This window comes from Odocoileus virginianus, chromosome 6, assembly GCF_023699985.2.
Source record: "Odocoileus virginianus isolate 20LAN1187 ecotype Illinois chromosome 6, Ovbor_1.2, whole genome shotgun sequence".
In the NCBI taxonomy this organism is placed as follows: domain Eukaryota; kingdom Metazoa; phylum Chordata; class Mammalia; order Artiodactyla; family Cervidae; genus Odocoileus; species Odocoileus virginianus.
Genome location: NC_069679.1, coordinates 52,855,046 through 52,956,506, shown reverse-complemented (window position 1 = coordinate 52,956,506; position 101,461 = coordinate 52,855,046). Strand labels below are relative to the sequence as shown.

General features: G+C 42.4%; 2 protein-coding genes, 2 long non-coding RNA genes and 1 pseudogene across 6 annotated transcripts; 2 read left to right on the top strand and 3 right to left on the bottom strand.

The window, feature by feature from the left end:
* Positions 1 to 2,146: 2,146 nt before the first annotated feature.
* Positions 2,147 to 15,444, top strand: BLOC1S6 (biogenesis of lysosomal organelles complex 1 subunit 6). Of its 2 annotated transcripts, none has more exons than XM_020912847.2 (5): positions 2,147 to 2,343; positions 6,630 to 6,771; positions 12,097 to 12,184; positions 14,163 to 14,249; positions 14,891 to 15,444. In XM_020912847.2, exons 1-5 carry the CDS (start codon positions 2,262 to 2,264, stop codon positions 15,008 to 15,010), a joined length of 519 nt encoding a protein of 172 aa, XP_020768506.1. In that variant the 5' UTR covers positions 2,147 to 2,261; the 3' UTR covers positions 15,011 to 15,444. The 2 variants fall into 2 exon arrangements, with proteins under 2 accessions (XP_020768506.1, XP_020768507.1); XM_020912848.2 differs by lacking the exon at positions 2,147 to 2,343 and adding an exon at positions 2,435 to 2,530.
* A 6,490-nt stretch (positions 15,445 to 21,934) lies between these two features.
* On the bottom strand, positions 21,935 to 34,955 carry LOC139035646 (uncharacterized). Its single transcript, XR_011488307.1, has 3 exons — positions 34,627 to 34,955; positions 23,387 to 23,460; positions 21,935 to 22,643 (listed from the first exon to the last, which is right to left on the bottom strand). It is a non-coding gene; the product is annotated as an uncharacterized lncRNA (long non-coding RNA).
* LOC110150076 (large ribosomal subunit protein uL23 pseudogene) lies at positions 29,908 to 30,442 on the bottom strand (annotated as a pseudogene).
* Positions 34,956 to 35,064: 109 nt separating the features above from the next.
* SQOR (sulfide quinone oxidoreductase) lies at positions 35,065 to 79,916 on the top strand. Of its 2 annotated transcripts, none has more exons than XM_070469352.1 (10): positions 35,065 to 35,080; positions 54,623 to 54,873; positions 55,950 to 56,120; positions 63,222 to 63,275; positions 67,227 to 67,421; positions 69,483 to 69,692; positions 75,729 to 75,912; positions 77,599 to 77,666; positions 78,176 to 78,354; positions 79,601 to 79,916. In XM_070469352.1, exons 2-10 carry the CDS (start codon positions 54,640 to 54,642, stop codon positions 79,656 to 79,658), a joined length of 1,353 nt encoding a protein of 450 aa, XP_070325453.1. In that variant the 5' UTR covers positions 35,065 to 35,080; positions 54,623 to 54,639; the 3' UTR covers positions 79,659 to 79,916. The 2 variants fall into 2 exon arrangements, with proteins under 2 accessions (XP_070325453.1, XP_020768497.2); XM_020912838.2 differs by lacking the exon at positions 35,065 to 35,080 and adding an exon at positions 35,268 to 35,375.
* Positions 36,696 to 38,469, bottom strand: LOC110150077 (uncharacterized). The gene is made up of 2 exons (XR_002317641.2): positions 38,065 to 38,469; positions 36,696 to 36,902 (listed from the first exon to the last, which is right to left on the bottom strand). It is a non-coding gene; the product is annotated as an uncharacterized lncRNA (long non-coding RNA).
* Positions 79,917 to 101,461: the final 21,545 nt, after the last annotated feature.

The following is a 101,461-nucleotide window of genomic DNA, read 5'->3' as shown; positions in this document are numbered from 1 at the left end:
TGCACAGTATTTGATTAATGGAGGCTGGAACACAGAGTGTCCTCAACAAGAACTACATGCATTGAGTTGAAACCTGTGGGGATAGAGAAGAAAAAGGAGAAAGAGAAAAGCAACGTGGGTCTGGCAGAAAGTCCTCCTTGTCATTTTTGTCACACTAAGTAAAGTTAAAATGCTTTAAAAGAACATTAATTCTTTTAAATGTTCTTTATAAAAAACATTTTAATGTTTAATTATTTTCATCTATTAAACATAAATATCCAGTATTTAAAAACCCAAGTAATATGCTTAATACTGTGCTAAGAGATAGAGAATTTACAGATAACTCTTTGAACAAGGGTCTATTCCAAAAGGTTTTAGTATCTGGTTAGGAGATAATACTGACAATCAGCTAAGGTTACCAGGATTTATGAAGTGCCATTCATGTAATTCAGACTTTGGAGATTATAGATACTTGGAATCTGGGGCTGGAGAATCAATACTTCATTCAGTAAATATTCATTTAGAACCTATTTGGTGCTCTGTGAATAAGTTTCTGTTTGGAGTTTGCAATGTGATACAGGAAGTCAACAGAAGCAACTAATACAAGAATGGATTAAGTGCTAAATTGCAGGAGGATGCTTCGTAGTTAGGAAAAGGTTATTAGTGTAATTCCTGAAAGCAAGCTGAAAGCCGAGGAGGAATTGTGAATGATTTTATAGTAGTTTATTGTTTTGGCCAAGCCTTGAAAGATGAGTAAGACTTTGAAAATAATAAAATATTCCAATCATGAAAGGGCATAGTTTTGGTGAGTATGCTCAGATGAAACAAAGGACGTTTGAAAGACAATGCATTACTTTATTATTCCTATTACTTTCCAAATGTTATTATTAACAAATAACCACAAACTTAAGGCAATACAAATTTATGTATTATCTTAGAGTTCTGTAGGTGAGCAGTCCAATACAGATCTCACTGGGGTAAAACTGAGACATGGCTGAGTTCCATTCTAGAGGCTCTAGTGGTGAATCCGCTTCCTTGTATTTTCCAGCTTCTAGAGGTCACCGCAATTTTGGTCAGTAACCCTCATCCTTTACTTTCGAAGCCAACGTTGCATCTCTCTAGTCATTCTTCATAGTCACATCTCCTTTCTAACTTTCTTCTTCCGCCTCCCTTTTCCAGGATTGAAGGCCCCTGTGATACCTCAGATCCACTCAATAACCTCGGGTAATCCATTTTACAGTCTCTGGGACTAGCAACCTTAATTACTCTTTTGTAGTGAAACAACATATTCAGAGGTTCTGGGGATGAAATCTGTGGACATCTTTGGTGAGGGCATGTTCTGCTTACCACAGGTAGTAAGGAGCAACTAATCCCGAGAGGAGAGAAGGCCAAAAGAGGAAGTAGTGTGAATGCACTGATAAGGTAAACGGGGAGCAAGTTTCTGAGGCTTGACATAAATTCTCATTTTTTTTTGAGAACAGATTTGCCTGTTGAATAGAAAATCGTTTGGTCAGGCGATTTGGGGGTGCAACACTAGCAGGCCACTATGACAGTTTAAGTGAGAGGGTCTAAAGTAAGGAGGTAATCATTTTATTGGTCTGAGGCAGCTTTTGCCTGTTTTTCATAAAAATTCATGACATCATCCCATAGGATCTCAGTAAGTGCGGTTTATGGTAATTTGGCTGAATTTGTTCAGTAGATATTAATAGATGCTGCAAGCCAGGTCTTACATCGTTCACCTACAATCAACAAGAGGAGAGATGAATCTTGACAAACTCGTAGTTAGCAAGGCTGAAGAGAGCTAAACGTGAATTTTTAATGCGTTCAAATTGCAGTCCTTAAGATATTTCCTTAATAAGGAGACAAAACTGAGAAGCTGCGACTGGCCTACTGATCAAAGTCCGACTGCTGGCCCAGGCTCAACATACAGCTCACTGGTCTTGGAGACCAACCAAGCCCCTTCCAGACACCGCCTCTTTCATCCCGCCCCCCGACCACCAGAGTCGGGGACTCGAGTCCGTAGGCTGCAGACTCATGTGACTCCCAGTCCCCACCCCATTAGCACTTCAGCTCGAACTCCTAGAAGCGCCGGGGGTGGGGGCGGATAAAAGGGTGTGGGGAAGGCCCGCGGTCACGTGCCCCGAGCCTGCCATCTTCCGCTTTCGTCACTTCCGGGTGCGACCGTCGCTTCTGTCCGGGTGGGCTCTGGACGCATTCGGTGCTTCCTCACTGCGTCTGGCAGTCTGTGCAACTGCCCCTTCCCTGTTCCCAGCGGGAGGGACATGAGTGTCCCTGGGCCGCCTTCCCCGGACGGGGTCCTGGCAGGGCCACCCGAAGGCCTGGAGGCCGGGGACCTGACGCCGGGTATGTGCTATTGGGCGGGGCGGGCGGTCTGACCCAAGTGGGTGGGTCTCCGTGCTGCCCAGCGGGAGTAAGTTGCTTTCAGCAGCTGCTGACCCGAGACTCTGGCCGCGGCGCGGAATGAGGGAACCTTGCCCTGCCGGCCTTCCACCCAGAGGAGGGGACGGGAAACGAGATCTTGCGGGTGGAGGTGGGGTGGGAAAAAATGGCGTTTGGGGTGCTGTTGGTGAGGTTTGAAAGTGAAGCCATTCTGAATTTGCTTATTGACTCCAGCACACTGTTGGCTATTTGTTACAAGTTAGTAGTTGAAGATGGATTTGCCCGGATGATTGGTTTGTTATTCAGAGAGCTGAGGTATCCGGTATTACTGACCACTCATGAAATGCTTGTCTTGCTTGTTGACCTTATTGCATCCCCGTTTCTCCAGCAGTTTTTCTCAACCCGAATTCAAGGAAAGATTTAAACCTGAATGGCCTAAGGCATCTATTGAATGTAATGAATCGACTTGTTCTGCATCCATAATGGTACTATGTATGTGTATGTACCATCCTTGGGAGAACTGAGAAACAGTTTCTGTGGTCTGTGGTTCAGATGAGGAACCCTAGATAAGAAAGGCTGCAGGACTTTGGACGTGCCTTTACTTGTACTTCCTGTACCAGAAATATAGAACTTACCCCGAAATAGTGCTCAGGTCTTTCTTGGTCATGCTTTTCCTCAGTGATCTCCCTCTTCACACCTTTAGAAGTTGCTTCTGTAAATATGACTTCCTTGTATGTAAATGCAGATTGGGTCTCTCTGCTGCTTGCTCCTACGTCTGCTTTCTGGATACTTTAACATGGTCATTTTGCACTAATCTTACCCTACAGTATGTACTTAAATAAAAGTAGATGTCTGATCCTATTAATGGTGCCAAGTCATGATCTCTTGAAACTCTGACATTATTCTTAACTCTTTCCTCCCACCCCTGTCTATTCCAGGGGCTTCTACCCTACAAGTTCCTTCTCCCCTTTGTATTTTGACCCTTTAACAATCACAGTTGTAAGGCTAGTCCACCTCCAGTCTCTTATTCTTCTATCCCATCTATCACACTGTCACATCACTGCCCCAAGATATAGGTCCCATCATGTCATTTACTTGCTTGGAAACCATAAATGGCTTCTTACTAAATTAAGGGCCAAACACATTAGCTTGGCACTCAGGGGTCGTCATTGCCGGCCGCATAGCCTTAGAGCTCACTATGTCTCATGCTCCAGACACCCCAAACGAACCTCTCTTTCCAGAGCAATCCTATGCTTCTTCCTTGACTCATGTTGCATCCCTTTTTCTCCAGTCTTAGAATTCTTCCCCATTTGGAGATAGCCCTTTGTAGGTTGTTGGTGGAAGTGTAAATTAGTGCCCTCTCTTAGGAAGGTAGTTTTCCAATGTCTTGTTAAACAACAGACATTTATTCCTTGAAGTTCTGGAGGCTGTGAAGTCCAAGGTGTAGGTGTGAGCAAAATATGTTCCTGGTGAGGACCCTCTTCATATCTTGCAGATGGCTGCCTTCCACTGTGCCCTCACAGGGTGGAAGGAGAGAGTCCTGGTCTCTCTCCCTCTTATTTTAAGGCCAATAATCCCATTATGGGGGCTCTACACTCATACCCCATCTAAACTTAATTATTTCCCAAAGACTCCCACCTCCAAGTGCCTTTACATTGGAGGTTAGGACGTCAGTGTATACATTTTGGGGGAGGACACAAACATTCAGTCCATAACAGCAGGGAACTGGTTAAACAAAACATGGTAGAGTTGTATTATGTTAAAAACAATGGAGTAAATTCATATATGTTGATACAGATGATACCTGAGATGCATATTTATGAGAAAAGTTACGGTATAAGCAGTATTTCATTTGTGATAAAAACAGGGTTTAAGCATGAGTTTGCAGAGACAATTTCTTGACGGCTATTTAAGAAAATTCCAGTGTGACTCTGTCTGGAGTAAGAGAGCGAGAAGGCATGTTTTTACTTTTCAGGTTATGCCCTCTTCTATTGTATTTTAAGTTTTTTACAATGAGTAACATTTAAAAAGAAAGAAATGAAAATTCTATCCCATTCTTCAAGTTTCAGCTCAAATGCCCACACTTCCTTTAGAATTGTTGCCCAATATCCCTGATGAAAGTAATCTTTCTCTCATCCAAGGGCACCTCTCACATTCTCTGATTCTGCTGTACTGAGCCCTTTCAGGGAAGGGGACTTGCCTAATTTATTGTAACCTCAAAAACTAGTGCATACAGTATATGTGCAGCAAAAGTTTCTTGTCTCCGACAATAAAGTACCTTGAACTTAGGGAATAAATGTGTGTAAAAAGGCAAGTAACTTAGACTCTTCCAAATACTAACCAGAAGTCTGGGTTGGGGGGCAGGGTAGTGTGTGAATTAAAATGTTTATATAGCATAAGGAAGGTGTATTGGTTGTTTTTCCTTACGGTTGAAGTATTTTTATTTGTTTCTGCTTATCTGTGATACTTTCGTTTTCTATACACACACACACACACACACACGTGTGTGTGTGTGTATATATATTTTTTTTAGTTCTCCCACTTTATTGCTACCACCCCCATCTCCCTCCACCCTCATGCACACATGCTCAGTCATGTAACCCCATGGACTGCAGCCCGCCAGGCTCCTCTGTCCATGGACTTTTCCAGGCAAGAATAGTGGAGTGGGTTGCCATTTCCTTCTCCTGTTTTCTATATTTTTTTAAGGAGAGTTACTGCTGTTTGCACAATTTTGTAAAGAAGCCTTTAGCAGTGGCGTGAATTATCAGATATATTTTATTAGGTTCCCATCTGATGGTACAACAATGGCAATATCTGTACATACTTTACTTTTCCCATTACATTTTAATTTCGTTTGTGGAGTGCTTCAGTTTCTAGCTAGCTCTTGTTTTAATATTGCCTTGCAACCTAGGGGAACCAGTTCGTTCATGTGTTTCTCAGGATCCAAATAAAAACCACGCTATTTTATTTTGATCTCTAAAAGCTAATTTTGAATGTATGACAGCATGTTGTTTTTCTCAGTCTTGCCAAAATTTAAATCTGTGGTAAAAACTATACTTGGAAAAGAGCTATAGACAGTGTATTATGGTAAACATATTCTGTATAATGACCTAATTTGATATTACAGATTATTGCCAGATCATGATTAAAGAGAGGTATTTCAGAGTTTAATACTAGTTTTAAAATGCTGTGGACTACAGTTTTAATAATGTGACCATACACTTTTTTTTTTCATTCTAGACCAGTGATTCTAAAGTCTTAGAATTCACTGAACCCTATTTAGAAAATGTTTTGTATTTTTCTTGGTACGAGTAGTGATTGATGGGTATTCATTTAGACATTTTTGAATGCCTAGCACAGTGCTTACACTGTTATTATTAAAAGGAAGAATATGAATAAAATATTTCCTGGCATCATGTCTATATTTACACAGCGCTGATTACTATACACTATTTTCTATGATAAATTAAGGTACTGAATCTCAAGAAAGGAGAAATTCTTAGAAAATCTCTCTCCTGCTGTCTGACAGCTGACAAAACAACTGTCCTTTTACATGTAAGTAATATATCAGGCTCTTCCCTTGTAGTTCAGTCGGTAAAGAATCTGCCTGCAGTGCAGGAGACCCTGGTTCGATCCCTGGGTTGGGAAGATCCCCTGGAGAAGGAAATGGCAACCCACTGCAGTATCCTTGCCTGGAAAATCTCATGGACAGAGGAGCCTGGTGGGCTGCAGCCCATGGGGAAGCAGAGTCAGGCACGACTGAGCGACTAACACTTAACAGTTAATATATCAGGCTGTCTGCAAAATAAATGTTCATCTGTTTGAATCCATCAAATTGAAAAAAAATATTTTTAGGCATTGCCTTTAAAATATGTATAATTTGGAAAAGAATTTCTTGCTTCCATTCAGTGATTATTCCTTCCTTTTAGGCCTCAGACTCCTTTAATAATTCATTGAAAACTCTAAATCCTCTACCCTGAAAAATACATAAACATGGAAATTGCATGTGTTAATGTTCTTTTAATCTAAACATAACCTTGTGCTAGTAACTTAAAAATACTTTTTGAGTGCTCATAGCTTAATTTTTAGAGGCTTCTCAGAAGGTAAAAATAAAAAAAAAGAAGGTAGTTATAGTATCCTATGTGTGTACCCTGAGCTCCACCGCCAGTCTCCTTCCCCCATCCCTGCTACTCTCTTATCCCTGTGTCAATTTAAAAGCTTCCTAAATTTGATTTTTTGCTTGGGGACAGGTTTAAGTGACACTTCTCCAGATGAAGGGTTAATAGAGGACTTGACCATAGAAGACAAAGCTGTGGAACAGCTGGCAGAAGGCTTGCTTTCTCACTACTTGCCAGATCTGCAGAGATCAAAACAAGCTCTCCAGGAACTCACGTGAGCTGATAAAATCCACTGACGCCCTCACCTCTCCTCTGGCATAGTCATAATTTACTGTATAAGTAAAGTATATACTGTATTAGGGATAATGTTTTATAACAATACAATAGAGTATTTCTTTATCTTTTGTGATAGCAAATGGACATGGAGTAATTAAATTACACATATGCTATACTGTAATTTAAATGTGAAAAGTGAGATGAACGCTGCTAGAGTATTTGGTCTCTTCTAAGAAGTATGCCTAAATCTTATCTAGGTGCTGGTTAGTTTTGGTTTCTCACCACTATTTTAGGAAAGTACTGTCTCTTGGGAATGTTGCAAATGGGTTTATACCTATTTCTGAGTAGAGTTGCAAAATTGTCGCCATGAGGGTCACATTTGTTTTCTATTGTTGGTTCACATGAGCTGCCAGAAATTTCTAATTACCCTTTTTTGAGATGACCCATTTCGGTCCTAGTTAATGGAATGGAGCTCTACTAGCTAACGAAAAGATTGGGGAATAAGCTGAGGGAGAAACAGGATAAGGGAGAATGGAGCCCATAGTGTGTGATCAGAGTGTGAACCCAGAATGAGATCAGTATGCAGAAATTACACTCTGACTTTATCAGTTCCCACCCAGAAACAAATAACCTGAGTTTCTAATTCCTCTTGGGTTAGGACCTCTCTGGATTGCCCACACTGGCCTATTATTTCTTTTTTTGTGGTGGTCAACTTTAAACTCGCTATGAACAGCTGCTGCTGCAAGGCTTACTCTTTGAAAACTGATCTCACAGGGCAAAAAGAGAGGAGTAATCAACAACTGTGTCCATTTTGTAAATATTAGTAACTAATGTTACAATCCTTGGGCTTGAAGATGATAAATGAGTACAAAGATGATACTGTGTTCTGTTACATGTGGTACCCTACTGCAGTTAAGGGAGTTTGTAACATTCTTAGTTTTCTGCTAGTTCCAAGTGAGATATTTTTTTATTCCTAGTGTGTGTTATGTCTTGTATTTTAACACCAGTCAGTGTTTGTGGCAGAAAAGTCATAAAGATTTTGTGAGTGAGTTTGGATGATGTATGATAGACTGAAGGAGGGTAAGCAACTCTGCAAGCAAAGCACATCTAGATAACACTTTATGTATAAAAAGCTGGGAATCAAGTAAATGGAAAGTGTAATTGGTGAGGAGATTGGCTGAAATTTAGTGTTTGAATAGCCCCATTTATCTTCTTAGGTAACTGGACAATGATGATGAGGATGATAGTAATTTCAGCTACTATTTATAACAATTGAATATGATAAATAAAGTTAGTAAACTTCTTAAGTGTTAAGGAAAGATAAGCAATCAACATGGCAGCAAATTTGGAAAATTCGGCAGTGGCCACAGGACTGGGAAAAGGTCTGTTTTCATTCCAATCCCAAAGAAAGGCAATGCCAAAGAATGCTCAAACTACTGCACAATTGCACTCATCTCACATGCTAGCAAAGTAATGCTCAAAATTCTCCAAGCCAGGCTTCAATGGTACGTGAACCATGAACTTCCAGATGCTCAAGCTGGATAGAAAAGGCAGAGAAACCAGAGATCAAATTGCCAACATCCGCTGGATCATCGAAAAAGCAAGAGCGATCCAGAAAAACACCTACTTCTAGCTTTATTGACTACGCCAAAGCCTTGGACTGTATAGATCACAACAAACTGTGGAAAATTCTGAGAGATGGAAATACCAGACCACCTGACCGGCCTCCTGAGAAATATGTATGCAGGTCAAGAAGCAACGGGTTAGAACTGGACATGAAACAACAGACTGATTCTGAATTGGAAAAGGAGTACATCAAGGCTGTATATTGTCACCCTGCTTATTTAACTTATATACAGAGTACATCATGAGAAATGCTGGGCTGGATGAATCAAGCTGAATCAAGATTGCTGGGAGAAATATCAATAACCTCAGATATGCAGATGACATCACACTTATGGCAGAAAGCGAAGAACTAAAGAACCTCTTGAAGAAAGTGAAAGAGGAGAGTGAAAAAGCTTGCTTAAAACTCAGCATTCAGAAAACTAAGATCATGGCATCTGGTCCCATCACTTCATGGAAAATAGATGGGGAAACAATGGAAGCAGTGAGAGACTTTATTTTTTTGGGCTTCAAAATCACTGCAGATGATAACTGCAGCCATGAAATTAAAAGATGCTTGCTCCTTGGAAGAAAAACTATGACCAACCTACACAGCATATTAAAAGCATAGACATTACTTTGCCGACAAAGGTCCATCTAGTCAAAGCTATAGGTTTTCCAGTAGTCATGTATAGATGTGAGAGTTGGATTATAAAGAAAGCTGAGCACCGAAGAATTGGTGCTTTTGAACTGTGGTGTTGGAGAAGACTCTTGAGAGTCTCTTGGACTTCAAGGATATCAAACCAGTCAATCCTAAAGGAAATTAGTCCTAAATATTTATTGGAACATTCATTGGAAACTGATGTTGAAGCTGAAACTCCAATACTTTGGCCACTTGATATGAGGAACTAACTCGTTGGAAAAGACCCTGATGCTGGGAAAGATTGAAGGTGGGAGGAGAAGGGGACGACAGAGGATGAGATGGTTGGATGGCATCACCGACTTGATGGACATGAGTTTGAGTAAGCTCCAGGAGTTGGTGATGGACAGGGAATCTTGTGGTGCTGCAGTCCTTGGAGTCTCAAAGAGTTGTACACAACTGAGCTACTGAACTGAACTGAATTGAGCTGAAGCAAACTTCAGAGAAAGAAAAAAGAAATATATGGGTCAAGTTAAGAGCTTTCTAGACTGTCCCATTGATCAGTGTTTCTGTTCTTTCAGTAATACCATGCTATCTTGATTTTTGTAGTTTCTGTAATGAAATTTGAAATTTAGTAATGTAAGTAATATAAGTCTTCCAATTTTATTTTTCTTCTGTATGTCTTGGCTAGTCTGGGTCTTTGGCTTTCCATGTGAATTTTAGAATTAGTTTGTTGGCATCTACAAAATAACTTGCTGGGATTTAGATTGAGATTGCATTGACCCTATGGATCAATTTGGGAAGAATTGATATCTTAGCATGTTGAGTTTTTTATTCCATGTACTTAGAATATCTCTTCCATATTTAGATCTCATTTATTTCTTTCATTAGAATTTAAGTTTTTGCATATAGAGCCTGTATGTGTTTTGTTAGATTTATACCAAAGTATATTTTATCTGACAGGGATTATTGTCAGTGGTATTGATTTTTTATTCTAATTATGCATTGCTGGTGTGTATGAAAGCAGCTGACTTTTGTATATTAACTTCGTATTCTGAAACCTTGCTGTATTCATGTTTTCCTTCCTGGTTTTCTTTTGTTGTTGTTGATTCTTTGGGATTTTCCACATAGGCAATCATGTTTTCTGTGAATAAAGACAGTTTTATTTCTTCCTTTCTAATTGTATACTTTTTATTTCCTTTTCTTGTCTTACTGCACTAGGACTTCCAATACAATGTTGCCTAGGATTACTGAGAGTGGACATCCTTTTGCTCCTGATCTTTAGATGGAAAGTATCTAGTTTCTTAGTAGATGCTGTGGCTATTTTTTTTTTTTTTAAGATATTCTTTATCAAGTTGAGGCAGTTCCTCTCTTCCTAGTTTGATGAGAATGTTTTTAATCATGAATGTGTATTGGACTTTGTCAAATGCTTTTTCTGCATCTGATAAGACCATATGATTTTTCTTCTTTAACCAGTTGATGTGGTGGGTTTCACTGACTGATTTTCAGATGCTGATCCAGCTTTGTGTATTTGGAATAAATCCCACTTTGTTGTGGTATTTAATTCTTTTTTATACATTGCTGGATTTGATTTGTTGATATTTTGTTGAGGATTTTTGCATCTATGTTTGTGAAAGATGATGGTCTATAGTTTTCCTTTCTTGCAATGTCTTTATCTGATTTTGACTTTAGGATAATGCTGGCCTCATAGAATGAATTGGAAAGTGCCTTCTTTGCTTCCATTTCTAAAGGAGAGGGTGGAAGACTGGTATAATTTCCTCCTTAAATATTTGGTAGAAACCATCACGTGAAGTCATCTTTCCTGGTTCTTTCATTTCTGGAAAGTTGGTAATTTTAAGTATAGGGCTACTTAGATTATCTGTTTCTCCTTGTGTGAGTTTTGGTAGTTTGCATCTTTGAAGGAATTAGTCATTTCCATTCTGAGTTATCAAATTTGTGGGCATAAAGCTATCTGTAGTATTCCTTTATTATCCTTTTTAACATCTATGGAATAAGTAGTGATGACTCCCTTTACATAAATTATGTTAGTGATTTGTGTCTTCTTTCTCTTTTTCTTTGTTAGTCTAGCTAGAAGGTTGTCAATTTTATCAGTCTTTTTGGAAGAACTACTTTTGGTTTCTTTTTGTTTTTATGTTTTCCAGTTGTAACACCGTGTTTTCGCTGTCCTACTTGTCTTGATCCCTGACTTGCTGAGTTCTCCTCTCATCCGTTCAGTGTTTCACCCTCCGTTGTCTCCATTCAGAGCTGAAGGGACACTTATGACCTGTGGGGTTTGTGTGCTGAATGAGATGTTATAACTGCCCTTCAGTCTCTCCATTGCTATTTCTTTTTGTCATCATTGTTCTCTATTTGACATAGTTTTGCAAGCACATCATGTCGTACTTTTGTTTGTCTATATTATTCTTCACAGTATTTAATTAAATGACCCCCCCACCTTCCCCAGAGTCACTTATTCCTGTGATACTAGCATTGGTTGATCTGGACAAGAATATCAGAGAAGTTGGTTTCTCTTCCTCAATAGAAAGTTTTGAATCAGATTTTAATGAGAAATCTTAGAAATTACCTGGTATGACCTTCTTACTTTGTAAATGAATTTAGGTCCAGAAAAATGAAATTTCCAAGATCACACAACTGGTTATTATCCCTTGATACTGCATTTTTCCCAGCTCTAATCTAAAAATTCATGACTTCTTTTCCTTTATGGTAATGTTACAATTTTAATATATATAAAACATCAGATTTCTTGGGCAAGATAGTATAAAAAAACTTTTTCAGGGATAGTACAGAAAGTTGCTAGAAATAAGTAATAAAATAATTAAAAATGGTTTGATGTTACTGGAATCTGAAATTGAGGCCAGAATAAAAGACATATTTAGTTATCAGAATGTGGCTTTGGAATATTATTTTGAAAAAGATTATGCTAAACTAAATAAGCATTGGAAAGTCAATAAATTTCCAGCTTAATCTACTTTTAACATTAACCAAGATGAATGTGATTCCTTTTACTGACCATCACTTAGAGTATATAGAGTTTATTTTGGCTGTATGCTTTTGTTTCAGACAGAACCAAGTTGTATTATTAGACACATTGGAACAAGAAATTTCAAAATTTAAAGAATGCCATTCTATGTTGGACATTAATGCTTTGGTAAGTATGATTTGGGGGTTTCCCAGGTGGCTCAATGGCAAAGAATCACCTGCCGATGCAGGAGCCACAGGAGATGTGGGTTCAATCCCTGTGTTGGGAGGATCCATTGGAGGAGGAATTGGCAACCCACTCCAGAATTCTTGCCTGGATAATCCTGTGGCTAGAGGACCTTGATGGGTTACAGTCCATGGGATCGCAAAGAGTCAGCACTTAGTCTCAAGTATGATTTAGTTGACAACAGCTTAGAGACAACTATTTAGAAATAGTTTTATCCTCCCAATTTTGTACTTATGTATGTTTGAGATTTTTTTTCTCTAATTTTTAAAATTTAGAATGTGTTGTTTAACAGGAAACCTTGATTTACTTTATTAGATCTTCTATTGTTTTGAATTGTTAACTTTCAAATGTTAAACTTGTGATAGGAAATTGAACTTGTATATGAAAGTCTGGAATAGATCTGCTCATAAGTAAAAACTAATAAAAGTAAACGTAAGGAATTTTGGGGGTGCTGTTTTTCCCCTTAAGGAAGACCATCTCTCTTTATCAAGTACATGGCTTTTAAAATTAGCATTTGTTTCATTGTATGGCATTTTGTAACGCCATAACAAATTAATACTGAAAGAGACTGTTTGACGGTCCTTGACAGACTCTTTATATCTTTCAATATAAGTGACAACAGTTGAATTTCACCAGAAGGTTTTTAGCTTTTTTTTTTTTTTTTTTTGGTTTTTAGCTTTTTGATGAGAGGAACTGTTACACTTTATTTTAAGAAATGGAGAATTGACAGAAATAAGGAACTTGTGACTACTTTTCTCTTTACCCTGAACATTAGAAATAGTGTAGTTTGCATGATTTTGTGGGATTTCATACATATGTCAAAAAATGGACTTTTCATTGGAAAATGTGATGAATTAATGTTTTCCTTTTGTAACAACCAGAAACTAAGTCCACCTTCTCTAGTGTTAGGCAGTGATGTGTGGTCGTAAATACAAAGTCTTCTAGTCAGTAGTCCCTGATTTGTGAAGGAAGTGGGCAAAACCCACCAACTTTTGTCTTTCCCACTGAGTTCATATAGCAGCAGAGCACATATTTGTTGAATGAATTAAGGATAAATGAAAGAGCCAAGCAGATGTAATGCTCTTGCTTCCATCTGAAGGGGTAGAAACTAAGTCTTCCTCTTTTTTCTTCTCTCAGCCCAAGAGTGGTTTTGATTGTCATGTAAGAATTGATCAATAGAAGGCCAGAGAGAGAAAGAGGGTCTGTAAGCTCGCGAGCTCATCAGACTCTGACTTGACTTGTAGCTACAGTAAGGCTGCTAAGCGCACTACTGACACCTTTCATTTTTGTTACCTGATCTTGTCTCTCTGTTAACCTTGCTTCCTGAGAAAGAAGTGTTTTTTTCTTTCTCTCCTATCTCTGGCTGAAATGGAAAGTCTGTACTTACCATTCATTGGGAAGAAAAGCGTCTTTACAGAGATTGTTCTCCTTGGTCTGACTTCAGAAGCCCAAAGAACGTGACCAAACTTGTCCACAGCCTTCGCAGGGCTCCCTGGCCACAGCTTGGTTTTTCCAGATGGGCAGACTCAACTGTCCTGTGTACCCTGCTCGGCCTTTCCCTTGTAGAGGCAGTACAGAATGTTTTACTTTTCTTGAATGAAACTGGTACCATTGTTGGATAGTTTTACTAAAACTTCAGGATTATACTGCATGTTTTTAAGGCAAAATGTTATTTGTACAGAATATAAATGTCATGTTTAGTAACTTTTTTAATCAATCTGAGCTGAATCCAGTATTCTCAAAATCCCTACTAGTGGTTTAAATTAAATTTCAACTTTTGGAATTAAAATGTGGAGTTAATTAAAGCTTCAAAAGTTTTGACTAATTTAGGAAGAATGAACTATCACTTAGATATTGGTTTATTTATCCATTTTCATATTTCAGTCTAAGCTGACTTTTCATTTTACTTTTCCATCTTAAGTTCACTGAAGCTAAACACTATCATGCCAAGTTGGTGAATATAAGAAAAGAGATGCTGATGCTTCATGAAAAGACATCAAAGTTGAAAGTGAGTTGAAAATTCTTTTACGATCTTTACAGAAGTAGAGGATTGTCTCTTTTTCTTCAGAATTCATTTTCTGACTTTTTATATATTCATATACAATCACATACTTAATTCATGGTACATTAGTTTCTTTTAATACACATTCTTATGAACTCCACTGGGCTTTTCTACTAATAGCTGGGCTAGTGGGCTCACAGTCTCTGAATATGTCACTGTAACTGACATTTAATAGGAGTTTTGAGTAACAAACTTTTTGTATTAAGGAGACTTTAAATTACCCAGAACATTAAAAATTGTGAATAACTATATTGTATACCTAGAACGTATATTGTACAGCAACTATTCGTCAATAAAAATATTGCCCAGGACAAATTTAAAAGTTAAATATGAAATTTATTACTATATAAAAGCACCATTACTTAAATTATTTTTTTAATTTGTAAAGGTTATTTTCCATTATAGTTATTACTAAATATTGGCTACATTCCCCCTGTTGTACAGCACATCTTTGAGCCTGTCTTACACCCAGTAGTTTGTATCTCCCAGTTGCCTCTCCCCATGACCACTAGCACTACTGCTTTTAAACTAGGCCATAACCTATAAGCTTTTTGTTCTCTTGGCTTTTAATTTTTTTTTTTACTTAGAAAAGAGCACTTAAACTGCAGCAGAAGAGACAAAAAGAAGAGTTGGAAAGGGAGCAGCAACGAGAGAAGGAATTTGAAAGAGAAAAGCAGTTAACTGCCAAACCAGCTAAAAGGACGTGAACAGTCAGATGTTTGTATCCTTCCTTTTCCTGTTCATGTTCTGGATTTAAGATGATCCGGTGTAGACTTAATGTTAAGGTAGTGCCTTATACCACTATGTTCTGTTTTGAAATCCTTTTCCAGGAGTGCTGTCTATGTCTCTTCATTTCAGCCATACAAGAAGCTTTTTTTCTAAGTAGAAGACATTGTCACCTGGTTTGGATATTTGTATAATTTTTCAACTTTGTTTTGCTTAATTTTTAAATTCATTATTTTGGCCTTAGGTCATTTATAAACTGAAAAATAGTTTGATTGTTTTAATAGTCTAGATTCTTTAAGTGGTTAAAATTTATTATGCATTGTTTAGCTTCTTAAAAACTGTGGATTTGAAAGTTTCAGTTTCTTATTTTATGAAATGATTTGCCTTTCTGACAATACAATACTAGGTTTTGGCAGTTGCCTTTTCATTGTTTGGTTAAGAAATGCCAACTGTTTAATCACATATGCCACTGGAAAAGAGGTGGTATAAGCCTTTGTGAAGAATGTGATAGAGAAGTATGTACACGGGAAATATTAGCATCTTAGACATAGGATGGGTGAACAAGATGCCATAGAGGTTCCACTGACCATAGACTTTTAGCTGCTTCCTAGCTTTGTTGTTGCTGTTTAGTTCTTATGCAGTTCTTAGGTTCAAAGTAGATTATATCTATTCCTAAAGTTGGGTGAGGGTGGTGTAGCTTGCACACAAATGCACTTAAATATTCATAATTTTTAGTCATCACACTCTGTGAGATACAGTTGTGAAGTTGATAAGATAATGAACTTGACTTCCCAAGTGGAAAGTGTTGCTATTTCCAGCTAGCCTCTGATTTGCTGTGTGGCCTTATGTGTGGTTACTTTTCTGTGCTTTTAAAAAAAATTCTTGAAGTAGAGTTATACATGGCAACTATCCATTTTACAGATAATGACAAAAATGGTAGAAAACTAGTAAACAGCTTCTTCACAAAGGTGGCAGCATGATTCCCTTAGTGTTTTCTAGATCCCCCCCCCGCCCAGTATTAAATGTAGAAATTTATCATGTGAGGGAAATATTATGAAGTTTCATTATTTTAAATTGAGAGTGTATTATTCACTGTTTTAATATTATTTAATATCCAGCTGATGTCCAGTCTCTGTTACACAGAGGCTGTACAGAGTAGGTTACAGATTATGATTAGAATGTTTGTCTCTCATAAACTACATTACATTTGGTGAGCTGGAAGCACTACCTCTGATCACATCCCAGGCTGGGGAAGGCATTTAGATTTATGTTGAGTGCTAAGAACAAGTCTGTTTAAAGATTTTTAAAATTTGTTTGAGCTTTTTCCTTTAGTGAGTGAATTATGATCTCACAGTTCACTTGACTTTGACCTTATGTGTAAGAGTAGAAATATATTTTATTTTTAAAGGCTGTGTGTTACCCTCAAAACACTAGTTAATACTACTGGGGTGGCAGGATCACAAGGGGTGGCAGGATCACAAGGGGTGGCAGGATCACGAGGGGTGGCAGGATCATGAGTACTGGCAGGACAACGTCACCTAAACTGCTGAATGTACTCATTCACAACCTGACAAAATCTGTGCATTGTTTCTTAAGAGTGGTTTGTGGTCCAACTGCAAAGATTATTTGAAATGCTGGTTCTTGGACACCACTCTCAAACTACTGAAGCAAATCTGTTTTTCTTTTCTTTTTTCCTGTTTTTTTAAAAAAGTTTTGTCAAGTGACTCAGATGTACTTTATAAGTTGAGAACCACTGGTCTGGTGATCCAAGTCAGAGTCTTCCACTCTAGGCTGCATATTATCACCTGGAAACTAAAAAATGTTTCTGAAAGATTTTTACTCATTAGTTCTTAGATAGGGCCCATGCACATTTTAAGGACCCTCCTAGATATAAGTCTGATTCAAGGACTGATTCAAATCACTGGTTGAGACTTTGTAGTGATTTAGATTTATAAGGAATAAAATAATGTGAAAGCTACCCAGTAACTCTTGGGATTAATCTTATGCATAAATTCTTAAACTACTGCTTTTGATACAAAGTCAGATTTAAGACTGAAATAAATAGTCAGGAAATAGGTTTAGAATTCTGGTAAATTGAATTTTTGTGATCTATTTTAAAACAGATCATGTTTATTGAATGAATGGCAAGGTACATGTATTTTTAGAAATGTATTTACATTTTGAAGATTTCTTAAAATATTGAGAATACGTATTGGCATCCACCATTTTTGAGGCTTCCCAGGTGATGCAGCAGTAAAGAATCTGCTTGCCAGTGCAGGAGACTTTTGTAAGAGACTCGGGTTTGATCCCTGGTTTGGGAAGATTCCCTGGAAAAGGAAATGGCAACCCACTCTGGTATTTTTGCTTGGAAAATTCCATGGACAGAGGAGCCTGGTGAGTCCCAGTCCATGGGGTTTTAAAGAGTCTGACACTACTGAGCGACTGAGCACACACCACTATTTTTAGGTCATTTGTAAAACAGAAGTACTGTTACCTTGGTAATTAAAATCTAAAACTTTAGCTGTATTTCAGTAGCATACACACATATCTTGCTGACTAAAACTGAGCAGAACCCTTAAATTAGTCTTGCTGTTTTTTGTACAAAATAATGAATTGGTACTTGAGTTGAAAAAAATTGACTTTGGTATTTTGTTTGAAAAACTGCCTTTGTTTTGATTATGTTTGTGTATGTTTCAGTATGTATATCACATACGTACTAAAGTGATGGGAATTAATTTTGTATTTACCTTGCAGGAAATATCATGTAAATATGCAGACGTTGAATGTAGTATGGATTGTGTCCGCAGTGAGCTTTTTGGTGGGTACAGTTTATACATGCCAATTATATACCCTCATATGCTTGTCTGATTTTGAGCTTGTAAAAATGAGAACTCGTTTTTACACACTTAATAAAGAAAAAAAAGGTCTGTGAATTATCCAGTATCATCTGTCAAGCACTGGTGTGCACACAGCACTTCACACTTTCCTTTATGCACTTTATTCGGACGTTCTGTTCCTTTGCTTTCCTCTCCTGTCATCTGCCTCTTAGTGTTCTCTGTAGCTGTGTCACGGAATGACTGGTCTGCTCATGAGTTCCTTTTCGAAAAGGTGATGGCAAGTGTTATGAAAAGATTCTAGCTGAATAACCCAACTTTATAAAATTCTTCACTATTGAGAATAATAGTTATACTTTCAGTGGTTTGGTAAAAAGTGCTTCATGAGGCCCATACATAGCCTATGGAAACTCCAACTATAATAGAATATTTTAGGTCAAGTTTTTATTTTTTTAAGCTGGTAGTCCTTGGGTCTCTGGAGGAGGGACTTCTGTGAATGGCTTTTGAAAGAGACATGAACGCTTATAAATTTCTCAAAGAGATTTGTATATAAGAGTTTCTCAGGATTGAGTCTACAGATTTCATTAGATTCTTTTATAAATAAATTATACACACACACACACACACACACACACACACACATATATAGTTTCCTCTAAAGCAGTGATTTTTAATCATTAACATCCAGACCTCACTGTGCACGTATTTTTAAAAGTTAGTCTCTAGGCTTTCCTTTTGAAGGAAGATGGTTCCTGTTTTATATATTTGTTCAGAAATCATGCTTGTACAGGTGACTCAGACATTCAAGATTTGTTCTAGTTTAGCTCTGCTAGCATGTATGAGGCCAGGTCCCATCTAGTCTTCAGGTCAACATTTGAGTGAAACTATTCAGTAGGTTTGTTTTCAGAGCCACTAAGAGAGTTTAAGGGAGTAGTCAAGGGAGACGGTTCTAATGACCAGTTTAAAAAGCACTTACAGCAAAAGTTCCAAAGAAATACAGTGTGAAGGCAGGGCAGTCAGAGAAGAGAAGTAAAGTTTGGAGTGGTTGAGTATGGCAGTCGAGTAAGAGGAAAAGAAAGGCTGAGACTGAAATAGAAGGGAACAGTGATGTATACTTTGTGTTCCCTGAAATAAGGGAGGCTTATAGGCATGTGAAGAAGAATAATATTCACTTGTTTTAGGTTAACATCGCCCCCTCCTGTCCCTTCATCTTAAACTGAAGAAAAGGTTGTAGCTAGCTGTTCATTCTGGTGTAGATCATGCATATTCCCAAAGTGCTTCAGGAGGTCTGCAAGGCTCAAATCTGGGTAAGTGTGCATAGGTGCTGCTCACCCATTCCAGGTTTGACTTTTATTAGGACTTTGAAAAGGAGAGTCAAAAGGCATATTGAACTAGGTACAAGGGAGTAAAAATAAAATCTTAAAATCTGCTGATTTATATTTTAGTTTCATCTAGAAAATACCTTCACAGCAATATCTAGACTGGTATTTGTCCAAATAACTATATAACATGGTCTAGCCAAGTTACCAGGGCTTTCCTGGTGCCTCAGATGGTAAAGCATCTGCCTGCAATGTGAGAGACCCGGGTTCGATCCCTGGGTTGGGAAGATCCCCTGGAGAAGGAAATGGCAACCCACTCTAGTACCCTTTCCTGGAAAATCCCATGGATAGAGGAGCCTGGTAGGCTACAATCTATGGGGTTGCAAAGAGTCAGACATGACTGAGCCAAGTTACCACGTAAAATTAGCCATTACAGTTGAGACTGAATTGAATCTAATAGAGATAAACAGATATTTAAAATGGCTATAATAAAAACCTGTATTATGTAAATGCCAAATAGGGAATATTAAAAAGATTAAGTTCCTGAAATTGTAACATGGCTTAGGAGCTGGTAATCCTTGGATAATCCAAGCCATTCTATTCCTGATTACATACTCAATTAAATTTAAAAAGGTTGGCAGTCCCAAGATCTTGGAATAAAATGAGCTCAGAGATAATGTGTGTACTGGACTGTAGAAGAATAGATGCCACATCTATTGTAGCTTTATTCCTTCTGTATTAACTAGGGCTCTGTTCAGTTTTCTTAAAAATGGCTTCAAGGAAGAGGTGAATAGTTTTCTTAGAAAAGACTCAACAGATGAACACACCTTAGACTTAAAACCTGATGAAACACAGAAGGGACGATGCTGCCATCTTGTGGTACTCTGCTCCCCTAGTCTACGAATTCTGTATTGTCTCAACTAGTTTGATGAAGTTTGTCCTAAGCATTTTCAGCTATAGTTTTTTTGTAAGTCAAGATTTTCTGTATGATCTGAACTTTTGTTTAAGCAGTGAGATGTTTGAAATTGATCTATGAAATATTTGATAAGGTTTAAAATTACATTTTTCTAACTTTTTGAATCTTTTAGCTTGATGTTAGGCTTGAAGTTTCTTTCTTTTTTTTTTCCTTCTCCAATCATATAATCTGTCATAATCCACCATTCTTGGAATCCTGTTCTAAGAAAAGCATTCTAGGCCAAAAATAGATCTGGTTGTGGGCAAAGGTCCCAGGAGTTCTGTGCTTTGATTCACCTGACTCTTCCCCTTGGTCCTTTGTTGATAGGATCTGGGGTGAGCACCTGGCCCAAGGGCAGCCAACCCATGGTCTCAGTAGTGGAAAAATTAGTCTGGCAGTAAAAACTCTGCTTAGATGGGGACATAGATAATCTCTTTGGCTTAGTCAGTTACTGTCTTGGGAATATGTAGATAAGAGTACTCACTTCCAGTACTTGAAGGAGAAATGAGAAGACATATGGAAACAGAACAGCTGAGTGTTATGGGGTTAGGGGGAGGAGTAGGGATCCATGAATTTCTGCTTCTGAAATGGGACAAGGTCCTAGGCCCCTCGAAATGTCTTGGATCCTGAGAGCTATTTTCCTGTAAAGGCTTTGTGCGAGCTGGGTTCTCGGTTTTTCTTATCTTCCTATGGGCTTTGATTACTGGGCTAAGATTGCTATTTTCCACAGATATTTTACAGTACCACCCTTCTATTCCCTACTTCCCTTATTTTTGAGACAACCTTAACAGTTCTCTATTTATTACAACTTTAAGCATCTAACATTGTCATTGTCTCCTGGGTTGCTATAGCATATTATATTTTTCAAAATGTTTTAATATACATTGTCTAGTTTAATAAGGAACTCTGGCTTCCCAGGTGGCGCAGTGGTAAAGAATCCACCTGCCAATGCAGGAGATGCAAGAGACTTGGGTTCAATCCCTGGATCAGGAAGACTCCCTGGAGAAGGAAATGGCAACCCACTCCAGTATTCTTGCCTGGAAAGTTCCATGGATAGAGGAACCTGACGGGCTACAGTCCACGGGGTTGCAAAGAGTTGGACATGACTGAGCACACACACGCATGATCTAATTTAATAATAAGGATGCTATTTAGGAGATTATGTGTTTTCATGCCTGCTAATCCAGGCATTCAAGGCAGAAGGCAACACTGACCAGCACCCAGGTGAGTCCTGCCACTAGCCCACACTTGTTCTCATTGCTTGCTAGCATTTTTTTCTTGTTTTGTCCAATTTCTTAGAGAATTCTCATCTCTGACTAGATCCATAATCCCACATTTGCTTCCAGCTCATTTCCAAGCCTGAAGTTCAGAGCTCCAGATCTGTTGAGCATCTGTCACATGCCAGGTGCTTTATACACGTCATCTTGTAATAGCAACCTTCAGCACCATATGCTTACCAGCATTTTATCAATGAGACACACCGAATCTGAGTGAGTGCTCAGATCACACAACCACAGTTGGTGGAGTTAGATTTGATTCTGGGAAAAAGCCAAAGCTACCACATTGCTGGGGAGTTTTCCTGGGCCAGAGACCCTAGGAACAGAGAGAGAAATAGGCTTAGGAGTTTTACTTTAAACCTTCTGATAAAACTGTTCCCACAATAGGGAATCATGTGGACCCACCATTTCATCTGCTAATTTTTTTAATCCAGTCTGATAATATTGAAAGAAATGGAGGAGGCACGGGTTTCCTTGTGAGGAGAGAGCCTAGTGGGAAGAATGCACAGAACTCTTCTGGTTTTCCTGGAAGGCTGCTTTAATTCTACACTGACTGTAAAGCTCCACATTTACTCAATAGAAGCAAGCAACAGTGAGACTGGACCTGGCTGAGATGTGGCTCAGGAACCTTCCTTTCAGATGCTGGTGCTGCTGGAGTCAACAGAAGAAAGGCAGAGCTGCTGGGAGGAGTGAGCGACTCCAGAAGGGCTGGGGCGTTCCCATTGCAGCTGTTTTTGAACATTTCACTACCACCACCACCTTGGGAAAGCGATCATGGATGTTGCCTTGCTGGGCCTGCATTGCTGGGTCTTCAACCTATTGCCCAGTTTCATTTCTTTGTGCATCTTTATGTCTTTGGGGAAAGAACACAGGATGAGAAGCCAGGTTCTCTCACTGGAGGCTTCCAAGCAGTTCATTTCCTGTCAGGGGTAAACATGCAGATAGGAGGTGATCCCTGGCTCTTCCAGCGTTCACATCATGAGACACCTTGTATCCCATGGCAGTCAGTGAACGCAGTCTTTCGGGCTGTTGTTTCCACTTGATGATGGTATCAGTACATCTGCTTGGTGCAGTGGCAGCATCAGGGAAAAGCATTCATCTCGAATGAGATGTTTGTAGCCTTTAACTACTCAGCCTGGGCTCAGAAGAATCCTAAGGTATGTTACCTTGCACAATGAGGGAGCTGGGACGAGATCACTTCTGAATGAAGGCAGAGGATCCTTTTCTGTCTGGATTGCAAGAATAATGGTGAGGGGAGAGGAGGAGACACACATGTGAGTCACCCTGCCTTTGCAGTCTGTCCTGGAGCCTTACTCTGTTGATCACTCTCCTCTCCTGAGAGAGATGTCATTCTGGTTGACAGCTTGTGCCCCCTTAGAAGTCAGACCTCTTACTAAGATGCAGACTGGCATTTAAAGTGGGTTTTGTCACACGCACCATAACCTTCATTCTGGGCCCCTGTCGTGACCATGAGACTACATCTCACACACCTCTAGCTAGAGGGACCATAGCTGACCACGGGCTCTAGCCACAGTGTTCTAAGGCCCACCTACATTTGTACTGAGGCATGTTTCCTACAGGCTGCTTCCAGCCAATGTCCACTCCTGGGAGACATGGGGCATCTCTGATGTCAGCTTTGGCTCAGGGACTCCACATTGGCTTGGATGAAGCTCAGTAGTTTAGGATGCTTCCCCAACTTTCCTTCACTCCGGAAGACAGTCCAGGAATGAATAAAGTGGTTGAGGAAAGTGGACATGCCGGAAGGGCTCTACTTATGTAAGCCAAAAGACTGACTAGAGAACGCATCCCACAAGAGGATATACCAGTCCCCAAACCACTGAAATGCACTGATGAGAGGGACAGCAGCATCACTAAGAAGTTGTGCAAGCTGGGGATGGTGGAAGGAGAAATGCTTACAAACTGGGCTTGTTAGCATCTGTAGGAGTGATGTAGGCCAGGAGGTGGCACTTACCTGCCAGAAGCCAGGAGGCCATAATTACCTCACTCTTCAAAAGGTAAGGTCGGAGGGCAGTCAGTGGGCTTTATCTGCAGAGGGTTGTGGAGAAGGTTAATGGGGTGCAGTGTAGATTTGCACCTAGAGGCAGCATGGTTGACAAGGATGCTGCTTAGCGTCTCTTAACGGGACGAGCAAACTTTAAAGGTCCAGGTAATATTTTTTAGGCTTTGCAGGTCACCTGCTCTGTCACAGCTGCTCAACTCAGCTGTTGTAGCACAAAAGCAGCCTTAATATGTAAACAATTGTAAAGCTGTCTTTCAATAAAACTTTATTTACAAGAACAAGTGGTTGTCTGGATTTAGCCAGTGGAGCTGTATTTGCTAATCTTTTTACCTATTAAGAAAAAACCCAAAACTAAAATTGGATTAAGGGGCTGAGAGCAGTCACTTTAGTAAAAAATCATGATCTCATGCTCAGTTCCCAGACTTGAGTCAGTTTTCGGATCTGAAACCCATTGACTGTGGAAGTAGCAGGAGGAGGGGCCCTGCAACACAATTACAAGTATATATTGTGGCAGTTCTTCCAGACTTTCCTCAAAAGAATCTACTCATGGCCAGTTAGTTACATGACTATACACTCGTACTATTGGACAAAGGTTTGGAGTTGATGCCAGTACCTACAGACCCAAAAGGTGCATCCTGGCCATCCTGTTGGATTGGGGGGCCTTTGAGGACTCAGTGAGAAATAAGGTCCTATATAAAGTCCAGCTTAAGAGTGGGCCCACATCTACAGATTCATGCAGTGGTTACCCTATCTTCTCCCACCAGTGACCCCTCCAACACCATGAGGGTCAGCTAACAGGCCTACTTGCACTGGGCCCACTGGACTTGTTGCAGCACCGTTTCCTGCTCCAACCCCACTCAGTACTGGCAGCCTCTATGTCACTCAGTATCTGTAATATCCTTGGGGAACGCAAAGAGGCAGTGTACTTCCTTCTTTGAGACATGTCTGTCAGATGCAGTGATTTGTCTTCTGCTTTAAAAGGGGCTGTCCCAGAATACCCTTGACCACTAGACTTCTAAAAACATCACTGAAATGGTCTGTTCCTGTCTGTCCATAGGTTTATTTCCCATCTGAAGCACTAATATCTTACTAAGACCTGGAGCATTCTAGCTTCCCCCCCTTGTCCTGGCCCGACAGGGAGGTCATTGGTGTAATGGATCAGTGTGATATTCTCTTGGATGTCAGCACTCCAGAGTTCTCAGTCTATAGTATGAAAGGTGGGAGAGTTAGCATAACCCTGAGGCAAACTGTCAGTGAATATTGTCTTTATCCTGCCACAGATCCTCAACCAGCCCTTCTGTCTGGAGGCTTACCAAATGTCTGGTCCACAGGAACGGAATGCCATAGAGCAGAGCATTCCAGCAAGGGCTGTACCTCAGATGCAGCTGGAATGGAACCAGGGGCCCTCTGGTTGTGTCATGTACCGCACCACCCAGAGGAAACTGGTCCTGTGGATTTTGGGAGAGGGCCTTCTCAACTGAAGTGCCAGCTCTGAGAAAGCACTCTGAGAGGATGGAGTGCCGTTCTTTAGTGTATTAAATCGGAGACCTCCGTGTGGTGCTGTGTCCTCAATAGGAAGAAATCAAGGGTCTGGAAACCAAGAGGTGGAAGCAGGGATGGGCTTGGTTACTGTCATTCCAAAGGACCCACTGTGGTTTTGTGCTGCTTTCCCCTGCAACTCGGCTCTAAATAATTGTAGTTTCTGGTCCCCAAAGAGAACAGACTCTTGCCAGGGGCACCATAAACGTCCCAGTGATCTATATGGTAAAGCTACTGACAGGACACTTGGAAATTTCTGTGTCCAGGGAGCAACAGGCAAGAGAGGAGTTGCCGTGCCGGCAGGCCTGACAGACCCTGGTCATCAGGAGGAGGAAGGCTGCTTTCACACAAGGGGAGCGAGGAGGAATGTGTGTGAGACTTGGGTTCAGGTGGGCACCTCCTCAACTTGCCCTGATTTAACTGTGAATAGACATGTGCAGCCACCCAGCCTGAGGAGGGTTTGATTATCAAGTGTTCAGACCCCTCAGGAGTAAAGGTTTGGGTCACACAACCAGGTAAGACACCCTCCTCACTGTCTCTGCAACTCCTGAGGTTTTCACTGAATACTGTTTTCCAGGTGCTTATCAAGTGTGAGCTGGAAGTTTACTAATTTCTGACAGTCCTCTGAGGCAGCTTGTTTTGGCTTCTTTTGGCACTTGGACTCTTACCTGGGAACCATTCGGTGGAACCCAACACACTTTTGTTGGGAAAAAGACACTGCTAAGTCCTGGGGACAAACAGATGTCGCAGAGGCAGTTCCTGCCCTCAGGGGCTTCATGTTTTTCGTGGAGAGACACAATGTGTCACTACGCATGACTCTGCTAAAGAGGGTGATAATTAACCGTGACACCAAGTACCAAGGGACCAGAACCTGGAGCCATGGGGCTCACTGCTGCCGTGAAGGCAGGTTTGGGAACGGATGTCCTGAAGGAATTGTCACTGACAGGGAGCCAGTGGAAGGTGAGTAGGAGGGGCTCTTTTGATTTTGAGGCAGAAGGAACTCCCATAAGCATTTATTTGCCCTGGATGATAGATTGAGACCTCCTCCACTCTGCTTCATCAATTGGGAATATCAGTTGCACTCTCAGATTCAATTTTATGTCTACGGGGCACTTTGCAGTTACTATAGTAACTATAGTTACTAGTTACAGTAACTATACTGTAAATGGCTTTTCTACATCTCTGATCATTTGCATCTTTGAGAAATGACGTCTACTATTCTGATACTAAAGGACTTCCCTATAGCTCAGATGGTAAAGAATTTGCCTGCAATGCAGGAGACCCAGGTTCAACTTCTGGGTCAGGAAGATCCTGTGGAGAAGGAAATGGCAACCCACTCCAGTATTCTTGCCTGGGAAATCCCATGGTCAGAGGAACCTGGTGGGCTACAGTCCGTGGGGTTGCAAAGAATTGAACACAATTGAGTGATGACTAACATTATTACTACTACTATTCTTATACTAGGCCCAATACTCATACTTTTTCGTTTGTCTTAGGCAGGCCTGTTGAACTACTTTCTCTTCAGCTCCTCATTTAATGCCTATCCGAACACTGGATAACAGTAATACCTATAAAGCTTTAGTTATTTTGGTGACTACCATTTCTTGCTGTTTAGTTGCTAAGTCATGTCTGATTCTTTGCGACCCCATGGACTGCAGTACACTAGGCTTCCCTGTCCTTCACTCTCTCCCGGAGTTTGCGCAGACTCATGTCCGTTGAGTCGATGATAACTATCCAACCATCTCACCCTCTGTTGCTTCCTCCTCCTCTTACCCTCAGTCTTTCCCAGCATCAGGTTTTTTTTTGCAGTGAGTCAGCTCTTTGCATCAGGTAGCCAAAGTATTGAAGCTTCAGCATCAGTCCTTCCAGTGAATATTCAGAGTTGATTTCCTTACTGAATACTTATTCTATGCCAGGTATGGTACCAGTCACTTTCTATATATTAACTCAATTTTCATAAGGATACTATGAGGTAGATACTCGTAAAAATATCCATTTTACTGATACAGTTAACCAAGGCACACCAACTCATTCTCTCTGAGAGTGGTGGTGTATGAACCCAAAGATAACCTCTGGTCTTCATAGTTCCACATACTCTGAGGGTTTTGTGGCCCCAAAGACATAATGTTTATTCCGCCAGCATATCCCTGAGGTAGGTGGACAGATTTATTCCTATTATAGAGATGAGGAAATTCAGGGAAAAGGAATTTTCTGTAACTGAGTTTGAGACTAAGTTTCTGAGAAAGGCTTGATTCCAGGTCCAGTCTCTCTCTTCTGTCCTCAGAGACCCCTTTGGATGGAGAGTCTGAGCCTGCCCAAGCCGCTCCTTCATTCTCCAGCACTCTAATGTGCAGGCATTTGGCAGAAGTCTTTGTTGCTCTAGGGCAGAGTGTTTTTACCATCACACCACCTTGGCTATGTAAGTAGAAAACCATATATAATAAGATCTAATATTTACAGGGCCTAGAGTTGACATCTTCCTTTTTTCCTTTTGGCCACCTAGTTTTCAGTCCCTTTTCCAGTCTGGGGGAGATACTCATCACAAGAGTACAGATGGAAGTCAGAAGGGCCATGTATGCTCTCTCCTTCCTCTGATAGCTGGCCTATGATATAGATTTGGTCAGTGGACACTCCCATGAGGACTTGAATTCTCATTCCCTTTATATTTGTGTCACTCGCTCTAGAGTGATTTGTGAAGGCAGTGGGAGTGGGAGTGAGTATTCCAGGGGCAGCCAGACTGTTCCTGATGAAAGATGGCATTGTTTTCTGCTTTTTGATTTTGTAGAGCTTCAGTGATTCCTGTGCACATTTCCTGCCACCATTACTTCGTCATTTTGATAGTTCTGTGAACCCCTGAGAGCCTTTATACATCCCCTTTCTGCATAAGTAACCCAGAGCTGTTTCTTGCCTACAGCCAAGAGTGCTGATTAAGAGTCCTTTGTAGCTTGGCAAGCACCTCCATGTGCACTAGTGTGTCTAGTCTAAAAAACAACTTCATCTTCTCTGTAACAGATAAGGAAACTCTAGTCACCCTGTAGCTGGATAACAGTTTTAGTTCTTATTTGATATGCAGCATGGCTGTGAGGAAAATGGTACATTTGGGAGGAGCTGGTCTGCCTTAAAAAAGAAAAGCCTGGTATGGTACACAGTCATAACGCTCTGTGTCTGCCCACCCTGCTCCAGTTCTGGGAATGCAGTGGTCTGGCAGGATGAACACTCTGGGTCCCTACTCTAGGAACTCACCCCCAGCTCCCATTCCCACATGACTGTTCCCCGTCAGCTGGGCTGCTCTCTCAGCTAGGGAGCTAGGGAGGGTTTGCTGGGCCCAAGGCCCGAAGCTACTTCTCTAGCTACACGCCAAGGGGAAAATTTGCTACCCGGAAGGGATGAGATGGGGCTTGTGGATCCAGCAAAGCAGAGGGTACTATTTTAAGCTGCATGCCTGCAGAAACAGCCCCTTCACAATGCTTTTCCTCCTGGCCTTCCCTTTCCTATTCTCCAGGGAGTGCATGTCTCTGTTCTATTCCCCTTGCCCGCCCATCCATTCCTGTTGCCTGCCCTTCCTGCTCCAGAGCCTGTGGGTCTTCCCAGAGCCCCGTCAGCTTACTCCTCCTCCTCCTGGATGTTCTTGAATTGGGATGTGTCCCCCTTAGTGCCGGCCCCAGCTGTCCTTGCCCATCACTTCCTCTTCCCACCCTCCCACAGTGCGTCTCCTAGTTTCCCAGCTTCCAACGTGCACTCTCACTACTTCCCAAGTCCCACAGGGGTAAGAACCGAGTCTGAGTTTTTCAACAGTGTGTGGCCAGGCAGCAGGCACAGGGCTTGCTTGTGGTATTGTTCATCCGGTGAAAGAATAACTGAGAGTGAGTGAGTGAAGTCTCAGCCCCCTTCCTGGCTGTCTGGTGTTCTAGTCCTGGCTCTTCAAAGGATAAAGAGAGGTCTTGGGCAAGATAATAGGATAAATATAGGTAGAAGTCTCCAGCATGTGGGATCTTCTCAGGACCCCTTCTTAAAGTCTGAATTTGACTCCACACCCAGCAACCTCAAACCATACACAAACAGCACATCTCTTGTGGTTCTTTCTCATCTGCATCCTTCCCATCTAAACCAAGTCTGCTTTTTTATGGTTCAAACCAGGGCTGCTGCTTTTCTTTTTAAAATTTAATTTTTAAATTTTATATTGGAATATAGTTGATTTCTGGAGTAGGAAATGGCGACCTACTTCAGTATTCTGGCCTGGAAAATTGCAGACAGAGGAGCCTGGCAGGCTACAGTCCATTGAGTCACAAAGAGTTGACATAACTGAGGGACTGAACATGCACACAGCTGAATTACAATGTTGTGTTCGTTTCAGACAACAGCTGAGTGATTTAGTCATACATATACCCCCCCCCCCATTCCTTTCTGAAACTCAGAATACTGAGTAGCGTTCCCTGCACTATACCATAGGTCTGTGTTGACTAGCTTATACATATTAGTGTCTGTTTACCAATTTCAAACTCCTAATTTATCCCTCCTTCCCATGTTTCTACTTTGGTAATCATAAATTTGTTTCCATAGTCTGTAAGTCTGTTTTGTAAGTAAGTTCATCTGTATCATTTTTTTTTTAGATTCCACATATGATATCATATGATATGTTTCTTTCTCTTGACTTCTCTTAGTATGATAATCTCTAGGTCCATCAATGTTGCTGCAAATGGCATTATTTCATGCTTTTAATGGCTGAGTAATATTCTGTTTCATATATATGTACCACATCTTCTTTATCCATTCCTCTGTTGCTTCCATGTCCTGCCTGTTATAAATAGTGCTGCAGTGAACATTGGGGTGCAAGTATCTCTTTGAATTATAGTCTTCCCTGGATATATGTCCAGGACTGGGATTGCTGGATCATATGGCAGTTCCGTTTTTAGTTTTGTTTTTTTTTTTACATAGTGAAAACTTTTATATTTGGAATTAGCCAGCTGGACTCAGTTTAGATGATCCCAATTTTGTTGGCAACATCCAAAGCATCATAGTCAGGAGCCAGTCAAACATATGCCTTCTTCTCTCCATCAGGCCTGATCAGAGTATTGACCTTAGCCACGTCAATGTCATAGAGCTTCTTCACAGCCTGTTTAATTTGGTGCTTGTTGGCCTTGACATCCACAATGAATACCAGTGTGTTGTTGTCTTCTATTTTCTTCATGGCTGACTCGGTGGTGAGGGGGAATTTGATGATGGCATAGTGGTCAAGTTTGTTTCTCCTAGGGGCGCTCTTCCGAGGATTTGGGCTGCCTCCTGAGCCGCAGTGTTTTGGGCCCACCTCCGGAAGGTGGGTGACGTCCGGATCTTCTTTTTCTTGTGGCTGTGGACCCCTTTCAACACTGCTTTCTTGGCCTTCAAAGCCTTTGCTTTGGCTTCAGCTTTAGGAGGGGCAGGGGCTTCCTTCTTCGCCTTCGGTGCCATCTTCATGAAAAGGCCGTTTTTAGTTTTTTAAGGAGTCTCCATACTGTTCTCCATAGTGGTCATACCAATTTACATTCTCACCAACACTGCTGGGGGTTTCCTTTCCCACACTCTCTCCAGCATTTATTGTTTCTAGATTTTTTAATGACAGCCATTCTGACCAGTGTGAGGTGATACCTCACTGTAGTTTTGATTTGCATTTCTCTAATAATTGGCAGTGTTGAGCATCTTTTTATGTTCCTGTTGGCCATCTGTATGTCTTCTTTGGAGAAACATCTATTTAGATCTTCTGTCCATTTTTTTTTACTGTGTTTTTAGAAGAGCTGCATGAGCTGTTTGTATTTTTACAGATTGATCCTTTGTCAGTTGTATCATTTGCAAATATTTTCTCCCATTCTGTGGGTTGTTGTTTATGGTTTCCTTTACTGTGAAAAAGCTTTTAAGTTTAATTAAGTCTCATTTGCTTATTTCTGTTTTTATTTTCATTAGAAGGTGGATCCAAAAAGATACTACTACAATTTATGTCAAAGAGTGTTCTGATTATGTTTTTCTCTTAAGAGCTTCATAGTTATCTGGCCTTACATTGAGGTCTTTAATCCATTCTGAGTTTATTTTTGTGTATGGTGTTAGAGAATGTTCTAATGTCATTCAAATGGTGAGACTAGGAGGTGAGGTAGGGCATTTTGGAAACACTCAAGGACATTTTTTGTCAAGATGACTGGGAAATAATCTATTGGCATTTAGAGAGTAGGAGCCAGGAATGCCAGTCTCCTGTGCTGTGTGGATAGTTCCACACACAGTTAATTGTCCTGCATGATTTCTGGTGTTCCCTCTTGCCCTAACATTAAGTATGGAAAAGAACAAAAAAGTGGTTTGAGTGTAACACAGAGAAAAGGCAGAACCGAGGTACCAGTGGAGTTGGTGCCTGTAATCCTGGTCTTCCAACCATGGCAGCTAAGACTGCAGCCCCAGAGAACCCACTAGTGGCAATGGAGGCAGACACATGACTTGGGCTTCCTTGGCCACGGCAGTGCCCGCAGCACAAGAAGCTGGGCTACAGTGGCAGTTGTACATGGGACACTGGCCCACTAGCGGCTGAGATGCCTATGGCTCCAGCCTCCTGGGTCTACTGCCTGCGAACCTGACACCACATGGCAGACGCACCCGCCCATCCCCAGCCTGCTCCCACTGTCCACCTCTCAGTGTTGATGGAGCCTGTGATTCAGGGGATCCTGGATGAAACAGGGATGAAAGCATCCCGGTGCATAAGGCAGCCACACCTGCAACACTGACCCCAGAGGAACAGATGTGATAAGGAGGGCATAGGGCCACATATCTGACAGAAGTGGTAGAGAGTACAAAGTACTGATTCTTGAATATAATTTATCAGAAGCAGTGCATGGAAGAGAAACCCAAAACTTATGTTGTAGTGCCACCTACAGGAAAACAAAAGAAAGGCCTTTAATTTCTAATCTGTTGAATTGTTAGAATCCAGCAGAAAGGTGTTGGCTACTTCAGGAATCCCCAACCCCTAGTACTGGTCCATAGCCTCTTTGGAGGTGAGCAGTGAATATGAGCAGTGGGTAAGTGAGTATTTACATCTGTATTTACAGCTGCAGGAAAACAAGTTCACTGATTCTGCATTATGGTGAGCTGTATAATTATTTCATTATACATCACAATGTAATAATAGAAATAAAAGGTGGCAAAGTGGTATAAAGAGTCTGCCTGCCAATGCAAGAGATTCGGGTTTGATCTCTGGCTCAGGAAGATCCCTGGGAGTAGGAAATGGCACCCCACTCCAGTATTCTTGCCTGGAAGATTACACAGACCAGTGGAGCCCAGCAGGCTACAGTCCACGGGGTTGCGGAGTTGGACATGACTGAGCACACACACAAAGTGCACGGTAACTGTAATGTGCTTGAATCATCCTGAAACCATTCCCCCACCCCTGGTCAATGGAAAATGACCTATGGAACTGGTCCCTGATGCCAAAAAGGTTGGGGACCACTGGGCTACTTCAAATGCACTGGCAGAAGAACTATGCATCAAGCACCACAAAGAACCACAGTAACAACATGTCACAAATTGAAAATGACAGTTCTCCAGAAACCAAACTAAACATCATAGAATATTGCAATCACATTGGTAGAGAATTCAAAGTGTAGCTCTTGTGAAGAAACTCAGTGAGCTAAAAGAAAACTCAGGCAATTCAATGAGCTTACTAATAAAATTAATGAACAGAAGGAGTATTTCACCGTAGATACTGAAACTTTAAAAAAAAGAACCAATCAAATTCTGGAGCTGAATAACTCAATAAATGAGATAAAGAATGTATTAGAGAAAGCATTGGAAATAGAGCAGACCATATGAAAGAATTAGTGAGCTTGAGGACAGAAATCTAGAAAAGATACAACTAGAAGAGGAAAGAGAAATGAGATATTTAAAAATGAGTAAATTCTGTGAGAGTTATCTGACTCTTTTAGGAAGTGTGACATTAGGGTAATGACTATCTCAGAAAGAAAAGCTTGAGAAGGGAGCAGAGAATTTAAATAATACCTGAGAATTTCCCAAGCCTGGGGAAGGAACTGGATATACAAGTCTGTGAAGCTGAGAGAGCATCCAAAAGACCTTCTTCAAGACACATTAAGACTGTCAAAAGTCAATGACAAAGAATGAATTTTAGAGGTTTCCCTGGTGGCTCACTGGTAAAGAATCCACCTGCCAATGCAAGAGACACGGGTTTGATCCCTGGTCCAGGAAGATCCCACATGGATCATCAAGGCTGTGCACTACAACTACTAAAGCCTGGTGGTCTAGAGCCTGTGCTCCACCACAAGAAACAACTGTGATGAGAAGCCCATGCACCACGGTGGAGAGTGGCCCCTGCAACTAGAGAAAGCACACTGGCAGCAACGAAGACCCAGCACAGCCCAAAATAAACAAAGTTATTTTTAAAAAAGAATGAATTTTAAAGGCAACTAGGGAAAAAAGGATGGTAACATACAAAGGAACCCCCATTAGGCTTTCAGCAGATTTCTTAGCAGAAGCCCTGCAGGCCAGAAGGAAGTGGAATGACATTCTTAAAATATTGAGAGATTAAAAACTATTGCCCAAGAATACTCTATCCAGTAAAATTATCATTCATATATAAAGGAGAAATAAACACTTTCCCAGGCAAACAAAAACTGAGGGAGCTCATCACTACTATACTTCCTTATAAGAAGTCTCATAAGGAGCTCTTCTACCAGAAAACAGAAAGGCAAAATACATAAAACTTTGAGCCAGGTGATACATAGAACCAGAAAATTGCAACTCTCAATAAGATTAGATTTTAAACACTATTATAGCATAAAGGTTAAGGAGGAGAGCAGAAAAGAAAACAAACTAGTGTATACTTCAACTTTTAACAATGTAAAGAGATAATGTGAGACAAGGGAAACAAAAAGAGGGGAAAAGGAAGAAGCCTATATAGGTAAGTGAAGATAAGATACTACCAGCAGAAGGATTATTTTACCTATGAGATATTTTATACAAACCTCATGGTGACCACAAAACAAAAATCTAGAGCAGAGACATGAAACATTAAAAAAAAAAGAGGAAATTGACAAAAATATCACAGAAAACCACCAAACTAAAGTAACAGGCAGAAACAAAAGGAAAAGGAACAATGGAGATATAGTGCAACCAGAAAATAAAGGATAAAATGGCAATATAAAGTCCTCATTTATCAATAATCATCCTAAATGTAAATGGATTGAATTCACACATTGAAAAACACAGAGTGTAGGATGGATTAAAAAGTTAGACAGATGGAAACAATTTTTGGTGGTAAGCGTGCTGTAGGGTATACAGAGATAAACCAGTGTTACCTCAATAGATAAACCCAACAAGACAAAACCAGAGGGAGGAGCTCAGATGTTCAACTTTATTAGGCTCCTACTTCTCTGTGATTGCCTCAATTTTTGGTTTGCGAGGATTTCACCTTAAAAAGTTGACTGAAACAAAAAATTCAAAAAAGATTATTCAAAATTCACAGAATGAAATAAATGTAAAAGAAATAAACTTTCAAGGCACTTTTTAAAGGAAAGTTTGTTAACTCACACCTGAAATTATTAAAGCTTAAAATTGCAGTAAGACTTCTGGACATCCTATATATGTTATAAAAAGGTGTTCTAGATCTGACGTAGTGGAGAACTACTCACCTGCGCTTCACACCTACTTAGAAAGAACAGCCAATTGAAAAGGTCCATTCATGAACGTTGGACCCAACGTGGCGTGGAGATTAGTGTCTGGAAACCTGCTCACCGTGACCTCCATCCTGGGATTGAGAGCGCTGCTCTGGCGCCTGCTTACCAAGGCAAGTTTGGGGGCTTCTCTCAGCCTCGGTTGCCTTTTACGTGTGAAAGAAGCGCGGGAAAGCGGTCTCTCTGGACAGCCATGGGGACCAGATGAGGAGCACAGGGCTCACTGGAGGACCGACACAAACCGCCAGGGCCTCTACCCACAGACCCGCCTTCACCTTTGTCCCTCCCAGTTACGCAACAGTGTGGGCACAAGGGATGGGGGGGGGGGGGGCGCGCGACAGGTGGCCTCCGTGCCCTCCTGGGAGGCACCCAGGGGTCCCGGCTGCACTGCACGCTGCGCTGGCGGGTAGCGGTGAGTCTGCCCGCCGGCGGTGCCCCTGGCCCGCTTGACCCGCGCCCCCGGCTGTACCCCGGGCGCGCTGGAAGCCCGGGTGTAGTCTGCACTTAGTCTTGGCTCCCCGGGCTGTGGCGCCGGGCGGGGCAGCGGCAGGACCTTTCCGGAACTTTCGTGGGGGGGAGGCTCGCTCTCCCCGCCTCCAGCCTCCGCCCGGGGGCCGGACGGGCCCCAGCAGAGGCCGCGAGCCCTCGCAGGGAGCGGCAGCTTTTGCTGCGCCAACGCTGTGGCCGGAGGCTCCGCGCACCTCTGGGTAAGAGGCATCCCGCGGCCGATATCAGGCACTTGGCCAGGGAAAAGGGACCCGGCGGGGGGAGAGGTCACCCCTAAGGTCTATGGTTAAGCCAGCTCTGTCCCGCATCTGGGACAGCGCGGCCCCTGTGCATCGCGTTCCATTCCGCTTCACACGTTTCTTCTCCACCGGCGGCATCCACAGCTCTTGCAGCCCCTGCAGGAACCTGGGTCTTGCCACGCCCTGGGGTCGTGGAGCTGCTGCCCTGCGAGTGGAGGTTAAAAACCAATGTATCCGTGGCCTTGTGTATGGGCATTTCTTGGTGCCCTGGTGTGTAGGAATTTATGGCATCTTCCACTTGTTGACCGCGTAACCCCAGCGTGGTCCAGCGCCCAAAGGGTTCTCAGCCCCTGGGGGTAGGAGGTGACGTCTGCTGGTCTGCCCACAGTGGGGCGCGTTTATCCACACAGCCTGTGGGACGGACGGGAGGGGGCTCAAGAAGTATCCTTCAGCTATGGCCGAAACCAGCCGTGGAGAGCATTTAGGGCCCGTGCTAAACAGGAACTGGTGGAAAGGGTCCTCTGGTGAAATTGGGGTGCTTTCCTTTCTCTTCTTTTCTCTCGTTTAAAAATAAAAATCCCAACCTAGCCTCTTACTCAAAGACACAGGGAGCAGAGCTCTGGATTTGCCTGGGCTGCCCATTGCTGTGGTGTAGGGTTCTGACCCCCTTTTTTTTTTTTTTGCCATATACCAGTTTGGCAGTTTTGGGGAGACTAAGCACCACTTTTAGGTTCAGTGCTTTTGAAGGTGTAAAATAAAAGGCAGAGTGTTTTAAAGGAATCCTATTCCAAATCACTAGTCCAAATAATAAGAGAATTGATGATGTAGTAGTATATATGCCTTTTAAAAATAATGTGTTAAGTAACATCATCTAGCAGCATCTAATAGCTATCATAATTTTGAAATAGTAATTAACATAAATAATATTTCCAGATTTGGTTAATGCCTGTAATATAAGAAAATATCTGTGATTTCTATTGGTGATAAAGCCATAGGTACTGCTTGTATCTGCTGGGATTTGTTGCCTGAGATGAACGAACTGTTTTGTTACTCAGCTGTGTTAGACTCTTTGCGACCCCATGGACTGTAGCCTGCCAGGCTCCTCTGTCCATGGGATTCTCCAGGCAAGAATGCTGGAGTAGGTAGCTATTCCCTTCTCCAGGGGATCATCCCCACCCAGGGATCGAACCCAGGTCTTCTGCATTGCAGGTAGATTCTTTACCATCTGAGCCACTATATAAAATTGAAGGAAGTGCTAAATTTGTTAGTAATGAGTGAAAATGAAGATATAAATGTTTATTTTCTACCCAAGTTCCTGGTTAAGTGGAAGGTACTGCCCAGGAAGTCAGGTCACATGACTTCTGATCTTGATGCTTCCACTGACTAGCAGCATGAGCTTGTCTTTGGGACTTCTTTTCACCTTGATTTCTTCATTGTACCGTGGAGACAATCATACTTTCCCCTGAGTTTAAGGTGTCCAGTCTATACCTGGCACAAAGGAGTGAAATAAGTACTGTTTATTAGAACTTGTTGGCCCTCTCTGGACCCCAAGCCATTGCCCTTATGTCCCCAATCCTGGTACATAGAATGTGGTGGTGGTTCAGTCGCTGAGTCGAGTCCGATTCTTGCCATCCTATGGAATGTAGCCCTCCATGCTCTTCTGTCCATGGGATTTCCCAGGCAGGATTACTGGAGTGGGTAGCCATTTCCTTCTCCAGAAATTAGTCAATAAATATTTTTTGAATGAATAAGTACATTGGAAATTATTGCTTGTAACTACAACTAAAAAACTCAGAATTTATCCAGGGGACAGCTGGTGGTTTGTGAAATGACTGCTTAAAATAATTTGGGTTTCTTTTTCCTAGTGGCTGAACACATCTGGAGCTGGAATGCTTGAAATGTCAGCCAGGGCCCTTGGGTCTATGTGTGTGGGTCTTTGTGACTAGTGTTCTGCCAGAGAAAATGAAATTTCGTGTTGATAGGAAACTAAAACTCCTTTGCAGAACAGTTTCTCCTCCATCTTACCCGTGTCTAGGCTCGTTATTTTGATGTGATGTAACACAGGAAGTTGTCTTATAGGGAGTGGAGACTGATCCATGATGAGGCATTTCTGGGCCCAGTGGCACATTTCTCTTTCCTCTTTTCTTTTCACCTTCCCCTGCCCCATTGCACATTACCCTTGAAGATTTGGTAAATAGGAGCAGTAGATGGAAGTTGCTACAGGCTGGCCAGATTAGATCTAAAGCCAGCTAGCTGCTTCTTGATGCGCAGCCTTAAAAGTCTATGTAATCCAATAAATGTGGATGTTAATAGGAAGAAGAAAATCAGACTCAGCCAGTGACCCCTGTGATTTACTTTGTAAAATTGCTAAGTTGGGGTGGAAAGATGGGGAGAGAACTTTGTAAAGAACAGTAAATTTAGAGCACACTGGGGCTCTCTATGGCCACAGCTTTGGAAGGGGCAAATACTATTATTACAGACTGAATTGCATCCCCTCAAAAATTCGTATGTCGAAATCCTAATCCCCATACCTTAGAATCTGACTGTTCAGAGAGAGAGCCTTTAAAAAGGAATTAAAGTTAAATGAGCTCATAAGGGTAGGACCCTAATCCATTATGACTAGTGTCTTTATAAAAAAAGGAAAAGATACCAGGGGTGCAAGTAGACACAAGACCACAGGAGGACGGAAGGAGGCCCAGGTCTAGGAGAGACGCCGCAGGAGAAACTATACATGCTGACAACCTCGATTTTGGACTTCTAGCCTCTAGAATAGTGAGAAACGAATCTCTGCTGTTTGAGCGATCCAGTTTGTGGTATCTTGTTATGAAAGCCTGAGCAGAATACTCTACAGGCTGAGGAATGTTAGATGGAATGTGAACTCTTCATTCTCTTTCTTCCTTTGTTACACTGACCTTCAAGGCTGTGTGTTCCAAATGATGCTGCTAAAAGATGGAGGAGGAAGGCTCAACTCAAATAAGTTTGTTTTTGCTGAGCTACTGACATTTCTGGTTCAATTTTTGCTGTAGGGTAGCCTTATGTTAATAAGGCAGACTAATTAAATCTGGACTTTGCCCTTTGAAAACAAAAGCTTAAGCATCTGACCCTTTGGTTCTGCAGATCCTTGGGGTGAACCCTCCATGCCACACGTCTGGTTGTGAGTAGGGTTGACTCCCAGGGTAACTAGGAATATCAAAGTGAAAAGAGTTGGTTAATATAGCAATATTATACTGCTGTCATTACATAGGGCCTCAAGGGCCCCTGATCTTGAACTTCCAGCCTCCAGAACTGTTAGACATAAATTTCTGTCATTTAGCTTGTTTTTTTTTTTTTCCTTGTTTGGTTTTGTTTTTAAGGGCAGCCTAGCAAGTAAATGGCAACCCACTCCAGTATTCTTGCCTGGAGAATCCCAGGGACAGGGGAGCCTGGTGGACTGTCGTCTATGGGGTCGCACAGGGTCGGACACGACTGAAGCGACTTAGCAGCAGTAGCAGCAAGTAAATAGATCTGGGCACTCTATTCTAAGTCGTGATCCCAGCAGGTCCTTCACTTTCTCTTAGGACCCCTCTCCCTTACCTACCTAAGAGAATCTCATATGCTCTTTCTAGAGATACTCTGTATTGTCCCTTGGATCCTGTCTGAGGTTGTTAAGGCCTTCTTCCCCTTCGTGATCCTGACAGTTAGGAAAAAACAGAACTTGACATCTTAAGCAAATGACCAGCCTAGCTGCTGAGCCATGTGTTCAGAGTAGATGCTTTATAATTGCATGGTGGATGATGGGTTGATGGTGCTGGTGATGATTCTTAAGGACCATGGGGGTAATTCCTTTCTAATCATAATGATTTTCCAAGTTTTGACCCTAGCTTGGTCCTCAGGGAGCTTTCATTCCATGCAGCAGCTCCGGCCCTATCTACAGTGATAGAAAGGAGATACCTCTGTCTTTATCCTGGGACCAGTCTCTGACTTCTGGGGCCTATGGTGATTTTACCCTACATGCTTTCTTTTTTCCTTGGCAGTTTGCTTTAAGGCAGCCCATGATGTCTTCATAGGAAAATAATGGGTTTTAATAATCACCTCGCTTACAGTACAGAATGTGAGAGCATCCCAAGGAGGTTCTGGGTTTAGTAGATGTGGTTTTGTGTTTCTGTGAGCCTGTGAATGGTGCTCAAGGTGGGGGACTAGATATCCTATTTTCTGGCCAACTGGGTTTGCATGGTAATCATGAGTCTTTCAAGGTCTAGGTAGTCAAATCTAAGCTTGTTTTGAGTCACAGAGAAGGAGAGGCCTTTAAAGTCAGCTGGACGAAGTGACTTATTTTATACTTCTGGAAATGGACTCAAAGTGGTTGTGACTTGCCCATGGCTCCACAATGTCTGTTTTCTTACTTATAAAAAACAGGGATAATAATACCAACCTCTCAGGTTGTTGTGAGAAATTATGTGAAGAACATAGCCTGTCTCATCACATAGAAAACCTTCAGTGATTTTTTTTTTTTCCTGGTATTTTTCTTGTTTCTGGGATAGTGCACAGCGGCTCCCAGTGGATCATGGTCAGACTTGGGGGAACAGAAAGGGAGATATGGTTTCCATTCTGATTATGTTCAAGGCCTGGTTACAAACCCTTGTCATTCTTTGCTGCAATAACTCAGAGCCCAGTCAATTTAAAGAGCTGGTAGAACAAGTATTCCCATTTGAGTATCTGCTTGTGAACCTGTTTCCCTTTCCCCCTCATTTAGAGGATCACAATGTTTAGAGAAGGATGGGACCTTTGAACCTATGCAATTCAATCCTTTATTCCATTGTTGAAGAAAACATGACTCAGAATAGTTAAGGACGAGCCCTGCCTGGCACTACCTGGAACGTGGATTTGGGTCTCTAACTGCTGACATATCCTCATATGAGGCTTACGCAGTAATGGGGAACTATGTCATTTATCTAGATGTAGGAAAGACATGAGCTTTAGGAACCTGGCACACCCGTTACCTGGTACCCCCTCATTCTGTCCTAACCATTAAAGGATTGAATTTGGCATCTCTTCAATCACATTCAAAGAACACTTGTATAACATAATTAAAGAGTCTCTTCTCATTGTGTTAAGACCTCACACGCTGGATTCCAGGCAACAATATGCCTGACAAATTGGCCAGTCCCTGTTTATAATGAAACTCCATTCCTCAGAGTCTTCTTGTATGTGAAACTCTGAGTGGGAATCACAGCACTCCTGAGGCTGATGCATACTTTTATTGTGATCATTGAGTGGGTTCAGGAGGCCAAGGCAAAGCTGGATCCTTTCTGTGTGACTGGAAGCAAATTAATTCTATGTTAGGCTCCTCCTCCCCTGTGTGTCTTGTTCTACAGTCTCAGGATGGACATGCACAGGCTTATGCAAATGTTGAAACCTTCAGTATACTTACTTGACTGAAGGCCAACTGTGAATGGTGGGGTAAAAGGGGAGCTAAATTGTGATGTTTTATGCACTAGAACATGAGCGGTCGAGCTCCCATTGGCTAAAGCAAGCAAGGAAATAAGGCACTTCCCCCCATATAATTCAGTCAAAACCTGAAATTTTTCAGTTGCAATAATCCAATTGACTGACATTTTCCCCTTTTCTGGAGCTGTAATGTGAGCTAATTTCCCTTCCATGAACAGAGTTTGTTTTCTGCTTAGTTAATGTATGGTTTGGTGAAATCATCAGTCCTTGCCTATTATGAGGCTTTCTGACTCTGAAATGTATATAGGCTAGGAAAACTTGTAGGAAATTTCTCAGCAGCAAAGGGAGCCAGTGTTTCATTGCTGCAGCCTCATTAGTAACACTTAATCAGCAATTCTTTAAAGAAAATTCCTACAGTTTCCTCCCAAAGAGTTAGGGAACTAAAGAACCCCAGTGTGACTCTAAGCCCTGAATCATCAAGGAGCTGTGAGGAATTGTTTCCTGGATCTATTTGCTCCTGGTCCACTCCTAGAGCACTAGTCTCACAGCTTAATGTTTAAACAAACATTTGGCATTGCAGCAGCTCTAGAGGTAGAGTTCTGACATGGCCCTGCAGGCCTAAATGAAGGTTGCTCCATTTTCTTTATTTGTTAACAAAATAGTAATCCAGTTCCTGAATACACAGGCGATGCCATTACTCAAGGGGAGGTGAGTCAAGAGGACGGTTGCTGCCTGCGTAACCCCTCCGTGGGCTCCGCTCCTCTGGTTCTCAGGGTTCCCGAAGGGTGTGGTTTCCTTCTCTCCCCTGGTGCGTTGGACCTTTGCTGCGCTTTGAGTAATCCAACTCCGTGACTTACACCCTCTCTTCCATATAGCCCCCCAGAGCAAGGTCCCATTTCACATCCTTCCTTCTTTATCCCCTGTGGCTAATTTGTCACAAAAATTGCTTCAACATGGGTTTTGCATTCACACCTTCATCTCTGTTCTCATGTCTATTCCACACCCTTGCTGGTTCCTCAGTTTCTGAATCAGCCACTGAATGACCTTGACATCCCTGGTCTTCCTCATCCGGGGCTCCTCAGTGCTTAGCACAGTGCCTGGCACATAGTAAACACTCAACAATGCTGAATTCAACTGATCTGCTCTCAGTCATCCTCCCAGCTCCCCCACAGGGGTCTTCTTCAGTTTCCTTAAGAGCTTCCACGGGCTCTCATTGCCTTTAGCAGGGACCACAGCTCACACGCAGCCAGGGCTGAGCGGTAACAAATACGACTCTTGGCTCTGTGGGGCTGGGTGAGCTTTAACTTCGTCCAGGGTATAGATGGGCAGTTCCAGCCGAGAGCTGGCATGGGAGACTGTGAGCTTAGGGTTGTCAGAGAGGCCAATGACCTGGAATTTTGAAGGTGTGTGTGTGCTCCCTTCAGTCGTGTCTGACTCTTTGCAACCCCATGGACTGTAGCCTCCAGGCTCCTCTGTCCATGGAATGCTCCAGGCAGGAATACTGGAGTGGGTTGCCATGCCCTCCTCCAGGGGATCTTCCCAACCCAGGCACTGAACCTGTGTCTTTTATGTCTCCTGCATTGGCAGGTGGGTTCTTTACCAGTAGCGCCACCTGGCATATTCAAAATTTTTAATGTTGGTACTAATTCAGAATTTAGGCAGAATTTGTGAGTCAAACACAGCTCTGGTCTGCATTGGGCCTGCAGGTTGCTTCTTTGTGACCCTTAGATTAGATGACTATTGTCTAGGATTAAGCTTCCAACCCCAAGCTTTACTTACGTATGCCCACCCAGTCTTCTTTCTCCCTCTTCCCAGAGGCCTCTGGCTTAGACTCCCTTCCTCCTTGCCCACAGTTGTGCCATGCACATTCTAGGTGATTCTGTTTCCTAAATCTCTTAACTGCCCCAGATTAGCCCAGACAGGCCCTTGCCTAGACTTCCCTGTTTCTGCCCTCTCTCTTCAGCTGCCTCGATGTCAACTTTGGCTTTTGTTTTGCTTTGTTCTCCTGCAGGGGCCCTTCCTACCTCTCATTCAATCGTTCTCTTTCCCTTTTCTCTGTCTTATCTAAATTTTTATTTGTATTTCTAATGCTTACACTGTATTAGGCCCTTATCATTACACCTGGACCTCTGCACTAGTCTCCTGATTTCCAGAACTGGTTTTGCCTCTCCTTCGATTTAATTTCTCCCTGACACTAGATTCATTTTCTCAAAGCTGCCTCCTCTGTTGTATCACTTCTTAAAACTTTTTTTGTTTTTCAGTATAAAGCCTCAATTCCCTAGCATGGCCCTTTATAATTGGACTGTGATGTTTCTTTATTATCTACTCCTCTCAATGTCAGTCAATTCTGGTTGGCCTTCCCAGCTTATTAGTCATGGTCTTGGGAAACACTTGGCATGCTTAAGGCTGTTAAGAGGGTTTAATGAAACAACTGTTTACAAAGGTGTGGGCAGGGTTAGAGGGAACCAGCAAGGGTAGTGAAGCAAATGTATTTGATTTGGGGCCTGAAGACGCAAGCAGAGGGAGTGATTACTGGCACCTTGAGAAAAAGGTGTAGCTGAGGAGAAGGGCCACCCCACAAGAGCCAAGACCTTTGGCTGGAGGAATCCAGTTTTGCTGAGCCAAAGCTTGGTTGGGAGGGGTCCGGACAACAAATATCCTAATTTCATTCTTTTCCCATCCTCTAATCTTCTGGTGGCTCCCATTGGCTGAATCCAACTGGAAGCCCGAGGACCAGGGAGGCCAACTGATGCCCATCTCACAGGTCAGCTGTCAGGGCTTGGAGAGAGCAGAGAAGGCTGGGGGGAGGCCTGGAGGGTGGTAGCCCACTCTTTTACTTACTTATGCTGTTCCATCCCCTTGATGTACCCTTGCATAGCATCTCCACTTGTCCAAATACTGCCAGTCTTGTATCTCTTGCTCAGGTCATGTCTGTTTCACCAAACTTTCATTGGTTATTTCTTCTCTCCTCAAAACACCGGAGGTGTTTAGCTCCTACTGATTATATTGCATTTTGCTTCTTCAAGTTAAGTCTAAGAACTGGGATATAAACCCAGAGTTTTTGAAGCCAACCCCAACTTTCCTCCCCACCCCCATCCGTAGATGATGTAGGTGGTGAAAAATACAGGTGCCTCATTTTTTGGCAGCTGTTCTTGAGAAGGTGGCTGGAGAGTGCTACACTCTTGGTAGGGTAAAGAGGTTTTCTGCCTGCTGCCCCCAACTGTCTGGACCCAAGGGATGACAAGAAGGGCTCAGATACTCCATAAGTGTTGTGAAGATAGATGGGACCAGAGTCTTGAACCATTGAACCAGAGTCTCAAACCATCTGACAATTTCAGACTCTCTGGGAAAACAGATGCGTCAAAATGCCAACAAATAAATGATGACCACAAGAAAGTTCTAAGAAGAGCAGGATAGGTACTACAGTTTGTAGACCAGCCTGGCTGGAGGCACTACAGAAGCTGGGACTTGGGCTGGACTTTGGGCCATGGCTAAGATGAAGAAACGGCAGGAGGGAGCATTTCATGAAGGTGTTATAGTGGAGGGTGAGGGACTAATGTGTTCTCCATTCCACTAGAATGCAAGTTCTGTCAGCACAAGGACCTGATGTGACATGTTCACTGTTCTATTCCCAGCATCCAGTACAGCTTCTGTCATAATGAGGGATAAGATCTCAGTTACTGCCTTAGTCCTCTTGGGCCCCTATAACAATTATAGTAGCCCCCTCTTATTGGTGGGGGAATATGTCCCAAGACCCCTTCAGTGAATGCCTGAAAGCATGCATAGTACTGAACCCTGTATATACTGTTTTTCCCTCTACCTACACATCTGTGAAAATGTTTAACTTATAAATTAGGTACCATAAGAGATTAACAATAAGAATAAAATAGAACAATTAGAACAGTGTAGTATAATGAAAGTTGTGTGAATATCATCTCTCAAAATATCTTATTTATGAATTTAATATGAATTTAATTTTCCATCCCAGCTAAGCAATGGGATGATAAGATAAACACTAAACACTCGGGTTGTAACTTTTACAGTCTGAGGTGTGACAACAAACTAAGCATGAATTTCTTTTTCTTCTTCACAGTCTCATGATAGGTTTGTTCTTACCATACCACTTACCAATCTCAGCATAAGGTTTTTTTCTTTTTTTTTCCTTTATTGAAAACTTTCACCTTTTAATTTAAAGGAAGTACTTTACGGCTTTTTTTGGCCTTATTCAAATTGTCAGAATCATTACTCTTGTGTTTTGGGACCTTTATTAAGTAGAAGAAGGGTAACCTGAACACAAACACTGCAATACAGTTGATCTGATAGCTGGGGTGGCCACTAGGTGATTGACTGGTGGAAAAAGCTGGACGAAGGGCTGTCATGTCCCAGGTGGGATGCAGCAGGATGGTGTGAAATTTCATCACTCAGAGTAGCATGCAGGTTAGACTTTGTGAATTGTTTATTTCTGAAATGTTCCATTTAATATTTGTGGACTGCCATTCACTCTAGATAACTGAAACCATGGAAAGTGAAACTGTGAACAAGGGGAATGTGGTACCACAGACATATGCTGCTGTTTAGTTCCTAAGTCATCTCTGACTCTTTTGCGACCCCGTGGGCTGTAGTTTGCCAGGTTCCTCTGTCCATGGGATTTCCCAGGCAAGAGTACTGGAGTGGGCTGCCATTTCCTTCTTCAGGGCATCTTTCAGACCCATGGATCAAACTGGTGTCTCCTGCATTGGCAGGTGGATTCTACCATTGAGCCACCTAGGAAGCCTGTACCAAAGACTAGCTGGCTTATGTACAACAGAAATTTATTTCTTGTAGTTCTAGAGCCAAGTCCAAGATCAAGGTACTGGCATGATTGGGTCAGGGCCGACGTCATTTCTTTGTGTCCTCACATAGTAAAAGGGGTGAGGGATCTTTCTGGACCCTCTTTTATAAGGGCACTAATACTATTCATGAGGGCTCCACCCCCAGGACCTAATCAACTCCAGAGGCCCCACTTTCTGATTAATACCATAACCTTTGGAAGTTAACATTTCAACATGTGGGTTTTTTTTGGGACACAAATGTTTGGGCCATGGAGTGAATTAACTGATGGTTGGATTTATTTAGTACCTTTACATGTCAGATGTATATGTGATGAATGAAAGTAGAACTTCATTCAGAGAAACTGTATTGGGTGTGGAGGAAAACATAAACACTTTCAAGCTAGGAAAAAAAAAAAAAGATATGCACACATCTCATTACCTTTAATTTTCCAATATTTAAATTTGACTTTCTAACATTAAAAAAACAAAACTTTCCCCTGAAATTTGGCTCACCTTGTTCTTGGCCTGCATTATCAGCAGCTGGCAAGCTCTGCTGTTCTTCCATTAGCATCTAAAGCTACTAGACTGGGAATGGGACCAGGGTGGATGGGGAAATTGCTATGTGTCAGCACAGGTCCTTGTGTGTAGCAAGTATGCAATGCATACTTGTGGAAACAGTCTTAGCTATAGCAGAATTGTGATGATGCAAATTTCATGTGACTCTTTCTTTCCATAAAGATATACTTGCACATTAAGTGTTGCTAAATGTAATTTAATCTGAATACCTTTTGTGTAGGAGACAAATCTGTAAATAAAAATATAGCTTAGACAGTGCTTTTTGAGCACTTCTGATTGATGACACTTCCCTTTTTATCAAGGTTAAATGGGTAAAAAAGACACGAGAACTTTCCTTGGTGAGGAAGATATCTTGTTTCAATACCACAGGTGAAAGAGTGTGACAAAAGAAAGGAAGGCCCCATGCTGTAATCTTCAGGAGTAATTATTGCATTAAAAAATCATACCATAACTGTGTTATTTAATTGTAAAATTTGGCCCACTCATTCACATAATTATAGCATTCAACAGTAATACATAATTAAATTGCTTTTTAAATGCCACCTGACAGTTGAGCGGATTTGCAAGGAGGAGAAGAGCAAAATTTGTTAAACATGTAAAATCTTCCATCTGACTGAATAGTAATGAATGCATTTTGGTGTAAGTATATTAAAATGTACCTGAGATTTGTTTTCAATCAGGCATGGTGAGACCAGCCCATCAGGAGATGACTGCCATGAAAGATGAAGCTTTGACTCCCAGTTCCCTAGGAACAGGAGGCCTGCTCCACCACATTGGGTCACATGGGGAAGCCCTCAGATTGGTCAGGAGGCAGGCAAATTAAGGGGAAAGCATGGACAAAACCTGGGTTTCCCTGGTGGCTCAGATGGTAAAGAATCAAGACCTGGGTTTGATCCCTGGGTTGGGAAGATCCCCTGCAGATGGGAATGGCTACCCACTCCAGTGTTCCTACCTGGAGAATCCCATGGACAGAGGAGCCTGGCGGGCTATGGTCTATGGGGTTGCAAAGACTTGGCCACGACTGAGTGACTAACACTTTCACTTTTCATGGGCAAAACGTATGGTCTGATTTTCATGAGGCAGGGGGAGCAGACTGACCAGGTTTGGTGCTGGCTAATTTGAATAATTTTAGTGGACTCTGGACTGTAGGGGCTGCCCTTGTTGTCTTGATGTCTGGCTCTGGGATGATTAGAGGCGAGGAATATTGCCTTCTGGAATGTAAAAGCCAGGCAGAGGAAGTGGTTCAAGTTTGGGCTCTGGTTTGGCTGGTATAATTACCAAAGGTGTGCTTCCAGGCTGAGGTGTTTACATTTTTAGAAGTTGGCTAGTCCTAGAAACAATTTCTTTAGGACTAACAAAACCCCCAGATGTCAGACAATCATAAAATACAGAAATTAAAAATGTGATTAATACAATAGGATTCAGAATATCTCCAGGAAGGTTTCAGGAAGTGTCTTATCCATTGCCACTGATAAATGCTGCAGATATGCCTACAGACTTGACTTGCATGTGCTTCAGATTGAGATGTGATCACATTAAGGAACCATAGCATTTTGAGGGGCAGTGTGTGTCACTTTCATGGCAATCCAGTCATGGCGACAATTTCCCTTTGAAAGTTTAAGTCAGAGGGTGTGATGGCTACTGTTATGTATCAACTTGACTGGGCCATAGGGTGCCCAGACATTTGGTTAAACATTACTCTGGGTGTGTCTATGAGAGTGTTTCTGGAGGAATCAGTAGACAGGGTAAAGAAGGTTGCCCTCCCCACTGTGGGTGGTGTCATACAATTAGCTGAAGGTCTGAATAGAACAAAAATGCTGACACTCCCATGAGTAACAGAGATCTCAGAAGAATCCTGAATCACCAAGGATCCAGACATTTATTATGACTTATTTTCTCATTCAATATTATCTAATTTTGTATCTATAAGTTTGGTCCCCAAGTTGTATAGGCTTCCCTGCCCATAAAACTTGGATCTGCCTGTGAGGCTGCCCTTCTGGGGCATGGCATGTGAGGGCCCAGCAAAGAGGTCGTCCTGAGATCTAGAGCTGGAGAAGGTCCAGACTGGGAGCTTACCACCTCTGAATTGCTGGCACCTTCTAATGCCTGCATTGCTGCTCCTAAGGGCATTCAGGAAAAATTGCTTTTCACAGAAAGAACTCATTGTGGCTCTGGTCTAGCTGCAGATTCAAGCGGCCTTTGGGAGATCACCTTGGGTCTCTGAGCCTCAGTTTTCCTATTTGTAAAGTGCTATCAATACCTCCAGTGTAGGCTCAGGTATGGGCCTTATGAATTGTAAAGTTCTAGGCACATGGGAGGGAAGTATGATTATAATTGTGTTGCTACTTGTATTTCTATCATCTTGCTATTACTTGGAATATGCATAGCCGTAGCATTTCAGTGACTAAAGAGCAAAGCTAATGTCCATCCTGGCACACTGTTTTTTGCTGTTTCATTCATTCTAATTTTTTTTTATTGTGGAAACTTTCCAGAATATACAAAAAAAAAATCACAGATTGCCACAAGGAATGCCCATATAATTCCATAAATTGGCTTGAAATTATTATCAACTCTGAAATAATGCCATTTGTAGCAACATGGATGGACCTAGAGATTATTATACTAAGTGAAGTAAGTCAGACAGAGACAAATATCATATGATATCACTTATATGTAGAATCTGAAAAAATGGTACAAATGAATTTATTTAAAAAACAGAAATAGACTCACATAGAAAACAAACTTATGGTTACCAAAGGGGAAATGAGGGGCAGGGATAAATTTGAAATTTTGGATTAACAGATACAGATCCATATAAAATAGATAAACAGCAAGGACCTACTACTGTATAGCACAGGGAACTATATTCAATATCTTATAATAACCTATAATGGAAAATAATCTGAAAAAGTATGTATACATACATACACACATACATATATATATATCTGAATCACTTTGCTGTATACTTGAAATGTAAATCAATTATACTTCAATAAAAAGTTAAAATTTAAAAAATATTATCAACTCATGGCCAATCTTGTGTCATCTACACTCCTACCTGTCACTTGTAATATTGTCAAGCAAATCCAAATGATTTCAACTGTAAGAATATCAGTATGTGTTCTTAAATTTTAAGAGCCCTTAAAAATTATATTAATATCAATACTATTATTCTACCTGGCTCATTCCCCCCAAAACTTAAATTTTTTCTTCCAATTTGCTTAGTAATCTAAAATTAAAAAAAATATTTAAATTTAATTTTATTTTTTTAGCTAAAATTTAATATCATATTTTCCCTCCCATCTCACTCCATGGGGCATAATCTATGTTATATCTGAATGTGAATAAAATTCAGCTGGTAGGCATTTTCCTTGAGTTATCTCTTAAGTCTAATGCTGTGAGACTCCTCAACCGAGGAGTCAGTTTGAATTAAACTCTCCTCTTCAATTAGTGATGACCTTAAGCAGGTACTCCACTTTACACTAAACTTCAATTTTCTTGTCTGTAAAATGGGGATACTAACACTCTCTTTACAAAGTTGTTGTAAGGAGTCTGTCTCTGAGATAGCGTAAGTACAACTAAAACACTCAGTAAGTGTTAGCTGTTCCTGTTATGACAGTCTCTCCCTGCTTTTTCTTATTGAATCCTGTCTTCTGGAAGTAGTTTGGTGGAGAGAGAGAAATAACTGAAGATAGCCTAAGTTAAAAGGCCCGGACAGCCCAAGGAGGAGGAGCTAATGGAGGAGGAGGAGCCTTCCAGGCATTTTGCCGCCTGGGCACTAGTTGTAAGCCCCACTCCTGTTGTGTGTGGATGAGGTTCACTTGTGTCTCAGGGACTGGGGCCCGCAGAGAGCCAGAACTAAAGGACTTCACAGCTCTGTGTAAGCTTGATAGGGAAGCTGGAGGCCCAGAGGGCAGGTAGGAGAAACGGGGAAGGTGGCGAAAGCTGGAGGCTGCCTGTTGTCTGTTTTTCTCATTGGTTTTGAAAGCTTATATGAAGGTGATGTGTTAAAAAGATGGCCTCATGGTTATTGAAACCCAAAGCAAAGAGGGCCCAGCCTGGTGTGGGCTTGAGATAAAATAATAGTGACCCATACAAAGAACCCTCAGTTTCCTCAAGAGCAAAAATAACTGAAAGATTGACTGTAAGTCCTATTGGCCTGATGGATCTTTTGTTAAGATGCTCTGAATAATCCTTGTTTAGAGGTCACCTCTGTTTGAACTCAGCTAAGTGTCCTAGCTGACACCCAGTGAGTGGCATGTCACACGGCCCAGGATTAGGGAGCTCTCGCCTCTGGCAATGTGCACTGATTTTCCCAGAAGGGCTGGCTGTAGAAAGGTGTGGAGTTCCAAAGATTTGTCTGGACCAGGACCCCAGATCAGCAGCCAGCAATGTAAGTAGGAGGTGCCTAGCAGGCTGTCTTACCTTTCAATTAGCGGGGGTTTTACTTCTTCAGTCAGACTACACATATAGTAGAGCATTTATTTTCATTCTTTGAAGGAAGCACTCGATTGATTTAGGATTAATTGAGGAATTTTTATCTAACTTATGACATTATTTAATTAGAACATGTGTTTGATAAATGAAATACATTTATTTCAGTTAAATGTGGCATTTGTTAAAAGAAAGTTAACTTTGCCTTATTGATTCTTTCAAAAAGAGTGTGTGTTTCACTTTCTAAGAGTGTAGAGAGAAAGCAGCTGCGTTTCCTGCATTGTTAGTTGGTAATTCTTATTTCTTAACTTCAGGTACATGTGTTTCAGGCTACCTTCTAGGGAGACTCAGAGACTTAGATTTATGCTCCTTAGTTATTTTGTTGACAGATTTTTAAAAAATTTCTTTGCTGTTGACTCCAGGGTCAAGTTTGGTCTTTTTTTTTTTTTCTTTTTTTTTTCTTTTTCATTCTGGTTCAGATTATGTGGCTTGCTTCCTTCAATTGTCTGGTTTTTCGATTGTTTCTCCAGTCTTGGCTTAGGTCAATGTTCCCACATTCCAAAGTGGGATCTAAATTATGATTTTGCATTATTGTTCTGGTTTCTTTCTGGTCTTTGACTTTGTATCATGCCCTGCCTTCTTTACCAATAATGTTAGATTGTGGTTCTGGTTTTTCTGACCTGAAAGTTAGGATGACGTTATATTGTTAGAATGAGTGTGTTACTGAGATTTTCAAGTGTTTTGAAACTTGGAACATTTCCTCTAACATGTTATTTTATGTTTGTGAAATTTTTGTTTATGGTTGAAATTTGACTGCAAAGGCCAGGACGTTCTGCTTGATGACGATTATTAATGAAGTTGATCGAATTAGTTCAGAGGACTTTGTGTTTATTACTACAGAATCCAGAAATAAGCTATGCGGAACTGCTGAAATAAAATAGAACTTGCCTTCTTGGCTGAATGAGGGAAGTATTTGCATAAACTTTCCTCTTTCAAGAGGAGAACCATGGGGTACTAGGCTGGAAGGGAATTAGGAGGTTGAAGGGCCTCAGATCGTGTGGCTTGAAATCAGAAACTTAGCCAGGCTTTCTTTTAGGTCATTATTTTGTAACTCCATGGAGTTAAGGTTCTGTGTCAGGGGAATTGCCTGGTGGTCCAGTGATTAAGACTCTGCACTTCCACTGTTCAGTCCTTGATCGGGGAACTAAGATCCCACAAGTCATGTGGCCAAAAAAAAACAAAACAAGATGTTGTGTCGGGACCGTGGAAAAGTGGTTTTCCTAAAAGTCAAGTGAGGAGATTTGCTGTCATATAGAAAGGCAGAATATGAGGACTGTCTATTCATCATAAAATATCTTCTTCCCAACCAGAGAGTACCATTCTACTTGGTGATTTCCCCCACTCCTCAATCATTAAGAAACAAAAAACAAACAGAAAACTCAAACAAAAACAAATTGAGTGATTTTTAAAATTTAAAGCTTATTAAAGAAAATGTGAGAAAAGCACATGCAAAGAAGAGGGAAAAAGTAAATTATAGCTATATCAAAACATTGCTACTATTTTAGGTGTCAATTCCATGAAAAAATGGTTTCCCTATTGTGGAAAATATGGAAAATATCTGGATTTTTTTCATTCAAGATTTTCATGTTAGCACTGTTTATTGTTGATAGACATAGTAGATATAGTGGTTTAAAGCAAACACCCTGGCACTTAAGTGTCCAGGTTCAAATCATAATCCACATGTGAGCTCTGCCTCAATTTTATCATCTGTAAAATGGTGATGATGATAGTCAGCTCACAGGTAAAATGTTTGTGTAAAGGACTTAGAACATGTTTGTTATTGTCATCAAAGGACTTAGAACATGTTTGTTATTGTCATCAAAATAGTTTATTATTATAATATTAATGTATGCATATAGTAGAGATTTTATAAGATGCAGAAAAGCAGAAGAAATCAAAATCACCCATTATTCTAAAACCCAGAGAAAACTGCCCATGTTAAAATCTTCTTATTTTTTTAAAATGCATTTTTCAAAAAAAAAATAAATAAATAAAATCCATTTTTCTCTTACATAGTTGAACTTGTATTTCCAATTTATATTCTGATCACAACATAAGCATTTTATATGCTCTTTGTAAACATAATTTGAAAAGACTACATAGGTCATCTTGTGTAACAATATTTTATGTAACCTTTCCTCAAAGTTTGACATGTGGATGGTTATCTCTGTTCCCCCTACCCATTTTAAATAGAAGCAATCATAAATTAGCCTTGGTTAGAACAGTCTGGAACCTGAGCCTTTCCTGGCCAGTCTAGAGCCTGCAGTTGTTTTTTCTGTAACCAGGATGAAATCAGATCCAATCCATAAGCCAGTTAACTCAGATTTGACTGTATTATGAATGAATATGTGAGATATACCTTTGTAGAATCTTGTCTTCTTAAGTAGTAGAGGTTATTTCCTTAGACCTGAGTCCCAGAAATGGGAGAGCAGAGTCAAAGGATGAGAAGTGTTTTTGATAAGAGTCATACTGACTTAAACTTGCGGCAACCGTGAATGAGCCTGCCTCAGTTTCTTTTCTTTTCTTTTTTTTGCCTCAGTTTCTATAACCCTATGTACCCTCCCCCAGATCCAGGTCGCCTGTCAGATCTGAAATACTGAGGAAGTTGTCACGGGTGCCAAAATACTGGAACAGAGTCAATCCTAATTAAAATCATCACTCTGGCTCCTCCTCCTCACTCCTCCAGGGCCCTTTCTTCTTCCTTTCATAGCCTTTCCCCATCCCAACTTTCTCTAATTACCTTGTGTAGCCTTCCTCTTCTCCACCATTGGGAAGTCATATAATTATATTATTCCCATTTAGAAGTTAGTGATCTTAGAAGCTAGAAATGTTATCCCCCAGCTGGGTACTTGCTGGGTACCCTCAGCTGGGTACTTTTTATAAAGGGTTCCTGGAGCATAGGAACCCCCAGGATGGTGCTAGATGATGAAATCTGGGGCTCTGTAATACACAAGGAGGGAGATATTTTGGTCTGGGCCCCTCAACTTACATGATAGATCACATCCAAGATATAAAGCCCGTTCTGAGGATGGGATGAAGTCAAGGCCAGTTTCTGAGTAGCCTTCATTTCCTCACTGTCAAAGCACCAACTGCTAGAGCAGAAACAGCTTTTCTTAAAGGTGAAGTACATCTCTTGGAAAACCTATCAAGGGGAGATTATTTACTGAATTGGATATAATAAAAGACTTGTCAGCAGGATATGCAGATTCTTTACATAAAATATAGCTTTATGATGCTAGGGAAGGGCTCCTTTTATGGCTTTTTAATCATCTGGTTGAAATTGCCAAAGGTGTGGAGGGCCTTTGCTCATGTGTCTGTAGCCAGTGATCTGATTAAATTGCATGTCCCTGGGACAGCAGATCCAGGTACTTCTGAGTGGGACCAAGGCTCTGATTTCTGAGACCTGAACCCTGAGCTGTAGAAGGTAGGTTTCTTGCTGAACTCTCTGTTTTAAGCAAGGTCTCAGGTGGCAAGGAATTGTAGACTCATACATCTCTGATGGACCGAAAAGCCAAAGAAAGAGTTGAAGAATGTGCCAGAGAGAAGAGGGTGACAGTGGTTATGCTAGATGATGCCCTCACTTTAGGGATGGGCAAGGATGGGCACAGGCACGTTATGAGAGAGAGCTTAAAAGCCGAGGTTTACCTGGTTCACACAAAGCCTGCGATGTCCTGAAGGAAGGAGGAGAGGGAGAAATGGAAAGCTTAGCCAGTTGTTAGCCATCGGTGGAGCATTCCCAAGAAGCTCTTGATCACGGCCAGGTGGGAAGGTGCTCTTGAAATAGTGGGAACCAGCTGGAGCCAGCCAGACGCCAGTCTTCCCTTCCTCCCTAAAAGAAAATGCTTTGGTCCCATAGTGGCTCTTTCCTTATTTGGAGTCTTATCTGTTCCTTTGTAGTCTGATCCGGCCTGAAGATGACCTCGCTGGTCTCTGTGGTGTCTAGCTCCCGTGCCCGGCTCTTCGCCTGCTTCCTCAGGCTGGGCTCTCAGCAGGCCAGCCCCCTGCAGCTGCACACGGGGGCCAGCCTCGCAGCCAAGAGCCACTATGAGGTGCTGGTGCTGGGTGGGGGCAGTGGTGGGATCAGCATGGCCGCCCGCATGAAGAGGAAAGTGGGCGCAGAGAACGTGGCCATCGTTGAGCCCAGCGAGGTAAGTCTTCCCCTTAGGAGTGTGTGTTGTGTGTGTTGTGCACGTGCACGTGTGGATTAGGGGCTGAGGTGGGGATGACTGTCATGCCCTGGGCCTCCATGTCCCCAGGTTCATGCTTCTCTTTCTGGGCATGAAAAGCTGGTCATCCAAAAGGATTGGGAGGAGGTGGGGGGAGGGAGAGAGCAGGGACAAATCTCTTGGCTTCTTATGATCTCCTCTGTGTTAGTTTCTTAGAAGTACCATAACAAATGACCATAAACAGCATGGCTTAAAACAGATAATTTATCCCCCCACAGTTCTGGAGGCTGGAAGTGCAAAACCAAGGTGTTAGCAGGGCCATGGTTCCTCTAAAGGCTGTTCAGGGCAAGGGGAGGCTGTCCCATGCCTCTCTCCTAGCTTCTGTGGTTGTGGACAGTCCTTGGTGTTCCTTGGCTGGTCATGCATTACTCCAGTCCCTGCCTCTGTCTTCACATGGCCTTCTCTATGTGTGCCACTAGTGTTGGCACAAGACCTTTCTACAAGGACACCAGTCATTGGATTAGATTTTAGAGACAATCTAATGGATAAACATTAGACAGTTGAGGACACTCTAATCCAGTATGCCTGTGTGCTAAGTCGTTTCAGTCGTGTCCGACTCTTTGTGACACCATGGTCTGTCCATGGAATTCTCTAGGTAGGAATACTGGAGTGGGTTGCCTTTCCCTTCTTCAGGGGATCTTCCTGACCCAGGGATCTAATCAAGGTCTCCTGCATTGCAGACAGATTCTTTACCATCTGAGCTACCTTACCTACAAAAGAATTCAGCCAAGATCAGCAAAGAAAGTCATAAACTATCTTTAGTGACCACTGTGTTATATATTGCTTGAAGTGGATTTAAGGTAACTGCCCTTCAGAATTTAACATAGTAGGAAATACCAGTGGAGTTGGTGGGGGAAGACTAACCTTTTGGAGACTTCTCTGTGATGCTTCAAGGGTCAGGAGGGAGGAACTGGGAGAGTCTAGCTCATGTATCTTTAGCTATGACTCTTTTGATTAGCCTCACATTGTAATGAATCTCCAAATACTTTGTTTTTTAGACACATTTCTACCAGCCCATCTGGACCCTGGTGGGTGCTGGTGCCAAACCATTATCCTCATCTGGCCGTCCCACAGCAAATGTGATTCCATCTGGTGTGGAGTGGATCAAAGCTAGGGTGGTTGATCTGAATCCAGACAAGAACTGCATCCACACAGATGATGACAAGAAGGTAACCACTGGGGTCCTTTGGCTTTTGTTAACCTGAGGGTTTATACTGAATGCACATTGTATCAAAATGGACAGCTTCGTGGTGAGAGGGTGGGGTATCTGTGTGTGTGTGTGTGTGCATGTGTGTGTGCTGAATACTGTGTGAGATGGGACAGGTGTGGGAAAAGGAGGACGGGATAGATGGAAGGACTGAGTGATGCTGAATTAATAAATGAACAATGAAGACAAGCATTTGTTGAAAACCACTGTTTGCCCTGTTGCTTACTACAGTATCATGTACCTGAATTCTTACTGAACAGACACTACTGCTCTGTGTTAAAATACCAGGTACCTCCTTTTTCCTTTGAAGCAGTGGGCCTCTCCACTTGACAGATGGCCCTGCAGAGGAAGGGGATGTTGGAAAGTATCCATCTCAGTCACCCTAGTGGGTGCTCTGCCGTGTGACTCTGGTTGGTGTTAGGGCTAAGAATGGCTGCTGCTGCAGCTTGAAGGTCACAATTGCTCAGCACCATAGACGTCTCCTCCCATCCCCACCACACTTGGATCCCAACTTTTCAGCAGCTGCAGCCCCTGGGTTTGGCTGAGGGGATGAGGGCAGGATGGTGAGAAGACAGGCTCAGAAGCCATCCTGTCCCCTCATCTGCTGCTGAGCCTGGGACAGCCACCATGCTGTCCCCGGCCTGTCCCAGGGTCTGGTGGCTCTTGGGCCCTAAGGGTGTTACTGGCCTTAATCCTCTGACCCATATCCCTCCAAACTGGGCATGCCAGCATTTTCACAGAACTGTAGAATCAGAGTTGGTGGAAATCTTTCAGCTCTAACTTCTTGCTCTAAGCAGGGACCATTGGCTGCAGGCATTCTCAACCTTTCCTTAGGTCATGGATCTTTCCAAGCAGGACCTTAGCCTGCTTTACAGAATGCATATATGTGCCTAATTTTGCATTTAATTTCAAGTAGTACAGAGGTTTTTTGTATCCTTTCCCTGAACCCTGATCAAGATTACCTGCCTAGTTTCTGCTCTTCCTTCCTTCCTCCCTCAGTATTTATATTAACCATTATTATAACCTGTGTATACAGTTTTAAGGTTATACGAGTGAACCAAAAAGGACAAATATCTTTATTGTTCAGGATTTTATATTCTAGTGGAGGAGGACATACAATAAACAATAAACATAATAAGTAAGTTATATAGTGTGTTAGAAGGTGATGTCAGTTCAGTCAGTTCAGTCGCTCAGTCGTGTCTGACTCTTTGCGACCCCATAAATCGCAGCACGCCAGGCCTCCCTGTCCATCACAAACTCCTGGAGTTTACTCAAACTCATGCCCATCGAGTCGGTGATGCCATCCAGCCATCTCATCCTCTGTCATCCTCTTCTCCTCCTGCCCCCAATCCCTCCTAGCATCAGGGTCTTTTCCAATGAGTCAACTCTTTGCATGAGGTGGCCAAAGTATTGGAGTTTCAGCTTCAGCATCAGTCCTTCCAATGAACACCCAGGACTTATCTCCTTTAGGATGGACTGGTTGGATCTCCTTGCTGTCCAAGGGACTCTCAAGAGTCTTCTCCAACACCATAGTTTAAAAGCATCAATTTTTTGGCACTCAGCTTTCTTCACAGTCCAACTCTCACATCCATACATGACCACTGGAAAAACCATACATAGCCTTGACTAGACGGACCTTTGTTGGCAAAGTAATGTCTCTGCTTTTTAATATGCTATTTAGGTTGGTCTTAACTTTCCTTCCAAGGAGTAAGTGTCTTTTAATTTCATGGCTGCAGTCACCATCTGCGGTGATTTTGGAGCCCAAAAAAATAAAGTCTGAAACTGTTTCACTGTCTCCCCATCTATTTCCCATGAGGTAATGGGACCAGATGCCATGATCTTAGTTTTCTGAATGTTAAGCTTTAAGCCAACTTTTTCACTCTCCTCTTTCACTTTCATCAAGAGGCTTTTTAGTTCCTCTTCACTCTCTGCTGTAAGGGTGGTGTCATCTGCATATCTGAGGTTATTGATATTTCTCCCAGCAATCTTGATTCCAGCTTGTGCTTCTTCCAGCCCAGCGTTTCTCATGATGTACTCTGCATATAAGTTAAATAAGCAGGGTGACAACATACAGCCTTGACGTACTCCTTTTCCTATTTGGAACCAGTCTGTTGTTCCATGTCCAGTTCTAACTGTTGCTTCCTGACCTGCATACAGGTTTCTCAAGAGGCAGGTTAGGTGGTCTGGTATTCCCATCTCTTTCAGAATTTTCTACAGTTTATTGTGATCCACACAGTTGAAGGCTTTGGCGTAGTCAATAAAGCAGAAATAGATATTTTTCTGGAACTCTCTTGCTTTTTCGATGATCCAGCGGATATTGGCAATTTGATCTCTGGTTCCTCTGCCTTTTCTAAAACCAGCTTTAACATCTGGAAGTTCTCGGTTCACATATTGCTGAAGCCTGACTTGGAGAATTTTGATGAATGTTAATTAAAAAATAGAGCCGAGTTACTTGGACTTGGGCACAGGGGTTAGGGGCTTGAATTTAAAGTGGGTTAGTATTTACATGTTTCACTTCTCTGAAAGTTAGCGCTCTTCATTTTTTTTAGGCAAACAGGTAATATGAAAGTTCTTCCTTTAATGAGTCAGAACCCACCTTCCTGTAATCTCTTTTCTGTTTTGTCTTTGGCCTCTAAGGTGTTAGTGGCCATAATACTTTTCTTGTTCCTTATTCTTCCTATAGTGTGGGAGAGAAGGTCTTCTCTCTTTTCAGTGGAGAAACCCTCCAGCTATTTGAAAGTGACTCTTAGAGTCTGTGTCTGTCATCTTCTCCTCCTGTCCCCACTTTCCTCAGATCTCATGGGCTCCAATCCCCTCCCTACCCTCTTTAGCCTGCATTGGACATCATCTGGCTTGTTAGTACCCCATGATCCATGGCCCCAATAGGTGTCTGGGAGAGTAACCAATGCTACAGAACAGCCCAGAATAGTGTGGGACCATTCTCTCCCACAACTGGCTAGAGCCCAAGCTAGCATTTGCCAATGACAGTTCTCACAGTGCTGATTCATGCTGGACTAGATATCCGTTCAAACCATGGGTCTTTTTTTCACATGATCTACTGTTGAGTCAGGCATCCCCCATCCTAAAATATATACATATTTATATATATGTGTGTACACAAATAAATATACATTTATTTACATTAAATTTAAAAATTTATATCTTCTTTATGTATTATTTTTCCCATGTTGATAAGCTTCCTTATTTTCCCCAATATCTCCAGGAGAACAGACTGAATTAAACACAAGACTGTTCTCAGTTCACAGGATTCAACTTTGGGGCTTCTTTTTCTCACCAGTCTGCTTCCAGTTCAAGGGACCAGCAGACCTGTATCTTTGAAGACACGTCACCCCTTCAGTACAGCAGTGCTGCCTCCTAGTCAGACCCTCTGCACTGCAGGAGTAGCTCAGTACCTTTCTGATTGACTTTGTGTGTATCTTAAGGAACATGAACTTGTCTCACCTCTTGAGAATGAGAGGTACTGGGAGGCACCCTCATTTCTGAAACCTGCTTAGACTCTAAGGTCTAGACCCGTGGGAGAGTTGTAGTGCCTTGTTTGGGCTAAGGAATAAGGTGGTATATAAACTGGTGAGACTTTTTTCCAGGATTTTTTAAGCAAAAGTATTCCATAGCCAGGGCTTCCCTTGTGGCTCAGCTGATAAAGAATCTGCCTGCAATGCGGGAGACTTGGGTTCAGTCCCTGGGTTGGGAAAATCCCCTGGAGAAGGGAAAGACTACCCACTCCAGTATTCTGGCCTAGAGAATTTCATGGACTCTATAGTCCATGGGGTTGCAGAGAGTCAGACATGACTGAGCGGCTTTCACTTTTCACTTTCTATTCCATAGCCAAGTATCAGAAATCTGCATATCATGTCTCATCTTCTTGCTTTTGGTTCATCCTCCCAGCTTGCCTGAATCTTTTACATTTGTGATTCTGTCATCTAGTTAGCAGTTTTTCCTTGCCTTTATCCATGATGGGTTCATTTAAGTTCAAGGTTTTAATTCTTTAACCTGTCCCTAGAGAACCTTTTTCCTAGCATACATGAATCAATCAGTATTCTTTTGAAAATATTAAACAATTTACACAATCGTTTCCATCATTTGTTTACACTTTCCTATCCTGCCCGCAATGTGAGGGCACTGCTGAAGTCCAGACTCACTGTGTCTCTGACTCTTCCCTGACCCAGGGATCTGTCTGTTTGGAGTGTGTTCCATAGGCCCAGTGTGTAGATGGATCCTTGCTCCTTCTCCAGACTTAACCTGGTTCTGTTCCTTGTTCCTGCTCCAGCATGCTGGCCTCTCCTCTCCTCAGACACCTCAGCCGCCTCTTCCCTGGTACTTGTGCACAGGCTGCTTCCCCCTCTTCCCCTCGCTACCTCCTAGCTTATCTTTATCTGAGACGTGGCCTCCCTGACCTACCGGAGTAGTCAGGTTTCCCCCTGGACTTGCCATCTGAGCATGCTGTGGTTTAGTAATTGTCTGTGTGGCTCTCTGTTCACGTCTGTCTTGCCCACTAGACTGAACTCCTGGAGGGGTAGGAACTGGGTCTTTCTTGTTTGGTGTTGTATCTCCAGGACTTAGCATAATATCTGTCACATAGAAGGTTTTCAGTCAGTCTTTGTGATCAAGTTGTGCCTCAACTTCTTCATCTGTAAAATGGTACTAATACTGACTTCACTGGGTTGTTGTGAGGATTAAATGAATTAAAACATGTAAAATATTCAGGACAGTGCCTTGAACAAAGTGAATGCTTAAGAAATGTTGCTGTTATTACTTTTTAAAGAATGCATGAGGGACTTCCCTGATGGTCCAGTGGTTAAGACTCTATGCATCCACTGTAGGGGGTGTGGGTTTGATCTTTAATCAGGAAACTAAGATCTCACATGCTGTGTGGTGCAACCAAAAAGTTAAAAAAAAAAAAAAAAAGAAAAAGGAAGGGAAAAAGTATATGGGAAAAAAAAGGAAAAGGAAATATTTATTGGGTAGACACTCTGCTTAGAGTTCTTGACTGCCTACTGATGGGAAGCAGGTTTGCAGTCTGCAAACACTTGCTGATGCCCTTCTTTTTCTAAATTATTATGAGACATCTTTTTATTAGATGAGCCTGGAATTTTGAAATGGATAAACATCTTGTTTACTAAATTGTTAGTCATAATTTACCTCTCCCACCCCCCCCCCATATAAAATTACAAAATACTTGTCCATATTTAGCCTTTTGGCAAGGTCTGCACTGTTCTCTGAAACTGTTCAGAAGTTTTGTCTACAAGTTTTTGTAATTCCTTAGAGTTTAGATCATCTGCCCTGGAAGCTTGAACTCATTCAAAAGACATGAAGTATACTTGTGTTCTCTGCTACTTTAGGATCTATTCTCCCTTATTTTTTTCATAGTCTTAAGCTTGTATATTATTAGTCCATAAAAAGAATCAATATTATGCTCTAATAGAACCATCAAGGCATGCACAAACCAAAGGCTTTTCTTTACAGTGCTCATATGTCTTACATGTGGGTCAGGACCCCAGATCCTATGCCATCTTTGATCTTACATCCTGAAGAGTCACTCAACCATTTAATGATCCTGGTACACTTTCCTGCAGAATAAGGAATTTAAGGGCACTCAATCTCTATGGGTAGGCAAATCATACAGTTGAAGGTGTATCTATCTGTCTACTTTGATAGTTGTATTTTTCACAAGCAGCCGAAATCAACCATCTACCTATCCATTCATCCAACAAATGTTACAGACTTCCTCAATTTAGTGTCTTGTGTTAGATTCTAGGACTCTAAGGAATAAGACATAACCTTTATCCTCTAGGAGTGTTCAGTGTAGTGAGGAGGACATTGTTGCTGAATAACACAAATGCTAAAAACCATTAAGTCCACTGTGCTGAGAGAGCTGCTGGGAGGGGCCAGCAGGGAGGGGACTGAGTCATGGGCAGGTCTCACGGTGGAGGTGACCTTAGAGCCGAGTCTCCTAGGTCAGGACCTCTTCAGCGACTTGCTCCCCTTGGCTCCTCAGCCCAAGTCAAGCTCTTTCAGGTCTCGGAGGCCCCTCTCTTCCACTGTGATCTGCCCAGCAGGCTGCTCTGCTTCTCTATTTGTGTTTTTCACAAGCAACTGAAACCAACCATCCACCTCTCCACCTATCCAGCCTTCTCTCCAAGGCTGTGGCAGTCACCACCTGTGGCTCCGGGCTGGGCTCCCACATTCACTGCTGTCATTCTCCAGTTTTGTAGGCAAGTTTCTTTACTTTATATCCTTTTTGCTTACACTGTTGTACTTCAGCTTGTCTTCCTCCTGATCCTGAACCCACATTTCCATCATAATAAGTATGGATACTTTTGCCCTCAGCATGGATGAGCACAATGCCCATATTTAAAGAGAGGAGTTTTAAATTCTGAACAGCTTATTCAGTAGGATCAGGTAGGTTCTATCACATCTTTTTCAATGTCCCTCAAAAGAGCAGTTTCTCAGTTACGCTGTTGATCCAGTCTCTACGACAGGACAGATTAGTCTGAGATTCACACATTACCCCGTGGTTGGGATTTACAGGTTAACTTTTAAAGAAAGTTGATTGTTTTAAGATTAGAAAGTCATCCTCTCATCCTTCAACATGAAACAGTCAGTTCAGTCGCTCAGTCATGTCCGACTCTGCGACCCCATGGACTGCAGCACGCCAGGCTTCCCTGTCCATCACCAACTCCCAGAGCTTGGTCACACTCATGTCCATTGAGTCAGTGATGGCATGAAACAGTGTTAACACAGATAACTGTGGTCCCTTTTCTGTTGTACCCCACTGTGTAAAGGTGCAGGCATCTCAAGCTCCCAGAAGCCAGGCCTGTTATATATTTGTGAAGCACTGACATGTGAGGCAGCAGAGAGGTGGGCATGATGGCACCCTGGAGTGCTCATCCCTGCCTGCTGGCCTGCCCACCAGCTGCAGCCCTACGTCATCATGTTACAAGATGGGGACGCAGTGGGGGCTACTCATGTCTGGGGTCTGAGTTAGTTCTGGGGCTGCCACTTTTTGGGTCTTGGTCTAAAATGTCATTTTTTTGTGTTTCAGATCTCCTACAAGTATCTTATCATTGCTCTTGGAATCCAGCTGGACTATGAGAAGGTACTTAAAAGAATCTTTTTTTATTTTTATTTTTTTCCATTTATTTTTATTAGTTGGAGGCTAATTACTTTACAACATTGCAGTGGTTTTTGTCATACATTGAAATGAATTAGCCATGGATTTACATGTATTCCCCATCCCGGTCCCCCAAGAATCTTTTTTTTTTAATCTATTTTTGGCTCTCCTGGGTTTTTGTTGCTTTTGCACAGGCTTTCTCTAGTTGTGGCGAGTGGAGGCTGCTCTCTAGTTGCAGTGCATGGGCTTCTCATTGCAGTGCCTTCTCTTATTGCGGAGCATGGGTTCTAGGGTGCATAGGTTTCAGTAGTTGTAGATCACGGACTCTAGAGCACAGGCTCAATAGTTGTGGTGCATGGGCATAGTTGCTCCGTGGCATGTGGAATCTTCCCAGACCAGGGATCGAACCCATGTCTCCTGCGTTGGCAGGTGGGTTCCCTTCTACTGTGCCACCAGGGAAGTCTGAGAAGGTGCTGTTTTAAGCTATTTCTATTACTGTGTCATGGACTTCCCAGGTGGCTCAGTGGTAAAGAATCCACTGCAGTGCAGAAGATGCATGAGAGATGGGTTTGATTCCTGGTTTGGGAAGATCCCTGGAATAGGAAATGGCAACCAGCTCCAGTATTCTTCCCCAGAAAATGATGTGGACGGAGGAGACTGGTGGGCTGCAGTCCATGGGGGTGACAAAGAGTCAGACACAACTGAGCATGCGTACATAAGTATGTTATACTGGCCTACTTATGCTATGATCAAAACTGCATTTAGTTGTTTTATACTCATTTTGCCAAGAAAGAGTATTAAGAAATCCTCTTTCAGTTTTATTTCTCAGCAGCCTTTTTATGGTTTTAAGAAGGTCTTCTCTAAGATTCTGTCAGTGATCATCATATGTTCTAGCTTCAGGCTTTAATCAGAGTTCAGCATGTCCAGGGCCTGATGGTAATTCTTACAAAACAGCAGCCTTTCCCACACTTAAAAGAAAACTACCTTTCTCTGTAGGACCGAGTTGGTTGTATTTCCTTTGAAAGTAAGATTTAGGTTGTGAATTCTTAAGCAGACTTTAAGGGTAGAATACCAGCAGTTAGCTTATCAGGCACTGAAGGGAAGTCTAAGTTTTGTTGTATAGAGACTGGGTTTTTGATATAAAGTGACTGACACAATATAAATGCTGCCCCAGCAGTTCTTTAGACCTCCCTTTTCAGAGAGCTAGGGAGCCAGATGCCCTCTGAAAATTTGTGAGATTCAAATTTATTTTCCTAAAGCATAATGGAGTGAGTTAGTAATTATGATTTCCAGAAGCTTCTTGGAGAATATGAATAAGTAGTTGAAGCACATAAGGCATTTAATAACCAGGTCACAAGTTTCAGGAAAGTGATTTAGGCGAGGGCCTCATCTGAGTTGCATCCGCTGGGTGTTTGATGTGTGTTGCTGGGTTAAAAACCAGAATAGTGACATGTCCAATGTAGGAGGTAGAAGAAATGACCTGGGACCTGTTCTGTGAAGGTTTAAACAAGCCATGGATTAGTGTGGAGGTAGTGATGAGTTTGGTGCCATGGGTCATGAGTCTCATATAGACAATAAGCCATGGAGGACTTTATCGAGAAAGGTGCCAGTGGTAGTTTCTGGGAATCCATGCCTCTTCAAAAGGCCCACCAGAGCCGACTTAACAAAGGTAGCCTATCTCTATGGTCATGTCACCCTGATGGCTTAAGGCCGTATGAGGAGAATTGTCTGAAGACACCAGTGCTGAGAGTGCTTGCACCCTCTTGCAGTAAACCAAGAAACAATAATATTTAAAAGTAGCTGTTACTATGGAGTCTCTACCATGTGCCAGGGATCATGCTAAGAATCTAATACTGATTCTTCATGACTGCTTGAGAGGTAGATATTTTTATCTCCTCTTGATAGATGAGGAAACTGAGGCTAAGAGGATGTGAGTAATGTTTCCAGGGCTACTGTGTTACTTAGCAATCTTGGAGATACTAGAAAACTACCCAGGTTAGTGTAAACAAAGGTGAGATGGCTTTGATGAGGATGCCAAAGTGTGTGGATCTCGGGGGTGGGATGTCATTGGGCCTCTAGAAGGACTGATCTATGATCTGGGCTTTGATGAATGTGAGCAGCTTCTCTCTGCCCAGCTGCCTCTGGCTCTTTGGCCACCAGTTCCCGGTGAATCTCTGCAGTGCCATGTCCTGCTCTCTGGTCTTCTTAGTGTGGTAGGATGGTCCACAGCTCCCCACAGAATGGGGGTCAGATCTCCTCTCTTTCTCAGACTTTCCTGCTCCTTCTGCTTCTGGGTTCCCAGGGAAGCACCTTGGATTCAGTGGTGTCATAAACTGCCCTTTAGGAACAACTCTCCTTAAAAGGAACTTGGTTACTACTTTATGGTACCGTTTTCCTTGATAACAGTTTCTTCAGACTAGAGAAATATGATGAAGGCACATTGGCTATTTACTTATCTCCTGGATCCTGAGTTTCGCTTTGGGAACTGGAAAGCATGGAGGTCATGTGGTAAGGGCTGCAGGCAGTGGGCAGGGGCCTCAGTATCTAGTTGTGTAAGAGTCTAGGTGGATCTCTCAACCTTGCTCTTTAGTTTCCTCATCTTTGTCTGTGGGTCAGTAATATTCCACCCCCTCCCTCAGAGGGAGTGTAGTGAGTAGAGTGAATATAAACATCGATGTAGGATGGCAGAAACATTAAAATGCAGGGTGATTTTATAATACTAAATTATTTTATAATAGTAAGTCTCAACTGTTGTTGAGACTGCTAATATTACAGCTACTTAAACTGTAGCATAAGATATGGTTAACAATCAGAGGAATGCTCACTCTTAACATGTGATGGAGGAGACCGAGGACTCTGTTTCCCTGAGACTTGAGAAATAGGTGTTGGGCGATTCCATGAGTCATGAGTGGGTGCCCTTCAGCCTGGAGAGGTTTTGAAGGACTGCTCATCTTGAGACTGTTTTTGATGGTTCTCTGATCATCCTTGAGTCTCTTAACTCACTCATTTCCATCTCCATTGTGTTATATGAGCCTTCTAACATTTAAGAGAAGGACCCAGTTAATCTTCCTGACAGGAATACACTGACATTTACAGAGCATGTACCATACGCGTGTCATCTTTCTAATCATCTTATACCATGGTCTCTACTCCTGCCAGCAATCCTACAGGGCAGTTATTTTTATCTGCATTTCACAGATGATGAACATAAGCGTTTCAGTGAGCATCAGAATTACCTGGAGGGCGTGTTAAAACAGATTTCTGGGCTTGCCTCTGAGTTTCTGATCCAGTGAGTTTGAGCTAGGGTCTGGTAATCTGCATTTGTAACAAGTTCCCAGGTGGTGCTGTTCTGGGGACCACACTTGAGACCCACTAGCTGATTTATTGGGCCATTTACTGAGGACCACAATGCTTGTAAGTGGAAGAGCTAGGACTCAAACTGGAGTCTGTAGGTTCTCAAGTCCATGCTTTTAATTTCCTGCCTTTGCTGCTTTTATCAAGCACTTGGCCTGGTCCAGCCTGTTACAGGGTAATTTAATTTTGCTATTACTGATAGTGTGACTCTTGGTTCTGCCTGTTGTTCTTCTCCTTCCCAATAAGAAAACTTGTTCGCCAAAAAGGAAGTAAGGCTGGCTTCTTGTCCTCACTCTGATGGTGGGAAGAGAGGTCCAAATTCTGGTCTCCAGGCCACAGAGGCCCAGGGTCTCCCCTCGGCCTCGTCCTTTCTCCACTTTGGGAGATGACTGCAAGCCCCACGGCTCTGGGCTTAGCAGAGCCCTCACTCATCTGCTAGCTCCACTGTATGTGAGTCCAGGGGGCTCAGAATTGTGCTGGAATACATGAGAGGCGGTAGAAATGACGGAGAAGAAGGATCCTAAACACAGTTTCCATTTTCACTTTTGTTAAATGATCATTTCTTTGTGTGCTTTGTTGCAGATCAAAGGCCTCCCTGAAGGTTTTGCCCATCCCAAAATAGGGTCCAACTACTCAGTGAGGACGGTGGAGAAGACATGGAAAGCTCTGCAGGACTTCAAGGAGGGCAACGCCATCTTTACCTTCCCTAACACTCCGGTGAAGTGCGCTGGGGCCCCGCAGAAGATCATGTACTTATCAGAAGCCTATTTCAGGAAGGTATGCTTCCTTTCCAGGGATGGGTAAGGAGGGCTGAAGGGATATCATTTTTATCCATTCAAAATACCGTTTTTGTTTCTAAATTTAGTAGTTCAGTCACTAAGTCATGTCCGACTCTGCAACCCCATGGACTGCAGCACACCAGGCTTCCCTGTCCTCCACTGTCTCCTGATGTTTGCTCAAATTCATGTCCATTGAGCAGATGATGCTGTCTGACCATCTATCCCTCTGTTGCCCACTTCTCCAAAGTATTGGAGCTTCAGCGTCAGCCTCGGTCCTTCCAATGAATTTTCAGAGTTTATTTCCTTTAAGATTGACTGGTTTGATCTCCCTGCTGTCCAAGAGACTTTCAAGAGTCTTCTCCAACACCACAGTTCAAAAGCATCAATTTTTACTTTTTATTTCACATGTACAAAATTATGTAACTGAAAGTTTGCAAAATAGAAAAAAGATGTCATTCATAATCCAATTGCTTTGGTATAGCTACTGTTATCAATTTGATATGTATTTCCATTGTTTTCCCTATTTTTTAACATGGTTATAATCATACTATCAGTTCAGTCGCTCAGTCATGTCCAACTCTTTGCTACCCCATGGACTGGAGCATGCCAGTCCTCCCTATCCATCACCAACTCCTGGAGCTTGCTCAAACTCATATCCATTGAGCTGGTGATGCCATATAACCATCTCACCCTCTGTCATCCCCTTCTCCTCCTGCCTTCAATCTTTCCCAGCATCAGGGTCTTTTCCAATAAGTCAGTTTTTCACATCATGTGGCCAAAGTATTGGAGCTTCAGCTTTAGCATCAGTCCTGCCAATGAATATTCAGGACTGATTTACTTTAGGATGGACTGGTTAGATCTCCTTGCAGTCCAAGGGACTCTCAAGAGTCTTCTCCAACACCACAGTTCAAAAGCGTCAATTCTTCAGCACTCAGCCTTCTTTATGGTCCACCTCTCATATCCATACATGACCACTGCAAAACCATAGCTTTGACTAGATGGACCTTTGTTGGCAAAGTAATGTCTCTGCTTTTTAATGTGCTGTCTAGGTTGGTCATAGTTTTTCTTCCAAGGAGCAAGCATCCTCTAATTTCATGACTGCAGTCACTATCTGCAGTGATTGGAGCCCAAGAAAATAAAGTCTATCACTGTTTCCACTGTTTCCCCATCTATTTGCCATGAAGTGATGGGACTGGGTGCCATGATCTTAGTTTTTTGAATGTTGAGTTTTAAGCCAGCTTTTTCACTCTCCTCTTTCACTTTCATCAAGAGGCTCTTCTGTTCCTCTTTGCTTTCTTCTATAAGGGTGGTGTCACCTGCCTATCTGAGGTTACTGATATTTCTCCTGGCAGTCTTGATTCCAGCTTGTGCTTCATCCAGGCCGTCATTTCTCTTGATGTACTCTGCATATAAGTTAAATAAGCAGGGTGACAATATACAGCCTTGACATACTCCTTTCCCAATTTGGAACCAGTCTGTTGTTTCATGTCTGGTTCTAACTGTTGCTTTTTGACCTGCATACAGATTTCTCAGGAGGCAGGTAAGATGGTCTGGTATTCCCATCTCTTGAAGAATTTTCCACAGTTTGTTGTGATCCACACAGTCAAAGGCTTTGGCATAGTCAATAAAGCAGAAGTCAATGTTTTTCTGGAACTCTCTTGTTTTTTCTATGATCCAGTGAATGTGGAGCACTTAGAACAGTACCTGGCCAACTCTAGGACCTCATTAAATGTTTACTGAGTGAATCAACAAATGAATACATGAATCAACAATTCAGGTCTATCTTCCCTTGGACCTGACTTTCATCTCTCATCTCTGGATCTCACTGAACAGAGTCCACCTCAACCCCTGAATCGAGTTGGACTGAGGTGTTGCATCACTGACGGAAGATAAAAGAAGGAGGAGGCTGTGATCCACACCTCACCCCACCAGTGCACAGTGATGGAGAAAGCTGATGAGGTCTCTTTGGAGGGTTTTAAGTCTGGTCTAGGTTAAAAAAAAAAGGGTGACTGGAGTAATGCTTTGATGTTGATTGTTTCTATTTTTTTCTTTTTTTCAGACTGGAAAGCGACCCAAGGCCAATATCATTTTCAATACTTCTCTTGGAGCCATTTTTGGGGTCAAGAAGTATGCAGATGCCCTACAGAAGATTATCCAGGAGAGGACCCTCACCGTCAACTACAAGCAAAATCTCATTGAAGTCCGAGCTGATAAGCAAGAGGCTGTTTTTGAGAATCTGGACAAACCTGGAGAGACCCAAGTGATTTCAGTGAGTGTGGAGGCGAAAGTGTCAGCTGAGCAGTGCCATGGACGCACGCAACACTGAGGGACCCACTTTTTTGCCCATCGTTGTTGTGTGCTTGGGAGGCTGGTTACAATGAGCATCTTAGGGTTGTGATGGGGAGAATGTGGACCAAAATGGGGAAGGGAAGAGATAAGAGGTTGTGTCCATGGGAGATGAGGAGGGTTCATCTACTGTTGTTGCTGTTTAGTCTCTCAGTCCTGTCTGACTCTTTGTGACACCATGTACTGTAGTTCACCAGGCTCCTCTGTCCATGGGATTTTCTGGGCAAGAATACTGGAGTGGGTTGTCATTTCCTTCTGCAGTGGATCTTCCTGACCCAGGGATTGAACCTGCATCTCCTACTTGGCAGGCAGATTCTTTACCACTGGATCACTAGAGAAGCCCTCATCTACTGATACCAAGTGAATTTTTTATCCTGTTTTGTGTCTGTATTTTTGGCACTGAGTCATTTGAAGCAGCCAGAAACATTTCACGACTTTAGTTGCCTAGAGTTTAGGAAGGGCTTCTTAAATGCAGGATATAGTGATTGTCTCCATTTATGGTTTGTGACAGCCAGGCCTGCTTGTGGGTAGTTCAGGAATGATGGATATCTTTTACCTGGGAAAGAGGGTGTCTTTAAACATCTCATACCTGTGCATCAAAGGAAATGCTTACAAATCCTTGAAAGATCTGGCAGAGCCACATCCTGCTTGGAGAGATCTAGTCTTTGTATGTGGTCTTGGCTTCTGTGCATTTGTTTCTTCTGTGAAGTGGGAATAGTACATTAAGAACAAGATGTAAAGGCATCCAGAGAAGATGCAGAGAAGCATCATTTGTTTATATCATTTTGGCAAGAGCTGTTAGCAATGAGGAAACAGTACACAGTCACATTTTATTCATTCAGCCTTTTTAGAGGAATGAAGGATTCCATAAATGGAAATTTTGAAGTGAGCCAAAGATTAATTTTCTAAACATCAGAACTTCACAGTTTAAGCTTTTTAGTGGGAGCTTTTTCTAAAATATATTGCATACATCTTTCCATTCTTAAATGGTATGTAGTGACTATCATTTAAAATGCTGTTAATGACTCAAGGTCATAATTTTAAAAAACTTTCATTTGGAAATAAACTTAGAGAAGTTGCAAAAATAAAAATAGTACAAAGAAAACTGTATGTAGCCTTTACCTAGATTCATTTATTGCAGAGTTTTACCCCATTTGCTTTATCATTGGCTTCACTGTTTCTCTCCATATATAAATAGTATGTAATGTAATCTATTTTCCCTAAAGCATTTAAAGGTGAGTTATGTACATCACAGGCTTCCCAGCTGGCGCTAGTGGTAAAGAAGTGAAGTTGCTTAGTGGTGTCTGACTCCCTGCAACCCCATAGACTGTACTCTGCCAGGCTCCTCCATCCATGGGATTCTCCAGGCAAGAATAGTGGAGTGGGTTGCCATTTGCTTCTCCAGGGGATCTTCCTGACCCAGGGATTGAACCCCGGTCTCCTGCACTGCAGGCAGACTCTTCACCATCTGAGCCACCAGGCTGGTAAAGTGGTAAAGAACCTGCCTGCTAATGCAGGAGATACTAGAGATGAGTGTTTGATTCCTGGGTTGTGAAGATCCCCTGGAGGAGGGCATAGGAACCCTGTCCGGTTTTCTTGCCTGGAAAATCCCATGGACAGAGAAGGCTGGTGGGCTATAGTTCATAGGGTCGCAAAGAGCTGGACACAACTGAAGCAACTTAGCACACGCTCATGTACGTCATGGGTCATGGCCCTTTACCCCTAAATATTTCACTATAATTTTCCTAAGAGTTAGGAGTATTCTTTTATATAACCACAGTACAGTTATCAATTCAGTAAATTTAGCAAGGATACAATATTTTAATCTATGATTTGTATTCAAGTTTTGTTGATTGGTGAATAGTATTATAGTACTTCCTGTCCTCCAGAAGTTGGTCTACAGGCAGGTATTGCATCTAATTGTCATGTGTTTTTAGCCTCCTTTAATCTGGGACATTTCTACAGCCTTTCTTTGTCTTCTGTGACCCTGCATTTTGAAATAATACAGCTCCCTCCCCCACTTGTATTTTTTAATAGGGTGTTCCTCGTTTTGAGTTTGTGTTTCCTGGTGATGAGTTTCAGGCTCTGCATTTTGGTGTGAAATACGGCATAAGTGATGAGTCTTTCTAGGATAACACATTGGAAAGCACACAGTGCTCATTTGCCCCTTGATGATGTTCATTTTGATCACAAGTCCAGATATGGTCCAATTTCTTCACTATAGAGAATTATTATTCTTTTTCTTTTTTGCTACTAGTAAGGAGGGGGGCACTTCAAGACCATGCAAACACCCTACTCACTATTCATTAAAGTTTCCCAATAGATTTAGCATCCATTGATGATTTTTGCCTAATCCAGTCTTTACTATGGTGGTTACAAAATGATGTTCCAGTCCAGCATCCCTCTACCTGTACTGGTAGATTCTTGGCATCCTGTCAGCAAAAGCTCTCCCTTCCCAATTAATTATTAGTATGAACTTACGAATGCCTGTATTTCCCCCCACTGGTTTTGTCAACTAAAAAATATAGTCACAGCCTGAAAGTAGAGTGTTATTTTATTCGGTGGGAATATTTAGGACTCTGAGTCAGGCAGACAGCATCTCAGTAGCTCTGAGAAAACTGCTCCAAGTATGCAGGAGGGGAAGTCAGGCTATATACAAGTTTGCAACAAAGGAAACAGGCAGCCTGAACATCAAAGATCAGGTAGCAAGTTAAGGAATTCAGCATTCTATGTATGGGAAGATGCAAGCCTCTGGGCTCACTGAATTCATTCCTTTCATAAGCACCTCAGCTATCTGGGGCCAATCCTGTTTCCTTGTTCACCTTGCTGCTTCATTTCCCGAGCTCCTCGGCAATCACCGCGGCGGGTGGCAGCATCCGCTGGATTGCAGTTTTGGGAGCCCTCATTCATATTTTGAGGCCAGAAATTGCTGATGGCTGTGACATTTCTTGTTTATTGATATGTCAGGAGATCTTTCATTTCACAGTTTATAATTCATTCTGTCCTTAAGTACTTTGGTGCTCAAGTTGTCCCAGACTGGGTCAGCAGGAACCCTTTCAGAATGGCTCTTAATGTCCTTGTGACATGTCCCCATTACATTTTTCAGTACTTCCTTGCTTTCTGGTATCCCAGCATGTCCCAGGCTTGTCTCCTTGCCCCAGTTCAGGGTCATAATTTTGAGTAACTCTTATATAGTTATGCATTTAGGGCCTACTGGGTTGTTTAGGGCTAGTTTTCCTCTTATGAAAGGACCTCAGTCTACTCTGTTATTTGGTTTTGTGTGCATCCCCTTTGTAGTTTTCTAGTTTTCTTCCTTCCTGGCTGTCAGGCAGTTGTGACTGGGAGATCGTTCTAGCTCCAGCATTTTAAAACTGCTACTTCTAATCTTTTTATTGGCTGGAAAATGAGATAGCTAAATTCATTAAATTCTATGTAAAGTAAAAGCAAATGGGTGGTGTGTGAGGGTCCACAGCATATTTTTATGAGCAGAGTGTATGAGCTTGAGTGCACGAACTTAATTTTGTTATTAGACCCTTTTAACTCTGGTTCTCTGCTGTGCCGTGGCTAGTTGAGGCTTGCAGATAGGGACTTGGATAAATAAATGGTTATTGTTCTTCTGAAGGGTTTATAAAGAAAGAAGGTTATTTGTGTCCCTTTTGAAGTATAGGCTTTTAGATTAAATTTTCTCTTCAGACCTAATTCTACTCTTTAAAATATGAATTTCAAGAAATCTACCAAAAGGCTTTAGAGCAGTGATTCTCAGCTCTGGCTGCACATTTCAGTCACCCAGAGGACTTTCAAAACATGCTGATGCCTGAGTCTTAACTCCCAGAGATTTTGATTAATTGGTCTGGGGTCTGGATTGAGGATTGAGAGTTTCCAAAGTTCCCCTAATGATTCTCATGTGTAACCAGGACTAAGCACCACTACCGTAAAGAATTAAATGTACCCAAAGCCTCTAGTCTCTGGTCCTTCACAGAGAGCTTGTGAACTGGCCCAAGTCTCCAGTTTTTGGAGATCTAAACTTGTTTTACATCATGGTGTCCTAGAACTAGAAGAGATTTTGGAGATTGTCTAGTACAGTGCATTTCCTTATAGAAAAGGAAAGGAAAGGTGAAGTGACTAAGTAATAGCATTTCATTTTTCATTATAAATGAACCTATTCCTTCAAGCCAGAGTTTCTAATACTGTCATCTACAGGTTTCGTGTTTCAGAATCACTGGGGTGGAGGTTGTTAAAGTACACATTCCTATTCTTCTCCCAGACCTAATGGATCGGGATCTTGGGGTGGTAGGGCCCAGGAACCTGAATTTTCTACCGATCTTCTTTATAAACATAAAAGTTTGAACACCACTACTCTGAATAAGTTCTTTATGTTAATGAAGGAGAGCCATGTTATTTACTAGATTCAATTTATGGAAATAGTGGATAAAAAACAAGCTATAACCTAATGCCAATATTAATTTCCAGCAAATCTATAAAATGACCCTAGTAGTTCTTTTGCTCAAGTAAAGTGTCATGCCTTTATGATGGTTATGTGCAAATATTTAACTTCCCTTCTAGAAAAGATGTATGAAATTCATGTGTATTTGTGAAATTCAAGCACATATTAACTCTAATAGATAGAGATGATGCTAGTAAGATTTGGCCCTCAGTTCTGGTTAACTTTAGAAATACAGACATGGCCTTAATAATTTGGTGGATGATGGTTGTTGACTATTCCACCTGCTGTCCTGCAGACATGAGCTCAGTTTGCATGTAAATTAACAGACACAGCCTCAGGGACCCAGGTCACTAAAGAGCCAACTAGAGTACTGTGCAAAGCACTGCACATTCACTCCACTTCTTCCACCTTAAGGTTTACTAAGCTCATAACTGAGAGTGGGAATAAATATAAGTCACATCCCTAACTCCCTCTGCCATCATGACTGCCAGGCCCTGGTGATGATACGGAACTTGTTATGAAAATCAGGGGCTGTTGACTATCACAAGGTTAGGATTGTCCTAAGATGCTAAAGTTTTCACTGTAATGAATTATTTTGTGAACACTTAATTAATTTGAAATTGCTAGATAGAGTTGGTTAAAAGTAAATAGAATAAACTACAAAATATTATGTAAACAAACAAAAAAGCACATCACATAAGCAAAAGAGTTACATGAGCCATCAAAACTGATTAGGTTGGGTCAGTGCCTAATTGCCAAGGGTAGCCTTGATAAAGGTTTATGGGGAAAACAAATCCATCCTGCTTCCTACACAGTTCAGTAAACCCAAGACTTAATTAGACCCCTCCTTCTTCAAAGTGCTAGTCAATATTCTTGCTGCCCTTCAGTTCAGTTCAGTCGCTCACTTGTGTCCGACTCTTTGCGACTCCATGAATCGCAGCACGCCAGATCTCCCTGTCCATCACCAACTCCCATTATTTAACCTTAAATTGGTGTTTTGATGGTTGCCTTTTTGTGTTTTGAGAGTTGACTCACATTTGAGAGTGGTGCTCACTTATTAGCTCCTAACATGGGTTTTTACAAGTTTTAGGCACTCTTGAGAACCTCTTTGCAGAGTAAACCTGATGTAACTAGACTTTACAAGTCATCAGATGAGGGTCAGGAAGATAGCAACTGAGATACATCACCCGCTTCATTTCAGTAATAAGTAGAAGCATCAATGAGTTCTTTCAAAATGTTAGTGAAGTTCACTTCAGTTTTTCAGATTCCCCCATGCCAGCTGCCAGAGGGATCCCGTGAACTCTGTACGGGGAGACCACGTCAGTTATTTGATCACTGCCTTGCATGGGAGCATGGATGATCTTGGCAAGCGTGTGGATCAGTGCGAGCACTAACTAACTGTACAGTGCTCTGTACAGCCATAGTCCATGTGTGTGTCAGGGAGCTGGGGCCAGAGGCTGTGGGGCTATGGAAATAATGGAACAAACACACATTTGGATGCTCTCCTTTTTGCAGTATGAAATGCTTCACGTTACACCACCCATGAGCCCACCAGATGTTCTCAAGACGAGTCCTGTGGCTGATGCTGCTGGCTGGGTGGACGTGGACAAAGACACTCTGCAGCACAAGCGGTACCCAAATGTGTTTGGGATCGGGGACTGTACCAACCTGCCGACATCAAAGACTGCTGCCGCCGTAGGTAAGGCCTTGAGCTGTGTTCCCTCCTCACTAAAAGCAGGGGTGCCTTCTGCTAAGGCATCATCATAATAAAAACAAAAGTTGGACACCAGTGGCATTTCATTATATACTAATTATATCAATGAAGAAATGTCTGTGCCTAAAAATGCCTTTGGCCTCCCAAAACGGAAGTGTTGTCAATGAACCTAGTGTTGTGTAATGTACGTAGTTGTCAATGAATTTAGTGTTGTGTAAAGAAGAAAGTATCTGTTGAATGCTTTGTACCAGAGTAGCATGATCTCGTCTGATTTTCTGGGTCAGAGGGGTGGTTTTCAGGGGAGGGGGACATTGGAGAGAGAGGTGCCACTTTTCCAGCTCTCTAGAATTCTGTTAACTTCTCATACTATCATGCTCACATCCCTGGTCTTCTTTGGAACATCCCTGATGCTAGGCAGGTTGGCTGTTTTTCTTCTGCCTGAAACACTGTAAAACTAGGGAAGCATTTGTTTCCCCAGAAAACACATGCAAGTCAATGAAAGCTTGCAGAGCAGAAAATTGCTGTGTTAAGACAGATACAGTGGAGAGTGCCCTGATTGGTACACGATTAAGGCCTTAGCCTGGGCAACTAAATTCTTCACGTCGATGTTCTGCTCTAGCAGTGATGGAGAGAATTGCCTTTTAGATTCTGTTTTCTATAGACAGGAACTGTCTTTTTTAGATGCTATAAAACACGAACCTCCCTGCCGGTGGGTATGGGAGTGTTTCATGTGAATTGCATACCCGCAGAACATGTGTTACTTTTGTTGACTATGTCAACCTAAGAAAGGCTTTCTAGGAAATCCACTGAATGTCCTTCTTATTATTTATAGTCATTTTCCCCAAACTTTTCATTTCAAAAGTCTCAAAACTATGAAAACTTTGAAAGTACAATGAATACCAATATACCCTTCAGGTATTAACCAATTATTCATATTTGTGACCAATATAATAATTAACCAATAAATGAATACTTTGTCTGATCACGCTATGAACCGTTTTTTAAAGTCATCTGAAACTAAATTTTGACATCATGATACTTCACCCTCAAATACTTCAACTTCTGTCTCCTAAGAAAAAGGACTTTCTCCCCTATACCCACAAGATCATTTTCATGTTTAAGAAATTGAACATTACATTATGAAATCATTAATACCACCCATTGTGAATTTCTTCAGTTTTTCTAAAAATGTCCTTTTTAGCTTTCCCTATCCACTCTTTCCCCCACCATCTGCAATTCCCCGTAAATCTGTGAGCCAGTCAAGGGCCACACTGCTCACTGATTGTCATGTCTCTTTGGTTTTCTTTAATCTAGAACAAGCCTCTGACATTTGTTTTTTTTACTTTCATGACACTGACAATTTTGAAGAGTGCTGGTTGGTTATTACATAGGAAATACTGCAATTTAGAATTGTCAGGTAGTTTCCTATGATCAGACTCGGGTTGTACGTTTGTGCCTCCCACTGTGTCACCTCAGGAGCCTGTCCTGTTTGTTTGTCTGGTCCTTGCTGAAGCTAGAGTCCATCACTGGGTTGAGCTGTATTCTAGTTACAATCTAGAGGGGTGGGATACGGAGCCTTCTTAACTTCTTCACATTAAAATTATTTGCAAATTAGTTTTCATGGAAAATCTAGACACTTCTGTTGCCCTGACTTTTCCATTTCTTATATAGCTGCACAGTCAGGAGTACTTGACAGAACAATTTCCCTGATTATGAAGAATCAAACACCAGTGAAGAAGGTTTGTATGCCTTATAAGAGTCACTGTCTCAACTTACCATCTTCCATTCTGCATGAAAACTGTTTTCCCACCATTTTGCTGCTTTCTTAATTAGTTTCTCCATTATGCAACTTCAATCTTTGCCTTTAGTATATCCTTGTTATATAATTTCTATATTTTCATTGTAAGAAGAGTGGAATATACAAAAAAGGAAAACATTGCCACTGCTCAGACTAAATAATAAGTTCTAAGATGTCTAGGCGGTGGTTGTTTGGTCGCTAAGTTGTGTCTGACTCTTTGCAGCCCCATGGACTGTAGCCGGTCAGGTTCCTCTGTCCCTGGGGTTTCCCAGGCAAGAGTACTGGAGTGGGTTGCCATTTCCATCTCCAGGAGATCTTCCCCACCCAGGGATTGAACCTGCATCTCCTGCATTGTCAGGCAGATTCTTTACTGTCTGAGCCACCTGGGGAGCCAAGGTGTCTAGATAGCACTTGAAAAAAAGCCACTTTTCCACCCTGTCTCCATCACAGTATGATGGCTACACGTCGTGTCCGCTGGTCACTGGCTACAACCGTGTGATTCTCGCAGAGTTTAACTACAACTCTGAGCCCCTGGAGACCTTCCCTTTTGACCAGAGCAAAGAGAGACTTTCCATGTACCTCATGAAGGCTGACATGATGCCGTTCCTGTATTGGAATTTGATGCTGAGGTAAGTATATCACCTGGGGGAGAGGCATACCTGTTAGCAGATTGCGGCAACCTGTACAGGGGGGTTGTTTCAAGGAGGCCTTCCAGCTTCAGGAGATATGACCCCGAGCAGGACTGGCGAAGGGGGTCCACCTTGCTAAGTCATGTCTCATAGATTGGTAACGGCAGTCTGAGAAGGGTTCTGAAGTCTCAGCCAGACGTGATGGGCAGGAGGCTGCCCTGGGCGAGAGAAGGAGCCCTAGCACAGCTGCCACCCACCCACAGGGACACAGCCTCTTCTCTTTATAATCGGCAGTGACCAGTTCTCCTGTCTTTCATGTTCTGGTACTGTCTTGATGCTGGATAAATCATCATCATCATCATAGTCATAGTGAATCACTTTGACCTGTTAAGTGCTTTATCATCTGCCACCTTAATTTTGTTTTTGTTATAAGAAAAAGAAAACATACTAATTAAGAGCTAAGCTTTGGAGACCTGTGTTTGAGTCATGTCTGCCACTTACCAGCTATGCATCCTAGGGCAAGTTGCTTAAACTTTCTGTGTTTAAGTGTCTTATTTGCAAAATGAAAGGAACATTGTCTTCCTCACAGGATGGGATGAATGAGACAATACATAAAGAGACAGATCCATTGTAGGCATTCAATAAGTAAACAGTGACAAATTCCTCTTCCTTGTTGCAAAAAAAAAAAAAAACAAAAGAAAAAAATCTCATTTGACTCTCCCAAACCCTTTGAGAAAAGTAAGTCAAAATGTAGACACCAGTGTTTTTCAGCTAGGGATGATTCTGCTCCCCAGGGGCCGTGTGTCAATATGTGGAGATATATTTTGTTGTCATAGCTGGGGGGGATGCTATGGGCATCTAGTGAGCAGAGGCCAAGGATGCTGCTAAATAGGACTGCCCCCTGCCACTGAGAAGTATATGGTCCAAAATGCCAATAGGTTTGGAAACCCGGACCTGTACTTAATTTATGAGCTGGTCAAGGTAGAGAGGACTGCAGTTGGCGCATAGTAGAGGCTTCATACAGCTTTGCTGAATTGAGTCAGTATGTTCAGGCTCCCATAGCAAGTCAGTGTTAAAGTCAGTTGTGCCCTCCTAGACCTGGGTTCTTTCTACCTCGCTGTCAAACTTGCTTTATAGCCTGAGAAACATTGTCTGTGAGCAGCCTGGCTTCCCTTTTAACATCCTGCTGCCTGAAGTCACCCCCTTTTTTCCAATGCAAAGAACTATTCTGTGTCATTTCTTACAGGGGCTACTGGGGAGGACCAGCCTTTCTGCGGAAGTTGTTCCATCTGGGTAAGAGCTGAGGATGGCCCAGCACTTGCTCTCCCTGGATGGCTTCTGGACCAGAACCACAACCATGGATTGACCAAAAGCAGAATGAAGAACTCAAAACCCAGCCCCATAAAGAATTTAGTGCTGGATGACAGTGACCAAATGCCTCCCTTCTCAGTCCCTCCGGGCAGCTCCCATGCAGGCTGCTCAGGACAAGCTTAATTATTTGGAAACATTCAAATGAAAAAATAGACTTCTATTTTTTAAATAAAAGCTCCCACTGATTGAGATTCTATGAGAAAACTTGATCTTGACTAGTGGTCTGAAAAGTTATAGCTGCAGGGAGGAAAAGATGGTGGTGGTGGGATAGTTCACTTGTTACCTACTTTGACTTTTCGACTGAAAGCTGGCATAATTTCACCAGAGCCTGTCTGGATTTATAGAAACAAGAGTTATTTCCAGGGAGAGTATTATTTGAAACAGTGCCTGTGAAGGCTGTGGTTAGAGCTGGTGCTCTGGGGGCACAGGGGACTGGCTGCTGCCCCTCTGCTCCCCCGCCGTGTTCATGCTGAGGCTACGTTCTCCCAGCCTGTGGCTGACGCGGGGAGTACTCACATTGGCCTGTTCCTACAGGACACATAAGTCCTCTATCGGCAACTTGGGCTCCAGAATTTCCCATCAGTCTGGCCAAAGCATCAGGCCAGACTTAGAAGTGTATCAGGCCTGAGGTGGCTCTTTCCCATCCCTCCTTCCTTCCTCCCCCTCTTCCTCTCCCTTCCTCTCACAGGTGTCCCTCTCACATCATGGTCTGAAAACCCTCCCTTGCCTTTTTCTGTGCCTTCTCCTTTAGCCTTGATAGACATTTCCTCCACTAAATCTCTTGCTAATCCAATTCTCTCATGGCCCCTGCTTTGCAGAGAATGTACACTTAGTGAGGATGGGGTTGATTCAGTACCAGTTTTGGCCAAGAAAATTTTGAATGAGATCATGTTGGAAACACTGCAGGAAGTAGTTTCACTTGACTTGAAGTTCAGCAGCAGCTTCAAAATCATTTTTTCTCCATTTAGTTTATTTGGAAGCTTACAGTTTCAGGTTTCAGTTCAACCTGGTATTTGAAAGCTTTGCATGTTTCATATTTATTTATAAATTCCACAGAAGGGCAGTGCATAACTGTTTATGCAATAGAGTTCAAACCTAAACTGTTACCCAGTTTGAGGAACCGTGTTACTTAGGGTTGCTAAGTCTCTCTCGTTTCCTGAAGTTCCTGGATGGCTTTAGAAGCTCTGCTCAGGCATTTGTTCATTAATTTAGCAAAGATTTACTGAGCTCCTAATGAGCTGCCAAACACTGCCTTGGCCCTGGAGATGCAGTTGTGATCCAGACAGATAAAGGCCCTGCTACAGCCTCGTGGCTCCCATGATAGTTGCCTCTCCTTTCCCTGGGATGCTGGGAAGCTTGCTGAAAAAGGCCTTGGTTTGATTTGGAAAGTAGATTTTCTTCAGTAGCACATGTCTGTAGCACAACAGACATCTCATCTGGCAATAGAAGTGGGAGATGTTTTCTGGATGACCACACTCTGGTTTGTCTGGGGTTTTCCTGTTTAACATCTATTATTCTGGCATAGCTTTAATAGCACCACTCCCCCCACCCCAGTACTCACTTTCCAAATGTCCCATTTGGACAATAGATTTTATTGACCACTGTAGTGATGGCACTCAACCCTCCCACACTCACCTGGGGTCTAGAGTAAGAGAGCGGTGCTACAGTAGGTGGCGCTGTTTCTCATCTGTGCTGCTGCAGAACAGGCAGAAGTGGGGGTTTCCTGTGCTGCTCTGAGTCCCTGGGCCTTTACAGAGCTCCTGCCTGAGCCGGCTGCAGCCTGGCTCCTGGTGGGCAGCTGAGTCAGGGAGAGCTGGGGGCTGTTCACCCAAAATGATCTTTCTCTGCAAGGTCCACACAGTCCTGGGAGTAACGTCCCTGAATGTGGACACAAATGCATTTTCAAAGAGTGAAACTGTGTTTCTGGGAATGGCTGAGGCTTCAGGGTGAGTCACTTTGAAGTCCCTCACAGGGTGAGCTGGAGTCTCCTGTGTCTGTTTATGATTGTGTATTCTGAATAAACGTCCAAGCATCAGGAAGTTGCTTCAGTTCACATTATGCTGGGCAGAATTGACTGCCAAGGCTGCGGGGAGCAGTAACCACTACTGACCAGTACATTGGTCTCTAGCTTTCATTCCTATGATTTGGGAAAGATCAGAAATGTGCTGAATTTCAGAAAAGTTTGACTCTGAAACCATATCTTCTTAACCACAAATGTGGGCTTGCTCAAGGGAGAGGCCCTGCTCTGGGACTGCCTTCAGTTTTCCCAGTCAGCAGCAGTAAATGGGGAGGGGTAAGGCCAGGGTAGCTGGCGGTTTCTCCAAAGGTGGTGCTTGGGGTGGGTGAGGTTGCAGGTCCCATCCTGCTGATGCCTCCAGAGTCCAGAAGTGACACAGGGCTGGGAAATCCCTTCTTGGGTTGCCCCTCACCCTTGCCGCCACCCCTTGCCCCAGAGCTTCTTCCCTTTCGATTTCTGCCCTTGCGTCAGCCCCTGGATGAGCTGAGGGTACAGTAAAGACAGAGCTGGATGGCAGCTTAGAGACCGCCGAGCTCCAGGGAGGGAAGTGAGACTTCCCTGAGGTAGATTCTTTTTTTTGGTATGAAAGACACTTTTAGTGTTTTTTCCTCTTATTTCTAAATTTTGTAGACGAATTCAGAGAATGGAGATCAATAAAAGGAATAGAAATCACTTCAAATCCATGACCCAGTTGTAACAACTAATAGCATCTTGGTGTCTTTTTCTCTAGTGTCCTAATAATTGCTGCTACTTATAAAGTTCCTGAAAACAAGTAGGATCATACTGTAAGTACTGTTTTGTGACCAGTGTTTTACACTTAATATGTGTTGAAGACCCAGTGGTTGGTTGTAGGGAGTAGGAGATTGGTGAGTAAGTTACTCAAGGTGCACAGATCATTTATCCTGGCTGAGAAAATGGAATTAATTAATGTAACAAATATATGTAAATGTATAATTTTCCAACAATCCTGAAGGTAGAATTATCAAAGACATGGAATATTGTTCTTTTGAGGAAGGTGGCTTTGTAATATAACATTTAAGAGTGGGTCTTCTGATTGTTTGCATGCACAGGATAACTCCAGTCTGATTTTAAAGCAAAGTCCCCCTTTATGTCCTAAGACCACAGATGGAGCTTTCATTTCAGATAAGCTCATTGTGATCATTTCAGGGAGGGAAGGATCAAGAGCAATGGTTTGGATAAGATAAGACTTTCTGAAAAGATGAGTGAAAACCAGATCTCTCTGGGTAGGTTCACTGCTAAGTAGTTAAGGAGATTGCTTGTCTTTATGCTGGAGAAAGTCAAGGTCAGTACTTTGCAAGAAGCAGGTAGAAAGGTCACAAGACACAGCTGAGAAAGATGGATGGTGACATACGGAACAGTTTTCTCCCCCAATATTGATTTTTGAAAAATAACTTCCCTGGAGGAGTGCATGCTGTGAACAACCCTAAATGAAGTGAAAACTTTCCATGTTTGTATGCAGTAAAACTCCTGTAATTGCGTCCCTCAGGAACCATTTGGGGCCACAGCCAGGCCCACAGAAGTGCAGACAGGCAGTAACTCTGGTGCTGTTCTGGCACAAACTGGGTTTGGATCTCTTGAGGCACAGCTGGACGGAACATAGGATTGGAGCCACAGACTGGGATTTGGGTCTTGGCTTTCCCACTGACTGCTGATAGCATCCCTCTCGCATGTTTTAATCACCACTTTGTCACCTGTAGAGTGGGTTAACCAACCCTACTTCACAGAGCTAATGCAAGCATTAAATGAGTCGAGGTATAGCTTTTGGCACGCAGACTGTAGCTATGATTGTTGTCATTGGCTCTAGTAGTTGAATGAAATGCTCAGAAATACAGCCTCCCCTTAGACTAGAAATTCCTGCCTGTCTGGGAGAAATGGGGTCATGACAGGGCTCTCCAGCATCCTTATTCTAGCAAGATAGATGGATTCTGCCACTTGTTACCACCACAGCTCTGTGCCTCATTTTGACAGACTTTCAGAGTTGGGAAATTGTCAGCATTATCGATTAGCCCATGCGGGGTAGTGGGTAAGAATACATGTTTTGGATCCAAGACTGTCTGGGTTTGAATCCCTGATCTGCCTCCCATTGGCTGTGTGACTCAGGGAAAGTCACTGAGACTTTCTAGGCCTCTGGTTAGTTCAGATCACAGAAGGCCCTGTTTTCAGTCTCAATCTCAGTCAATTCCTCTCTCCATGTATATAAATACATATGGTAGATATTTACTATTTGTTATAGGGTTTCACTGACTGCAAGAATTCATTATCAGCTACTTCCACAAGTATTCAGGGGGCATCTAATATACTCAAGGCCCCTGGGATTCAGAAATCCAAGCCCTTATCCTGTGTGAGCTCTGTTTGATTCTTTCCATGAAGTGTCAAGCTAGAGGTCCCATCTGTATATGGTCATAGCATTCAAACTGTGCCATCTTACACCAGGCATTCAGGAAAAATACTGAGAAGAAGGTAAAGTTTGAGTTGAGTCCCTGTATTAACTAGGTCTCATATGGCTCCAAGTGACACAAATCGAAGTCAAATAAGCCTAAAAGAAAAAGGGGGAACTTCTTGGCTCATGTAACTGGGAAACTCGGGTGTTGACTTCAGGCTTGACTAGATCTAGGCATCATAAGGTAATCAAGGTGCTCTCTTTTCATCTCAATTCTCTTCCCCTCTGAGTCACTCTCTGTGACCGATATGCTTTCTCACTGTGACCAGGGAGGAGGGCGACATGCATGTCCTCCTGGCTTGGCCTCCCTAGTGGAACAAAGAACAGGGCTTTGCAAATGTCAATAGCCCAGTTCTGGGGGCGGATTATGATTATGTGCTTAGTCGCTCAGTCATGTCCTACTCTTTGTGACCCTTTGGACTGTAGCCCGCCAGGCTCCTCTGTCCATGGGATTTTTTAGGCAAGAATACTGGGGTGGGTTGCCACGTCCCCCTCCAGGGGACCTTCCTCACCTAGGGATTGATCCTGTGGCTCCTGCATTGCAGGCAGATTCTTTACCCGCTGAGCCGTCGGGGAAGCCCATAATTATGATCACCAGTCAGTAAACGAGTGTTTCCCCATCTGAACGAGAGCTCTTTGTTCAGTGCTATATTAGCTGTACTTGGAACACTGTGACCCAGGACAGCACATACTAAGTTCTCAGTAAATATTTGTTAACCAAACGAACCAACTCAATTTTGGCCATGTGCCTACTTCATATGTAGGGAAGTGGGGTTTGCTACTTAAAGAAGGAGACTGACGGACAATTGTTCTGAGTACCCTAGTCCATGATCACCTCTAAGGTCCTGAGGCATGAGGAAGATGTGGCCAGGAGCAGAGGAGTAGAAACTTCTAGGCATGGGGAACAGTACAGGGATGCGGGTGGGGGGCTGTGGGAATATGGGTAATTCGGTTTGGGCAGGAAGAATATTGGAAGGGAGGAAGAAGACAGGGTGGAAAATGGGATTCTGGGGTACCTTGGGTTGGGATCTCTGATGTTGCTTTTTGTTCCTCCGGCCCACCATTTGCATTCTGCATCCTGCTCTCTGCCCTGGGAGGCTGCCCAGCTCTGGCAGCGTGAATGAGCTTCCCTGCTGTCTGGTTTCTGGTTGGGTTTGGCCAGTGGGGGTTGGTAGGTGGTGGGAGTGAAAGATGAAGAAGGAGTGAGGTCCGGGCACTAACTCCTCTGACTCTCTCCTGGTGGGCCTGTGTCGGCCCTATGATAGGAACAGAAATTGAGAGAGTTTATAAACTTTTATAGCAATTTGACAGAGATATTTTATATCTGTTACCTGTTGAATCTAATAATAAAAAATTGGGGCTTGTATTTTATGTGTGTTTTCAAATTTTATTTTTTTCTAATAATCTTTTATTGTATTTTACAGAAGAACTAGCCTGAGAAGAATTAGATTTTTAAAAAATCAAACAAAATAAAAAGATAGCCCACAAATCTGGTTTCAGCGGATGACTGGAGAAGCCCCGCTTTCCTTTTGGGTTTGATGCCCCCTCTCTGTACCCATCCCAGCAGGCACAAGGGTGGAAACAGCTGCCTGGCTATGAACCCCTAGGGACTGCACTGTGCCTGCAGTTCCTCTGGCTTGGCTCACCTTTGTACATAAGCTCATTGTGAATTATCCTGACTTGCCCGGTCATCTGCTTCCTGTTGAGACAGCTGACACAACATCAGCTAAAAGAATGCAGAGCTATTGAGGGAGTTTACATGTGAATGACAGGGGACTGTAGCAGCGTGGGTGAGCTATGGATTGAGGAAAAGACTCCAGACAGACTGACCAAGGCCAGGACCAGCTAGCTTCAGCAAGGAATGGTGAGGGCTTGAATTAAGGCACCAAGGGAGGAGAGGAGGAGAAAAATTCATGAATATTTAGGGAGACTGTATTAGTCGGGTGAACAGAAACCACTATATAAATACTGCAGGCAGAAAGGAATTAAAAATTGCAGACATTTGCAAACTATGACCTGTGAGCCAGACTCAGCCCACTGCCCATGTTTATAAGTAAAGTTTTATTAGAGCACAACCATCCTCCTCCATGTCCCTATTGTCTTGGGCTGCTTTTGCACTATGGTGGCAGAGGGGAGCAGTTGTGACAGGCACTGCACGTGGGCCTCAAAGTCTGAAATATTTACTAGCTGGCTCTTTACTGAAAAGGTTTACCAGCTCCTGGAAAATTGGGAAGTTGGTACATGCAGAACTCCAGGGGCAGCTGAGGAAACAAGCATAAAGGACAAGAACTCTGGTTTTCAAGGGACTGCAGAAATTGCAGGAATATTGGCCCTGCAGATCTCAGCATTTGTCCCACCAATGCAGGTGAGTGCCTGCAAGCCTGTGCAAGTCTCGTGTCTACAGACCGAGAAGCCCGCCATTGCCAAAGGGTTAAGCTTCTCTTGCATCTTCCAACTATATTGAATCATGCATGCTAAGTCACTTCAGTCATGTCTCTGTGACCCTATGGACTGTAGCCTGCCAGGCTCCTCTGTCTATGGGATTCTCCAGACAAGAATACTGGAATGGGTTGCCCTCCTCCAGGGAATCTTCCTGACCCAGGGATTGAACTTCTCCTGCATTGGCAAGTGGGTTCTTTACTACTAGCAGCACCATTAAAAGGGCAGAGGTCACTTAATTGCTGTACAGGGGGAATGGGAGGATGTGGAGAAGGGGACAGTGCTGACCTCTGCTCCCCATGTTTACTGTCTCAGTGGTCAGTCAGGGCTCTTTCTCACAGAATAGATGCCCTATTGTTGACTGGGGACCATCCCCTGAAATTTAACAAGCCTGTGGCAAAAAACTCTTTCCACCCTATTTCTTCCTTATCTCAGCAAATTTCTTCCTTATCTCAGCCACCATATATCTGACTACTGATTGGTTGCCTTCTAAATGAGGAATGCCTTCTTATGGTTTATGTGCAAATACAATACTGCAGGTACTTAAACATCAATAACTGTACAAACAGCACAGTAATTGGAATGGTTGTGGTTAAAATGAAACACTCCTAGAATCCAATTTAGAAATCTAGGAAAGGGCTGTTATTTGTGACTAGGAACTCTGTGTTCACAGTTTATAGAAAATACAGAAAGATTTTCTTTCTTTTTTTTTTTTAGAAAGATTTTCAAGACCCCATAGCAAATGTGAGAGAGAACTGGAATTTTTATCTCGGTCTGTTCTCAGTGTCTTAGGGTTACTCTGAAAAGCTGCCCTTAGTTCAGTGCTGTCGTATTTCTTTTCAGGAGTAAAAGAAAAAAGAGCAATGTATTAGTCCAAGTTCTCTTATTTTCCAAGTAGCAAAACAGCAATTTATTGGTTTATGTACTTAGAAGTCTGGGAAGGAGATCAGGCATGGCTGGATCCAGAGGCTCAATTTCTTCCTCTCTTGTTTTGTTCCCGCTCTGCGTTTCTTTGTGTTGGTTTCTTCCTCAGGCACACCACCTCATAGGCTGACGAAGTGGGGCAGGGGCAGGCTTACATGGTCTGTAGAGCCCACACACCCTATAACTGTTAAAATGGAAAAAAATCTTGGATTTGAGGATCCAAGCTGAGTTTGTGACTTTTATTGAACCAATCACCATGCCCACTCTTGGGAGAGGATTGGGTCAGCCCTGTAGGAACCACTTGGGCTGAGAATGGGGGTGGAGGTGTTGATTCTCCAATGAGACAGATTCTGGGGTTAAAAACCTCTTTTTACTACAAGAAAAAGAAGGTGGACACATCGTATCTTCTCCATTGTCAATATTAATCTACTTGTTCACCCATTCTCTGGCCGACTGCTGGGTCTTCAGGTGAGTAAGATGCATTTGCCCCTCGGGCGAGCCTAGACCCTAACAGAGCCTGCGCTCTCAGGAAGGGTGCTTCTGTGCTCTCGCGAAGCATCCTCCGAACTAGAGAGGGGAAATGCGTCTCCTCCAGGATGCCCTTTGACACGAGGGATTCCTGCCACGACCTGCCAACTAGAGTCCTTTCAGCTTCCCAGGACCTCTCAGTGGGCGCACAGACGAAGCCAGTGAAGCACTGGCCCCTGGAGGGGGAGCGGGGACGAGGAGCGCGCACCTGGGTAGGTCCTAGAGCCCGGCTGTGGGCGCCGCCCGCCGAGGCCGGAGCACCTGGAGCGCCTGCAGACTTGCACGCGGCCTAGAAACGCGAGGTTTGAAGTAACGGCCAGCAGCGTGCGTTTCCCACCTGCCCCTGATTAGCGGGCGGCCAGGTGAGCGCTGGGTGGAGGAGCCAAAACTCCGCGTCGCTGGGAGTGACTGCTCGCCTGTCCAACCACTTTCCCCAGCGGCCCGCACTGCACAGGGGCCGCGGGGCGGCGGCGACGGCGCCGCGCTCCTTTTCCTTAACCGTTCCTGCGAGGTGAGTCGGCTCAGCCACAATCTAACTACAGTCACAACCAAAATACTATTCATTGAGTATGTTGAGGCAGACACCTGGCTAGGGGCTTTGCGTCCAATTTCTTTTTGTTTTTATTTTTGCGTCCAGTTTCTTAATCCTCGTGATTACCATAAGGGAGGGCATTTTACTTGTGTTTTATGAAGGACTGAGGCTTAAATTAGAGACGCTAACTTGCCCGGTGCACGTGACTAGGAAGCAACAAGGTCAGGGCAGAGCCACAAGAGGGCGCGCCTCCTTTTTCTTTATTGTCCTACGAGTCTTCCTTTTCCTTGGGGAAAACCCATGGACCTGAGAAAGTAGGACTGACGTATATACACTCGCAAGTGTGAAATAGATAGCTAGAGGGAAGCGGCTGTATAATACAGGGAGCTCAGCCTGGTGCTCTGTGACGACTTAGAGGGGTGGGATTGAGGGGGCGGCGCGAGAGGAAGGGGTTATATACACATATATGTATGCATGTATGTGTGTATATGTATATTTGCATTATTGTAAGGTAGAAACCAGGGGCTTCCCATGTGGCTCAGCGGTAAAGAATCCTCCTGCTAATGCCAGAGTCGCAGGAGCTGGGGTTTCGATCCCTGGTCTGGCAAGATTCCCTGGGGAAGGAAATGGTAACCCACTCCAGTATTCTTGCCAGGCTAATCTCTGTCCACGGTGGGCTGCAGTTCATGGGGTTGGAAGAACTGGACACAGTAAGCATACATGCACACAGGGCTGAAACCAACATACCCCTGTAAAGCAATTATCCTCCAATTAAAAAAAACAAGAAATGGCCACCCCCCAGAAAACCCCCACAATGTATTTTAACAAATGTAAAACCCACATAAACACCATATATATGTGTATATGTGTATGTGTTTATTTGAGGAAATGAACAGCACTGGGAATATGGGGCTGTAGGTAGGATGAACACATTTCTGAAATTCAGAATTAGGCTACATCTGGTGTGACAGGAGGCAGAATTTTTGAATTTATGAGTCTTGTACAGTCTGGGATGTTGGTTATCAATTACGTATGGGGTGAAACTGTAAAGCCACGAGAGGCCTTGGTGAGTTATGGCTGGCAGTCCACACCACATGCCCATGCGTGCCAGCTGCACACTTACCTGGAGATCCCTTTCAGGCTTGTCCTGGATTCTCTAAGACATATACCAATAATATATCAAGTGTTATAATTGATAACACTTGGGATTAAAGTCTGGAGCAGCCGTTCTTCTCTGTGTAAGATAACCTAGAGGCACCAGTCTTCCTCTTTTTCTATTTCCCTTTCCCACTTTCTCCTTGCTCCCAACTGTTGGTCTGATTGAGAGGTCTACATGTCTAAATTACTTATTCTTTACAGGGGAGAATATTGGTACTGGCCATTTCTGATTGCCTCATTTCACCAGGCCATTTCTGATTGCAAGTAACCACTCTAGTCGAATTGTCAATCGATTTTAAGTGATCATTTGTAGCCCTTCATTAACGAAGTTTATATCCACTGATTCCTCCAACCAGACTTTAGGCTTCTGGAGGGCAAAGACCTATCTACTTTATTCCGATGAAGCCTTACTGTGTACTGTGTTGAGTCTTGATGCTAGGTAATTGTGTATCTGTGGTTCCCAAACCTGGTGGTACTTTGCAATCAGGTGTGTGTGGCTTTTTTTTTCTTTCTTCTTTTTTTAAAGACTTTGCCTGGGGATTCTGTCTAGATCACTCTCGGCTGAAGCCTGGAAATCTGTGTTACATGAATGGTGGCGCCCATCCCCATGCCATCTCTTCTGCTGCACCTCTGTCTCCCCCACCTCTCATCATGGCTTCATGGTGTGGGGTGGGGGTTCCCTACGGCACTGGGAGAAGAGCTTGGGTCTACGGGCAGGGATTCAAATGGGCTGCCGTCACACTGCTGCCCCATTCAAGAGTTGCCTTAGGGCTGTGGTGAGGCGGACACTTCCAGTGGGCAGAGCTGCGAGTGGTACCTTTGTTTGTCTGTTTTGCTTGTAAGGAGAGGTGGCCCGAGGTTGTTTCTGCGGACTTTTGGGCAGTGGTGAATAATCTGGTTAGGTGTGTGGAGCAGGAGTCTGGGGAAGAAGCCTGTGACTGAATTATGGGAGTGGGCACATCTTTGTGTTGACCGTCAGCACTCAGCAGAGGATACTCCTGGTATCCTGGTTGACTTATCTGGTAGATGTCTGTCAGCCTCTGCTCCAGTCGCCCCGGTGCTCGCATGGATGGAGGAGCAGAGATGGAGGCTCTGCATGGGATCCCTCCTACCAGAACTGGTCCAGTTCTTGTCACTTCTGAATGCCCGATATGTTAATGGCAGAGATAAAAGATGAGCCCTTGATATGGTACCACTTCTAAGAAGTCCAGCCAGACATTAGTTGCCAAGTTGATGCCCCCAGGCCTTTATCACCCTGTATGGAACAGTGATTTATCTTTTTTGGAATTGATCCTACCAGGTATTCATTGGCCTTTCCTGTACTTCTGATAGTATCATCCGAGGGTTCAGAGAGTGCCTGTTTACTGACAAGGGGTCCTACAAAACAACTTTTCAGCTCATTCAGCTGTTTCAGCTAAACAGCTCATTTTACCATTAAGGGAGTATGATAATTGGCCTACCAGCACAGAATCCTCTGGGCCTACCATATGCCCATCATCTGGGAGTGAAATAAAAGGTTGGACTGGCCTAAGGGGCTTTAGGTTAAAAGTTTAGGGTAAAGGGTCTGATGAGGGCCAAAGATTCATCTGAATTCTTGCTTGTTTGTGTGTGTGCTGTCAGCTCAGTCTCTCAGTGGTTCTGGACTCTTTGTGACCCCATGGACTGTAACCTGTCAGTCTCCTCTGCCCATAGAATTTTCCAGGCAAGAATACTGGGAATGGGTTGCCATGCCCTCCTCCAGGGGATCTTTCTGACCCAGGGGTTGAACCCGTGTCTCCTGCGTCTCCTGCATTGGCTGGCGGATTCTTTACCACTGCACCACCTGGGAAGTATCTTGATCATTAGACCTTCTTAAACCCTGCCCTGAGGGCCAGGACTACCATATCTCTCCTTTTCTTTCCTCCAATTTTTTTGGAAAATAATTTCAAACTTACAAAAGGTTGCAAACATAATATAATGCAAATAGAACCTATATACCCTGTACTCCGATTCACCTGTTGGAACATTTTACTCCTGTTTGCTGTATCATTCACGGTCTTTATCTTTCTTCTTTGCTCTCAAATATATGGAATCTTTGTACATACATATTTATATACACATTTATATATGTGTATACATATATTTATACATAGTATATATTCATTGATATATATTTTTCCTGAGTAATTTAAAGGTAAATTACATGCATCATGGCTTTTTACCCTAAATACTATTAACACAGTGTACTAAATACTGAACTATATAATACTTGGGTGTACTACAATAGGAATAGTCCCTTATGTAACCACAATACAATTAGCCTTACAAATTTATAGTGATACAGTATTTTATCTAATCCATGTCCATATTCCAATTTTACCAGCTGTCTTTTCTAGCACTTCCTACCTTCTAATATAGAATCTAGCCTAGTGTCAGGTATACATTTAGTTGTCATGTCTCTTTAGCTTTCATTAGTCTAGAACATTTCCACAGCTTTTTTTGGTCTTTTGTAATGTTGACATCTATTTCCTGCTTTATTGAGATATCATTGACATATAATGTGGTACAAAGTGTTGATTTAACACAGTCATACATTGCAAAATGATCACCATCAGAGCGTTAGCTAACCTATTGCATCACATAATTACCACTTTTTTTTTTTTGTGGTGAGAACATTTAAGATCTACGCTGTTAGCAGCTTTCAATTATGTAATAGTGTGTTATTGACTATAGTCATTATGTCATACATTAGATCTCCAGAACTTATTCATCTTCTAATTGGAAGTTTTTACCCTTTGACAATGCTGTCTTTTCTCCACCCACCAGTGCCTGTTAACCACCATTCTATTCTCTGTTTCTATGAGTTCCACGTGTAAGTGATATTATATAGTCTGTGACTTAGTTTTCTTGATTCCTCTGTCTGTGTCCCTTCTAGTCTCTGTTGATGCATTCTTCCAGCCTCAGCTCCAGAACTAAAGCAAGTGTGCTGCGTTGGAGAAGGGTGCCCGTGGAGGGAGGGCATGGGGGAAACCAGAGAGACATGCAGCTGGGTATGGAGGGTCACTGACCCCATTCTCAGGAACATAAGGTCGGGTTGGGCCAGCTACCTACTGAGTGCACAATTATAACCTTTTCCTTTGGGTCCTGAGAGGTGCAGAGTCTAGGGAATATTAGGCTTGTGGCTATGTATTTGTGTGTACAAGTTATGAGTACAATCTTGCTTCTCTCCTTGAGAAGGGAAGCCATCATTGAAAATATTATTTATTTAGCCCCACTCTGAGGCCTCTGAACTGCCACTTCTTCATACTAAAAACTGTAATAATAATCTAAAAAATAGCAACAATAAGGATAATTGCCCATCTCTCCAGGGTACTCTGAGGATAAAATAAGATAATGAACTCAAAAGTGCTTTGTAATCCAAGAAGAGCTATCATTATGCTGCATGTTGCTAAATACCAGTTATTATCACTGCCATCTTCCTGGGGGCCTTTCTCTTGTATGTTAAAGAGAGTTTATGTGATATCAGTCTTTTATTTCAGACAGTGTGTAGAACAGCCTTAGTATTTCCTCCTAATTTCTTGAGGCGAGACAACTAATTTGAAGTAAGGATCTCCCATGTACCAGGTGCTTTACACATATCTCATTGTAACTGAAAACAAAACCTTGTATAGAGTCATGATTTTTCTTCTTTTTTTCTGAACTACTTAAGAGTAAGCAGTGAATATGATGCCTCTAAATAGTACAGTGGATCTTTCTCCCCCAAACAGCACTTTCCTAGATAACCACCAGGCCTGTGTATTTGCTAAGTCGCCTTAATTGTGTCTGTCTCTTTGTGACCCCATGGACTGTAGCCCACCAGGCTCCTCTGTCCATGGGATTCTGCAGGCAAGAACAGTGGAGTGGGTTGCCATGCCATCCTCCAGGGGGTCTTCCCAGCCCTGGGGCTGAACCTGCATCTCCTGCATTGGCAGTTGGTTTCTTTACCAGTGCACTATCTGGGAAGCCTGTACCCTCCATGATGGTTGCCAAATGGTGATTTCCTATTTCCATCATGCCAGCTGCATTTACTAATTGACAATGTACTGTAAGGAGGAGTTTCCATTGTTCTTTCTCTCTCTTCTCTCATCTTTGAGGTTTCATGGATTTTCATTTTATTCAGTGGACTGTAAACGCCATTATTACTTTAAAGTTCACATTTTCCAAGTTTGGGTCATGGAACTCCCTTCAAGCTGATTTCTGAGTTCTTTTGACATGTCTTCATTAAACTTTGAGCACTGTCTTACCCTTTTTAAAGGTCAAATCTGTTTCTTTCCCCTACCCAGTTGTATTGAGAAATAATTGACATACATCACTGCATACATTTAAGGTATATAGTATGATGATGTGATTTTTATACTGTGAAATAGTCACCACAACTGCTTCATCTAACATCCATCTTCTCTTATAGATGTGACAAAGAGAAAGAAAAAAAAAAGGAAAAATTTTTTTTCTCCTTGAGATGAGAATTCTTAACAACTTTCCTATATATTGGATTGACCAAAAAGTTCATTCGAGTTTTTCCATAAGACGTTACAGGAAAACCCAAACTAACTTTTTGGCCAACCCAGTGTCATCCTGCAGTGTTAACTATAGACATCAATGCTGTTCTTCCCCAGTACCTCTTTATCTTATCCAGGCAAACCTCAGAGATGTTGCAGATTGAGTTCCAGACCACCATGATAAACTAAAGCAAGTCAGATGAAGTTTTTGGTTTCCCTATTCATGTAAAAGCTTTATTTACACTATACTGTAGTTAAGGGTGCAATAGTGTTGCATCTAAAAGCACAACATACATATCTTAGTTAAAAAATACTTCATTGCTGAAAAATGTTAACCATCATCTGAGCCTTCAGTGAACTGTAATTTTTTTGCTGGTGGAAGGTCCTGCCTGGATGCTGATGGCTGCTGACTGGTCAGGGTGGTCATTGCTGGAGGTTGGGTTGTCTGTGGCAGTTTCTTAAAATATGACAATAATAAAGTTTGTTGCATTGATTGACTCTTCCCTTCAGAAACAATTTCTCTTTAGCATGCAATATCAATGATATTTGATAGTATTTTACCCACAATCAGCATGCACATTTATCAGTTAAGTCTGTTATCATAAGTGGGTGAGAATCATGGTGCCTGAAAACAGGATAGTCACATCACAGATCACTGTAACAAATAATAATGAAAAAGTTTGAAATACTGTGAGAATTATCAAAATGTGACACTGAGACATAACATGAGTAAATGCTGTTGTAGAAATGATGATGACAGACTTGTTTGGCTGCAGGGTTGACGCAAATCTTCAGTTTATAAAAAACATAGTATCTGTGAAGTGCAGTAAAGTGAAGGGGAATAAAACGAGGCATGCCTGTATCTGGTAGTTCTCACCTTTTGACCATCTTCCTCCAGTTCCTTTGCCCTTCACCCTCTGCCTCTCACAGCCACAAGACTGATCTCTTTTTGTGTGTGTGTGTGTGTAAAGATTCTGCATATAGGTGAGATTATATAATATTTGTCTTCCTGTCTCTAACTTAGCATAGTGCTTTCAAGGTCTATGCATATTGTTGCAAATGGTAGAATTTCCTTTTTTTTTTTAAATGGCTGAATAATATTTCATTGAAATATACAAGGACTGATGGATAAGTGTCCATGTCTTGGCTAATTGTAAATAATGCTGCCACAAGCATGGGGGTGCAGATGTCTTTTTGAAGAACTGTTCTACTTTCTTTGGATATATCCCCATGAGTGGACTGCTGGGTCTTATGGTAGTTGTTTTTACTTTTTTGAGGAAACTCTATACTGTTTTCCATAGTGGCTTCATTAGCTTACATTCCTACCAGTAGTGTACTAGGATTCCTTTTTCTTCACATCCAGGTCAGCATTTGTTATATCTTATCTTTCCCCACCACCACCTTTTTCTTGGCTGAGCAGTTAGGCATGTGGAATCTTAGTTTCCTGGTCATGGATTGTATCCTCATGCCCTGCAGTGGAAGCACGGAGCTAACCACTGGACCACCAGGGAAGTCCCTGTCTTGCCTTTTTGGTGATGGTTATTCCAACAGGCATGAAGTGTTATCTCATTGTGGTTTTAATTTTCATTTCCCTAATGACTAGTGATCAGACACAAGTTAGCTACTTAACAACAACAACAGTGACTAGTGATGGTAAGCATCTCTTTAGGCCCTTTGTGTATCTTCTTTGGATAAATTTCTATTTGGGTCCTTTGCCCATGTTTTTACTGGGCTATTTGTCCTTTTATGCTGTTGAGTTATATGAGTTTTTAATATATTTTGAATATGAATCTCTTATCAGATATATGGTTTGAAAATTTTTTTCCCATTGCTTAGGTTGTTTTTTATTTTGTTATGGTTTTCAAAAGCTGTACAGAGCCTTAATTTGATGGAGTCCCATTTTATTTTCAATTTTCTTGCTGTGCTTTGGGTATCATGTCCAAAAAAAATCATTGTCAAGGCCCATATCAAGGAGCTTTATTTCTGCATTTTACTCTAGGAGTTTCAGGGTTTCAGGTCTTATATTTAAGTCTTTTATATGCTTGACTTAATGTTTGAGTTGTGTAAGATACAGGTCTAGTTTTATTCTTTTAAATGTGAACATCTAATTATCCCAGTTATTAAACATTTTATTGAAGAGACTATTTTTTTCCATTGAGTTTTCTTGGCTCCCTTGACAAATATTAGATAACCATATTGGGTTATTGGGTTTATTTGGCTTGGGTTTATTTCTGGGCTTTTGATTCTGTTCTATTGGTCTATTTGTCTGTTTTTATGCCCATCCCATAAACTGTTTTATGCCAATTTTAATGACAGTAGCTTTATACTGTAACTTGAAATCAGAAAGTATATTCCTCTTGGTTTATTCTTCATTCTCAGGATTTCTCTGGCTATTTAAATAGACATTTAAGTATAAATTTATATATAAATATAAATTTAGGAATATTTAAAATATAAATTTAGGAGTGTTTTTTTCTACTTCTATAAAAAAAATGCCATTGCAATCTCGATAGGGATTGCATTGATTCCTTACTTTCTGATACAAGATGTTCCAGGCTCATCTTATACTTGTGCTCACTTATTTATATCTTTAAGGCCTTATATATTCCCATTTTATTCAATGATTGTAACCCATCACTATCATTGTTTATTTTAAAGTAACTGTTCCTTTAATCTCCAATTTCTTTCCCCTCAAATTCATCCTATACTTTCACCAGATTAATCTAAAATTTTAGCTTGGCTGCTGTCATTTCTTTTGATTAAGCTGGCAACTTTGAAGAAGCAGGAAAAAACCCAAGCTTATTACCTGTCATTTGAGACACTGTACACTCTGTCCTCATCATTTCAGGAATTAGTGGGAAGGTGATGGTAGCAATCCCTTTTTAGAACTCTCAGTTCTGATCACATCCAAGTCCAGCTTCTATAAATTTGAGGACTTCTGTTGAGTTTTATTTTCTAAATTTGAGAGATGGCAGATATGATTGACTGAACTGTTTCACATCAGATTTCAATGTCAGCTGCTCTTGACGGTTATTTTTGATTGATTTTCCTCCTTGGTGAACTCTTGCAACAGATATTAGAAAAAAAAAATGTCAGAATTCAACGCTGTTAGCCCGAAGCCAGCCAGAAAGAAAATGGACAAGCCTATAACCAGTCAGCCCAACCTCCTCCCTGTTATAGAATGTCTATTTTTCCCATCCCCGAATAAACATCATATCTGCCCAGTTTGACGTCTGGGTGAGATTCTTTCTGCCCCGGACAGATTTCTGAAGGTTTCCCAGGCTTCCTGCTCTTCGTTTCAAGGCCGCCTGTGAGGAGGGCTGTGATGAGCTGCACCCGCAGTGCTGTAGGTGGCGCTGTGTACTCGGCGCATGGTGCTCAGCGTCTTTCCAAGATTTCCGCTTGGAGGAGGCATGGCGTCTGGCATCCTTTTAGTTAAACTTGATCTATCTGCTCGGTTTCTGTGGAGCAGGTCTGAGAAACAGATTAGCCAATTTCTGACCCTAAACGGAAGGTCAGCCGTTCTGTGCTCAAATGTAGCTTTCACCGTATCCTGGATCACATCCTGGGCTGAGCTTTGGAATTAATGCCCACAGGCTGTGAAAATGACCCTGAGGTGTTTCTTCCCAGCCTCTGCCTGGGCAGTCTTTTCTGGGTTTTGTACTTGGAAGCAGACGCTACATTAGAGTCACATCCTGAGCCCGTGAGGGTGGGGGAGTTGGGTTGACCATAACTCATCGGCTTTTAAGCAGCAAGTTTGCTTGGTGCGTTTTAGCTGACAAAGCTCAATTTCTAAGTCCGATATTGCCTTTTAAAGTGGGACCGACTTGACCGAGGCCTCTGTTGCCCCCACCCTAATCCGAATCTTTGGAGCTCTCTCTCTGTCTGTCTCTCTCTCTCTCTCTCTTTTTTTATTAAAAACCGTCCTGATGGTTCAGGAGAGCCAATCTCCCGGCGTTATGGCGGCTGTGATCGTGCACTGCACAGCACCTAATAGCAGGGTGCGGAGTGTATCATTTGTCAGCCAAGCCACAGGATCACAAATTCCTTAATTAAATGTGGGGGTTTCAGGTTTCATAGAAGGAACCCGTCTTATTTTTACAAAATCTGAGCATGTAGAATTGAGAGAATTGAAAAGCACCTTAGAGCTGTGCGCTGGATGACCTGCTACTATAATTCTAATTCCCTAAATACATTTACTCAAGGCATATCTTACTTCCGTGTCTCTTATAGTTTCCTGCGTTGAAGGGAATGAGATGACACGTCCTATCACATTTCTATAATGAAGTTATTAGAGTAGAATTTGATTATTTTTATTTTTCCCTGTTGTTTTTTCAGATGACTTCCCTTTTCACTTGTGACCAGTAGATGGCTCTATGGCTTTCCTCCATCTGACACACATTAGTTGGATGCCGCTTACTGTATGAAGTTCATTCACTTTTGCCCTGGCCGTTGGGAAAATCTTGAGCTGTTTCATTCAGTCCCATAGGTGAGGAGAATGGTGGATGAAGCTTCTCTCCCATTTGCCACCAACCCGTTACCATCTCTGCCCTTGGTGTCCGAATCTTTGAGAACTGCAATTTGTGTGTGTGTGTGTGTGTGTGTGTGTGTGTGGGTTGTGGGTTGTCCCCTGGAGCAGTCAGGTGATGGAGCAGTCAGATGCTGAGTCTGGGGCACATGGGCAGCAGTCCTTCTGGATGATTGGTGGGCAATGTGCTGGCTACTGTTGCTAAAAAGACCCTCTCCAGATGTCAGAGGGCATGATGACTAGCATGGCTTCTCAGCTCTGGGGTGTAGAGTGCTTACTCGCTTGGAATGGAGTCTGGGCCGTCTATGAACACAGACTCGGCTCCCACTTGTCTTCCTAGTACTGGGATTGTTGCTTGACCGCAGCAGGAATGGGGGCATACCTGTGGAGGCCACCTGGGCTTCTGTCCACATGGTCTCTCTAAGGGAGGCCCTTTGTTGAATCCCCCATTACTTGTCTTTCATCACCCTTTCCTCCTCCGTTGCCATCACTCACCCAAGGGGTGGGGAAGACTGTGCCCCACCACACACTTTTCTAGATCTTTTTGTGTTGCCTTTGTGAGGCAGAGATTGCTAGTGCTCATCTACCTCTGGTTCTCCTTTTCTTCATGGGCACATGTGAAGATGAAGCTTTCTGGTTTTTCTTGTAATTAGATGGGCCATGTGACTTATTCTGGTCAATAAAAGGTGAATGGAAGTGGCATTTTTGATTCCAGGCGATTATGGGTGGATTGTGTCCCCTTCCCCATCTCCAGTTTTCCCAAATTCATGTGTTGAAGCCCAGCCCCCAGTGTGACTATATTTGAAGAGAGGGCCTTTAAAGAGGGGATTAAGGTTAGGTCAAAAGTGTGGGCCTAACCCATTATGTGTCCTTATGAGAGAAGGAAGAGGCCAGGGATGTGTATGCAGAGGAAAGGCCTCGTGAGGACATAGGAGGAAAGGAGGCGACTATCGGCAAGCCTAAGAGAGAGGCCTCAGGAGAAACCAAACCTGCTGACACCTTGGTTTTGGACTCCTAGCCTCCAGAAACTGTGAGCAGTTCATTTCTGTTGTTTGAGCCACCCAGTCTGTGGTATTTTGTTATGGCAACCTGAGCAGAATAATACACAGGCTGAGGAACTGAAAACTGAATGTGAGCTCTCCTTTCTCTTTCTTCCTCTGCTACACTTACCTTCAAGGTCATGTGTTCCAGAGGACACAGCTAAAAGATGGATGAAGAAGGCCCAAGCCAAGGCGGTTTTCTTTTGCCAAGTCGCTGACATTTCTGGCTCAATTTTTGCCTTAGGGTAGCCTAATGTTAATTAGGCAGAACTGGACCTTGCCCTTTGAAAACAAAAGCTGAGCTTCTGATCCTTTGGTTCTACTGGTCCATGGGATGAACCCTCCTTGAGGCAGTGAATGCCTCAGTGTCTGGATGCATGAATGGGGTAACTCTCAAGGTAACTGGGAGTACAGAGATTGAAAGAATTGGTTAATACATGAAAATATTATACTATTGCGGTTGCACAGGGTCTTAAGGGACCTAAGAGGTTTCCTCTTGGTGGTCGAGCTGTGCCCTCCTGGTCTTAAAGATCTGCTAAAATTTTTTGAGGTGAAGGTCAAGGACAAGGGAGCCTTTAGCTTTTCTCTCTTTGTTCAGAGCAACTCTGCTTTTATCTGTCTAAGGTTCTGTGTGAGAATTAATTTAATTGAAGTATTCCATTGTAAAGGAATTTTAGGTCCATGGTCAAAGAAATACAGCTTTATGAGTATCTGAAGCCATTGCAATTTGAGGTTTCGTTTGTTGCAGCCAGAGCTCTGTATTGATGGGTTCAAGGTCATAGCCTTCAGTTTAGCTCAGTTCCTTAATTTTCTAAGTGACTAGGAAAAAATATCTCTGATTCATGGAAATAGAATTATACAAAGTACAGGATTTACTTACTGTGGGTTTTCATGTATTAATTTTTGTTTATAAAAGTTATTTACGGAAGACCCCAGTGGCATATAGTGATGCAGCAGTGCTAATAAAACCATGACCTGAAATGGTATATGTGTATTTCATATGTTGCCACTTCCTGTCCTGTGTTCACTGCAGACATTACTAATTGATCACAGAACTCATTCCTACAGAGCCCAGATATAGTTCTGCAATTCTCAATATAGTGCTCTAGGCAACCTCTTCTAACTAATTGGTGTTAGCACATGAAATTAAACCTCTTTTTTTTAATCGTCTTTGTGCGTAATCAATAGCAATTGGGACTCACTGTGGGGTTTTAGAGCTGTGGTAAAGTTGGTAACTGAGTGGTCAGTACTTTTGGAAGCCCATAATGACCATGCTGACCACAGTTTTCAGAATTAAAATTAGAAATGTGTCCCATGAAAATATATCAATCAATGCCCTGGTTGATAACAGATGGTGTCCCCAAGGTGGTGAACTAGCAGAGAATTTACTGAAGGGGCTGTTGACAAAGGGCAGGGCAGGTCAGGGGAACCAAAAAGGGATGGTGAGGCATCCAGGAGCTAACAAAAAGGAGACGCTGTCTCATCCCTTGGCCTGACTGGGCCAGTGGAAGGGACAGAATTACAGGATCCTGAGGAGAACTGGGGACCTGGAAGAGGGGCTCCCTCTGTAGGAACTGTGGCCTTAGGCTAAG

Bases quoted from the DNA above. Each gene is read 5' to 3' on its own strand.
- BLOC1S6 (XM_020912847.2), top strand. From the start codon at position 2,262: ATGAGTGTCCCTGGGCCGCCTTCCCCGGACGGGGTCCTGGCAGGGCCA. The intron at 2,344-6,629 runs GTATGTGCTATT...GCTTGGGGACAG, and splicing joins GGCCGGGGACCTGACGCCGG to GTTTAAGTGACACTTCTCCA. The intron at 14,250-14,890 runs GTGAGTTGAAAA...TTTTTTACTTAG, and splicing joins AAAAGACATCAAAGTTGAAA to AAAAGAGCACTTAAACTGCA.
- SQOR (XM_070469352.1), top strand. From the start codon at position 54,640: ATGACCTCGCTGGTCTCTGTGGTGTCTAGCTCCCGTGCCCGGCTCTTC. The intron at 67,422-69,482 runs GTATGCTTCCTT...TCTTTTTTTCAG, and splicing joins CAGAAGCCTATTTCAGGAAG to ACTGGAAAGCGACCCAAGGC. The intron at 77,667-78,175 runs GTTTGTATGCCT...TCTCCATCACAG, and splicing joins ATCAAACACCAGTGAAGAAG to TATGATGGCTACACGTCGTG.